The sequence below is a fragment of the Salvelinus alpinus genome, chromosome 9 (genome assembly GCF_045679555.1).
Source record: "Salvelinus alpinus chromosome 9, SLU_Salpinus.1, whole genome shotgun sequence".
In the NCBI taxonomy this organism is placed as follows: domain Eukaryota; kingdom Metazoa; phylum Chordata; class Actinopteri; order Salmoniformes; family Salmonidae; genus Salvelinus; species Salvelinus alpinus.
In genome coordinates, this window is record NC_092094.1 from 87088357 (window position 1) to 87206296 (window position 117940).

General features: G+C 44.5%; 3 protein-coding genes, 1 long non-coding RNA gene and 1 pseudogene across 7 annotated transcripts; 4 read left to right on the top strand and 1 right to left on the bottom strand.

Moving 5' to 3' along the window:
- Positions 1–9304: 9304 nt before the first annotated feature.
- Positions 9305–73820, top strand: LOC139530919 (hypoxia-inducible factor 1-alpha-like). 3 transcript variants are annotated; one of them, XM_071327724.1, is made up of 14 exons: positions 9305–9859; positions 32050–32243; positions 52908–53068; positions 66076–66160; positions 66490–66805; positions 67105–67211; positions 67399–67546; positions 67715–68004; positions 68161–68348; positions 68480–68602; positions 70355–70620; positions 70729–70831; positions 70965–71070; positions 72722–73820. In XM_071327724.1, exons 1-14 carry the CDS (start codon positions 9831–9833, stop codon positions 72883–72885), a joined length of 2280 nt encoding a protein of 759 aa, XP_071183825.1. In that variant the 5' UTR covers positions 9305–9830; the 3' UTR covers positions 72886–73820. The 3 variants fall into 3 exon arrangements, with proteins under 3 accessions (XP_071183825.1, XP_071183826.1, XP_071183827.1); XM_071327725.1 differs by having other exon boundaries at positions 32053–32243; XM_071327726.1 differs by lacking the exons at positions 9305–9859; positions 32050–32243; positions 52908–53068 and adding an exon at positions 63005–63150.
- Positions 26040–27520, top strand: LOC139530921 (uncharacterized). Its single transcript, XR_011666150.1, has 2 exons — positions 26040–26279; positions 26427–27520. It is a non-coding gene; the product is annotated as an uncharacterized lncRNA (long non-coding RNA).
- Positions 49991–50924, top strand: LOC139530920 (glyoxalase domain-containing protein 4 pseudogene; annotated as a pseudogene).
- A 10062-nt stretch (positions 73821–83882) lies between the features above and the next one.
- Positions 83883–109534, bottom strand: LOC139530922 (sacsin-like). Its single transcript, XM_071327727.1, has 8 exons — positions 109334–109534; positions 109073–109117; positions 108760–108847; positions 108415–108526; positions 97434–97580; positions 95763–97200; positions 95399–95487; positions 83883–95280 (listed from the first exon to the last, which is right to left on the bottom strand). The coding sequence occupies exons 2-8, from the start codon at positions 109096–109098 to the stop codon at positions 84230–84232; spliced, it is 12951 nt and encodes a 4316-aa protein (XP_071183828.1). The 5' UTR covers positions 109099–109117; positions 109334–109534; the 3' UTR covers positions 83883–84229.
- Positions 109535–111318: 1784 nt separating this feature from the next.
- Positions 111319–115560, top strand: LOC139530923 (zinc finger protein 664). Of its 2 annotated transcripts, none has more exons than XM_071327729.1 (2): positions 111319–111735; positions 113854–115560. In XM_071327729.1, the coding sequence occupies exon 2, from the start codon at positions 114006–114008 to the stop codon at positions 115047–115049; it is 1044 nt and encodes a 347-aa protein (XP_071183830.1). In that variant the 5' UTR covers positions 111319–111735; positions 113854–114005; the 3' UTR covers positions 115050–115560. The 2 variants fall into 2 exon arrangements, with proteins under 2 accessions (XP_071183830.1, XP_071183829.1); XM_071327728.1 differs by having other exon boundaries at positions 111321–111728.
- Positions 115561–117940: the final 2380 nt, after the last annotated feature.

Genomic DNA, 117940 nt, shown 5'->3' on the forward strand with positions numbered 1-117940 from the left:
TCTCCAGGTCACAGCTGGCTGTGGCACAGCCAGGGATAGAACCCGAGGCTGCAGTCGCGCCTCAGTACTCATTGTCGAATTTGCGTATTCCAACTTGTTTGTGCAATGTTTATGGCCGATGAGCACCGATATATTTTATCTATAATTTATTTTAATGTGACAAGGATGAAATTTGCTAGTAGATTGTCGACTTCATTTATGATGATGATTGCTTGTCTGGCTGGCTAGCTAAGATTTTGAAAGTATGATGTTGACATGATCAGTCCAATCAAAGCTACTGTAGATATGTGGCCAATGACCTTGAGCCTAATTGGATGGGCACTTCTAATGTAAGTCTATGGCAGCACCCAAGGGGCTTGAATATTTGAGCTCTGCCCGTAGATTTTGCGGTGACGTGGTGTCCCCATGAGTGACAGAACACTGAGAACATTACCAACCCCTAGGCTCCGTATTTTCCGCTGGCTGTTCCAGCACCACAGAAAGCACTGATCAGGCTAAAACATCTGCATTTTGGAGCTGCCTTACTCAAGAAAGCAAAAAAGAGACCATGTTTGCATGCAGCATTTACATTTTTTTTGTTTTACATTGTTTGCAAACTGATATGTGACAGAATATTAAAGCCAAAATAACATGCAAGACAGGCACAAAAAAATGAAATAAGCTAAACAGGTGGGGCTCAAGACAGGTTGGGCTGAATGACGTGTCGCCACTGGCTGTGACCATTAGTCAAGATAACTGACTGTGACTCCAGCACATAAACGATAGCATGGAAAATGGTACCGTAACCAGAACGGCTGATCTGCTCTATAAAATACTGGAATGACTGCAGAGGGGTCCATGTGAAATAGTTTCTCTGTCCTTCCCGGAAAACACAAACACACACACAGCATATGTTTTACTAACCTTGTGGGGACCTAAAAAACATCCTATTTTCCCTAACCCTAAACTTAACCGTAACTCCGCACCCTAAACCTAACCCCTAAACTTATCCGTAATTCTAACCCTAATTGCAACCATAAACCTAACCTCACCATGAGGATGAGGGAGAATTTTCCTTGTTTTACTATCCTTGTGGGGACTTTGGGGGATTTCCCATAACCATGAGGATAGTAATACAAACACACACACTCAAACACAATGGAGATAAATGTCAGTCATTTTTGCCTTTCATATCAGACACAGGGATGTGGTCTGAGAAGAGGGAAGGGGGTCTCACACCTCTTGTTTTGTCCCTGTTTTTTAGGAATAAATCTCATCCTGTGCTCTGTCAAATTAAATCAAATTTTATTTGTCACAGGCTTCGTTAGCAACAGGTGTAGACTAACAGTGAAATGCTTACAATGCAGAGAGAAAAAAAGAGAAATAGTAGAATAAATAGAAAAATAATAACACAAGAAATAAATACGCAATGAGTAACTATAACTTGGCTATAAACACGGGCTACCAGTACCGAGTCAAATCAAAATCAAATCAAATTTATTTAGAAAGCCCTTCTTACATCAGCTGATATCTCAAAGTGCTGTACAGAAACCCAGCCTAAAACCCCAAACAGCAAGCAATGCAGGTGTAGAAGCACGGTGGCTAGGAAAAAGGCCAAAGGCCAGAACCTAGGAAGAAACCTAGAGAGGAACCAGGCTATGAGGGGTGGCCAGTCCTCTTCTGGCTGTGCCGGGTGGAGATTATAACAGTACATGTCCGAGATATTCAAATGTTCATAGATGACCAGCAGGGTCAAATAATAATAATCACAGGGGTTGTCAAGGGTGCAACAGATCAGCACCTCAGGTGAAAATGTCAGTTGGCTTTTCATAGCCGATCATTCAGAGTATATCTACCACTCCTGCTGTCTCTAGAGAGTTGAAAACAGCAGGTCTGGGACAGGTAGCATGTCCGGTGAACAGGTCAGGGTTCCATAGACGCAGGCAGAACAGTTGAAACTGGAGCAGCAGCACGGCCAGGTGGACTGGGGACAGCAAGGAGTCATCAGGCCAGGTAGGGCTCAGGCCCTCCGAGAGAGAGAAAGAAAGAATTAGAGAGAGCATACTTAAATTCACACAGGACACCGGATAAAACAGGAGAAATGCTCCAGATATAACAGACTGACCCTAGCCCCCCGACACAAACTACTGCAGCATAAATACTGGAGGCTGAGACAGGAGGGGTCGGGAAACACTGTGGCCCCGTCCAACGATACCCCCGGACAGGGCCAAACAGGCAGGATATAACCCCACCCACTTTGCCAAACCACAACCCCCACACCACTAGAGGGATTCTTCAACCACCAACTTACCATCCTGAGACAAGGCAGAGAATAGCCCACAAAGATCTCCGCCACGGCACAACCCAAGGGGGGGCGCCAACCCAGACAGGAAGATCGCGTCAGTGACTCAACCCACTCAAGTGACGCACCCCTCCTAGGGACGGCATGGAAGAGCACCAGTAAGCCAGTGACTCAGCCCCTGTAATAGGGTTAGAGGAAGAGAATCCCAGTGGAGAGAGGGGAACCGGCCAGGCAGAGACAGCAAGGGTGGTTCTTTGCTCCAGTGCCAATCCGTTCACCTTCACACTCCTGGGCCAGACTACACTCAATCATAGGACCTATTGAAGAGATGAGTCTTCAATAAAGACTTAAAAGTTGAGACCGAGTCTGCGTCTCTCATATGGGTAGGCAGACCATTCCATAAAAATTGAGCTCTATAGGAGAAAGCCCTGCCTCCAGCTGTTTGCTTAGAAATTCTAGGGACAGTTAGGAGGCCTGCGTCTTGAGACCGTAGCATACATGTAGGTATGATAGGTAGGAGCAAGCTCATGTAATGCTTTGTAGGTTAGCAGTAAAACCTTGAAATCAGCCCTTGCCTTTAACAGGAAGCCAGTATAGAAAGGCTAGCACTGGAGTAATATGATCAAATTTGTTTGGTTCTAGTCAAGATTCTAGCAGCTGTGTTTAGCACTAACTGAAGTTTATTTAGTGCTTTATCCGGGTAGCCGGAAAGTAGAGCATTGCAGTAGTCTAGAAGTGACAAAAGCATGGATACATTTTTCTGCATCATTTTTGGACAGAAAGTTTCTGATTTTTGCAATGTTACGTAGATGAAAAAAAGCTGTCCTTGAAACAGTCTTGATATGTTCGTCAAAAGAGAGATCAGGGTCCAGAGTAACGCCGAGGTCCTTCACAGTTTTATTTGAGATGACTGTACAACCATCAAGATTAATTGTCAGATTCAACAGAAGATCTCTTTGTTTCTTGGGACCTAGAACAAGCATCTCTGTTTTGTCCGAGTTTAAAAGTAGAACATTTGCAGCCATCCACTTCCTTATGTCTGAAACACAGGCTTCCAGCGAGGACAATTTTGGGGCTTTCCCATGTTTCATTGAAATGTACAGCTGTGTGTCATCTGCATAGCAGTGAAAGTTAACATTATGTTTCCGAATGACATCACTAAGAGGTTAAATATATAGTGAAAACAATAGTGGTCCTAAAACGGAACCTTAAGGAACACCAAAATTTACAGTTGATTTGTCAGAGGACAAACCATCCACAGAGACAAACTGATATCTTTCCGACAGATAAGATCTAAACCAGGCCAGAACTTGTCCGTGTAGACCAATTTGGGTTTCCAATCTCTCCAAAAGAATGTGGTGATCGATGGTATCAAAAGCAGCACTAAGGTCTAGGAGCACGAGGACAGATGCAGAGCCTCGGTCTGACGCCATTAAAAGGTCATTTACCACCTTCACAAGTGCAGTCTCAGTGCTATGATGGGGTCTAAAACCAGGCTGAAGCATTTTGTATACATTGTTTGTCATCAGGAAGGCAGTGAGTTGCTGCACAACAGCTTTCCTAACATTTTTGAGAGGAATGGGCGATTCAATATAGGCCGATAGTTTTTTATATTTTCTGGGTCAAGGTTCGGCTTTTCAAGAGAGGCTTTATTACTGCCACTTTTAGTGAGTTTGGTACACATCCGGTGGATAGAGAGCTGTTTATTATGTTCAACATAGGAGGGCCAAGCACAGGAAGCAGCTCTTTCAGTAGTTTAGTTGGAATAGGGTCCAATATGCAGCTTGAAGGTTTAGAGGCCATGATTATTTTCATCATTGTGTCAAGAGATATAGTACTAAAACACTTAAGTGTCTCTCTTGATCCTAGGTCCTGGCAGAGTTGTGCAGACTCAGGACAACTGAGCTTTAGAGGAATACGCAGATTTAAAGAGGAGTCTGTAATTTGCTTTCTAATGATCATGATCTTTTCCTCAAAGAAGTTCATGAATTTATTACTGCTGAAGTGAAAGCCATCCTCTCTTGGGGAATGCTGCTTTTTAGTTAGCTTTGCGACAGTATCAAAAATACATTTAGGATTGTTCTTATTTTCCTCAATTAAGTTGGACAAATAGGAAGATCGAGCAGCAATGAGGGCTCTTCGATACTGCACAGTCTTTCCAAGCTAGTCGGAAGACTTCCAGTTTGGTGTGGCGTCATTTCCGTTCCAATTTTCTGGAAGCTTGCATCAGAGCTCGGCTATTGTCTGTATACCAGGGAGATAGTTTCTTATGACAAATGTTTTTGGTTTTTTAGGGGTGCGACTGCATCTAGGGCAGTGCTTCTCAATTATTTTCTGTTCTTCCCTCCCCTAGGAAGAAGTAAACGTTTCGCGCCCCCCAACTCTCCCCCGCGACTGTAAATAGTATCATTTGTCTATAAAATTGTTATAAGTACACCTCTGCATAACATTGTATCCTTATTAACATTAAAGAAAAGAAAAAAAGAAAAAATAAAGAAATATAGATCAACTTACAACAAAGAATAACTTTATTAACATTGTTTTTTAGTCTGTAACAGAAAAGACTTAAAGTGCATCAATTTGCCTGAAATTTAAAAGAATATTCAAGCCTTATTTAAACTGTCATTTTTTTTGACCATTTGATACTGAAAAATAAAATAAAATATAATCAATAAATAATAATAAATTGTCACGAATATCACCGAAGGTGGCTCCCCTTCCCGTTCGGGTGGCGTTCGGCGGTCGTCGTCACCGGCCTACTAGCTGCCACCGATCCTTTTTTCCTTTTTCGTTTGGTTTTGTCTAATTGTTTTCACCTGTTTCTTGTTGGGGTGTTAGGGTGGTGTTATTTAAGTTCGATTAGCCCGCTTGTGTTTGTGCGGGCTTGTTTTCTGTATTGTGAGAGGTGTTCTTGTTTTTTGGGGTTTTCGCTGTCCGGTTTGTTACCAAAGTGTACTTAGGTGGAGTGTATTACGCCTATGGTTGTCGTACCCTTTTGTACCTTTTTTGGTTGGACATTAAAGCGTGTTTTTCCCCGTATCCTTTGCTCTCTGCGCCTGACTCCACACCCATTCACTCTTTGATCGTTACAGAAGCCCGCACCAATATTATGGAGTCAGCAGGAGTAGCGACCACCCCTCTCCCCACGATGGAGGAGCGAGTCCTTCATCACACGTCCATCCTCCATCGCATCAGATCAGCGATGGAGCAGATGATGGAGAGGATGGACCGCTGGGAGAGGAGTGGTCGCTACTACCCCTCCAACCCTCCCACCGGCAACGATACCATCTCCTCCAGCGGGATCCGGTACCAGCGCCCTGCGTATTTCGCCTCCGAGGGAGTACGATGGAGCGGCAGCAGGGTGCCAGGGATTCCTTCAGTAAAAATAAGGTGACCCAATTACCACCCCATCGACAGGGGGATTGTGTGATAAACCTCCAGGTAAACGCTGCACTGCCCAGGAGTCACGTGTATCCTTTGTCCCAGGAGGAGACGTTGGCTATGGAGACATATGTCACGGAAGCTCTGGGACAGGGATACATTCGGCCCTCCATGTCACCCGTCTCCTCGAGTTTCTTTTTTGTGAAGAAAAAGGAGGGTGGTTTGCGTCCGTGTATTGATTATCAAGGTCTCAATTCTATTACGGTGGGGTTTAGTTACCCACTACCTCTCATCGCTACGGCAGTGGAATCATTTCACGGGGCGCGGTTCTTCACAAAACTGGACATCAGGAGCGCGTATAATCTGGTGCGTATTCGGGAGGGAGATGAGTGGTAAACCGCGTTTAGTACCACATCTGGCCATTATGAGTACCTCGTCATGCCGTACGGGTTAAAGAATGCTCCAGCCATCTTTCAATCCTTCGTCGACGAGATTCTCAGAGACCTGCACGGACAGGGTGTGGTGGTGTATATTGACGATATCTTGATCTACTCCGCCACATGCGCTGCGCATGTGTCTCTGGTGCGCAAGGTTCTTGGGCGACTGCTGGAGCATGACCTGTACGTGAAGGCGGAGAAATGTGAGTTTTCCAAACGAGCCGTTTCCTTCCTGGGTTATCGCATTTCCACCTCGGGGGTGGTGATGGAGTGTGACCGCGTCAAGGCCGTGCGTAATTGGCCGACTCCGACCACGGTAAAAGAGGTGCAGCGGTTCTTAGGGTTTGCCAATTACTACCGGAGGTTTATCCGGGGTTTTGGCCAGGTAGCGGCTCCCATTACCTCACTGCTGAAGGGGGGATGGTGCGTTTGCAGTGGTCAGCAGAGGCGGACGGAGCTTTCTGTCGTTTGAAGGCGCTGTTCACCGACGCGCCAGTGTTGGCGCATCCGGACCCTTCTTTGCCGTTCATAGTAGAGGTGGACGCATCCGAGGCTGGGGTTGGAGCCGTGCTCTCACATCGCTCGGGTGCGCCACCGAAGCTCCGCCCCTGTGCTTTTTTTTGGAAGAAGCTCGGGCCGGCGGAGCAAAACTATGATGTGAGGGACAGGGAGTTGTTGGCTGTGGTTAAGGCCCTGAAAGTGTGGAGACATTGGCTTGAGGGGGCTAAGCATCCTTTCCTCATCTGGACTGACCACCGTAACCTGGAGTATATCCGAGCATCTAGGAGACTGAATCCTCGTCAGGCAAGGTGGGCCATGTATTTCACTAGATTTCGATTTACGATCTCGTATCGGCCAGGTTCCCTCAACACTAAGGCCGGCGCACTGTCCCGTCTCTACGACACTGAGGACCGGTCCATCGATCCTACTCCCATCATTCCGGCGGCTAGGCTGGTGGCACCGGTAGTATGGGAGGTGGACGCGGACATCGAGCGGGCGCTAAGGGAGGAACCTGCGCCTCCACAGTGCCCGGAGGGCCGTAGGTAAGTGCCGCTCGCTGTTCGTGATCAATTGATTCGATGGGCTCATAGTCTACCCTCGTCAGGTCACCCGGGTATTTCGAGGACAGTGCGAGGTCTTAGGGGGAAGTACTGGTGGCCCACCTTAGTGAGGGACGTGAGATTCTATGTCTCCTCCTGTTCGGTGTGCGCTCAGAGTAAGGCTCCTAGGCACCTGCCACGAGGGAAGTTACAACCCCTCCCCGTTCCACAACGGCCGTGGTCCCATCTATCGGTGGATTTTCTCACTGACCTTCCCCCGTCTCAGGGACACACGACGATCCTGGTCGTTGTGGATCGGTTCTCGAAGTCCTGCCGTCTTATCCCGTTGCCCGGTCTCCCTACGGCCCTACAGGCTCTTTTCACCCATGTCTTCCGGCACTACGAGGTGCCCGAGGACATAGTTTCTGATCGGGGTCCCCAGTTTACCTCCCGAGTGTGGAGGGCATTTATGGAACGTCTGGGGGTCTCGGTCAGCCTGACCTCGGGGTATCACCCGGAGAGTAATGGGCAGGTGGAGAGAGTGAACCAGGAGGTGGGTAGGTTTCTGCGGTCGTATTGCCAGGACCGGCCAGGGGAGTGGGCGAGATACATCCCCTGGGCTGAAATGGCCCAGAACTCACTAAGCCACTCCTCTACCAACATGTCACCGTTTCAGTGCGTGTTGGGGTACCAGCCGGTCCTGGCACCATGGCATCAGAGCCAGACCGAGGCTCCTGCGGTGGAGGAGCAGCGCTCTAAGGAGACATGGAGGGCCGTCCAGGAGTCATTACGTCAGGCGAGTCGATGGCAGAAGAGGAGCGCTGACCGTCACCGCAGTGAGGCCCCCGTGTTTGCACCGGGGGACAGGGTCTGGCTCTCGACCCGAAACCTGCCCCTCCGCTTGCCCTGCCGGAAGCTGTGCAATGCCTCAGGCCTCATTAAGGGGCCTAGTGAGCTGAGCATAATAATAAATAAAAAGATACTAGTAATACTTTTTAAAAAATATATAAGTTCTCCGCTTGAGCCCCCCCCGACAAACGACCCGCTGTCGTGGGCTGCATCACTCCAATTCTGTTTTGGTTCAGCAGCAGCAAAATCTGCAGAAAGGTACAAATTTGCAAAGTAAATGGGGAGAGAGTGGGGTTTTTCCCAGGATAAAGAGGCTACATTGTTTACTAAAAATGCCCCCAAAAAAGTAAATGAATCCATACAGCTGAATAATAATTCATAATAGACCATAATTTATTTCCATACATACAGTTTTCTCATAATAGTAGAAACAAGTGTCATTAATCACTCACAGACTGATTCATAATAATAGACTATTCCACCCTGACAGAGTTCCTGTGCATTGTTTCACTCAATATGGTTGCAAACGTGACTTTCATTGAAATTAAGCTCCAGCAAAGAGGAGCTTTCAGAGCGGGGCAGAGAAAAAGAAAGAAGATTTAATTTGAACAGAAAAAGTACCTAAGTTAACTAATTTCTTTAGTAAAAAGACAGGTGCTGCTGATAATACTGGCATCCTTGAGGCAGAGGCAGAGGCCATCCATGTATAACCCATGTATCTGATGATGTCTGGCCTAAAAGAGTATGGCATGTCATACTCCTTTTGACTAGCCAGCATCAGATACAGTGACTTGCAAAAGTATTCATCCCCCTGGCGTTTTTCCTATTTTGTTGCATTACAACCTATAATTTAAATGGATTTTTATTTGGATTTCATGTAATGGACATACACAGAATAGTCCAAATTGGTGAAGTGAAATTGAAAAAATAAAAAAACGAAAAGTGGTACGTGCATATGTATTCACCCCTTTTGCTATTTATGTTTATTTGTTTTCCCTTTTGTACTTTATCTATTTGCACATCGTTACAACACTGTATATAGACATAATATGACATTTGAAATGTCTTTATTATTTTGGAACTTCTGTGAGTGTAATGCTCATTTTTATTGTTTTATTTCACTTTTGTTTATTATCTACTTCACTTGCTTTGGCAATGTTAACATATGTTTCCCATGTCAATAAATCCCTTAAATGTAATTGAAATTGAATTGATAACCAGCTGATCACCTAGCCACAGAGTTTCTAAAACCAGAGGAGCGACATCGTGAGACTTCCGGGAACCAGGCCGTGGTTTGAGAAGTCAATGAAAGAAGTGAAAAATTATTCGTTTAGTTGTTCATTTTCTCGAGATCTAAAGGCACAACCTAGGTGACAAACAGACACGTTTTCATTTTCGTCAAAAGGAATTGACGGTCTGCACATGCGCATTTGAGCGCGAGACGACCCTTAGACCCGTAATGACATGTTTCTACGCATGAATTTAGCTTGCCAACAAGTGTGATCGGGGATTTCTATTGGAGAAGCAGTTTCTACCTATCTTACTGTACCGTGTTTGACCTAGCTGCTCAGCTAACTAGATGCAACGTTGTTCCAAGCAACCGGTAGCGTGGCACCTCATTCTATTTCGAATGAATTAAAATACATTCTTCTGCACTCATGTTTTGACTTTCAGCGATGGAGGCTTGACCTCTCCTGATTGCATTTATCAACAATTTATGGAAACATAAATTACGGATTTAATTTGAATAGCTACGTGAATTTTCGCTTGTTTTTGTACGGGCCCGAAACACAGTTTGTTATCTTCTTGGCTGAGGCTCAAAATAAGTCCATCGTCCTTAAAATGAACACAGTTGTCCCAGAAAAGAAAAGGTACGTTAGCCTCTAGTAATCTAGTCGATTATCTAGCTGTAATGTGTTGTTTCGTTCTGCTTGGTTTAGATTTTGCGTGTTTGCTTAACTAGTTAGCTAGCCTAGCCAGCTACAGTAAGTGTTAGAGACGACTCGATATTTTAATTTCTAGAACTAACGTTAGCTAGCTAGGCGGTTAACTACTAAACTAACTACATAGCTAGCTAACTTTTAATAAGGCTCCCGTAAATAAGTGGCACAGACAGCCAGTGTGTTAAAAGGTCGCGAGATATGGGTCCACTTGCTGTCACTTGACTTGCCCAGTTGCCCATCATGCACAGGAATGATAGTGAGAGCTTGTTTTGAGGTGCTAAATGCAGATTATGAACTTTGAGGAATTGTTGAAACGTGTCTTTGAGGTTTTCAAATGCTGAGTCAAGAACAGGCAAGAAAGCCAGGTATGTCAACTCCATTCTCTTGTCTCCCATTTTCTGGCCTTCATTGTAAAGGTGTTGAAATGTATTGGAAGATGTGGTTAGTGGTATAATACTCAGAATTCAATTAAAACTGTTTGGCGCCTCTATCATTTAGATGGTTTAGTTGCCATAGGCCAATGTAGAGGTATCAGTGTGAACCAAGGTAGGCTGTTATGGGAGGCTGCTACTTTTGTTGTTACAGTGTAACATTCTATGGGACTATGTGGGCAGAATTTAGACATTTATACTAATGTAGGTTGAGGTTTGCCTCAGTGAGGGAGCTTTTATTTGTTACCAAATACCTTACTTAAAACTGCTGAAATGAATCTAACGTAGTGCTTTGTTCTCTATGCCTACTTTCACAACAATTTCACACTGCTTTGTCCGCAGGTTCTTATACCAAAACAGAAATCAAAACCATTGCAAAAAGTATGAAGGTTAATTTAAAGTTATAGTGTTTGCCATTCCACGGATTGCTGTGACCTTGTTATTTCTGTATCACGTCTTAATCACTGAGAGCCTGACGTCAGTGGGAGTTCCTGGCATAAAGTGTGTGTGTGGCAATTCACTAGTTGCTAGGAAAGGCCTTTAATTGACACTTTCTTTGTGTATAGGCCAAATATAAGTAAAAAGCCTGTCCACTGAACAAAACATCTATTTAAGATAGCATTTTTGTGTGCATGTATGGGTCTTTCATGATCCATGGGCTTTTTGCACAACTGTGGTCTTAAATATATTTTCTGGCATAGGGCTAGCTTCAAGGCGCTGACAGACAGCTAGCGGCAGACAGGGTGTTAGACATGTCAGTCAAGCATTCCGACTTGTCACGTTGTGCTTATATATATATATACACACTTTTTAAAAATATTTGTATGTGCATTTGGAAAGTATTCAGACCCCTTGACTTTATCCACATTTTGTTACGTTACAGCCTTATTCTAAAATGGATTCAATTAATGGTTTTCCTCATCCATGTTGTGACATTTTGTACTTGCATTTCCTCATGAGGAACACGTTTTCCATAAGGACCTATAAGCTTGTCCCATTACATACAGTGAGGGAAAAAATACCCATTACTACACACATAGTAAAAAAAAATGTAATGCGCGTATCTACCGACAGCCTGTACAGGTCTGGAAAGATACATCTGTTATTTTTGTTTTATTCTGCTTGCAAACACGCTGGATGATTCAGAATCCATTGAAGAGCTTGAACGATTCATTGAGCATAGATACTTACGAGCTCAAAGAAACATGTTGCTGGTTTCGGAGGATTCAAGCACTGTTAAGGACAGCAAACCCAATAAACAATCCAAAGCCAAGTTGGCCAAGCAGTATCAACGATGGCACCAAACCATCCCCAAACAAGAGGAAGTGCGTGGGGAGGTTCACTGATATGGATGTTAACTTGTTAAAATCCATCAATGAAAGGGTTGCAAACTTGATATCTTGGATATAAACTCAGCAAAAAAGAAAAGTCCTCTCACTGTAAACTGCGTTTATTTTTATCAAACTTAACGTGTAAATATTTGTATGAACATACGATTCAACAACTGAGACAAACTGAAGAAGTTCTACAGATGTGACTAACAGAAATGGAATAATGTGTCACTGAAAAAGGGGGGGTCAAAATCAAAAGTAACAGTCAGTATCTGGTGTGGCCACCAGCTGCATTAAGTACTGCAGTGCATCTCCTCCTCATGGATTGCACCAGATTTGCCAGTTCTTGCTGTGAGATGTTACCCCACTCTTCCACCAAGGCACCTGCAAGTTCCCGGACATTTTTGGGGGGAATGGCCCTAGCCCTCACCAACAGGTCCCAGACGTGCTCAATGGGATTGAGATCCGGACTCTTCGCTGGCCATGGCAGAACACTGACATTCCTGTCTTGCAGAGAACGAGCAGTATGGCTGGTGGCATTGTCATGCTGAAGGGTAATGTCAGGTGATGCTGTGACACACCGCCCCAGACCATGACGGAACCACCTCCAAATCGATCCCGCTCCAGAGTACAGGCCTCGGTGTAATGCTCATTCCTTCTACGAGAAACGCGAATCCGACCATCACCCCTGGTGAGACAAAACCGCGACTCGTCAGTGAAGAGCACTTTTTGCCTGTCTGGTCCAGCCACGGTGGGTTTGTGCCCATAGGCGACGTTGTTGCCGGTGATGTCTGGTGAGGACCTGCCTTACAACAGGCCTACAAGCCCTCAGTCCAGCCTCTCTCAGCCTATTGCGGACAGTCTGAGCACTGATGGAGGGATTGTACGTTCCTGGTGTAACTCGGGCTGTTGTTGTTGCCATACTGTACCTGTCCCGCAGGTGTGGTGTTCGGATGTACCGATCCTGTGCAGGTGGTGTTACACGTGGTCTGCTGCTGTGAGGACGATCAGCTGTCCGTCCTGTATCCCTGTAGTGCTGTCTTGGGCGTCTCACGGTACGGACATTGCAGTTTATTGCCCTGGCCACATCTGCAGTCCTCATGCCTCCTTGCAGCATGCCTAAGGCACGTTCACACAGTCAGTAGTCAGTAGAATAGCCTCTTTAGTGTCCTATGTTTTCATAACTGTGACCTTAACTGCCTATCGTCTGTAAGCTGTTAGTGTCTTAACGACCGTTCCACAGGTGCATGTTCATTAATTGTTTATGGTTCATTAAACAAGCATGGGAAACAGTGTTTAAACCCTTTACAATGAAGACCTGTGAAGTTATTTGTTTTTTATGATTTATCTTTGAAAGACAGGGTCCTGAAAAAGGGACGTTTTTTCTTTTTTTGCTGAGTTTATTACGAGAGGACATTAATGCATTGTGTGCCAGTCTAGAATTCAGCCAATGTCAGATTGATGATCTAAGGAAAGAGAACACGGAGCTGAAAGGTACTGCAAACTCTGTTCATGGCACGGTGGAGGTGGTGCAAAGGGAGAACAAACAGCTTAAAGAAACTTTGCTTGATGTACGGTGTTGATCAATGCGGGACAATCTTTTCAGGGCTATCGGAGAATGACAACAGCAGAAGCTGTGACACTGTCCGAGACTTTGTTAACTCAACTGAAACTGCCCACAGATGTTGTGCTTAATGTCACTTTCTCAAGGGTCCATAAAATGGGTAAGGCCTCTGGGAATAGGCCACGGGCTATTATTGCATCTTTTGACAATTTTAAGCTAAATGAAATGTTGACGAGCAGGGGCAGAGAACTCAAACACTGATTTTACAATGGATGGTCACTTCCCCATGGAGATCAATGAAAGGAGAAAAAAACATCCCATCATGAAGGAAAAGCGTTGCCTCAATCAACGAGTCTCCATGGTGATGGATACACTTTACATCAACGGGCAACCGTATCGGAACTCTGAATTAAAATAGCCAGGGAGTTACTCTAATGTTCAAATCTGAATTGTTGTAGTGTATCATGACTTCAACTATAACGAAGACATGCTCTCTTGATCTCTACTTGACATGGAAATGGTTGCAAAAAACTCTGGTTAATGTACAGTTGAAATCGGAAGTTTACATACACCTTCGCCAAATACATTTAATCTCAGTTTTTCACAATTCCTGACATTTAAATCCAAATAAATATTCCCTGTCTTAGGTGTTAGGATCACAACTTTATTTTTAAGAATGTGGAATGTCAGAATAATAGTAGAGAGAATGATTTATTTCAGCTTTTATTTCTTTCATCACAATCCCAGTGGGTCAGAAGTTTACATACACTCAATTAGTATTTGGTAGCATTGCCTTTTAAATTGTTTAACTTGGGTCAAATGTTTTGGGTAGCCTTCCACAAGCTTCCCACAATAAGTTGGGTGAATTTTGGCCCATTCCTTCTGATAGAGCTGGTGTAACTGAGTCAGGTTTGTAGGCCTCCTTGCTCGCACACGCTTTTTCAGTTCTGCCCACAAATGTTCTATAGGATTGAGGTCAGGGCTTTGTGATGGCCACTCCAATACCTTGACTCTGTTGTCCTTAACCTCTCTGCGAACAGATCCCTTTAGCGGGATCATTTCCCTAAACAACCGCTGAATTGCAGGGCGCCAAATTCAAAAATATTACTAAAAATATTTATAATCACGCAATCACAAGTGAAATATACCAAAACACAGCTTAGCTTGTTGTTAATCCACCTATCGTGTCAGATTTTGAAAATATGCTTTACAGAGAAAGAAATCCAAGCTTTTGTGAGTGTATCAATCAATGCTACAACAGCTAGCCCCAAATTAGCATGGTCAGAAAAGCAATACATTTTATCGCTTACCTTTGATAATCTTTGGATGTTTGCACTCACGAGACTCCCAGTTACACAACAAATGTTCTTTTTGTTTGATAAATATTACTTTTATAACAAAACACCATTTGGGTTGCGCGTTATGTTAAGAAAAATACAGCCTCGTTCCGTTCAACGAAAATTCCAAAAAGTATCCGTAATGGTCGTAGAAAAATGTCAAATGTTTTTTTATAATCAATCCTCAGGTTGTTTTTAACAAACATAATCGATAATATTTCAACCGGACTGTAACCTATTCAATAAGAGAGAAAAGGAAAATGGAGAGCTCCCCTCTCGCGCGCAGGAACTATTCAGAGGACACCTGACTACTTTTGAAAAATCTCGTTCATTTTTCAAAATAAAAGCCTGAAACTATGTCTAAAGCCTGGTCACAGCCTGAGGAAGCCATTGGAAAATGAATCTGGTTGATACCCTTTTAAATGGAAGAAAGACTGGCCAGGAAACACAGATTCATATTTTTTAAAATCACTTCCGGGTTAGATTTTCTCAGGTTTTCCCCTGCAGAATCAGTTTTGTTATACTCACAAACAATATTTTGACAGTTTTGGAAACTTTGGAGTGTTTTCTATCCTAATCTGTAAATTATATGCATATTCTACGATCTGGACCTGAGAAATAGTCAGTTTACCTTGGGAATGTTATTTAAAAAAAATAAAAATAAAAAAGCGTCAAGAAGTTAAGCCATTTAGCCACAACTTTGGAAGTATGCTTGGGGTCATTGTCCATTTGGAAGACCCATTTGCGACCAAGCTTTAACTTCCTGACTGATGTCTTGACATGTTGCTTCAATATATCCACATACTTTTCCTGCCTCATGATGCCATCTATTTTGTGAAGTGCACCAGTCCCTCCTGCAGCAAAGCACCCCCACAAGATGATGCTGCCACCCCGTGCTTCAGGTTATGTTGACATAGGATTTGTACCTGTTTCCTCCAGCATCTTCACAAGGTCCTTTGCTTTTGTTCTGGAAATAATCTGTCTGTAAACAATTGTTGGAAAAATTACTTGTGTCATGCACACAGTAATGTCCTAACCGACTTGCCAAAACTATAGTTGGTTTAAAATACATTTGTGGAGTGGTTGAAAAACGAGTTTTAATGACTCCAACCTAAGTGTATGTAAACGTCCGACTTCAACTGTATGTAGTCTTCCTAACAAAATACATAAGGTTTTTAACTTGGTCAACATAAGTAATATGAATATTTTAGCTTTGACCGAAACACATTTAGATGCATCTGTAAATGATGAGCAAATTATTTTATTTTTTATTTATTTCACCTTTTATTTAACCAGGTAGGCAAGTTGAGAACAAGTTGTCATTTACAATTGCGACCTGCCCAAGATAAAGCAAAGCAGTTCGACACATACAACAACACAGAGTTACACATGGAGTAAAACAAACATACAGTCAATAATACAGTAGAAAAATAAGTCTATATACAATGTGAGCAAGTGAGGTTAGATAAGGGAGGTGAAGGCAAAAAAAGGCCATGGTGGCGAAGTAAATACAATATAGCAAGTAAAACACTGGAATGGTTGATTTGCAGTGGAAGAATGTGCAAAGTAGAGAGAAATAATGGGGTGCAAAGGAGCAAAATAAATAAATACAGTAGGGAAAGAGGTTTGGGCTAAATTATAGATGGGCTATGTGCAGGTGCAGTAATCTGTGAGCTGCTCTGACAGCTGGTGCTTAAAGCTAGTGAGGGAGATAAGTGTTTCCAGTTTCAGAGATTTTTGTAGTTCGTTCCAGTCATTGGCAGCAGAGAACTGGAAGGAGAGGCGGCCAAAGGAAGAATTGGTTTTGGGGGTGACCAGAGAGATATACCTGCTGGAGCGTGTGCTACAGGTGGGTGCTGCTATGGTGACCAGCGAGCTGAGATAAGGGGGGACTTTACCTAGCAGGGTCTTGTAGATGACCTGGAGCCAGTGGGTTTGGCGACGAGTATGAAGCGAGGGCCAGCCAACGAGAGCGTGCAGGTCGCAGTGGTGGGTAGTATATGGGCCTTTGGTGACAAAACGGATGGCACTGTGATAGACTGCATCCAATTTATTGAGTAGGGTATTGGAGGCTATTTTATAAATGACATCGCCGAAGTCGAGGATTGGTAGGATGGTCAGTTTTACAAGGGTATGTTTGGCAGCATGAGTGAAGGATGCTTTGTTGCGGAATAGGAAGCCAATTCTGGATTTATCTTTGGATTGGAGATGTTTGATGTGAGTCTGGAAGGAGAGTTTACAGTCTAACCAGACACCTAGGTATTTGTAATTGTCCACATATTCTAAGTCAGAGCCGTCTAGAGTAGTGATGTTGGACAGACGGGCAGGTGCAGGCAGCGATCGGTTGAAGAGCATGCATTTAGTTTTAATTGTATTTAAGAGCAATTGGAGGCCACGGAAGGAGAGTTGAATGGCATTGAAGCTCGTTTGGAGGGTTGTTAACACAGTGTCCAAAGAAGGGCCAGAAGTATATAGAATGGTGTCGTCTGCGCAGAGGTGGATCAGAGACTCACCAGCAGCAAGAGCGACATCATTGATGTATACAGAAAAGAGAGTCGATCCAAGAATTGAACCCTGTGGCACCCCCCTAGAGACTGCCAGAGGCCCGGACAACAGACCCTCCGATTTGACACACTGAACTCCTCTATCAGAGAAGTAGTTTGTGAACCAGGCGAGGCAATCATTTGAGAAACCAAGGCTGTCGAGTCTGTCGATGAGGATGTGGTGATTGACAGAGTCGAAAGCCTTAGCCAGGTCAATGAATACGGCTGCACAGTATTGTTTCTTATCGATGGCGGTTAAGATATCATTTAGGACCTTGAGCGTGGCTGAGGTGCACCCATGACCAGCTCTGAAACCAGATTTCATAGCGGAGAAGGTATGGTGGGATTCGTAATGGTCGGTAATCTGTTTGTTGACTTGGCTTTCGAAGACCTTAGAAAGGCAGGGTAGGATAGATATAGGTCTGTAGCAGTTTGGGTCAAGAGTGTCCCCCCCTTTGAAGAGGGGGATGACCGCAGCTGCTTTCCAATCTTTGGGAATCTCAGACGACACGAAAGAGAGGTTGAACAGGCTAGTAATAGGGGTGGCAACAATTTCAGCAGATAATTTTAGAAAGAAAGGGTCCAGATTATCTAGCCCAGCTGATTTGTAGGGGTCCAGATTTTGCAGCTCTTTCAGAACATCAGCTGACTGGATTTGGGAGAAGGAGAAATGGGGAAGGCTTGGGCGAGTAGTTGTGGGGGGTGCAGTGCTGTTGACCGGGGTAGGGGTAGCCAGGTGGAAAGCATGGCCAGTCGTAGAAAAATGCTTATTGAAATTCTCAATTATAGGGGATTTATCGGTGGTGACAGTGTTTCCTAACTTCAGTGCAGTGGGCAGCTGGGAGGTGTTCTTATTCTTCATGGACTTTAGTGTCCCAGAACTTTTTTGAGTTTGTGTTGCAGGAAGCAAATTTCTGCTTGAAAAAGCTAGCCTTGGCTTTTCTAACTGCCTGTGTGTATTGGTTTCTAGATTCCCTGAAAAGTTGCATATCACTGTGCAACTTTTCAACTTTTCTGTTCGATGCTAATGCAGAACGCCATAGGATGTTTTCGTGTTGGTTAAGGGCAGTCAGGTCTGGAGAGAACCAAGGGCTATATCTGTTCCTGGTTCTAAATTTCTTGAATGGGGCATGCTTATTTAAGATGGTGAGGAAGGCATTTAAAAATAAATAACCAGGTATCCTCTACTGACAGGATAAGATCAATATCCTTCCAGGATACCCCGGGCCAGGTCGATTAGAAAGGCCTGCTCGCTGAAGTGTTTCAGGGAGCGTTTGACAGTGATGAGTGGAGGTCGTTTGACCGCTGACCCATTACGGATGCAGGCAGTGATCGCTGAGATCTTGGTTGAAAACAGCAGAGGTGTATTTAGAGGGCAAGTTGGTTAGGATGATATCTATGAGGGGCATCTATATCTATGAGCCCGTGTTTACGGCTTTGGGGTGGTACCTGGTAGGTTCATTGATAATTTGTGTGATATTGAGGGCATCAAGCTTAGATTGTAGGATGGCTGGGGTGTTAAGCATGTTCCAGTTTAGGTCGCCTAGCAGCACGAGCTCTGAAGATAGATGGGGGGGGGGGGCAATCAGTTCACATACGGTGTCCAGAGCACAGCTGGGGGCAGAGGGTGGTCTATAGCAGGCGGCAACGGTGAGAGACTTGTTTTTAGAGAGGTGTATTTTTAAAAGTAGAAGTTCAAATTGTTTGGTTGACCTGGATAGTAGGACAGAAGTTTGCAGGCTATCTTTGCAGTAGATTGCAACACCGCCCCCTTTGGCTGTTCTATCTTGTCTGAAAATGTTGTAGTTAGGGATGAAAATTTCCAAATGTTTGGTGGTCTTCCTAAGCCAGGATTCAGACACAGCTAGAACATCCAAGTTGGCAGAGTGTGCTAAAGCAGTGAATAAAACAAACTTAGGGAGGAGGCTTCTAATGTTAACATGCATGAAACCAAGGCTATTACGGTGACAGAAGTCATCAAAAGAGAGCGCCTGGGGAATAGGAGTGGAGTTAGGTACTGCAGGGCCTGGATTCACCTCTACATCACCAGAGGAACAAAGGAGGAGTAGGATAAGGGTACGGCTAAAAGCTATGAGAATTGGTCGTCTAGAACGTCTGAAACAGAGAGTAAAAGGAGGTTTCTGGGGGCGATAAAATAGCTACAAGGTATAATGTACAGACAAAGGTATGGTAGGATGTGAATACAGTGGAGCTAAACCTAGGTATTGAGTGATGATGAGAGAGATATTGTCTCTAGAAAACATTTAGTGGATCATGAAATAATTTTGACAAAATGAATGCATTATAGTTTTAAAGAGGTAGCATTGAATTGGGTACAGTCATATCTGACAGGAAACAGACCACCTATATCAATGGTTCATTTTCTTCCACTCATGCTTTAAACTGTAGAAAACCGCAGGGCAGCTGCCTTGGGCCACTTCTTTACTTAATATATCAACCAACGACCTTCCTTATGCCTAATCTGAAACTCAAGCTACTATATTTGCAGATGATACTACAATTTATACAGCAAGACAATCGGTTCAACAAGTAGATTTGGAAAATATCAGGGTTTGGATTTGCCGGAACAAACTTGTTTTAAACACCAAGAAAATCAAAGCTATGCTGGTCTGTTCCACCAGGAAAAGGTCAACACAGCATGGGATACAATTAAGTGTGATGGGGGGGGGTACAAATTGAGGAAGTGGCAGAAACCAAACTACTAGGAGTGCAGCTAGACAACTGCTTATCATGGTCGTCTAATGTAAAAAAAAATATATATATATATATCTATATAGTGAAAAATATTCTGCTAGATCAGAAGGATAGCTAAATATATACCGGGAAAGATTCTTAAGCAAATAACCCAAGCAGTAATTGGGAGTCAGGTGAACTACTGTTCTATGGTCTGGGGAAATTCATCAGCAAGTGACATTAGACTGCAGATTGTACAGAACAAAGCAGCAAGGATTGTTTTAAGGTAGAGAGATGGTTTTTCTGTTGTCATGCTGAATGCTCTTGGTTGGTCGTCAACCAACAAGATAATTGGGGGGAAAAAACATGCTTATTTTATTTCATAATATACACCGTTTAAAATGGCGTTCACAACAGTATTCAGTTGGTAAGAGACAAACATTCAGTAAATACTTGGAATCGATTGCCCACCATCCTGTATTTTCCAGACAGAAAAGAGAAATAGACAAAATAACATTTTGATTTAGAGCAATAAAGAAATTAAATAATTTCTGTGCCAACCAGAAACCTTTTATTTTATAAATTCAAACAATACTTTAAAACCATTTTAAATACAATGGATAGGAAAGTTGTGCTGGACTATGGTAGATAAAGAATCAATCAATCTACTGTTAGAGTATTTGTTTGAGTCTGTTTGTAACCGTGTGTTATTTGAAAAATGTGATCGTATTATAAATTGTATTTTAATGTTTAAGGACTCTTGGAAGATTAGTCCAAATGAGGACTAAAAGATCCTAATCAAATCTACACACAATACCCCATAATGACAAAGCGAAAACAGGTTTTCAGATTTTGTATTTTTTTTATAGCAAATTTATAAAACATACCTTATTTACATAAGTATTCACACCCTTTGCTATGAGACTCTAAATTGAGCTCAGGTGCATCATATTTCCATTGATCATCCCTGAGATGTTTCTACAACTTAATTGGAGTCCACCTGTGGTAAATTCAATTGATTGGACATGATTTGGACAGGCACACACCTGTCTATATAAGATCCCACAGTTGACAGTGCATGCCAGAGCAAAAACCAAGCCGTGAGGTTGAACGAATTGTCCTCAGAGCTCCGAGACAGGATTGTGTCGAGGCACAGATCTGGGGAAGGGTACCAAAACATTTCTGCAGCATTGAAGGTCCCCAAGAACACAGTGGCCTACATCACTTTAATGGAAGTAGTTTGGAACCACCAAGACTCTTCCAGAGCTGGCTGCTCGGCTAAACTGAGCAATCGGGGTAGAAGGGCCTTGGTCAGGGAGGTGACCAAGAACCTGATGGTCACTGACAGAGCTCCAGAGTTCCTTTATGGAGATGGGAGAACCTTCCAGAAGGACAACCATCTCTGCACCACTCCACCAATCAGGCTATTATGGTAGTGTGGCCAGACAGGAGCCACTCTTCAGGAAAAGGCACATGACAGCCCGCTTGGACTTTGCCAAAAGGCACCTAAAGGACTCTGACCATGAGAAACCAGATTCTCTGGTCTGATGAAACCAAGATTGAACTCCTTGGCCTGAATGCCAACCATCACGTCTGGCGGAAACCTAGCACCATCCCTACGAGGAGGCGTGGTGGTGGCAGCATCATTTTGTGGGGATGTTTTTCAGGTGCAGGGACTGGGAGACTAGTCAAGATCGAGGGAAAGATTAATGACTCTAAGTACAGAGAGATCCTTGACGAGAACCTGCTCCAGAGTGCTCAGGACCTCAGACCTTATTTAATTTTTTTTAATATAACCTTTTATTTAACTAGGAAAGTTAAGAACAAATTCTTATTTACAATGACGGCAAAGGTTCAGCTTCCAACAGAACAATGACCCTAAGTGGCCCAGCCAAAGGCCGGACTTGAACCCGATCAAGCATCTCTGGAGAGACCTGAAAATTGCTGTGCTGCGACGCTCCCCATTCAACCTGACAGAGCTTGAGAGGATCTGCAGAGATGAATGAGAGAAACTCTCCAAATACAGGTGTGCCAAGCTTGTAGCATCATACCCAAGAAGACTTAAGGTTGTAATCGCTGTCAACGGTGCTTCAACAAAGTACTGAGTAAAGGGCCTTAATATTTGTGTAAATGTGAGATTTGTTTTATTTATACATTTGCAGAAATGTAAAAAAAAAAACTTTGTCATTATGGGGTATTGTGTGTAGATCGATCGACGAGGGGGAAAAACAATTTAATCAATTTTAGGGAAAGGCTGTAACCTAACAATGTGGAAAGTACAGGGGTCTGAATACTTTCTGAATTATGTGGTAGCTTAAGCCTGCTGGTGACGTTAAACACTCCTCCAATCTGTGTTGGATCTGATTTTGTGCGCAAGAAGAGACGTAGGCCAATGGCATAAGTATACCGGTCGCCTCCCGCAAGTACAGCCAGTGGGAGACTGGAGTGACACCGCGTGCTAGCTAACTAGCCCAAATTCCAGCTAAACTTGGAGAGGACAGTTAGGCCTAACTACTTACAAAAAGTTTACTTCTGATGAAGAGCTACAAAAGTAAGTAAATCTCCGTATTCGACTGAAAGATACACTACATGGTCAAAAGTGCTCGTCGAACATCTCATTCCAGAAATCATTGGCATTAATATGGAGTTGGTCCCCCGTTTGTTGCTATAAAAGCCTCCACTCTTCTGGGAAGGCTTTCCACTAGATGTTGGAACATTGCTGCAGGCATTAATTAGGTCGGGCACTGATGTTTGGCGATTAGGCCTGGCTCGCAGTCGGCGTTCCAATTCATCCCAAAGGTGTTCGATTTGGTTGAGGTCAGGGCTGTGTGCAGGCTAGTCAAGTTCTTCCACACCTATGTCGTCAAACCATTTCTGTATAGACCTCGCTTTGTACAAAGGGGCATTGTCATGCTGAAACAGGAAAGGGCTTTCCATAAACTGTCACAAAATTGGAAGCACAGTATCGTCTAGAATTTCATTGTATGCTCTAGCGTTAAGATTTCCCTTCAATGGAACTCAGGGGCCTAGCCCGAACCATGAAAAACAGCCCCAGACCAGTATTCCTCCTCCAATCTTTACAGTTGACACTATGCATTCGGGAAGGTAGCGATCTCCTGGCATCCTTCAAAACCTGATCTGAGGCTTTTTTTGCATCTGCAGGCCATGGAAACCCATTTCATGGGTTGCAACCGAGGACAGAGGATTTTTACGAGCTTCAGCACTCGGTGATCCCGTTCTGTGAGCTTGTGTGGACTACCATTTTGTGGCTGAGCCATTGTTTCCCCTAGATGTTTCCACTTCACAATAATATCACTTAATGTTGATATGGGCAGCTCTAGCAGGGCAGCAATTTGACACTGACTTGTTGGAAAGGTGGCATCCTATGGCGGTGCAAAGTTGAAACTCTATTTTAAGTCTCCCTTCCCTGAGAGCAACCAGAGGTTTCCTTGGCCAAATATTCCCAGATTTTGTGGTCGCTCATTTCTGCATTAGCGCAACATGCTCTGCCACTTCTCACAATGGTGCTCATTTAGTAAAGTTTAGATCAAAGCTGAATCAATGTCTTGGAAGATCAGAAAATGATTTATTATTCTACATAACATGACCAAATATAATAGCATGTTATAGCGTTACTGTTACACCAAAAGCGCCACCTAATTTCTTATGAGATTTAACTATGGTAGCTGAATGGTGAAAAAAATAATAATCCTGTGGCCAAAAATCAACAATGTGTGCCACTAGGCAGAATGTGCTTTGATTGAAACTAAATACAGGAAGGCTATATACAGTTTAACACCATCTGCTATTAATGTGCTCAGGAAACACTAATTCTAGAAGATCTAAATGCATATTCCCATGAAACTGATTGAAATCAAATGATTGGCATGTAGACACAGTTTGGACATAAGGTATGCCTAACTTCTTGTTTTGAGAAGATTTTTAAAATACTTTTAATCTGCTCAATGTGTGAGCATAGTCAGATGTTGCAATTGGAGAATGCTATTTTTCTTTACTCCTTTTTTCTCCCTAAATTTCGTGATATCCAACTGGTAGTCAGTTTTGTCCCATCGCTGCAAATCTTGTCCTCCGAAACACGACCCTGCCAAGCTCGCTTAACCCCAATAGCCAGCCGCACCAATGTGTTGGAGGAAACACCGTCGAACTGACGACCGAAGTCAGCGTGCAGGTGGCCTGGCCCCCCACAAGGAGTAGTTAGAGCGAGATGTGCCAAGGACATCCCGGCCGGCCAAACCCTCCCCTAACCCGGATGACGCTGGGCCAATTGTGCACCCCCTCATGGGTCTCCCGGGCATTTTATGCATGTTCTATTATGTCGGTACAAGCGTTGAAATTGTTATTTACATTTTGATTGCTCTCTTGCACCTAAGACATTGGCACTACACCATGAGCGAGAGGGGGATTTGTGTGTGTGACCATGCCTCAGGACTACCTGGCTTGATGACTACTTGCTGTCCTATGGCTATGGAACCCTGACCTGTTCACCGGACGTGCTACCTGTCCCAGACCTGCTGTTTTCAACTCTCTCTAGAGACAGCAGGAGCGGTAGAGATGCTATGAAAAGCCAACTGACATTTACTCCTGAGGTGCTGACCTGTTGCACCCTCGACAACCACTGTGATTATTATTATTTGAGCCTGCTGGTCATCTATGAACATTTGAACTTCTTGGCCATGTTCTGTTATTATCTCCACCTGGCACAGCCAGAAGAGAACTGGCCACCCCTCATAGCCTGGTTCCTCTCTAGGTTTCTTCCTAGGTTTTGGCCTTTTCTAGGGAGTTTTTCCTAGCCATCGTGCTTCTACACCTGCATTGTTTGCTGTTTGGGGTTTTAGGCTGGGTTTCTGTACAGCACTTTGAGATATCAGCTGATGTAAGAAGAGCTTTATAAATACATTTGATTTGTGTGTGGGGGGGTAGTGATGGGTCGTTCGCGAAGAGCCAGGTGAATGTTGGGAGCTGGCTTGCATATCAGATTTATAAATTCATTTATAATTTTAAAAAATCAGATATGAATTATCAAGAGTTAATTCTATTAATTTAAATAATTCAAATAACGACAAAATAAATAAAATTTAAGCCTGAATGGCCAAGCACACACATTCGTTATGACTGTCTGAGCAGACTAACAGCCTCACCTGTTGTTCCTATCAATCAGACACGCAGTGTCAACCAATGAACCAAAGATGCGTGAGGGAGGGCCAAGCCAACTCACTCAGTCACACACTTAGCAGCTGAGGACAGAGAGGAAGGACAGCTGTGAAAACAACAGCTGGAATATGAGTCAGAAGCACAGTAGCATTTGGATGCATTTGATGATGCATTTAATGATGTAGACAATGTTAGAGCACAGTGTAGAATTTGCCAAAACAAAATCTCTTATAAAGCCGGTTCTACGCACAACCTACACCGGCATATGCAAACTGTGCACTCAACTGTGGAGCTTCAAGAAACTAGCGGGCCTGCTAGTGATAGTGGTGGAGTCAGCGTAGCCATTCAGACAAGTAGGCCTACTCCGCGACCCACAGTAACGCAGTCTTCTATGGACCAGTTTATGCCAAAGTCTGTCTGTAGCAAAACAAAAACAAATTGATATGGCATTGGCTAAAATGATTGCCACCGATTTCCAGCCATTTTCGATCGAGGAGGACAGAGGTTTTCGAAATTTATAGCAATAGTCTAAATTCAATGTACACTATTCCAAGCAGGAAAACCCTTTTAAAATCACTTATTCCACAACTGTATGAGAGCACACAGGCTTCAGTGCGGGAAAGAGTCCAAGAAGTTACTGCAGTTTGCCTTACACTGACTGCTGGACATTAAGGGTAACCACTTCTTACATGTCGGTTACATGTCACTTCATTGAAGATTTTTCAATGTCTAGCTGTCTTCTGGACTGCTTTGAGTTAAACAACAGACACATCTCAGAACTTGGCAGAGGAACTGTTGAGAATGGCCAGAGAATGGCAAGTAGATGGAAAAGTGGTCTGTTGTGTTGCGATAATGCAGCTAACATAACCAAAGCCATGAAAGTTTTTTTTAAATGGACCCATCATCCATGTCTTGCCCACACAATCAACCTGACTAGGAGATGCTCTGAAGGTGATGAAGCCCACTGTGGACAAAGTGAAAGCAGCTGTGGAATACTTCCACAGGAGCACAGCAGGTGCTGAAAAACTGAAGTCTACACAACGCCAGATGGGGATGCCTGAGCTGAGGCCTAAACAAGACTGCACTACAAGGTGGAATTCAACATTTTTATATGTTGAAGAGGTTTCTTGAGTCAAGAATGGCATCATCTCTACCCTGGCCATTGTCAATGCACCAGTTGATGCTCTGACCCAAGAGGAGTGGGAGGTGGTGGAGGAGGTGTGCAGAGTCCTGGAACCCTTTGAGCAGGTCACTGTGGAGATCAGTGGAGTAAGAGGTACAGTAAGCAGTTACTACATCATTATTTCATCCAGTATTATATGATTATGAGCAGTAAATGAGAATGTAGTATCATTAGACAAAACATGAACCTGAACTAATTAGTCTGTTCTCTCTAAGTTAAGTTACTGTTCTCTCTTTTTAGCTATGCGACAGTCTCAAAAATGCTACTCCTGTGTAAGGGTCTTCAGCGAATCACAGCCAGCCGCCAGAGAGGAGAAGCAAATGTAACCACAGGACATGTGACAGAGTTGATGGACACGCTATGTTCATCAATGGACAGAAAGTTCTCTTATTTGGAGGAGCCCCTCCAAAGATCTGCAGATCCTCTGAGCTGGTGGAAGAACAAGGCCTCTGTCTACCCACGGCTTACTAAAGTCATGACAGGGAGACTCTGCATAGTGGCCACATCCGATCCCTCTGAGAGGGTCTTCTCGAAAACAGGACAAATAATTACTGAGAAGAAACCGCATCAGCCCCTCGGAAGTGAGGCAGCTTGCATTTCTGAATGCAAATCTCTCATTAAAGCAAAATATGGTCAGCATTGCTGTGTGCTGCTGGTAATAATATGGAGAGAGAAATGAGGGACCAGTTTAATGTTTTAAGTGGGATGCTGCAGTTTTGCACATTATTTATTTTTCTTTATGGTGCAATATTCTATTAGCAGCATATTCTACCAGCAGCATACCACCCTGCATACCACTGCTGGCTTGCTTTTGAAGCTAAGCAGGGTTGGTCCTGTTCAGTCCCTGGATGGGAGACCAGATGCTGCTGGAAGTGGTGTTGGAGGGCCAGTAGGAGGCAATCTTTCCTCTGGTCTAATTAAAAAAAAAAATATCCCAATGCCCCAGGGCAGTGATTGTGACACTGCCCTGTGTAGGGTGCCATCTTTCGGATGGGACGTTAAACGGGTGTCCTGACTCTCTGAGGTCATTAAAGATCCCATGGCACTTATCGTAAGAGTAGGGGTGTTAACCCCGGTGTCCTTGCTAAATTCCCAATCTGGCCCTCAAACCTTCACGGTCACCTAATAATCCCCAGTTTACAATTGGCTCATTCATCCCCCCTTCTCTCCACTGTAACTATTCCCCAGGTCGTTGCTGTAAATGAGAACATGTTCTCAGTCAACTTACCTGGTAAAATAACGGATAAATAAAAAAAATAATGCTGTTCAGATTGTTGAATGGTTAGATTTATGCACTTTGTTTATATACGTTAAAAAGTTACTTTAAATGCAAATGTTTAATAGCATTCTTTTTCATAACAAACCAATGCATTTTTTAATACATTGTGGTAAAGGTAGAGTATGATTTCATAATTTAATTAGAATTGTTTTAACACCATTCATAGTCAAACTATCGCAAACTGTTTGACTTGAAAAAATACAAAATCTATATTCTTTAAAGAGCCGCTTGGGAGCGAAAAGAGACGGCTCATTTTGGTGAGCTGAGCCGAACGAGAAGGCTCACTGAAGAGTCGGAATGCCCATCACTAGCGTGGGGGTGCTGCCAAATGTTTATGTAGACTACACCTGCGAATGTCCCTACAAAATCATCCTTTTGTACCGCATTTGGGTATTTTAAATGTAGTCTCTAATACTATCAGTTTACAGAGTCACATTTAACAATAACAATCATTGTTTTCGAATCCATTTCTGTTGCATGTAAATAAATGTTTATACATGCTTGTGGCGTTAAAGCTCTTTATTTTTTTTGCACGTCGATAATGTTTGTTGCGATGGTCACTGGCGGCTGTCGCCCTCTTGTGTGAAGGCGCTAGCAGCTTTGACTAGACAAGGGACAAGTGGTGTACTCAGTTGGGAACTCGTTGATATTCCGCTGGTTGCCTGAAAAGCTCTTGAATCCTGTTCTGTACTGAACCTGTAGCTACAGGATGGACCTATTTCATGAGCTTCATTTCCACAAGAGCATCAAACCAAACCCTGGAGTGATGTCTGAGATGTATTATTTTTAGAGAAAAGACAACCACCTCCCATCTGTAGTGTGGAGAGGGTGACGCACCATTAAGACAGCAGCACGAGAATCCTGTCTACTGTAGCAGCCTTTGTTTGTACTGCACATAACTCACTTTGTAGAGTTCGCGGTCCAGCCTACACCAGGACTTTTCAGGTAAAGGTTTTCCAGACATTTCCTGTATTCTCTGTGCATAAGCCATACTTGTCTGTCACATCACAATAGATTCCAATACATAGCACAGAGATACGTTTAGATTTTATTTTACCTTCATGTGGCTGATTTCCCACGGGTGAAGACCTAGATACTCATTTTTTTTTTTTTATACCTGCTTCACTTAGCAGTGGTTGATTGGTTGAAAGCAATGATTATTGAAAGATATTTCTCTGGGCTTGGGCAAGTGACCAGAAAGGTCTCTGTAGCGGAGGGTGAGAAGTGTGATGGCACTATGCAGAACTGGTTGCATTACACAGAGGATCAGCTTTCAAACTCAGAGAGGCAGACCTCATGTGGTCTGGGAGATCTGACTGAGGATAGTTTAAATATTTGGCCCCCGCTGACTGAGCTCCTGACCTGCACAGTCAGTCTGTCAGCTTGGTAAGAGGCACAGACACAGACTGCTACCTACTGACTGCCTGTCTGTCAGTTTGACTTCAGTTTGAGGTATTACATTGGTTATTCTCATCATGCATGCACGTGATGCAAAACCTGCAGACACATTCACTGAGCATGCAAAATATTTAGGTTGCAAAACAGACCTCCATCTAGGCTACTCATTTGTGTGTGGATATGATGTACATTGAGGTGGATCAGTTTCTGTCATTAACTGTTAGGAGGGTCTTTCTGTACTCTAAAAAATGACTGGAAATGTGCAAATCTATATAGGCTAGTAGTAAATTATATTTCAAAAAATTACGTTCAATTAGCTAGCTGAAGCATTTTCCTTATTTTTAGACAGTCTCAAATAATATAATTATCTGACTAACTCCATAACAGATCAATTGCAATTAAGTTTCAGGGGGGATTTTTTTTACTGACGTCTTTATTTTCATGGAGAGCATTGCACACTTTTTGATTTACGCTGTTCTGTAGGGTTAAGACCTCAACTCGGCAGCAGCCTCTGTTATGCATTGGTGTCATTTCCTTGACTTGTCTACAATCTCTACATGCTTCAATACATATGGACAAGACCGACAATAAGCCATGCATGTGTTCACATCACGTGGGAGATATATAAACAGTACCAGTCAAAAGTTTGGACACCTACTTATTCCAAGGTTTTTCTTTATTTTTACTATTTTCTACATTGTAGAATAATAGTGGAGACAACAAAACTATTAAATAACACATATGTAATCATGTAGTAACCGAAAGTGTTAAACAAATTAAATATATTTTAGATTCTTCAAAGTAGCCACCCTTTGCCTTGATGAAAGCTTTGCACACTCTTGGCATTCTATCAACCAGCTTCATGAGGTAGTTACCTGTAATGCATTTCAGTTAACAGGTGTGCCTTATTTATTTGCGGCATTTCTTTTCTTAATACGTTTGAGCCAATCAGTTGTGTTGTGAAAAGGTAGGGGTGGTATACAGAAGATAGCCCTCTGTGGTAAAAGACCAAGTCCATATAATGGCATGAACAGCTCAAATAAGCAAAGAGAAACGACAGTCCATCATTACTTAGGGTCATGAAGGTCAGTCAATACAGAAAATGTCAAGAACTTTGAAAGTTTCTTCAAGTGCAGTCACAAAAACCATCAAGCGCTATGATGAATCTGGCTCTCCACACCACAGGAATGGAAGACCCAGAGTTACCTCTGCTGCAGACGATAACTTCATTAGAGTTACCAGCCTCAGATTGCAGCCCAAATAAATGAGTTCAAGTGGCACAGCGGTAGGCACTGCATCTCAGCGCTAGAGGCATCACTACAGACACCCTGGTTCGAATCCAGGCTGTATCACAACCGGCCGTGATTGCGAGTCCCATAGGGCGGTGCACAATTGGCCCAGCGTCATCCGGGTTTGGCAGCTGTAGGCTGTCATTGTAAATAAAAATGTGTTCTTAACTAACTTGCCTAGTTAAATAAATTAAAAAAGACAACATCAACTGTTCAGAGGAGACTGCATGAATCAGGCCTTCATGGTCGAATTGCTGCAAAGATACACTACTAATGGACACCAATAAGAAGAAGAAACTTGGAAGGGCCAAGAAACATGAGCAATGGACATTAGACTGGTGGAAATCTGTCCTTTGGTCTGATGATCCCAAATGTGAGATTTTTGGTTCCAACCGCCGTGTCTTTGTGAGACACAGAGTAGGTTAACGGATGATCTCCGCGTGTGGTTCCCACCGTGAAACATGGAGGAGGTGTGGGGATGCTTTGCTGGTGATACTGTCTGTGACTTCTTTAGAATTCAAGGCACACTTCACCAGCATGGCTACCACAGAATTCTGCAGCGATATGCCATCCCATCTGGTATGCGCTTAGTGGGACTATCATTTGTTTTTCAACAGGACAATGACCCAACACACCTCCTGGCTGTGTAAGGGCTATTTGACCAAGAAGGAGAGTGATGGAGTGCTGCATCATATGACCTGGCCTCCACAATTACCTGACCTCAACCCAACTGAGATGGTTTGGGATGAGTTGGACTGCAGAATGAGGGAAAAGCAGCCAACAAGTTCTCAGCTTGTGTGGGAACTCCTTCAAGACTGTTGGAAAGCATCCCAGGTGAAGCTGGTTGAAAGAATGACGAGTGTGTGAAGCTGTCAAGGCAAAGGGTGGCTACTTTGAAGAATCTCAAATATAAAATATATTTTGATTTGTTTATCACTTTTGGTTACTACATGATTCCATATGTGTTATTTCATAGTTTTGATGTCTTTACTATTATTTTACAATGTATAAAACAAAGAAAAACCCTTGAATGAGTAGGTGTGTCCAAACTTTTGACTGGTACTGTGTATATATTTCTTTACAAGAAACTCTGAAGGGGAATGAAATATGTTTTATTGTCGCCTTTGTTTTCAGCAGACCTTTCTTCTACGGAATTAAAAAGTCTCCTTGTCATTTTTGTGTAGTTAGGATCTTATATTAGCCTACATATTTTAACATTCTCTCACTCAATGGAGAATTGCATCGTGGCCTATATTTGTACAGCATTTCTTAGTTTTTTGGACCTTTTGAGGGACTGATCTTAGCAGAGACCTAGCCTGCATTGTTTTTTCACGTGGTTCAAAACGGGCTCCTTTTTGATTCTCTTATGGTTCTTGTTGCATGAAGTGGACCATTTCTTTTAGGAGGCTGTCATTTGTCCAGTAGCCTGTGTGTTTTTAAATGTAAGTGTGTGTCCTAAACGAGGACCGTCTGTCCCTCCTCGCTGTCCCTCAATAGTGGAGGATTGCAGCATTGGCAGTAAATGTCAGGATGATTGGTGGAGAGGCTTGGCAGTGCACCAAGCAGGCAGAGTGGAGAATCTACTGCGTATCACACACAACCAAGTCCCCACTCCCAGCCAATGATGCCATGGCGGGCTCACTGTGCTTCCTTTGGTTTGCAGCCAATAAGACGGCAGGCTAGGCCAGCGTCTGAAAATGAGCCTGCTAGGGTGAGACAGTTGGACTTGGAGCTTGTTGCAGACCCCAGCCGCTGCAGCCTTTCCCATTGTCTGGCCAGTGGCTTAGTGAACAGTGTGCAGAGCAGGCAGGCAGACAACAAGGATGCAATCCCTGGTGGTGTGTGTGTTAGGCCCGGGCTCTGACTTGCATCTTGTTGATCGGCCTGTCTCCCACAGCAGGGTGAGCTCGGAGCGGAGGAAGGAGAAGTCCCGGGATGCAGCGCGATACCGGAGGGGGAAGGAGTCTGAGGTGTTATATGAGCTGGCCCAGGAGCTGCCCCTTCCCCACGGTGTCACCTCCAACCTAGACAAGGCTTCTATCATGAGACTGGCCATCAGCTACCTGCACATGAGGAATCTTCTGAGCACAGGTCAGTATCCTGGGGGGAGTGAGGAAGAGGAATATGGTAGTATCCAAATTAGAGGGACACAACTGTGGTGAGGATAGTGTCCAAAGTGCCTTGGGGGTTAAGGGGTGGGGGTGAGAAAAAGCGGTGAGGTGAGCGGCCTGGAAGATCTACAAACTTGCAGACAGGAGTCAGTACCCTGGGGTCTGAAATTATTGACTCCCTTGATAAAGAGGAGCAAAAATGCCATGTAAGCAAAAATGACCGTATGACATAAATAATGAATATACTGAGCTATATTGTATGCTCAAAAAAATTGGGAAATGTATATTTTATACTAACACAATTGCTCATAGAAAGATTTTGTTTAAAAGATGGGGGTCAAAATTATTGACACCCCTGATTTCAATACCCCACCTTGTGAGGATAACAACCCTTTTTCTAAAATGTTTTATTTGTTGGAGAACACATTGGGAGGGACCTTAGACCATTCCTCCATACAAAATCCTTCCAGATCCATCTGCGCTTAAGGACTGTCCTCTTCAATTCAAAGCACAGGTTTTTAATGGGTTTCAAGTCCGGAGACTGCGATGGCCATTGCAAAATGTTGAAATTTTTTTGTGGATTTTGATGTGTGATTTGGGTTATTGTCTTGCTGGAAGTTACACTTGTTGACAAATTTCAGCCTCCTGGCAGAGGCAACCAGGTTTTTGGCTAAAATGTCCTGGTACTGGGTAAAGTTCATGAGGCTGTTAACTGTAGCCCTTTACACTCGTACCCGTATATTGGTTGAAAGTGGCAGATTTGGGCACCAATAAGAGCCTCAATTGGAACGTAGTGGCTGTACAGTAACATGCTATACATTAGGCCTGCACGATTAATAGAATTTTAATCGGAATTGTGATATTGACATTCACAATATCCATATCGCAAGAGGCAATATGGAGAGGTGTGTGGGGCCACTTGGAAACACCAGTTAGTCCTCTCACTCAAACCCTTCATTTTTTTGTATTATGTTGCACCTACCCCACATTTTCCAGGAATAGTTATATGTTACTGAATGTATCCAGAGTATTTTCAGATCAACAAATGAGGGAAAAAGTAGAGTAAATGTAAAATGGACATAAGATCAACAGTGTGATGTTTAGATTCAGTCTGTCTGTCTGTCTCGGTCTGTCTCGGTCTGTCTGTCTGTCTCAGTCTGTCTGTCTCGGTCTGTCTGTCTCGATCTGTCTGTCTCGATCGGTCTGTTTGTCTCGGTCTGTCTGTCTCGATCGGTCTGTCTGTCTCGGTCTGTCTGTCTCGATCGGTCTGTCTCGGTCGGTCTGTCTGTCTTTGTCTCGGTCTGTCTGTCTTTGTCTCGGTCTGTCTGTCTTTGTCCCGGTCGGCCTGTCTGTCTCAGTCTGTCTGTCTGTCTCTGTCGGATCTGTCTGTCTTGGTCTGTCGGTCGGTCTGTCTGTCTGTCTCGGTCGGTCTGTCTGTCTCGGTCGGTCTGTCTCGGTCGGTCTGTCTGTCTTTGTCTCGGTCTGTCTGTCTTTGTCTCGGTCGGCCTGTCTGTCTCAGTCTGTCTGTCTTTGTCCCGGTCGGCCTGTCTGTCTCAGTCTGTCTGTCTGTCAATGTCGGATCTGTCTGTCTTGGTCTGTCTCGGTCGGTCTGTCTGTCTCGGTCGGTCTGTCTGTCTGGGTCGGTCGGTCGGTCTGTCTCGGTCGGTCGGTCGGTCTGTCTGTCTGTGTCGGTCTGTCTGTCTGTCTGTCTGTGTCGGTCTGTCTGTCTGTCTCGGTCTCTGTCTGTCTGTCTCGGTCTCTGTCTGTCTGTCTGTCTGTCTCGGTCTCTGTCTGTGTCTGTCTCGGTCTCTGTCTGTCTCGGTGTCTGTCTCTGTCTGTCTCGGTCTCTGTCTGTCTGTCTCGGTCTCTGTCTGTCTGTCTCGGTCTCTGTCTGTCTGTCTCGGTCTCTGTCTGTCTCTGTCTGTCTCGGTCGGTCTCTGTCTCTGTCTGTCTCGGTCTGTCTCGGTCGGTCTCTGTCTCGGTCTGTCTCGGTCGGTCTGTCTCGGTCTGTCTCGGTCGGTCTGTCTTTGTCTCGGTCTGTCTGTCTTTGTCTCGGTCTGTCTGTCTTTGTCTCGGTCTGTCTGTCTTTGTCTCGGTCTGTCTGTCTCTGTCGGTCTGTCTGTCTCTGTCGGATCTGTCTGTCTCTGTCGGATCTGTCTGTCTCGGTCGGTCGGTCGGTCGGTCGGTCTGTCTCGGTCGGTCGGTCTTTCTCGGTCGGTCTGTCTGTCTGTGTCGGTCTGTCTGTCTGTCTGTGTCAGTCTGTCTGTCTCTGTCTGTCTGTCTGTGTAGGTCGGTCTGTCTCGGTCTGTCTCTGTCTCGGTCTGTCTGTCTCGGTCTGTCTCGGTCGGCCTGTCTGTCTCGGTCGGCCTGTCTGTCTCGGTCGGCCTGTCTGTCTCGGTCGGCCTGTCTGTCTCTGTCGGATCTGTCTGTCTCTGTCGGATCTGTCTGTCTCGGTCGGTCGGTCGGTCTGTCTCGGTCGGTCGGTCTGTCTCGGTCGGTCTGTCTGTCTGTGTCGGTCTGTCTGTCTGTCTGTGTCAGTCTGTCTGTCTCTGTCTGTCTGTCTGTGTAGGTCGGTCTGTCTCGGTCTGTCTCTGTCTCGGTCTGTCTGTCTCGGTCTGTCTCGGTCGGCCTGTCTGTCTCGGTCGGCCTGTCTGTCTCGGTCGGCCTGTCTGTCTCGGTCGGCCTGTCTGTCTCGGTCGGCCTGTCTGTCTCGGTCGGCCTGTCTGTCTCGGTCGGCCTGTCTGTCTCGGTCGGTCTGTCTGTCTCGGTCTGTCTGTCTCGGTCGGTCTGTCTGTCTCGGTCTGTCTGTCTCGGTCGGTCTGTCTCGGTCGGTCTGTCTCGGTCGGTCTGTCGGTCTGTCTTGGTCGGTCTGTCTCGGTCTGTCTTGGTCGGTCTGTCTCGGTCGGTCTCGGTCTGTCTGTCTGTCTGTCTTTGTCTCGGTCTGTCTCGGTCGGTCTGTCGGTCTGTCTCGGTCGGTCTGTCTCGGTCTGTCTGTCTGTCTGTCTGTCTGTCTCGGTCTGTCTGTCTGTCTCGGTCGGTCTGTCTGTCTGTCTTTGTCACGGTCTGTCTGTCTCGATCGGTCTCTGTCTGTCTCGGTCTGTCTCGGTCGGTCGGTCTGTCTCGGTCGGTCTGTCTGTCTGTGTCGGTCGGTCTGTCTCGGTCTGTCTGTCTGTCTCGGTCTGTCTGTCTGTCTCGGTCGGTCTGTCTTTGTCACGGTCTGTCTGTCTCGATCGGTCTGTCTCGGTCGGTCTGTCTGTCTGTCTGTGTCGGTCTGTCTGTCTGTCTGTGTCAGTCTGTCTGTCTCTGTCTGTCTCTGTCTGTCTGTCTCGGTCTGTCTGTCTCGGTCTCGGTCTGTCTCGGTCGGTCGGTTGGTCTGTCTCGGTCGGTCTGTGTCGGTCGGTCGGTCTGTCTCGGTCGGTCTGTCTGTCTGTCTGTGTCGGTCGGTCTGTCTGTCTCGGTCGTCGGTCTGTCTCGGTCTGTCTGTCTGTCTCGGTCTGTCTGGTCTCGGTCTGTCTCGGTCTGTCTGTCTCGGTCTGTCTCGGTCGGTCTGTCTGTCTCGGTCGGCCTGTCTGTCTCGGTCGGCCTGTCTGTCTCGGTCAGCCTGTCTGTCTCGGTCTGTCTGTCTGTCTCGGTCTGTCTGTCTCTGTCTGTCTGTGTCGGTCTGTGTCAGTCTGTCGGTCGGTCTGTCTCGGTCGGTCTGTCTGTCTTTGTCTCTGTCGGTCTGTCTGTCTGTCTGTCTCGGTCTCTGTCGGTCTCTGTCTGTCTCGGTCGGTCTGTCTGTCTCGGTCGTCTGTCTGTCTCGGTCTGCTGTCTGTCTCGGTCTCTGTCTGTCTCGGTCTCTGTCTGTCTCGGTCTCGGTCTGTCTCGGTCTCGGTCTGTCTCGGTCTCGGTCTCTGTCTGTCTCGGTCGGTCTCTGTCTGTCTCGGTCGGTCTCTGTCTGTCTCGGTCGGTCTCTGTCTGTCTTGGTCGGTCTGTCGGTCTGTCTCGGTCGGTCTGTCGGTCTCGGTCGGTCTGTCTGTCTCGGTCGTCTGTCTGTCTCGGTCGTCTGTCTGTCTCGGTCGGTCTCTGTCTGTCGTCTGTCTGTCTCTGTCTGTCTCGGTCGGTCTCTGTCTGTCTCGGTCGGTCTCTGTCTGTCTCGGTCGGTCTCTGTCTGTCTCTGTCTGTCTCGGTCGGTCTGTCGGTCTGTCTCGTTCGGTCGGTCTGTCGGTCTCGGTCGGTCTGTCGGTCTCGGTCGGTCTGTCGGTCGGTCGGTCTGTCTCGGTCGGTCGGTCTGTCTCGGTCGGTCGGTCTGTCTCGGTCGGTCGGTCTGTCTCGGTCGGTCTGTCTGTCTCGGTCGGTCTGTCTGTCTCGGTCGGTCTGTCTGTCTCGGTCGGTCTGTCTGTCTCGGTCGGTCTGTCTGTCTCGGTCGGTCTGTCTGTCTCGGTCGGTCTGTCTGTCTCGGTCTGTCTGTCTGTCTCGGTCTGTCTGTCTGTCTCGGTCTGTCTGTCTGTCTCGGTCTGTCTGTCTGTCTCGGTCTGTCTGTCTGTCTCGGTCTGTCTGTCTGTCTCGGTCGGTCTGTCTGTCTCGGTCGGTCTGTCTCGGTCGGTCTGTCTGTCTCGGTCGGTCTGTCTGTCTCGGTCGGTCTGTCTGTCTCGGTCGGTCTCGGTCGGTCTCTGTCTGTCTCTGTCTCTGTCTGTCTCGGTCGGTCTGTCTGTCTCGGTCTGTCTGTCTCGGTCTGTCTCGGTCGGTCTGTCTGTCTCGGTCGGCCTGTCTGTCTCGGTCGGTCTGTCTGTCTCGGTCGGCCTGTCTGTCTCGGTCGGCCTGTCTGTCTCGGTCGGTCTGTCTGTCTCGGTCGGTCTGTCTCGGTCGGTCTGTCTGTTCGGTCGGTTGTCTGTCTCGGTCGGTCTGTCTGTCGGTCGGTCTGTCTGTCTCGGTCGGTCTGTCTGTCTCGGTCGGTCTGTCTGTCTGTGTCTGTCTGTCTCGGTCTGTCTCTGTCTGTCTCGGTCGGTCTGTCGGTCTGTCTCGGTCGGTCTGTCGGTCTCGGTCGGTCTGTCGGTCTCGGTCGGTCTGTCTCGGTCGGTCTCGGTCGGTCGGTCTGTCTCGGTCGGTCGGTCTGTCTCGATCGGTCTGTCTGTCTCGATCGGTCTGTCTGTCTCGGTCTGTCTGTCTTGGTCGGTCTGTCTCGGTCGGTCTGTCTCGTCTGTCTGTCTTGGTCGGTCTGTCTGTCTCTGTCTGTCTCGGTCTGTCTGTTTCTGTCTGTCTCGGTCGATCTGTCTGTCTGTCTCGGTCTGTCTGTCTGTCTCGGTCTGTCTGTCTTTGTCTCGGTCTGTCTGTCTTTGTCTCAGTCTGTCTGTCTGTCTCTGTCGGATCTGTCTGTCTCGGTCGGTCTGTCTGTCTCGGTCGGTCGGTCGGTCTGTCTCGGTCTGTCGGTCGGTCGGTCTGTCTGTGTCGGTCTGTCTGTCTGTCTGTCTGTGTCGGTCTGTCTGTGTCGGTCTGTCTGTCTGTCTGTCTCGGTCTCTGTCTGTTTGTCTCGGTCTGTCTGTCTGTCTCGGTCTGTCTGTCTGTCTCGGTTTCTGTCTGTCTCTGTCTCGGTCTGTCTGTCTCGATCTGTCTGTCTGTCTGTCTCGGTCTGTCTGTCTGTCTCGATCTGTCTGTCTCGATCGGTCTGTCTGTCTCGATCGGTCTGTCTGTCTCGGTCTGTCTGTCTCGGTCTGTCTGTCTTGGTCGGTCTGTCTGTCTCGGTCGGTCTGTCTCGTCTGTCTGTCTTGGTCGGTCTGTCTGTCTCTGTCTGTCTCGGTCTGTCTGTTTCTGTCTGTCTCGGTCGATCTGTCTGTCTGTCTCGGTCTGTCTGTCTGTCTGTCTCGGTCTGTCTGTCTTTGTCTCGGTCTGTCTGTCTTTGTCTCAGTCTGTCTGTCTGTCTCTGTCGGATCTGTCTGTCTCGGTCGGTCTGTCTGTCTCGGTCGGTCGGTCGGTCGGTCTGTCTCGGTCTGTCGGTCGGTCGGTCTGTCTGTGTCGGTCTGTCTGTCTGTCTGTGTCGGTCTGTCTGTGTCGGTCTGTCTGTCTGTCTGTCTCGGTCTCTGTCTGTTTGTCTCGGTCTGTCTGTCTGTCTCGGTCTGTCTGTCTGTCTCGGTTTCTGTCTGTCTCTGTCTCGGTCGGTCGGTCGGTCGGTCTGTCTCGGTCTGTCGGTCGGTCGGTCTGTCTGTGTCGGTCTGTCTGTCTGTCTGTGTCGGTCTGTCTGTGTCGGTCTGTCTGTCTGTCTGTCTGTCTGTCTGTCTGTCTCGGTCTCTGTCTGTTTGTCTCGGTCTGTCTGTCTGTCTCGGTCTGTCTGTCTGTCTCGGTTTCTGTCTGTCTCGGTCTCTGTCTCTGTCTGTCTCGGTCTCTGTCTCTGTCTGTCTCGGTCTCTGTCTCTGTCTGTCTCGGTCTCTGTCTCTGTCTGTCTCGGTCTCTGTCTCGGTCGGTCTCGGTCTCTGTCTCGGTCGGTCTCTGTCTCGGTCGGTCTCTGTCTCGGTCGGTCTCTGTCTCGGTCTGTCTGTCTCGGTCGGTCTCTGTCTCGGTCGGTCTCTGTCTCGGTCGATCTCTGTCTCGGTCTGTCTGTCTCGGTCTGTCTCGGTCGGTCTGTCTGTCTCGGTCGGTCGGTCTGTCTGTCTGTCTGTCTCGGTCGGTCTGTCTGTCTGTCTCGGTCTGTCTGTCTTTGTCTCGGTCTGTCTGTCTTTGTCTCGGTCTGTCTGTCTTTGTCTCGGTCGGCCTGTCTGTCTCAGTCGGCCTGTCTGTCTCTGTCTGTCTGTCTCAGTCTGTCTGTCTGTCTCTGTCGGATCTGTCTGTCTCGGTCGGTCGGTCTGTCTCAGTCGGTCGGTCTCGGTCGGTTGTCTGTCTCGGTCGGTCGGTCGGTTGTCTGTCTCGGTCGGTCTGTCTCGGTCGGTCTGTCTCGGTCGGTCGGTTGTCTCGGTCGGTCGGTTGTCTCGGTCGGTCGGTCTGTCTCGGTCGGTCGGTCTGTCTCGGTCGGTCGGTCTGTCTGTGTCGTTCTGTCTGTCTGTGTCGGTCTGTGTCAGTCTGTCTGTCTGTCTCGGTCTGTCTGTCTCGGTCTGTCTGTCTGTCTTTGTCTCTGTCGGTCTGTCTGTCTGTCTTTGTCTCGGTCTGTCTGTCTCGGTCTCTGTCTGTCTCGGTCTCTGTCTGTCTCGGTCTCTGTCTGTCTCGGTCTCTGTCTGTCTCGGTCTCTGTCTGTCTCTGTCTGTCTTGGTCTCTGTCTGTCTCGGTCGGTCTCTGTCTGTCTCGGTCGGTCTCTGTCTGTCTCGGTCGGTCTGTCGGTCTGTCTGTCTCGGTCGGTCTGTCTCGGTCGGTCTGTCTCGGTCGGTCTGTCTCGGTCGGTCTGTCTGTCTCGGTCGGTCTGTCTGTCTGTGTCGGTCGGTCTGTCTGTCTGTGTCGGTCGGTCTGTCTGTCTCGGTCGGTCTGTCTGTCTCGGTTGGTCTGTCTGTCTCGGTCTGTCTGTCTCGGTCGGTCTGTCTGTCTCGGTCGGTCTCGGTCAGTCTCTGTCTGTCTCGGTCGGTCTCTGTTTGTCTCGGTCTCTGTCTCTCGGTCTCTGTCTATCTGTCTCGGTCTCGGTCTGTCTGTCTCGGTCTGTCTGTCTGTCTTTGTCTCGGTCTGTCTGTCTGTCTTTGTCTCGGTCGGTCTGTCTGTCTTTGTCTCGGTCGGTCTGTCTGTCTTTGTCTCGGTCGGTCTGTCTGTCTCGGTCGGTCTCTGTCTGTCTCGGTCTCTGTCTGTCTGTCTCGGTCTCTGTCTGTCTGTCTCGGTCTCTGTCTGTCTGTCTCGGTCTCTGTCTGTCTGTCTCGGTCTCTGTCTATCTGTTTCGGTCTCGGTCTGTCTGTCTCGGTCTGTCTGTCTGTCTTTGTCTCGGTCTGTCTGTCTGTCTTTGTCTCGGTCGGTCTGTCTGTCTTTGTCTCGGTCGGTCTGTCTGTCTCGGTCGGTCTGTCTGTCTCGGTCGGTCTGTCTGTCTCGGTCGGTCTGTCTGTCTGTCTGTCTGTCTCGGTCTGTCTGTGTCGGTCTGTGTCAGTCTGTCGGTCTGTCTGTCTCGGTCGGTCTGTCTGTCTTTGTCTCTGTCGGTCTGTCTGTCTGTCTGTCTCGGTCTCTGTCGGTCTCTGTCTGTCTCGGTCTCTGTCTGTCTCGGTCTCTGTCTGTCTCGGTCTCTGTCTGTCTCGGTCTCTGTCTGTCTCGGTCTCTGTCTGTCTCGGTCTCGGTCTGTCTCGGTCTCGGTCTGTCTCGGTCTCTGTCTCTGTCTGTCTCGGTCGGTCTCTGTCTGTCTCGGTCGGTCTCTGTCTGTCTCGGTCGGTCTCTGTCTGTCTCGGTCGGTCTGTCGGTCTGTCTCGGTCGGTCTGTCGGTCTCGGTCGGTCTGTCTGTCTCGGTCTCTGTCTGTCTCGGTCTCTGTCTGTCTCGGTCGGTCTCTGTCTGTCTCTGTCTGTCTCTGTCTGTCTCGGTCGGTCTCTGTCTATCTCGGTCGGTCTCTGTCTGTCTCGGTCGGTCTCTGTCTGTCTCTGTCTGTCTCGGTCGGTCTGTCGGTCTGTCTCGTTCGGTCGGTCTGTCGGTCTCGGTCGGTCTGTCGGTCTCGGTCGGTCTGTCGGTCTCGGTCGGTCTCGGTCGGTCGGTCTGTCTCGGTCGGTCGGTCTGTCTCGGTCGGTCTGTCTCGGTCGGTCGGTCTGTCTCGGTCGGTCTGTCTGTCTCGGTCGGTCTGTCTGTCTCGGTCGGTCTGTCTGTCTCGGTCGGTCTGTCTGTCTCGGTCGGTCTGTCTGTCTCGGTCTGTCTGTCTGTCTCGGTCTGTCTGTCTGTCTCGGTCTGTCTGTCTGTCTCGGTCTGTCTGTCTGTCTCGGTCTGTCTGTCTCGGTCGGTCTGTCTGTCTCGGTCGGTCTGTCTGTCTCGGTCGGTCTGTCTGTCTCGGTCGGTCTCGGTCTGTCTCGGTCTGGTCTCTGTCTGTCTCGGTCGGTCTGTCTGTCTCGGTCTGTCTGTCTCGGTCTGTCTCGGTCGGTCTGTCTGTCTCGGTCGGTCTGTCTGTCTCGGTCGGTCTGTCTGTCTCGGTCGGTCTGTCTGTCTCGGTCGGTCTGTCTGTCTCGGTCGGTCTGTCTGTCTCGGTCGGTCTGTCTCGGTCGGTCTGTCTCGGTCGGTCTGTCTGTCTCGGTCGGTCTGTCTGTCTTGGTCGGTCTGTCTGTCTCGGTCGGTCTGTCTGTCTCGGTCGGTCTCTGTCTGTCTCGGTCTGTCTCTGTCTGTCTCGGTCGGTCTGTCGGTCTGTCTCGGTCGGTCTGTCGGTCTCGGTCGGTCTGTCGGTCTCGGTCGGTCTGTCTCGGTCGGTCTCGGTCGGTCGGTCTGTCTCGGTCGGTCGGTCTGTCTCGGTCGGTCGGTCTGTCTCGGTCGGTCTGTCTGTCTCGGTCGGTCTGTCTGTCTCGGTCTGTCTGTCTCGGTCGGTCTGTCTGTCTCGGTCGGTCTGTCTGTCTCGGTCGGTCTGTCTGTCTCGGTCGGTCTGTCTGTCTCGGTCGGTCTGTCTGTCTCGGTCTGTCTGTCTCGGTCTGTCTCGGTCTGTCTGTCTGTCTCGGTCGGTCTGTCTCGGTCGGTCTGTCTCGGTCGGTCTGTCGGTCTGTCTTGGTCGGTCTGTCTCGGTCTGTCTTGGTCGGTCTGTCTCGGTCGGTCTCGGTCTGTCTGTCTGTCTGTCTTTGTCTCGGTCTGTCTCGGTCGGTCTGTCGGTCTGTCTCGGTCGGTCTGTCTGTCTGTCTCGGTCTGTCTGTCTGTCTCGGTCGGTCTGTCTGTCTGTCTTTGTCACGGTCTGTCTGTCTCGATCGGTCTCTGTCTGTCTCGGTCTGTCTCGGTCGGTCGGTCTGTCTCGGTCGGTCTGTCTGTCTGTGTCGGTCGGTCTGTCTCGGTCTGTCTGTCTGTCTCGGTCTGTCTGTCTGTCTCGGTCGGTCTGTCTTTGTCACGGTCTGTCTGTCTCGATCGGTCTGTCTCGGTCGGTCTGTCTGTCTGTCTGTCTGTGTCGGTCTGTCTGTCTGTCTGTGTCAGTCTGTCTGTCTCTGTCTGTCTCTGTCTGTCTGTCTCGGTCTGTCTGTCTCGGTCTCGGTCTGTCTCGGTCGGTCGGTTGGTCTGTGTCTCTGGTCGGTCTGTGTCGGTCGGTCGGTCTGTCTCGGTCGGTCTGTCTGTCTGTCTGTGTCGGTCGGTCTGTCTCGGTCTCGGTCTGTCTCGGTCTGTCTTTGTCTCGGTCTGTCTGTCTGTCTCGGTCTGTCTCGGTCTGTCTGTCTCGGTCTGTCTCGGTCGGTCTGTCTGTCTCGGTCGGCCTGTCTGTCTCGGTCGGCCTGTCTGTCTCGGTCAGCCTGTCTGTCTCGGTCGGCCTGTCTGTCTCGGTCTGTCTGTCTGTCTCGGTCGGTCTGTCTCGGTCGGTCTGTCTCGGTTGGCCTGTCTCGGTCGGTCTGTCGGTCTGTCTTGGTCAGTCTGTCTCGGTCTGTCTGTCTTTGTCTCGGTCTGTCTCGGTCTCTGTCTGTCTGTCTCTGTCGGATCTGTCTGTCTCGGTCTGTCTCGGTCGGTCTGTCTGTCTCGGTCGGTCTGTCTGTCTCGGTCGGTCGGTCGGTCGGTCTGTCTCGGTCTGTCGGTCGGTCGGTCTGTCTGTCTGTCTGTGTCGGTCTGTCTGTGTCGGTCTGTCTGTCTGTCTGTCTGTCTCGGTCTCTGTCTGTTTGTCTCGGTCTGTCTGTCTGTCTCGGTCTGTCTGTCTGTCTGTCTCGGTTTCTGTCTGTCTCTGTCTCGGTCTCTGTCTGTCTCGGTCGGTCGGTCGGTCTGTCTGTGTCGGTCTGTCTGTCTGTCTGTGTCGGTCTGTCTGTCTGTCTGTCTGTCTCGGTCTCTGTCTGTTTGTCTCGGTCTGTCTGTCTGTCTCGGTCTGTCTGTCTGTCTCGGTTTCTGTCTGTCTCGGTCTCTGTCTCTGTCTGTCTCGGTCTCTGTCTCTGTCTGTCTCGGTCTCTGTCTCTGTCTGTCTCGGTCTCTGTCTGTCTCGGTCTCTGTCTCTGTCTGTCTCGGTCTCTGTCTCGGTCGGTCTCTGTCTCGGTCGGTCTCTGTCTCGGTCTGTCTGTCTCGGTCTGTCTGTCTCGGTCGGTCTCTGTCTCGGTCGATCTCTGTCTCGGTCTGTCTGTCTCAGTCTGTCTGTCTCGGTCGGTCTGTCTGTCTGTCTCGGTCGGTCTGTCTCGGTCTGTCTGTCTTTGTCTCGGTCTGTCTGTCTTTGTCTCGGTCTGTCTGTCTTTGTCTCGGTCTGTCTGTCTTTGTCTCGGTCGGCCTGTCTGTCTCGGTCGGCCTGTCTGTCTCTGTCTGTCTGTCTCAGTCTGTCTGTCTGTCTCTGTCGGATCTGTCTGTCTCGGTCTGTCTCAGTCGGTCGGTCTCGGTCGGTTGTCTGTCTCGGTCGGTCGGTTGTCTGTCTCGGTCGGTCTGTCTCGGTCGGTCTGTCTCGGTCTGTCTGTCTGTGTCGGTCTGTGTCAGTCTGTCTGTCTGTCTCGGTCTGTCTGTCTCGGTCTGTCTGTCTCGGTCTGTCTGTCTTTGTCTCTGTCGGTCTGTCTGTCTGTCTGTCTTTGTCTCTGTCTGTCTGTCTCGGTCTGTCTCGGTCTCTGTCTGTCTCTGTCTCGGTCTGTCTCGGTCTCTGTCTGTCTCGGTCTCTGTCTGTCTCGGTCTCTGTCTGTCTCGGTCTCTGTCTGTCTCGGTCTCTGTCTGTCTCGGTCTCTGTCTGTCTCGGTCTCTGTCTGTCTCGGTCTCTGTCTGTCTCGGTCTCTGTCTGTCTCGGTCTCTGTCTGTCTCGGTCGGTCTCTGTCTGTCTCGGTCGGTCTGTCGGTCGGTCTGTCTCGGTCGGTCTGTCTCGGTCGGTCTGTCTCGGTCGGTCTGTCTGTCTCGGTCGGTCGGTCTGTCTCGTCTCGGTCGGTCTGTCTCCGTCGGTCTGTCTGTCTCGGTCGGTCTGTCTCGGTCGGTCTGTCTGTCTCGGTCGGTCTGTCTGTCTCGGTCGGTCTGTCTGTCTCGGTCGGTCGGTCTGTCTGTCTCGGTCGGTCTGTCTGTCTCGGTCGGTCTGTCTGTCTCGGTCGGTCTGTCTGTCTCGGTCTGTCTGTCTGTCTCGGTCTGTCTGTCTCGGTCGGTCTGTCTGTCTCGGTCTGTCTGTCTGTGTCGGTCTGTGTCAGTCTGTCTGTCTGTCTCGGTCTGTCTGTCTCGGTCGGTCTGTCTGTCTTTGTCTCTGTCGGTCTGTCTGTCTGTCTGTCTCGGTCTCTGTCTGTCTCGGTCTCTGTCTGTCTCGGTCTCTGTCTGTCTCGGTCTCTGTCTGTCTCGGTCTCTGTCTGTCTCGGTCTCTGTCTGTCTCGGTCTCTGTCTGTCTCGGTCTCTGTCTGTCTCTGTCTGTCTCGGTCGGTCTCTGTCTGTCTCGGTCTGTCTCGGTCGGTCTCGGTCGGTCTCGGTCTGTCTCGGTCGGTCTCGGTCTGTCTCGGTCGGTCTCTGTCTGTCTCGGTCGGTCTGTCGGTCTGTCTCGGTCGGTCGGTCAGTCTGTCGGTCTCGGTCGGTCTGTCGGTCTCGGTCGGTCTGTCTCGGTCGGTCTCGGTCGGTCGGTCGGTCGGTCGGTCTGTCTCGGTCGGTCTGTCTGTCTCGGTCGGTCTGTCTGTCTCGGTCGGTCTGTCTGTCTGTCTCGGTCGGTCTGTCTGTCTCGGTCGGTCTGTCTGTCTCGGTCTGTCTGTCTCGGTCGGTCTGTCTGTCTCGGTCGGTCTGTCTGTCTCGGTCGGTCTGTCTGTCTCGGTCGGTCTGTCTGTCTCGGTCTGTCTCGGTCTGTCTGTCTCGGTCTGTCTCGGTCGGTCTGTCTGTCTCGGTCGGTCTGTCTGTCTCGGTCTGTCTGTTTCGGTCGGTCTCGGTCGGTCTCTGTCTGTCTCGGTCGGCCTGTCTGTCTCGGTCTGTCTGTCTGTCTCGGTCGGTCTGTCTCGGTCGGTCTGTCTCGGTCGGTCTGTCTCGGTTGGCCTGTCTCGGTCGGTCTGTCGGTCTGTCTTGGTCAGTCTGTCTCGGTCTGTCTGTCTTTGTCTCGGTCTGTCTGTCGGTCTCTGTCTGTCTCGGTCGGTCTCTGTCTGTCTCGGTCGGTCTCTGTCTGTCTCGGTCGGTCTCGGTCGGTCTCTGTCTGTCTCGGTCGGTCTGTCGGTCTGTCTCGGTCGGTCTGTCGGTCTGTCTCAGTCGGTCGGTCTGTCTCGGTCTGTCTGTCTGTCTCGGTCTGTCTGTCTGTCTCGGTCGGTCTGTCTGTCTGTCTTTGTCACGGTCTGTCTGTCTCGATCGGTCTCTGTCTGTCTCGGTCGGTCTCGGTCAGTCTCTGTCTGTCTCGGTCGGTCTCTGTTTGTCTCGGTCTCTGTCTCTCGGTCTCTGTCTATCTGTCTCGGTCTCGGTCTGTCTGTCTCGGTCTGTCTGTCTGTCTTTGTCTCGGTCTGTCTGTCTGTCTTTGTCTCGGTCGGTCTGTCTGTCTTTGTCTCGGTCGGTCTGTCTGTCTTTGTCTCGGTCGGTCTGTCTGTCTCGGTCGGTCTCTGTCTGTCTCGGTCTCTGTCTGTCTCGGTCTGTCTCGGTCTGTGTCTGTCTGTCTCGGTCTGTGTCGGTCTGTCTCGGTCTCGGTCTGTCTGTCTCGGTCTGTCTGTCTCGGTCTGTTTCGGTCTCGGTCTGTCTGTCTCGGTCGGTCTGTCTGTCTTCGGTCGGTCTGTCTGTCTCGTGTCTGTCTCGGTCTGTCTCGGTCGGTCTGTCTGTCTCGGTCGGTCTGTCTCGGTCGGTCTGTCTCGGTCTGTCTGTCTCGGTCGGTCTGTCTGTCTCGGTCGGTCTGTCTGTGTCGGTCGGTCTGTCTGTCTGTGTCGGTCGGTCTGTCTGTCTGTGTCGGTCGGTCTGTCTGTCTGTGTCGGTCGGTCTGTCTGTCTCGGTCGGTTTGTCTGTCTCGGTCGGTCTGTCTGTCTCGGTCGGTTTGTCTCGGTCGGTCTGTCTGTCTTTGTCTCGGTCGGTCTGTCTCGGTCGGTCTGTCTGTCTCGGTCGGTCTGTCTGTCTCGGTCGGTCTCTGTCTGTCTCGGTCTCTGTCTGTCTGTCTCGGTCTCTGTCTGTCTCGGTCTCTGTCTGTGTCTGTCTGTCTCGGTCTCTGTCTCGGTCTCTGTCTGTGTCTCTGTCTGTGTCTCGGTCTGTGTCTCGGTCTGTGTCTCGGTCTGTGTCTCGGTCTCGGTCTGTCTTGGTCTCTGTCTGTGTCTCGGTCTGTCTGTGTCTCAGTCTGTGTCTGTCTGTCTCGGTCTCTGTCTATCTGTCTCGGTCTCGGTCTGTCTGTCTCGGTCTGTCTGTCTGTCTCGGTCTGTCTGTCTGTCTTTGTCTCGGTCTGTCTGTCTGTCTTTGTCTCGGTCGGTCTGTCTGTCTTTGTCTCGGTCGGTCTGTCTGTCTCGGTCGGTCTGTCTGTCTCGGTCTGTCTGTCTGTCTCGGTCGGTCTGTCTGTCTCGGTCGGTCTCTGTCTGTCTCGGTCTCTGTCTGTCTGTCTCGGTCTCTGTCTGTCTGTCTCGGTCTCTGTCTGTCTCGGTCTCTGTCTGTGTCTGTCTGTCTCGGTCTCTGTCTGTCTTGGTCTCTGTCTGTCTTGGTCTCTGTCTGTGTCTCGGTCTGTGTCTCGGTCTCTGTCTGTCTTGGTCTCTGTCTGTCTTGGTCTCTGTCTGTTTCTCGGTCTGTCTGTGTCTCAGTCTGTGTCTGTCTGTCTCGGTCGGTCTGTCTGTCTCGGTCGGTCTCTGTCTGTCTCGGTCTCTGTCTGTCTGTCTCGGTCTCTGTCTATCTGTCTCGGTCTCGGTCTGTCTGTCTCGGTCTGTCTGTCTGTCTTTGTCTCGGTCTGTCTGTCTGTCTTTGTCTCGGTCTGTCTGTCTGTCTTTGTCTCGGTCGGTCTGTCTGTCTTTGTCTCGGTCGGTCTGTCTGTCTCGGTCGGTCTGTCTGTCTCGGTCTCTGTCTGTGTCTGTCTCGGTCTCTGTCTGTGTCTGTCTCGGTCTCTGTCTGTCTGTCTCGGTCTCTGTCTGTCTGTCTCGGTCTCTGTCTGTCTGTCTCGGTCTCTGTCTGTCTGTCTCGGTCTCTGTCTGTGTCTCGGTCTGTCTCGGTTTCTGTCTGTGTCTTGGTCTCTGTCTGTGTCTCGGTCTGTCTGTGTCTCAGTCTGTGTCTCGGTCTCTGTCTGTGTCTGTCTGTCTCGGTCTGTGTCTGTCTGTCTCGGTGTCTGTCTGTCTGTCTGTGTCTCGGTCTGTCTGTCTCGGTCTCTGTCTATCTGTCTCGGTCTCTGTCTATCTGTCTCTGTCTGTCTCTCGGTCTCTGTCTGTTTCTCGGTGTCTGTCTGTTTCTCGGTCTCGGTCTGTGTCTGTCTGTCTCGGTCTGTGTCTGTCTGTCTCGGTCTGTGTCTGTCTGTCTCGGTCTCGGTGTCTGTCTGTCTGTCTGTCTCGGTCTGTCTGTCTCGTTCTGTCTGTGTCTCGGTCTGTGTCTGTCTGTGTCTGTCTGTCTGTGTCTGTCTGTCTGTGTCTGTCTCGGTCTGTCTGTCTTTGTCTCGGTCTGTCTGTCTTTGTCTCAGTCTGTCTGTCTGTCTTTGTCTCGGTCTGTCTGTCTGTCTTTGTCTCGGTCGGTCTGTCTGTCTCGGTCGGTCTGTCTGTCTCGGTCGGTCGGTCTGTCTGTCTCGGTCTGTCTCGGTCGGTCGGTCTGTCTGTCTCGGTCTCGGTCTGTCTCTGTCGGTCTTTCGGTCTCTGTCTCTGTCTGTCTCTGTCTCTATCGGTCTCTCTCTGCTTGCTGGGAATGTTTGGTGCATGCTAGGAATTGTATGAGCGAGTGTTGTCTGGAGTTACATCGCCTGTGTTTTCTTTCTTGTTTTTCTATGCATGATTAAGGTTCATTATTTTTCTTTTTGTGGCAGAATTAAGTGTATTGTATTTCTTGTTGGTTTTGGCGGGGATGGCGACCCACATGTGGACGCCGTCCCTGTCACCTTGGCACGGCTTTAGGTGCGTTACTGAAGCCACTGTCACTATGGAGGAGTTTCTGGTTGCCGTAGGAGAGAAGCTAGGCTATGAAAAATGTTGCTTATGCATCGCGGATGAATACATCGGTGGTAGTGTTTCTTAAAGAACTTCTTTGGGATAGTCCCACCTCGACAACATCCAGTGAAATTGCAGAGCGCGAAATTCAAAATACAAAAATCGTAATATTAAACATTCATGAACATACAAGTGTCTTACATCATTTAAAAGCATAACTTCTTGTTAATCTAACCGCGTTGTCAGATTTCAAAAAGGCTTTATGGCGAAAGCATACCATGCGATTATCTGAGGACAGCGCCCCACACACAAAAGCATTAAACATTTTCCAAACCAGCAGAGGCGTCACAAAAGTCAGAAATGGCGATAAAATAAATCACTTATCTTTGAAGATCTTCCTCTGTTTGCAATCTCAAGGGTCCCAGCTACACAACAAATGGTTGTTTTGTTCGATAAAGACGGTTGTTGTTTTGTTCTATATATCCCAAGAAACTCAGTTTAGTTGGCGCATTTGATTCAGTAATCCACCCGTCCCACTCGTTCAACGTGCATATCAAGGAATCCCAAATGTTACCAATAAACTTTGTCCAGCCAAGTCAAACAATGTTTTTAATCAAACCTCAGGTACCCTAATATGTAAATAAACGATAACATTTAAGACGGAATGTAGTATGTTCAATACCGGAGATAAATAACGAGGTGCGTGCAAAATGAGAGCCACCTTGAAAAACTACAATTACTAAGTATTTTTTCAAAAAACAAGCCTGAAACCCTTTCTAAAGACTTGACATTTAGTGGAAGCCATAGGAACTTCAATCTGGGAGGTATTCCTTTGAATCTCCCATAAACAAGCATTTGAATGAGCTGTGACCTCAAAAAAAAAAAAAAAAAAAAAAGATCCAGATGGATTTTCCTCTGGTTTTCGCCTGCCATATCAGTTCTGTTATACTCACAGACATTATTTTAACAGTTTTAGAAACTTCAGAGTTTTCTATCCAATACTACCAATTATATGTAAATCCTAGCTTCTGGGCCTGAGTAACAGGCAGTTTACTTTGGGCACGTCATTCATCAGAATTTCCGAATACTGCCCCCATCCCTAAAAAGTGAAAGAAAAGCGCCTTGTTGAGCATGGTGTACTTCTAAAAGGCATGTTTATTCAAGTTACGGTCTACCCAAGGGGGGGGGGGCGCCAACCCGGACAGGAAGATCACGTCAGTGACTCAACCCACTCAAGTGATGTACCCCTCCTAGGGACGGCATGGCCTCCTAGGGATGGCATGGAAGAGTACCAGTAAGCCAGTGACTCAGCCCCTGTAATAGGGTTAGAGGCAGAGAATCCCAGTGAAGAGCGGGGAACCGGCCAGGCAGAGACAGCAAGGGCGGTTCGTTGCTCCAGTGCCTTTCCGTTCACCTTCACACTCCTGGGCCAGACTACACTCAATCATAGGACCTATTGAAGAGATGCGTCTTCAATAAAGACTTAAAGGTTGAGTGTGAAGATCAGTTGAGTGTGAAGAAGCGTTTCCGCTTGGAAATTTGTTACTGCTGTTACGGCAGCAGACGGTAGTGGGGAAACCTTACCACGTTAAGAGAGAATTAAAACAATGATATTGATCATGCCTCAGGGTGTTTTTTTTCTGTCTTGTTTCTTCTGTTTTTCCTTTCTCTTTTCTATATGGCAATCAATTGCAAGGATCCTTAATCAACGTAGACAAACTGAGCGTGATATATATATATAATCGTATAGTACGTAGCAAACTCATAGTGGCTTTGAGGCGAGCCTTGCATTTCGTTTTCAAAGTGGGTGACAGAAGCAAAACGGCCACCTTTCACCGAGATGTGCTCGGCATGAAGATTTTGCTTCACAAAGAGTTTGAAGAAGGATGTAAGGCAACTTGTAAGGGCCATAATGATGGAAAATGGAGCAAGACAATGGTCGGCTTGGGGCCAGAGGATGATGACTTCGTGGCTGAACTGATCTACAATTATGGAGTGGGAGAATATTGCCTAGGCAATGACTTCCTCGGTTTGACTTTGCAGTCTAGCCAGGCTGTCAGCAATGCTAAGCGGCTTGGTTGGCTCCTCACTGAGGTTTGAAAGGGCCTCTATCTGGCTGAGGCCCCAGGAGGTTATTGCTTCTACCTGGTGGACAAAGAACAGCCTCCCAATGATCCTGTACAGAAGGTGTGTCTGGCAGGGTCTGACCTGCAGAAATCAACACAATACACTGCTGCTCCTCCCTTCTGGGGATGAAGGTGAACAAGGGCAATGAGAAGACTGTGCTGATGGGATTCAGACACTCACTGTAAACTACAGCTTCACACCATTGTTGGGGCAGTAGATCATGGGACAGCCTTCAGGCGGATACCATTCTCCTGTCCACGTGAGCAGTTGGCAGATCTTGAAGCCTTGATGACAAAGGGAAACCATAAAATCCTTACTCTCTTGGTTAGCCTGGACACCCCTGGGAAGGCTACAGTAGGTCATTTGGGCTGATTCAGATGCCCATGAGATCTGCTTTGTTGTTTGAGTGTTTATTGTGTTGTGGGTTCCCGGACAAAATAAAGGTTCTTTAAATCTCTCTTTTTTTTTTCACGAATTAGTCTTTTGACCAATCAGATCAGCTCTGAAAAAGATCTGATGTGATTGGTCAAAAGACCAATTAGGGGAACAAATATCAGAATTGAGCTGCCTATGTGAACGGAGCCTTTAGTGTTTCTGTGTATGTTGCAGTACCCTCTCCTTTCTTTTTCCCAATAGGGTTTTCATGTCAAATAACAACGTATTCAAAGTGCCTACTATTATATTCTAACTATAGAATTCTAATAATAATTAGTGTTTTGATCTAAATCGCAAGTCAAATCGCAATTGCAAGATTTGGTTAAAAATAAGGCTTAGGTTTTTTTTGACAATATCCTGCAGAACTATGTGACAATGTGGAATTGCAGCAATTGATGACATTTTTTAAAATATATATTTTTTTTTGTTTTGTGGGGGATTAAAGTTTAATTGAACAGTATAAAACAATCAGAATGGAGAAAGACCCATTTAATCATTTAGAAATGTATGTTTTGCCAACCTAGGGTCACGCACTACTAATAAAGCAAATTTACAATTTGTATTATTCAAAAGCATCAAATACCGTCATACTGTGAACATTTTGAAAAATACAGTGATGTGATATTTTGGCCATATTGCCCATCCCTACTATCCATATAGGCCAATTCCCACAAGTCTAAAGGGTTAACACGGGCCCAGGACCAGTGGGAGCAAAATAGCCCCATAACATCAAAGATCCACCACCATATTTTACGGTAGGTAATGGGGTTCTTTTCTGCTTATGCATTCTCATTTCGATGCCAAACCCACCGCTGGTGTGTGTGGCCAAAGAGCTCTATTTGCATGTCATCTGACTAGGGCACCGGTTCCAATCCAAGTGCCAATGCCGTTTAGCAAAGTCCAGGTGGTGCTATAGTCAAATGACATGAGAATAGAGCACATTGGCCATGCACACCAGTGGTGGGTTAGGCATTGAACAGAAACATGCAGAAAAGTACCTCATACCTACAGTCAAATATGGTGGTGGATCTTTGATATATTATGGGGCTATTTTGCTTCCACTGGTCCTGGTGCCTTGTTGAGGTCAAAGGCATCATGATTTTTACCCAGTACCAGGACATTTTAGCCAAAAATCTGGTTGCCTGGAGGCTGAAACTTAGCCACTTGTTGATCTATCAGACGGTAACACCAAGCACATATCACAATCCACAAAGACATGGTTAATTGGCCACAAAATCAGCATTTTGCAATTGCCGTCTCAGGGCTTGAAACCAATTGAATACCCGTGGTTTGATTTCAAGAGGGCAGTCCATAATCGCAGACGTAGGATATCATGGATCTGGAAGGATTCTGTATGGATGAATAGTCTAAGGTGAGGTGCTGTATTAAAAACAGGTGTCAATTTTGACTCCTACTTTTCTTGAGAAAATGTTTTATTACTTGTTAAACAATTTCTTTCTCTAAGCAACTGTAAAATAATATGATTTCCAATTTTTTGTGAGCATGCGGTATTTCATTTATTTATTTAATTTAACCTTTTATTTAACTAGGCAAGTCAGTTAAGAACAAATTCTTATTTACAATGACAGCCCTGGCCAAACCCGGAAGACACTGGACCAATTGTGCGCCGCCCTATGGGACTCCCAATCATGGCCGGATGTGATAAAGCCTGGATAGCTCAGTATTAAAATTATTTATTTTATACAGTCATTTTTGCTCATCTCTATCAAGGGTGTCAATAATTGGGCACTTTTTGACTGCGTTTTGACAGGCAGCCCAATTCTTCTTCTTTTTCTTCACTAATTCGTCTTTTGCCCAATCAGATCAGCTCTGAAAAATATCTGATGTGATTGGTCAAAAGACCAATTAGTGGAACAAATATCAGAATTGGGCTGCCTATGTGAACGGAGCCTTTTAGTGTTTCTGTGTATGTTGCAGTACCCTGCCACACAAGCATGTGTGTTGGCTAGTAATCATATATCCTGCTTTTTTCATGTCCCAGTGTCTGCGAAGTGGTCCCTCCTGCTATCTCCCTCTCTCTTATTCTCTTTCTCACCCCCTCACCGCTCTCTTTTTCCAGATGATAAGGCAGTAGAGGAGGAGCAGGAGGAGAGTGAGATGGACTCCCAGCTGAATGGCTCCTATCTGAAGGCTCTGGAGGGCTTCCTCATGGTGCTGTCTGAAGACGGGGACATGATCTATCTCTCTGAGAATGTCAACAAGTGCTTGGGTCTGGCACAGGTAGGTCTGGTGTCCCATTAGAGACAGAACTGACTAGGATAGACCGATAAAGAATGCCCCAAAAATTGAGAGACTTGAGTAAAAGAGGGATACAAAGTATATTGAAAACAGGTGTTTCCACACAGGGATGGTTTGTGAGTTAATTAACAGTTAACATCCCATCATGCTTAGGGTCATGTATTAAATTGCTGGGCAGGCTATTATTTTGGCTACCATGGCTATGTCCCCATAGGATGACAATGCCCCCTTCCACAGGACACAAGTGGTCATGGAATGGTTTGATGAGCATGAAAACGATGTACACCATATGCCATGGCCATCTCCGTAACCAGATCTCAACCCAATTGAACACTTATGGGAGATTCTGGAGCGGTGCTTGAGATAGCGTTTTCCACCACCATCAACAAAACATAGTGATGTAATTTCTTGTGGAAAAATGTTGTTCATCTCTCCAATAAAGTTCTAGACACTTGTAGAATCTATGCCAAGGTGCATTGAAGCTCTTCTGGCTCGTGGTGGCCCAATGCCCTATTAAAGGGATAATCCACTGCCAGAAATACAATTATGATATTCCTGTCAATTTGGTGAAAGCCTATGTTCTGTCAGTGGGTAAAATAAAACATTTCCCCATGATTTAACTTCTAAGTGGTCCGTCTGAAAATCAGGATATTGTGTAGTATTGAGTCATAGCTACATAATTCTCATCACTAGATGGGGAAAACACACGATATAAAACAATTACCTGCACTCCAGATCGCCAAATCAGCCAATAGATGGTATGGGAATACCGTCTTGAATACATCCATCCGTTTATATTGTCATGACAAAGTATATATATTTCGCTGAGGTGTGCTCACTCTAAATGGTGTACCAAATTGTTCAACTCCGTTTCTCCTTCAAGACCATGTCGCAATGTGCCCTGTGTCTGTGGGAAATGGAGATATATTACAGAAAGGAGGTGATAGGAATCCAATTGGGCAATAAATGAAGAAACTCCCCCCCCGTTGCTAAGCTAAACGTAACCTAATGTAATGTGTTGAGAAACCTGACTATTTTCCTCGAATGTACGTAATGTCACGATTCACGATTATACGATATTTCAGAGAACAAGTTAATTATCTCACAAAATTCATTGTTCACAACCTATTAACTCCCATTCACTCCTTGGAGGAGAGGTGTCCTTCTCCCAGAATCACCCAGAGCGAGAGCAGAGTAACGTTGCTTTCCCACAGATACTTTTGATGAGATGGGGAAACTCCATTAGAATTGTGTTAACAAGTTTCTGCGCGCAGGGCATTCTGGGTGATTCTGGGAGAAGGACGCCCCTCCTTCAAGGAGTGAATGGGAGTTAATAGGTCGTGAACAATGAATTTTGTGAGATAATTAACTTGTTCTCTGAAATATCGTATGATCGTGAATCGTGACAAGTTTCCCATGATGACTTATGGGAAACTTGTTAACACGATTCTAATGGAGTTTCCCCATCTCATCAAAAGTATCTGTGGGAAAGCAACGTTACTCTGCTCTCGCTCTGGGCAGAGATGCCATTTATAGCTCAGTGACCGAGACTAACTTCAAGTTGAACTCGGTAAGTAAGACTCCTAAATTGATAGTGCAGTTTTATTTAGCTGATTTTGACAGCTAGCTAGCTATTTGACATGCTGATATTGACTTTGGTAGCTATGTGTTCTAGCCAGCCAGCCAGCCAGCCCAGAGAGAGAGAGCATTGCATTGTGTGCTTTGTAGTAGATTTGAGATGCAACAGATTTCCAAAATTGATTTTCACATGTTTCTACCAACCTTGTTATAACTACGAAATTAAACATTTGTTCCCAAAACTTGTTTTCACATATTAGTGTCATTTAACACTGTTTAACACTGTTAATCATTGGAATTAGTGACTTGGGGCTGGATTATCCCTTTAAGAAACTTTTTTATGTTGGTATTTCCTTTATTTTGGAACTTACCTGTATTTGTGACTGACCAGCTCGATTCGGTCTTATGTAGCAAAATGTAAAATTGTGTTTTTTACAATGTATAAAAGTAGAGACTCAGCTACAAATTTGTATATCACTCACTACAGTTGAGGAACAATGGGAAAGTAATTCTGCTTTGAAAGTTTAATAACTTGTAACCTCACTTTTGAGAAAATGGCCTTTGAATGTTTTGGTACACCTACTGGAGAGCTCTTCTTTGTCTACACCCATTCAGCACCGTTCACACCCTCTTAAGCTTTAGCCCCACCCATCTCTTTTAAGGATTCACATGTGAGGCCATGTACTAAACAACCAAAAATGTCAAGACTAAAGCCTGGTTTATAGTATGGGTGTGTTCATAAATTCAATCTGAAGTGCCAAAGTCTGCTCAGAGTGTGCTCTCGGCGTTCGTAAACTGAAACGCAGAGCGTTGTCAGATTTTCAGTTATGTAAATTCAGAGCATTTCGTTCTCGGAGCGTTCAGAGCGCACACTGGCCGAGGAGTAGGGTTGATCCGAGCGTTCTGACCTAAGAGCAGTCAAGCACCCATGCTAACGTTGGCTAGCTTGCTAGCTACTTCCATACACAAATGAGGGAACAGCTTACTCTGACCATTTTGCTTGCTTTAGCAGAGCTGGTTAGGCTGTTTTTATGTTATTCAGAGCGTTGCTGACTGCTGCTGGCAACAATTTAATCAAGCTTTTTTCTTACGCTTTTATTCCCCAACGTTTAATGACACCGGCCATATTCAACGGGTGTTTAGCGTTCGTAAATTCGTCAGTTATTCTGCGCTCTGGCACAGTCGATCGAGTGCTCTGAAATCGGAGTAGATAGCCAAAGCGAATTAAACAGCTACAGTTATCACAGTGACATCATGAAAATTTCAATTTAAATGGTTACTTTCATAGTTGAGTCTTTGGTTTCGACTAGAGGTCGACCGATTATGATTTTTCAACGCTGATACTGATTTATTGGAAGACCAAAAAAAGCCGATACCGATTTAATCGGCCCATTTATTTATATATATATATAATTGTAATTATATATAATTGTCATTATTACAAATATATATATATATATTTGTAATAATGACAATTTTAACAATACTGAATGAACAATGAACACTTCTATTTTAACTTAATATAATACATCAATAAAATCTATTTAGTCTCAAATAAATAATGAAACATGTTCCATTTGGTTTAAATAATACAAAAACACAGTGTTGGAGAAGAAAGTAAAAGTGCAATATGTGCCATGTAAAAAAGCTAACATTTTAAGTTCCTTGCTCAGAACATGAGAACTAAGCTGGTGGTTACTTTTAACATGAGTCTTCAATATTCCCAGTTAAGACGTTTTAGGTTGTATTTATTATAGGAATTATAGGACTATTTCTCTATACCATTTGTATTTCATATACCTTTGACTATTGGATGTTCTTATAGGAATTTTAGTATTGCCAGCCTAATCTCGGGAGTTGATAGGCTTGAAGTCATAAACAGCGCTGTGCATCAAGCATTGCTAAGAGCTGCTGGCAAACGCAGTAAAGTGCTGTTTGAATGAAGGCTTACGAGTCTGTTGCTGTCTACCATCGCTCAGTCAGACTGCTCTATCAAATATCAAATCATAGACTTAATTATAATATAATAATCACATAGAAATACGAGCCTTTGGACATTAATATGGTCAAATCCAGAAACTATAATTTTGAAAACAAAACGTTTATTCTTTCAGTGAAATACGGAACCGTTCTGTATTTTATCGAACGGGTGGCAACCCTAAGTCTAAATATTGCTGTTACATTGCACAACCTTCAATGTTATGTCATAATTATGTAAAATTCTGGCAAATTAATTACGGTTTGTTAGGAAGAAATGGTCTTCACACAGTTCACAACGAGCCAGGCGGCCCAAACTGCTGCATATACCCTGACTCTGCTTGCACTGAACGCAAGAGAAGGGACACAATTTACATAGTTAATATTGCCTGCTAGCATGAATTTCTTTTAACTACATATGCAGGTTTAAAAAAATATTGTGTATTGATTTTAAGAAAGGCATTGATGTTTATGGTTAGGTACATTTGTGCAACGATTGTGCTTTTTTCGCGAATGCGCTTTTGTTAAATCATCACCCGTTTGGCGAAGTTGAAGTAGGCTGTGATTCGACGATAAATTAACAGGCACCGCATTGATTATATGCAACGCAGAACAAGCTAGTTAACCTAGTAATATCATCAACCATGTGTAGTTAAAATGTGATTATGTGAAGATTGTTTTTTACAAGATAAGTTTAATGCTAGCTAGCAACTTACCTTTTGATGCTGCACTTGCATAACAGGTGGTCAGCCTGCCACGCAATCTCCTCGTGGATTGCAGTGTAATCGGCCGTAATCGGCGTCCAAAAAGGCCGAATACCGATTGTTATGAAAACTTGAAATTGGCCCTAATTAATCGGCCGACCTCTAGTTTAGACATGTGGAGTCTTTTGGTTTATGTGGAGTCAAACTAGACACTCTGATGTACTTGTCCTCTTGCTCAGTTGTGCACCCGGGCCTCCCACTCCTTTTTCTATTCTGGTTAGAGTCAGTTTGCTCTGTTCTGTGAAGGGAGACTTAATTTCTCAGAACAGGAATAGACTGACGAGTTTCAGAAGAAAGGTCTTTGTTTTTGGCCATTTTGAGCCTGTAATCGAACCCACAAATGCTGATGCTCCAGATACTCAACTAGTCTGAAGAAGGTCAGTTTTATTGCTGCTTTAATCAGCACATCAGTTTTCAGCTGTGCTAACATAATTGCAAAAGGGTTTTCTAATGATCAATTAGCCTTTTTAAAATGATAAACTTGGATTAGCGAACACAGCGTGCCATTGGAACACAGGAGTTATGGTTGCTGATAACCGGTCTCTGTAGGCCTATGTAGATATTCCATAAAAAAATCAGCCGTTTCCAGCTACAATAGTCATTTACAACATTAACAATGTGTTCACTGTATCTGATCAATTTGATGTTATTTTAATGGACAATCTTTTTTTTATCTTTCAAAAACAAGGGCATTTCTAAGTGACCCCAAACTTTTGAACGGTGGTATAGCTAGCTAGCTAAACAATGAACCATAATCCCAAATTGTGACGTTACTACCCTGCATGCATCTGCAGGTACCTAACCAACCAGGTTCAATTCAATGTTAGCTAGCTATAACTAGCAATGCAATTCTTTTATTTTACCTTTATTTAACCAGGTAGGCTAATTGAGAACAAGTTCTCATTTACAACTGCGACTTGGCCAAGATAAAGCAAAGCAGTGCGACACAAACAACAACACAGAGTTACACATGGAATAAACAAACATACAGTCAATAATACACTAGAAAAAGTTTATATACAGTGTGTGCAAATGAGGTAGGATAAGGGAGGTAAGGCAATAAATAGGCCATAGTGGCGAAATAATTACAATATAGCAATTGAACACTGGATGAGTGAGCAGATGAGCAGAAGATGAATGTGCAAGTAGAGATACTGGGGTGAAAAGGAGCAAAATAAATAACAGTATGGGGATGAGGTAGTTGGATGGGCTATTTATAGGTGCAGTGATCTGTGAGCTTTTCTGACAGCTGGTGCTTAAAGTTAGTGAGGGAGATACGATTCTCCAGCTTCAGTGATTTTTGCAGTTCGTTCCAGTCATTTGCAGCAGAGAACTGGAAGGAAAGGCGGCCAAATGAGTAATTGGCTTTGGGGGTGACCAGTGAAATATGCCTGCTAGTGCGTGTGCTGCTCAGTGAGCTGAGATAAGGCGGAGCTTTACCTAGCAAAGACTTATAGATGACCTGGAGCCAGTGGGTTTGGTGACGAATATGTAGCGAGGACCAGCCAACGAGAGCATACAGGTCGCAGTGGTGGGTAGTATATGGGGCATTGGTGACAAAACGGATGGCACGGTGATAGATTGCATCCAATTTGCTGAGTAGAGTGTTGGAGGCTATTTTGTAAATGACATCGCGGAAGTCAAGGATCGGTAGGATAGTCAGTTTTACGAGGGTATGTTTGGCAGCATGAGTGAAGGTTGCTTTTTTGCAAAATAGGAAGCCGATTTCTAGATTTAATTTTGGATTGGAGATGCTTAATGTGAGTCTGGATGGAGAGTTTACAGTCTAACCAGACACATAGGTAATTGTAGTTGTCCACATATTCTAAGTCAGAACCGTCCAGGATAGTGATGCTGGATGGGCGGGCAGGTGCAGGCAGCGATCATTTGAAGAGCATGCATTTAGTTTTACTTGTTTTTAAGAGCAGTTGGAGGCCACGGAAGGAGAGTAGTATGGCATTGAAGCTCGTCTGGAGGTTAGTTAACACAGTGTCCGATGAAGGGCCAGATGTATACAGAATGGTGTCGTCTGCGTAGAGGTGGATCAGAGAATCACCATTAGCAAGAGCGACATCATTGATGTGTACAGAGAAGAGAGTCGGCCCGAGAATTGAACCCTGTGGCACCCCATAGAGACTGCCAGAGGTCCGGACAACAGGCCCTCCGATTTGACACACTGAACTCTATCTGAGAGGTAGTTGGTGAACCAGGTGAGGCAGTCATTTGAGAAACCAAGGCTATTGAGTCTGCTGATAAGAATGTGGTGATTGACGGAGTCGAAAGCCTTGCCCAGGTCGATGAATACAGCTGCACAGTATTGTCTCTTATCGATGGCGGTTATGATATCGTTTAGGACCTTGAGCGTGGCTGAGGTGCACCCATGACCAGCTCAGAAACCAGATTGCATAGCGGAGAAGGTACGGTGGGATTCGAAATAGTTGGTGATCTGTTTGTTAACTTGGCTTTCGAAGACCTTAGAAAGGCAGGGTAGGATAGATATAGGTCTGTAGCAGTTTGGGTCTAGAGTGTCTCCACCTTTGAAGAGGGGGATGACCGCGGCAGCTTTCCAATCTTTGGGGATCTCAGACGATACGAAAGTGTTAAAGGAATTTAATTCCTATATGTTTATCAACCAATTCAATTAAAACACTCTGCCCATACATAAGAATTCGTAAGATACTTATCAGCATTAAATGGACAGAGACCAGTTTCAAAATCAATCAATCAATAGCGTTTATTCTCGAGAGTACTGATCATATTACAATTTACATCAGGTTATATAATAAAGATGATGTCATAGGTTTTAATATCATTCATGTAATGGTACGGCTTATCTCGGGACGCATTCCACTGATTATACAGGGCCTTGAGTCCCTCCACTGCCGGGGATTCTTCTAACCCAATATTCTCCCGGAGTGCCATATATATAAAAATACTACTACCGGTCAAGAGATAAAAACAACAATTACAAATAACATGACCAGATCACAGTTACTACTCTGGAACCCTCCACAAAGTGAACTTATGGTACCCTTATGGCCATCGGGAGAGAGACTCAAGAAAGTCTGCCCTTAGTCCAAGGCTATGCCCTTTCTTTCTTCTCATTGGTTCAATTTATAACTATGGCAAGGAACTATAAACTCGCAAATAATGATCAGTTATTCAATTTACCTTAAAATCAGTATCACAAAAGACCACAAATTCATTATCCAAATGGCCCTCCCATGAAGCTGATCAGACCACAAGGAAAAAGCCATGATAGAGGTCAAAGGTTATACCACCCTTTTACAGTCGTGTTACATACTATATGAGACATATTAAAGAACTCTTTATCTAAAGAATTCACGTGTTTAATTAAAACTCGGAAAATAAAACTCCTAATATTCCGTGAGTGTACCCCTTTAAGATATATTGTCTCTGGGAAGCATGGAAATACCCTTAAACCCAACGTTTACTACAAACAACCTAGCAATTATAAGTATATTGTACACCCTCAAATCATTAGTTTTAAATTTCCTTAATGGTTGATAGGAGTACCCTGCCTTTAGACACAGACACACAACTGTGATTAACGTGTACTGTCCCTTTAACATTAAATCAGCTCCACCGGCATGTTAGTATACCTTAACTTTCTGTTAAATTTCACTGGTGTTACCTAGACATTCGAACTAAAAATCAATAAAGAGCTATCATAAACTTTTACGATTCTAAATGACACAAACCATTTTCTCTGTCCCACCCTCAGTCACAACATCATTGCCTGGTTGCAAAAGTGCATTGTGAGTGATGTCAACAACGAGCGCTAAGCCCGTGTTCAGGCCGCAGCAACTTTCAACTAATTGTAAATCATTGTTGACTAACTGCAACAGGCAGTAGTACGGGTTCGATAAACCAAAACCAATTTATCACAAATGTTGGATCTTGAATAGAATTTACAACATCAATCAACATCTCTCAATCAAAATTATATTGCCAGAAGTACAGAAAAGAGTGTACCTGAACAATGGTCAAATCCATTTGAGTAACGTTATTGTGTATCCCACGTAATGACGTAGTTTTACGTTATTACGCAACAAATCAACCTGCCTCTAGCAACTTACCCTGAAAATTAGTAGCCAATACCAAAACTAACTCTCTTATTCCTGCCTCTAGGCAAAAACATACCCCTTACTCCGACTGAGTTTTGGTTTAATTCTATCGTAAAAGTAAAATCAACTTTTCAACTTTCTCTACTCCAAAATGTAAACGTACTGTAATGAAACAGGCAGGGAGCAAGTCTCGAACCCTCGACCTTCTAGCCCGAGGTCCGGCGCGCTATCAACTGTGCCGCAAAAGCATGCTCGTGCGGCAGAGTCGATTTCCGCGCTTATAAACCCAGAGTTGTTACAGTACCATATACTTCGCTAAATTTATAAGAACATTTCGATGGGCACAACTTTATCGTATCTCTCCGTTATTAACTTTCCTCTATGATTTAGTAATTTAATTATGATTCCAGTCTCTATACATTATTCCAGCAGATCATTTAGGCAACACAACGTATCACATCGAAAGCGCCTCGCTATCATTTAAAATGGGTTAGTCTTTCATTTTAACCTAAACAAGCTATTAAAACGTTTCAGTTTATATCCTATACCGACACTAACGACCGTATTTTTTCAGGCAAAACATCAAATTATTTAATTAAAGACTCAGATTTTAGTCAGAACATTTACCGTGAATCGAACTCAGGTCTCAAGCTTGGAAGGCAGCTATTTAACCATTGAACCACCATCACTTTTGGAATAAAGGAGCCAATAACAATTACAATTTCGGTGGTTTCTGTTTACAATCGCGGTGCAATATCCACATGGAGCCTCGCATTCCCTGGCGAAATGTCAGTTTTTATTACAATTGTAACATCTTTGTCCCCCCTTTCTCCCTTCCTCTGACGTTCCATTTCTGTCCGACCTAGTCCTGTTCTCTCTGTCTTTCTTAGGTCCTTTCCCCTTTAGGCCTCCTTCATGCCTGTCCAGAATTACCCCGATAGTTACGGTCAGATGTTTTGACTCAACCTGTTCTCTCTGTTTACAGTCTCGGTGATTGTGGCCTATTTTATTGCAGTATTTACACGGAGCCTCACAATCTCTAGTAAAATGACCCGTTTTTTTACACTTAAAGCGTCTATCTCCCCCTTTCTTCTGACCGTCTCTATCCACTTTTGTCGACTTTCTCCCTTTCTCTACCTCTATTATCCCTCCCTCGGCTCCAGCAGGCTCCGCATATGGTGGTGGTGGTTGTGCGGGCAGCACCTGCTGCCGTCTCCTCACCACCACTATTTCATCATCAGGATTATCTCTCCACGCCAGATCGGCCAGAGAGGGATGCAATTTAGGCTTATGGGGAGCCTCCTGAGGAGCCGTGGGAATCCTCGTTTTCTGTTCCCGACAACCTACTTCTTTTTTCTTTTCTCCCTCAGCTCTCTTCCTCGCCTCGGCTAACCATACCCTTGCTGTATCAAGCCCCTCTGCCCGTTGTTTATCTGCCTTGTCTCCACAAACCCTATTTATTTGTTTAATCATTGATTCCAGTTTTTCTTTATTTAAATGTATGTCAAATTCATACTTTTTCCTCCATTTTAAACAGAATTCAATGTTCCTTCTGTCTTTCTGCTCCATATAACGATGATCTCCCGTCCATTCCGGGACCTCCTTGGAGGATTTACTACCCATGTTTAATAAATCCTTGCCGCTCCTAGTAGCTATGGTATTTATCACTATCTGTATATGTATTTCTATGATCTATGTATGTGCTGTTTTTACCGTTAGTTTTTACCTAGTTATTTTGGTTGTTCTCCCGTTTGGAAACTTTATCTATAGCGTTGCATTTGTTGGACATTAAATCTTACCCGTACAAATATAAGCTATTTCCCCGGGGGCGTAAAGTCCCAGTTAATAACCTATTCTTTTGTGTCGTAGGACTTTTAAAGTTAATATCTCGTATCTTACTCCGCCATATTAGGTTTCCCTCTCTCCTGGAACCTCTTGTCTATAGATTTGGCTTTTATCTCAGATTTATAGATTTTGGCTTCCCTCTCCTCCTTTTTTGATACTTTTAGTATCTCAGCTTAATCTCGGGACTTATGCCTCTCATGACTAAGATTAGTTTAATTTATGGCAGTGCACGTTGCCCCAAGTCTTTGCGGACCTGTCTCTGTGTATCGGTCATACAAAACCCATTGGATCTGTTTGGAATAGCAAAGCTCCTATTATTGATAAATTCTAAACATTTTAGAACATTAAATCAAGGATAACTTAAATCATTCCCCCCAGAATCGAGAATATAGGCTACGGACCTTGTCGCTGACTGGGAAAAGCAATGATCGTTGGATCTCGTCACCACCTCTGTCGTGTACTAGTTCACCACTGGCCTGAAATAAACCTTCAAGTCAGAGGTCAGGTCTTTGTCTTACGGATCCTGGATCCGCCCGTGCACGGTTTTCAGCAGTTCCTTGGAACGACAGAGGCAGATCTTGAGTTCCGACTCTAAGGACCAAATTGTTAAAGGAATTTAATTCCTATATGTTTATCAACCAATTCAATTAAAACACTCTGCCCATACATAAGAATTTGTAAGATACTTATCAGCATTAAATGGACAGAGACCAGTCTCAAAATCAATCAATCAATAGCGTTTATTCTCGAGAGTACTGATCATGTCATAGGTTTTAATGTCCATCCTCCTCTCGGATACAATGGCAGTACAGTTAGCGTTCTCATCACTGTCTGCCACCTGTTAAATAATCTGCCACCAACCCAAGGTCTTTCCCCTCCCTGGGTAGACACATAATTCAAGCCTGTCTGAAGATAAACCCATTCTTTCTAACAAGGAACACATTACATTCAGCATTATGATTATAATAAGATTCATTCATACGGTAACATAGTAGTATTCTGTAGCGTTCTCATTCTTTTTAATTCTAAGTCAAATGTATACATATTTTAGTCATTATTCACAAAAATCCCATAACAGAAAGAGAGGTTGAACAGGCTAGTAATAGGGGTTGCAACAATTTCGGTGGATAATTTTAGAAAGTGAGGGTCCAGAATGTCTAGCCCGGCTGAGTTGTAGGGGTCCAGATTTTGCAGCTCTTTCAGAACATCAGCTATCTGGATTTGGGTGAAGGAGAAATGGGGGGAGGCTTTGGCAAGTTGCTGTGGGGGGTGCGGTGCTGTTGACAGGGGTAGGGGTAGCCAGGTGGAAAGCATGGCCAGCCGTAGAGAAATGCTTTTTGAAATACTCAATTATCGTAGATTTATCGGTGGTGACAGTGTTTCCTAGCCTCAGTGCAATGGGCAGCTGGGAGGAGGTGCTCTTATTCTCCATGGACTTTACAGTGTCCCAGAACTTTTGGGAGTTTGTGCTACAGGATGCAAATTTCTGTTTGAAAAAGCTAGCCTTTGCTTTCCTAACTGCCTGTGTATATTGGTTCCTCATTTCCCTGAAAAGTTGCATATCGCGGGGGCTATTCGATGCTAATGCAGTACGCCACAGGATGTTTTTGTGCTGGTCAAGGGTAGTCAGGTCTGGATGAACCAAGAGCTGTATCTGTTCCTGGTTCTAAATTTTTTGAACGGGGCATGCTTATTTAAGATGGTGAGGAAGGCACTTTTAAAGAATAGCCAGGCATCCTCTACTGACGGAATGAGGTCAATATCCTTCCAGGATACCGGACCAGGTCGATTAGAAAGTGTTTTAGGGAGCGTTTGACAGTGATGAGGGGTGGTCGTTTGACCGTGGACCCATTACGGACGCAGGCAATGAAGCAGTGATCACTGAGATCCTGGTTGAAGACAGCAGAGGTGTATTTGGAAATGGCTCTGAGATACAAATAATATTACTACACAGATCATACATGTAACGTTAGCTCGTGAGCCAGGCAGCTAAATTACTTTCTGACAAAATTAGAAACATGTAATATCTGAAAATGTAGCTAGCTAGACTCTCTTACCCGTATACATGGATGGACGCTTCTCCCTCTCTGTCACCAATGCCATGGTTGCCCTTAGTTTGAATATGTAATCCGGAGACAGGTGTTTTATACAACAGCCGTGTGTTTTCTTTTCGACTCAGTCAAATATGTTGTTGTCATACTCGAATTCCACCGAGCATCGCACTAATTTCAAAACTCGATCCTTTAGAAAGTGGAGAACAACACCTTTGCAGTTCTACTACATGATATCTTTCAAAAAAGTTGCGCCTTAGAAAGGATTACCAACACGTCCTGACCATCTCATATTACAGACAGAAGCGTGGTACATGGCAGACCAAGCCGAACACATCTCTCGGCTTGTCCAGCCCACCCATTATCTCAGCCAATATTGGCTAGTGGGAAGGTTCCTGTCTTTCTGTGGCTAAACCAACTAGGCTCGTAACTTAACAATATCATTTGTATTTACAGATGGAATAAAAGTTTGTTATTAAGGCACATGAAAGTTCACATGTTCGAGATGGCATTTCTGCCAAAAAACGCATTTTGTTTCAAAAAAAAAGTTTATGTTCAAATGGCTCTCCTGTGAAGTAGTAATGGACGACATATGCCTAGTTTCCTGAAATTAGTCACATTTGCTGTTCTTTCCTTGCCATGAATATGTTATTTCTAAACATCCTTCCTCTTCTGTCCATGTGCAGTTTGACCTGACAGGACTTAGTGTGTTTGAGTACACACACCCCTGTGACCACGAGGAGCTAAGGGAGATCCTGGTACACAGAACAGGTGAGACCGACCCCTGTGAAAACACACTCAAGCTAAAGGTTCCTACTGAGAATAGACTCTGCTATACACAGCACCCTGGAATATCAGTGTAACAAGTAGTGTGGGGCTCAATTTAGCAGCTCCAAGCAAAAGTCGGAGCCTGTCAGAACTAGTTATCATTTCCCACTCCAGCCCCGGGGTCAGGGTGATTAGTGGGCTACTGTCTTTTCCCTTGGTATTCACTTTGCTTCACTGACACCATTCCTTTTTTGCACATCACACCAACACTAAATGTAATTGTTTATTTCTTAACCTCAGTCTCACCTTCTCTCTCTCCTCTGCCTGTTCAGGGACCTCTAAAAAGTCCAAGGGACCAAACACAGAGCGCAGCTTCTTCCTGCGGATGAAATGTACCCTCACCAGCAGGGGGCGCACTGTCAATGTCAAATCAGCCACCTGGAAGGTTCTCCACTGCTCAGGCCATGTGCGAGTCCATGAAGCCCCAGCTGAGCAGAGCCCCTGTGGGCACAAGGAGCCGCCCGTCTCCTACCTGGTGCTGGTCTGTGACCCCATCCCCCACCCCTCCAACATCGAGGCGCCGTTGGACACCAAGACCTTCCTCAGCCGCCACACACTGGACATGAAGTTCACCTATTGTGACGAGAGGTGAAACTGAGACCTACCATTCCGCTGACTGCAGCACCAGCATGAATAATGTAGTAGAAGAATACTGAATCTAACACGACGCTTTACTCATTATAAGAATAAGGGCTATTGTTGTAAGAATATATGTTGCGTTAGATTTTTTCCTTGAAAAGTTAAATGACTTGTATTCACACAAAGATGTGATTTAATAATAGGTAGCTCCTGAATGTAGTGCCACAGATCCACCTTGTGTCCAATAGGTTGAATGGCACTCCAGTAAGCAGCAGGATTAACCTGTCCCCTAACTCTGTGTTGTCCAGGATCACTGAGCTGATGGGCTATGATCCAGAGGACCTGTTAAATCGCTCTGTGTATGAGTACTACCATGCCTTGGACTCAGACCACCTCACTAAGACCCATCACAACTGTAAGCATCCCCACATAAATATGACAATGCAAAGGTATTCCCCGTTAAAGCAGACATGTAGTCTGGAAATGCCCAATGCTTGGCAATATACTTCAGTACGTAATATAATGTTGAAGTACTAGGTAGCTACTTGCAGTCTCTCTTTCCTCTTCTCTCACCCTTTTCTTCTTTCTTTGGCTCTCTCCAGTGTTTGTTAAGGGCCAGGTGAGCACAGGCCAGTACCGCATGCTGGCTAAGATAGGTGGCTTTGTGTGGGTGGAGACTCAGGCCACTGTTATCTACAACAGCAAGAACTCCCAGCCCCAGTGTGTTGTCTCTGTCAACTTTGTGCTCAGGTACCGTCATGGTCTACATAGTGTGTTAGAGGCTAGTTTGATCACGGGATTAAACTGTCTGGTGGACTGACTCCACTGGGTTCTGACTCAACCAATCAATCAGATGTTCCCTTTGTAAGGTGGAGTAAGACATGATATGTAACTGTTTTTGTCTCCCTCTTGCTCCAGTGGCATTGAGGAGGAGAAAATGGTGCTGTCTCTGGAGCAGACTGAGGACATGAGGTCTGTAAAGAAGGAGCTGGTGGAGGAGGAAGAAGAGGACGAGGGCTCAGAGGCAGAGGTGTCCCCTGTGCTCCTGAAGGAGGAGAAGGTGGATGTGATGAAGCTGTTCACCCAGGCAATGGAGGCCCAGCCGCTGGCCAGCCTGTACGACAGACTGAAGGAGGAACCAGAGGCCCTCACCCTTCTGGCCCCGGCCGCAGGAGACACCATCATCTCCCTGGACTTCAGCAGCCCCGGTCAGTACCCTGCCCTGCCTGGAGCTTTGGTTGATAGTTACTTTTTAATGGAAGATTAACTTTATAATGGAAGATTAACTTTACAATTAGTGATAAAGTCACGCTTTACTTTACTAACCCAAACTCATTCTGACCCCCTCTTTACTGTCCCTGCAGACTCTGACATCCTGCTGACGGACGTGCCGCTCTACAACGATGTGATGCTGCCCTCCACCAGTGACAAGCTGGCCCTGCCTCACTCTATGCTGCCCCCCAGTGAAGAGCCCCTGAGCCCCAGCGCCTCAGTGGAGACCAAGGCAGGTCCAGACTCCTTCAGCACCCCAGGCAGCCACAACTCAACTGAGGTGAGCAGGGATACCACGTCCAGACGGACCGCTTTTAAAACTGCCAGTCAGGAAATCAATGGAAAGTTGCTGTGTCAAAAATACTTCTGTTCACAAATACTAGTCTTTAACCAATGTAATGTCCTCTGCAGCCTGACAGCCCGCTGAACTTCTGTTTTCCAATGGACTCTGACATCAGTGCTGCGCTTAAACTGGACCTGGTGGAAAGACTGTTTGCCATCGACACAAAGCCCAAGACGCCTTTCACCTCACAGGTACGGTACCTACAGTGCATTCGGAAAGTATTCAGACCCCTTGAAATTTCCCACATTTTGTTACGTTAGTCTTATTCTAAAATTGATTAAATAAATATTTTCCTCATCAATCTACACAGAATACCCCATAATGACAAAGTGAAAACAGGTTTTTAGAAATTTTTGAAAACGTATTAAAAATAAAAAACACCCTTATTTACATACAGTTGAAGTCGGAAGTTTACATACCCTTAGTTTGGAGTCATTAAAACTCGTTTTTCAACCACTCCACAAATTTCTTGTTAACAAACTATAGTTTTGGCAAGTCGGCTAGGACATCTACTTTGTGCATGACACAAGTAAATTTTCCAACAATTGTTTACAGGCAGATTATTTCAGGTTTAATTCACTGTATCACTATTCCAGTGGGTCAGAAGTTTACATTCACTAAGTTGACTGCCTTTTTAAACAGCTTGGAAAATTCAAGAAAATTATGTCATGGCTTTAGAAGCTTCTGATAGGCTAATTGACATAATTTGAGTCAATTGGAGGTGTACCTGTGGATGTATTTCAAGGCCTACCTTCAAACTCAGTGCCTCTTTGCTTGACATCATGGGAAAATCTAAAGAAATCAGCCGAGACCTCAGAAAAATAAATTGTAGACCTCCACAAGTCAGGTTCATCCTTGGGAGCAATTTCCAAACGCCTGAAGGTACCACGTTCATCTGTACAAACAATAGTACGCAAGTATAAACACCATGGGACCACGCAACCGTTATACCGCTCAGGAAGGAGACGCGTTCTGTCTCCTAGAGATGAATGTACTTTGGTGTGAAAAGTGCAAATCAATCCCAGAACAGCAAAGGACCTTGTGAAGATGCTAGAGGAAATGGGTACAAAAGTATCTATATCCACAGTAAAACGAGTCCTATATCGACATAACCTGAAAGGCCGCTCAGCAAGGAAGAAGCCACTGCTCAAAAACCGCCATAAAAAAGCCAGACTACGCTTTGCAACTGCACATGGGGACAAAGATCGTACTTTTTGGAGAAATGTCCTCTGGTCTGATGAAACAAAAATATAACTGTTTGGCTATAATGACCATCGTTATGTTTGGAGGAAAAAGAGGGAGGCTGGCAAGCCGAAGAACACCATCCCAACCGTGAAGCACAGGGGTGGCAGCATCATGTTGTGGGGGTGCATTGCTGCAGGAGGGACTGGTGCACTTCACAAAATAGATGGCATTATGAGGGAGGAAAATTATGTGGATATATTGAAGCAACATCTCAAGACATCAGTCAGGAAGTTAAAGCTTGGTCGCAAATGGGTCTTCTAAATGGACAATGACCCCAAGCATACTTCCAAAGTTGTGGCAAAATGGCTTAAGGACAACAGTCAAAGTATTGGAGTGGCCATCACAAAACCCTGACCTCAATCCTATAGAAAATTTGTGGCCAGAACTGAAAAAGCATGTGGTCACCAGAAAAATGTCACGAGCTTGGGTTACACACTATCAGTAGCTGGAGGGGGTAGTGAACAATATAAGGAAGAGACTGGGGTGGCAGTGGGACGCGTCCATCTTGGTACAATGGTGAACCTAAATGAAACGAGAATCAGCTGTTGTGTGGTTTAAATACTGTAGGCGGAGATGTAATTGATGTGATTCCATTCCACCACTTCCCTGAACTTGCGTGGATTCTAAACGTCTTTTAAAGGATATGACTTGATTCAGGTAAAGTCTGATCTGACATATGTTCTTGTTTCCCCCTGTAGGGCATGGAGGACCTGGACCTGGAGATGTTGGCCCCATACATCCCCATGGATGATGACTTCCAGCTGCGCACCCTGTCCCCAGAGGAGCCCCCGTCGTGTGGCCCAGCCCAACCCCTGGAGAGCTCTCCTCTGTGCTCTCCTCTGCACCTCACCCAGGATGTCCACAGCTACACTGATTCCCCCTTCAGTGCCCCAAGCAGCCGGACAGCTTCCCCAGCCCCGGAGCTGGCAGCTAGCCCTTGCCCTGCCTCCTTACTCACCATGAGGTAAGTCCCACACATACACACACTCCTTCCAACTTACCCTTTCCTCAAAACTAAAGCATATCAGTGTTTTCTGACTGCTGACATGGTGTGTGACTCTCTGTGCTCTAGGGCGCCTCAGATGGACAGAGAGATCTCCCTCAGGACACTGGCCACCCAGAACTCACAGCTCAAGAGAAAGTTGTCTCTGTCTCAGGCTGTCGGAATAGTACATGTGTGTAGGACCTTTAGAAATGTTTTTATCACATTATACATATATAAAAATAAAAATAAACATTTAGCAGAGATATTCTGTTTGATAACATCTGGCATATTGAGGGCTAATTTGAATATGTTGTTTTTCTTAGAGGGCATTGCTCCAGGACCCTCCTGGGCCAGGTAAAAAGCTCAAGGTGTCTGAGCTGGGCAGCTCTGAGGCTCCTTCCAACAGGACCGTACTGCTCCTACCTACAGGTAGTTAGTCCTGGAATACACAACAGCCAAGGCCTGACATTAAACTTATGTACAGTGCCTTCGGAAAGTATTCAGACCCCTTGACCTTTTCCACATTTTGTTACGTTACAGCCTTAATCTAAAATGGATTAAATAAAATAAAAATACTCAGCAATCTACACACAACACACCATAATGACAAAGCAAAAACAAGTTTTTAGAAATGTTTGCAGAAACAGAAATACCTTATTTACATAAGTATTCAGACCCTTTACTTTGAGACTCGAAATTGAGCTCAGGTACATCCTGTTTCCATTGATCATCCTTGAGATGTTTATACAACTTGATTGGAGTCCACCTATGGTAAATTCAATTGATTTGAAATGATTTGGAAAGGCACACACGTGTCTATATAAGGTCCCACAGTTGACAGTGCATGTCAGAGCAAAAACCAAGACATGAGGTCGAAGGAGTTGTCCGTAGAGCTCCAAGACAGGATTGTGTCGAGGCACAGATCTGGGGAAAGGTATCAAAACATTTCTGCAGCATTGAAATGCCTCAAGAACACAGTGGCCTCATCATTCTTAGTTTGGAACGACCAAGACTCTTCCTAGAGCTGGCAGCCCGCGCAAACCTAGCAATCTGGGCAGAAGGGCTTTGGTCAGGGAAGTGACGAAGAACCCGATGGTCACTCTGACAGAGCTCTAGAGTTCCTCTGTGGAGATGGGAGAACCTTCCAGAAGGACAACCATCTATGCAGCACTCTACCGATCAGGCCTTTATGGTAGTGTGGCCAGACGGGAGCCGCCACTCAGTAAAAGGCACATGACAGCCGGCTTGGAATTTGCCAAAAGGCACCTAAAGACTCTCAGACCATGAGAAATAAGATTCTCTGGTCTGATGAAATCAAGATAGAACTCTTTGGCCTGAATGCCAAGCGTCACCTCTGGAGGAAATCTGGCACCAATGCTACGGTGAAGCATGGTGATGGTAGCATCATGCTGTGGGGATGTTTTTCAGCTGCAGGGACTGGGAGACTCGTCAGGATTGAGAGGAAGATGAACGGAGCAAAGTACAGAGAGGTCTTTGACGAAAACCTGCTCCAGAGTGCTCAGGACCTCAGAATGGGGTGAAGGTTCACCTTCCAGCAGGACAAAGACCCTAAGCACACCGCCAAGACAACACAGGAGTGGCTTCGGGGACAAGTCTCTGAATGTCCTTGAGTGGCCCAGCCAGAGCCCAGACTTGAACCCGATCGAACATCTCTGGAGAGACTTGAAAATAGCTGTGCAGCAACGCTCCCCATTCAACCTGACAGAGCTTGAGAGGATCTGCCGAGAAGAATGGGAGAAACTCTGTAATCGCTGCCAAGGGTGCTTCAACCAAGTACTGAGTAAAGGGTCTGAATACTTATGTAAATGTGATATTTCAGTTAATTTTTTTATTAGTTCCAAAAAATATGTTTGAAATGTTTTTGCTTTGTCATTATGGGGTATTGTGTGTGTATATTGAGAGAAAAATTGAAAAATCAATTTTAGAATAAGTCTGTTACCTAACAAAATGTGGGAAAAGTTAAGAGGTCTGAATACTTTCCGAAGGCACTGTATGTTTTACATATCATTTACATGATACAATGACACTAGTGTCCCTTATATTCTCTTGTTTCTCTTAGACCTGGCAAGCTGCCTGCTTGGCATCTCCTCGGAGGGCAGCGGTTCGCCCTTCACCCTTCCACAGCTGACCCGGTATGACTGTGAGGTTAATGCCCCTGTGGTGGGTCGCCAGCACCTGCTGCAGGGCGAGGATCTGCTGTGTGCCCTGGACCAAGTCAACTGAGTCAATGCTTAGCCTGCCCCCTGCTGGACCAGACTAGACACTACAACTTCTCACTCACTTCCTGTCCACCCACTGCCACTTTATTTGTCTCTGTGTGAGTTTGATATTATACTTTGGCTGCCGTCTGCATCCACCAAGTGATCTCTGCAGCGTTCCACCTTGATGAAAGTCATACAGAGTTGGTGTAAGGGATGTGGTAGTGTTTGTAGGTAGAGGCACGTAATTGTTTCTTTCTCGGGAGTCTGACAGCACACGTATGGCACCTCCATGGATGGCTCTGTTGTCTGGTCTCCATGGAAACCGGTGGCGCTACTGCCAGCAGTGTATTGTAAGCTTTAATTGCACAATTTATATATATTTTTGAAATACGATTACCAGCAATATATATATTACGGCTTTTTTAAAAGTCGTTTTAATGGAATTTCAACCATTTTATTGGACTTTTTCCTCTGTATTCTTATGTTGTGTACAACAATAGTATATGGTCCAGAAGGCTGAGTTCATTGTTTCATTGGATGTTATATCCTCATTACTGGTTACCAGTATTTTAGGCATAAGTGTGTGTTACTGTGCATTGACCAGGGGAACTTTCCGAGATGTCTTAAAGCCTTGTCATGAGTAATAAAATACATGTGGAAAGGTATAATAGGAACTAAATCCAGTGTTTGTTTTTAACAATGGAGGATTCGCCACTCAGTTTGATCATGTATTTCATATTTTTAGTCGAGACTCAAACACTTCATTTAGAATTTAGTGACGTGTGTCATATGATCATCATTTTATCAGTATAATTATCTCATCATTAGTAGCAAGCAAGTGTTATGCTTGCATAACTGTTTTCAATTTTTTTTGTCTGTTTTATGGCATTGGTCCAAATACTGTAGTGTTGTCATGCTTCCTGTTGCTGTGTAAAATAAAACTGAAAAAAATTATAATTGCCTTGTTTAAAACATATATTCTGTGTCATGTCATGGAATATTGCGGTATCAAAATAAACATGAATTCTTCACTCCAACAGAAGAATCCTGCAGTCAAATTAAAATTAGATACACATTAGATAACAAGGACAAAACTCAATTTGATTGGTACATACACAAATGTTGACACACTCCCCTCCATACAGTGCATTCGGAAAGTATTCAGACGCCTTATCTATTTCCACATTTTGTTACGTTACAGCCTTATTCTAAAATGTATTAAATTGTTTTTTCCCCCTCAATCTACACACAATACCGCCATAATGACAAAGCAAAAACAGGTTATTAGACATTCTTGCAAATGTATTAAAAACTAAAAAACTATCACATTTACATAAGTATTCAGACCCTTCACTCATTACTATGTTGAAGCTCCTTTGTCAGCGATTACAGGATCGAGTCTTCTTGGGTATGACGCTACAATGTTGGCACACCTGTATTTGAGGAGTTTCTCCCATTCTTCTCTCCAGATCCTCTCAAGCTCTGCCATGTTGGATGGGGAGCGTCACTGCTCAGCTATTTTCAAGTCTCTCCAGAGATGTTCGATCGGTTTCTAGTCCGTGCTCTGGCTGGACCACTCAAAGATATTGAGACTTGTCCCCGAAGCCACTCCTGCATTGTCTTGGTTGTGTGCTTGGGGTCGTTGTCCTGTTGGAAGGTGAACCTTTGCCCCAGTCTGAGGTCCTTAGCGCTCTGGAGCAAGTTTTCCTCAAGGGTGTCTCTACTTTGCTCCGTTCATCTTTCCCTCGATCCTGACTAGTCTCCCAGTCCCTGCCGCTGAAAAACATCCCCACAGCATGATGCTGCCACCACCATGCTTCACCTTAGGGATGGTGCCAGGTTTCCTCCAGATGTGACGCTCGTAGATTCAGACCAAAGAGTTCAATCAAATGTATTTATATAGCCCTTCTTACATCAGCTGATATCTCAAAGTGCTGTACAGAAACCCAGCCTTAAAACCCCAAAGCAAGCAATGCAGGTGTAGAAGCACGGTGGCTAGGAAAAACTCCCTAGAAAGGCCAGAACCTAGGATGAAACCTAGAGAGGAACTAGGCTATGAGGGGTGGCCAGTCCTCTACTGGCTGTGCCGGGTGGAGATTATAACAGAACATGGCCAAGATGTTCAAATGTTCATAAATGACCAGCATGGTCAAATAATAATAATAATCACAGTAGTTGTCGAGGGTGCAACAAGTCAGCACCTCAGGAGTAAATGTCAGTTGGCTTTTCATAGCCGATCATTGAGAGTATCTCTACCGCTCCTGCTGTCTCTAGAGAGTTCAATCTTGGTTTCATCAGACCAGATAATCTTATTTCTCATGGTCTGAGAGTCCTTTAGGTGCCTTTATAGGCAATCTCCAAGCCGGCTGTCATGTGCCTTTTACTGAGGAGTGGCTTCCGTCTGGCCACTCTACAATAAAGGCCTGATAGGTGTGTGTGCTGCAGAGATGGTTCTCCTTCTGGAAGCTTCTCCTATCTCCACAGAGGAACTCTGGAGCTCTGTCAGTGACCATCGGGTTCTTGGTCTCCTCCCTGACCAAGGCCCTTCTCCCCCGAATGCTCAGTTTGGCCGGGCGGCCAGCTGTAGGAAAAGCCTTGGTGTTTCTAAACTTCTTCCATTTAAGTGATGTAGGCCACTGTGTTCTTGTGGATCTTCAATGCTGTAGAAATGTTTTGGTACCCTTCCCAAGATCTGTGCTTCGACACAATCCTGTCTTGGAGCTCTGCGGACAATTCCTTCGACTTCATGGCTTGGTTTTTGCTCTGACATGCACTGTCAACTGTGGGACCTTATATAGACAGGTGTGTGCCTTTCCAAATCATGTCAAATCAATGGAATTTACGACAGGTGGACTCCAATCAAGTTTCAGAAACATCTCAAGGATGATCAATGGAAACAGGATGCACCTGAGCTCAATTTCGAGTCTCATAGCAAAAGGTCTGAATACTTATGTAAATTAGGTGTTTGTTTTTTATTTTTAATACATTTGCAAAAATTACAAAAAAACAGTTTTTGCTTTGTCATTATGGTGTATTGTGTGTAGGAGAAAAAACGAATTAATTTTGGAATATTGAGGCAAAATTGTTACATTTGGCTGTACTCCAGCATTTTGGAGTTCAGATCAAGTGTTTCATAGGAGGGGACAGTACACAATGTCACCTTTTATTTGAGGGTATTTTCATACATACCTGTTTTACCATTTAGAAATTAAGTCATTTATGTATCTAGTACTCCCATTTGAAGGTGTTATAAGTATTTGGACAAATGGACTTATAGTATGTTAAAGTAGTCAAAAGTTTAGTATTTGGTCCCATATTCCTAGCACGCAATGACTACATCAAGTTTACACACTCATTGGATGTGTTTGCAGTTTGTTTTGGAGGTGTTTTGCCCAATAGTAACTGTATGATGACAGGTAATTTTCCTTCTAAGTGAGTAGATTAGATGTTAATGAACACCTCTAAATAAATCCCGATGATGCCTCTATTAAGAAAAATCATGAATTAATCTTGAGTATTGAGGAGTGAGACAAAACAAGCATTTTATTTGGGGGGGGTATGATCTTTGTGCCTCTAACCTCTCATCGTTATTTACGATTGATTCATGATTATCCATAATCATGGTAGCATCCACATGAATGTAGAAGTGTTTTTTATTTTATTTTTTTATTTTTTATTTCACCTTTATTTAACCAGGAAGGCTAGTTGAGGATAAGTTCTCATTTCCAACTGCGACCTAGCCAAGATAAAGCAAAGCAGTGCGAAACAAAAAACAACACAGAGTTACACATGGAATAAACAAGCGTACAGTCATTAACACAATAGAAAAAAGAAAGTCTATATACTGGCGTGAGGAGGTAGGCAATAAATAGGCCATAGTAGCGAGGTAATTACAATTTAGCAGATTGACACTGGAGTGATAAATGAGCAGATGATGATGTGCAAGTAGAGATACTGGTGTGCAAAAGAGCAGAAAAGTAAAAAACAATATGGGGATGAGGTAGGTAGATTGGGTGGGCTATTTACAGATGGACTATGTACAGCTGCAGCTGTTTTTACTCGGGTAAGTTTTGCGGCGTGAGTGAAGGATGCTTTGTTGCGAAATAGAAATCTGATTCTAGATTTGATATTGGATTGGAGATGTTTAATATGAGTCTGGAAAGAGAATTTACAGTCTAGCCAGACACCTAGGTATTTGTAGTTGTCCACATATTTTAGGTCAGAACCGTCCAGGGTAGTGATGCTAGTCGGGCGGGCGGGTGCCGGCAGCGGACGGTTGAAAAGCATGCATTTGGTTTTACTATTGTTTAAGATCGGTTGGAGGCCACGGAAGGAGTGTTGTATGGCATTGAAGCTCGTTTGGAGGTTAGTTAACACAGTGTCCAAATAAGGGCCAGATGTATACAGAATGGTGTCGTCTGCGTAGAGGTGGATCAGGGAATCACCCGCAGCAAGAGTGACATCATTGATATATACAGAGAAAAGAGTCGGCCCGAGAATTGAACCCTGTGGTACCCCCATAGAGACTGCCAGAGGTCCGGACAACAGGCCCTCCGATTTGACACACTGAACTGTGTGCAAAATAGTTGGTGAACCAGGCGAGGCAGTCATTTGAAAAACCAAGGCTATTGAGTCTGCCGATAAGAATACGGTGATTGACAGAGTCGAAAGCCTTGGCCAGGTCGATGAAGACGGCTGCACAGTACTGTCTCTTATCGATGGCGGTTATGATATCATTTAGTAACTTGAGCGTGGCTGATGTTCACCCGTGACCAGCTCGGAAACCGGATTGCACAGCGGAGAAGGTACGGTGGGATTCAAAATGGTCAGTGATCTGTTTATTAACTTGGCTTTCAAAGACTTTAGAAAGGCAGGGCAGGATGGATATAGGTCTATAACAGTTTGGGTCTAGAGTGTCTCCCCTTTGAAGAGGGGGATGACCGCGGCAGCTTTCCTATCTTTAGGGATCTCGAATGATACGAGACGTTGAACAGACTGGTAATAGGGATTGTAACAATGGCGGCGGATAGTTTTAGAAAGAGAGGGTCCAGATTGTCTAGCCCAGCTGATTTGTACGGGTCCAGATTTTGCAGCTCTTTCAAAACATCTGCTATCTGGATTTGGGTGAAGGAGAAGCTGGGGAGGCTCGGGCAGATAGCTGCGGGGGGGCAGAGCTGTTGGCCGGGGTCCGGGTAGCCAGGAGGAAAGCATGGCCAGCCGTAGGGAAATGCTTATTGACATTTTTGATTATCATGGATTTATAGGTGTTGACCGTGTTACCTAGCCTCAGTGCAGTGGGCAGCTGGGAGGAGGTGCTCTTGTTCTCCATGGACTTCACAGTGTCCCAAAACTTTTTGGAGTTAGAGCTACAGGATGCGAATTTCTGTTTGAAAAAGCTAGCTTTTGCTTTCCTGACTGATTGTGTATTGGTTCCTGACTTCCCTGAACAGTTGCATATCGCGGGGACTATTCGATGCTATTGCAGTCCGCCACAGGATGTTTTTGTGCTGGTCAAGGGCAGTCAGGTCTGGAGTGAACCAAGGGCTATATCTGTTCTTAGGTCTACATTTTTTGAAAGGGGCATGCTTATTTAAGATGGTGAGGAAATTACTTTAAAAAAAGAACAACCAGGCATCCTCGACTGACGGGATGAGGTCAATATCCTTCCAGGATACCTGGGCCGGGTCGATTAGAAAAGCCTGCTCGCAGAAGTGTTTTAGGGAGCGTTTGACAGTGATGAGGGGTGGTCGTTTGACCGCGGACCCATAGCGGATGCAGGCAATGAGGCAGTGATCGCTGAGATCTTGATTGAAAACAGCAGAGGTGTATTTGGAGGGCAAGTTGGTCAGGATAATATCTATGAGGGTGCCCATGTTTATGGATTTCGGGTTGTACCTGGTGGGTTCCTTTTTGATTTGTGTGAGATTGAGGGCATCTAGCTTATATTGTAGGACTGCTGGGGTGTTAAGCATATCCCAGTTTAGGTCACCTAACAGAACGAACTCTGAAGATAGATGAGGGGCAATCAATTCACATATGGTGTCCAGGGCACAGCTGGGAGCTGAGGGGGGTCTATAACAGGCGGCAACAGTGAGAGACTTATTTCTGGAGAGATTCATTTTTAAAATTAGAAGTTCGAACTGTTTGGGCAATGACCTGGAAAGTATGACAGAACTTTGCAGGCTATCTCTGCAGTAGATTGCAACTCCTCCCCCTTTGGCAGTTCTATCTTGATGGAAAATGTTGTAGTTGGGTATGGAAATTTCAGAATTTTTGGTGGCCTTCCTAAGTGTTCAGAAACATCTGTTCTTATCATAAAAGTGACTCCAAATGGTACAAGATATTTTTTGCTACTACTGCTAACACTACCACTACTGCTACTACTTTTACCTACTTTACTGTCCCTCCTCTGACAGCTCCATGGTCGATGCATTCTGTCTTGAGTGTTTGATGCTGGCAGCTTCCCTATAATCTGTGTTATATTGTTGAACAGGGCATTGTGTAACCCTGTTATTGTTGTGACCGTCAGGGCACAGTGTCCAGTATGGCCTCCTGTTTGTAGCTGCACAAGCGGGCAGAACGTGTTGCTGTGGAGCTGATGGAGAACGGATGAGTCAACATAGGAGACCATGTAGCACTAATAACCTCTGACCCCTAACCCTCAACACTGGAGAACACGTGGCTCTGGCTTACCCTCCAGGTAATAACCCTGATCTCTGACCAATTACCCCTAACCCATGTAGCTCTGGTCTACCCTCCAGGTAATAACCCTGACCCTTAACCTCTGAACCCTGACCCTTAAACCCTTCAGATGAAAGGTGCCACCATATAAATATCTATTAGAAATACACTGCTCAAAACAATAAAGGGAACACTTAAACAACACAATGTAACTCCAAGTCAATCACACTTCTGTGAAATCAAACTGTCAACTTAGGAAGCAACACTGATTGACAATAAATTTCACATGCTGTTGTGCAAATGGAATAGACAAAAGGTGGAAATTATAGGCAATTAGCAAGACACCCCCAATAAAGGAGTGCTTCTGAAGGTGGTGACCACAGACCACTTCTCAGTTCCTATGCTTGCTTGTTCCCTTTATTTTTTTGAGCAGTGTATATACTGTAGATATTGAATCTGATTCTATTTCTATGGGTGCCACTTATACGTAGTTGCCAGACTGTGTTGTAAATGTGGACTCCTCCATGGTCTCTAACGGTCTCCGGGCATTGACCTGATTGTCACCTTCTATGGGTGTCTGTACGCTGGCTGTGTTCCTGTCCCCGTCAGATCCCCTCATCCTCAGAGCCTGGCCACCGCACTGCCCACCGTCAAGATGATTGTAGAGGTACAACTCTCAATAACATTACCTAGCCTAAATATCAATAATACTTAGTCTCTAACTCAGCGGTTCCCAACCTTTTCCTTGCCAGGGACCAACAAATCACTGTCAAAAGCTCTTAAGTAAGTAACATAAAGTTGCAGAATTAACATAAAATATACTATTGGCCAAATTTAGAGTAAATGTTATCAGTGAATGTAACATATTAAAGGCCTGTTATTACAGATGGATGTTTGTTAAACAATTTGCATTGTGAAAAGTAATGGAAAAAAAATGACACTCCCAACTTTGACCACAGGTTAAAAGCCACTGCTCCAACTAACACTGTTTAGTTCTCATCATTGGACCTGTTCCAACCACAACATACTGTAATATATGTGTGTGTGTGTGTTTGTGTCAGTGTCAGGTCAGTTAGTCAGTGTGAATCCTGACAACCCTAGCAATAATGAAGATACTGGAATCAAAAGAGGCTGTGGACGTTAAGTCATGGCCCATTGTGCTGGACATAGGTAACACACCCCTCATCTGACAGGTATGTAGTGTGTGTGTGTGTGTGTCGCATGGTGCTGCACATAAGTAAGACACACATCCCTAGATATTACTGCTCTGTAGTGTGTGTGTGTCGCGCTTACTGTTCTTGTCACCCTTACTGTTCAGACGACCTCCCCAGTTAGTAATACCCCTCTCCTCGTGTTAATGTAGTTATTCTCCCCAAATGACCTCCCCAGGAAGAAGAACCCTCAGATCTACAAGCCTCACACCCCAGAGATGTTGGCCTACCTCGACTTCCGTGTGTCCACCACAGGCATCTTGGCTGGAGTCATAAGCTAAAACTAACCCCCCTCTGCAGTATAGTGACCATCCCTCTCAGATTTTGCTAAAGCAGTAGACTGACCCATTTATTAGGGTCAGCGTACAGTACCAGTCAAAAGTTTGGACACACCTACTCAATCCAGGATTTTGCTTTATTTTTACTATTTTCTACATTGTAGAATAGTAGTGAAGACATCAAAACTATGAAATAACACATATGGAATCATGTAGTAACCAAGAAAGTGACTATCATTGTGTCTTGACTATCATTAATGTGTTTGACATTTTATACAATAACAAATTGCATACCACATTCAATTATTACACTATTAAATTAATCATATAACAATTAATTAAGTAGTAATCTGGGGCACCACGGGAAAAGTTATTTAACGTTTTACTATCTCCCGACTAAACTCTAAAGATATAAATATCTATTACGTCAGTCACAGTCAATTAATTAATTCTTATTTACCTTCAGTCTCATTCTGAATGTCGCAAAACTCTTAGCATAAATGATGAATCAGCGATATACAAATTGGCGGAGTTATTTATTTACTAACTAAATAATCACACAGAATTACATAAACACACAAACAGGATAGCTTACACATTTATTACTACACAATGCAATGAAAAGTCCCTAGTGGACTAAACCGATATGATGGCTTGTTACACAAAATGGCAGATTCAAAATAGAGGGAAAGGGAGAGACAAAGGAATTCCACTATTGTGCAGACAGCTGATAATTATGCTCATGGAAATGCGAATACTTTGCACATGAACGACCGCTCATTCGAAAGAATTGCAATGTACATATTTACGTGTGTATGTCTTTGCTGTCTCTCTGTTGAAACACTCGGTCCATCTACAGTGATTAATTCGACAGAAAGTCTCTGGTTGTGTAAGTCTCTGGTTATCCACCAGAGATCACCATGTCTTTTGTAGTCGTAGATTCTTGATTTCGGAGTGTCTGTGAGAACGGATCTTCCAGAGTAAGTGTTCGTTAGAATGGATCTTTCAACGTATCACCCAGTAGTTTTTGGTCGAGTTTACTAGACTAAAGTACTTAAACAGCTGCAGACTGAATGTTCCTGTGTAGTCTTCTTCTTTTTTGTTTCAGAGTTTCTAACCATTTCAACGTGCAACCACGCTCCACGTTTTTCTGGTCTCAGAGTCTAACTATTTGTGACGTCCAGTTCAACAACCTCCGCCTGCTTGGTCTTTAGTCTTGTCGTTTTCTTAACCATTTGTAACGTATTCAGCTGGCACTGCACGTAACTGATCTATAGAGAGTTCTTCAGCGGGTCCTTTAAAACACTTGGGGGGGAAAAGGGCGTTCCATTATGTTTGGCATAATGTCTGTGCTCACGTGGGCGTGGTTACTGACTGGATAAACTTTACATTAAAAAACATTTTCTCACTTAGAAGGCCAAGATCACATTTAATCTTCTCACAAATAGTTTCATATTTAATCATATAAAATAATATAATAAAATCATGTGCGTGTCTTGTATATTAAGTACTGACAACCAAGTTTCACATCCTCTTAATTACATACCGAGATCAAGTGATGCAGTCATGGGGATTTCGCGCCCCGACTTCATCGTTTCAGATGTTACTGCTAAACGATGTAGAAGTTAGGATTAAACCCCCCCCCCCCCATTTTTTGGTATGCAAACCCAAAGTTTCATCAGATGTCCAGTTGGCTGGTCTCAGACGATCCCGCAGGTGAAGAAGACTGATGTGGAGGTCCTGGGCCGGCGTGCAAGGCCTGGATGTACTGCCAAATTCTCTAAAACAACATTAGAGGCAGCTTATGGTAGAAAAATTTGCATTCAATTCTCTGGCAACAGCTCTGATGGACATTCCTGCAGTCAGCAAGCTAATTCCACGCTCCCTCAAAACTTCAGACATCAGTGGCATTGTGTTGTGTGACAAAACTGCACATTTTAAAGTGACCTTTAATTGTATTTCGTTCCCCTATGGTACCATCATCCACCATACCTGCTATGTAAAGACCACTCTGTTTCCTTGGTGCCCTATTCAAACTTGAGATAAGTAGACCTTTATCCAATCTGTATTGGAAGTTCAGCGTTACAGCGTGATTGAAATTTAAAGGTAATGTTTTTTGACTGAAGTTCATGTTTAGGGTTCAACTCAATCCGTATCGCTGAAGTTCAACATTATAGCATGATTGAAATTTTAAGGTATTTTCCAATTGAGCCGACATATGCAGCGATGATTGTGAATGTAGTTTCCACACACGCGGGAACATTGCCTATACATTTCAATCGCGCTATAGTGCCGAACTTCAGCGATACGGCTTGAATTGAGTCTAGTCTACTTATCTTCCTCTACTTATCTGCAGTCTGAATCCAGCCCTAAGTGCACCGTGTGGGCCCAGGCAGCCACCTGCTGTTTGTACAGAGTTTATGTAAGATGTTCCAGCTGTTGGATCTTGGTGAAGATGTGTGTTAAGAGAGTGAAGATGATTAAAATGAACTCTTCAGACTAACATGTTTCTGCCTGAAGACAATGGAGCAAACAAATGAAAAGATGCCTTGTAACATTTTGAGTTTTAGGAGACCTATTCTTTTCTCTTTGTTATTTAATGAACACCCTTGAAACCGAGCTAATAGAATTGTGTCTGATCTGTGTACATGTCTTGACCAAACCCCCTGGTCTGCCACAATGTATTAAAGATGTCAATACCGTCTCAGCAATTCACCAATATTCCTCAAGTAAAATGAAATCCAAATGTTATTTTTTATTTTGAACCTTAAACTAATTGTAATTGGTAATGCATGATCTCTGAGGTACTTGAACTCTAATATTGTCATGTGTCAGAGAGGATGCAGAGAGAGAATGATCAATCTTTATTAAATCATGTTTATTTCTGACATTTATTAGAACAATATCTTCAACATGAAAAAGTGGAAAAACATGTTACTGTATTTTTGTGAGCATTTAACAAAAAAAAAAAAAAGCATTTAATCTTTTTAATTGATTCTTCAAAGGAATTATTGAACCACTACGTGTATAACATACTCTCAGTAAAGCATAAAATCACAACATGAAAGTTACATGTAGCATTTCTAAATCAAGTGAAATAGCCTTTAGCATTTTTTGTAGCATTTCTAAATGAACTGGGTGTCATGTTTTTGTTTTCTATCAATGCCCAATTGCAATATGTAAGCGATGTCTTCAATCAATGAATATATATTTCTATTTTGCACAGAAGCTTTGATGCCATGTCCAGCACCTCTGATTCGTTCTCATAGTTGAACCTCTTATTGGGAATGTGTGGTGATGGGTGGTAGTTTGGGTATTGAGTGGTCTTGGGGTCAACTCCCAGCTGTTTCAGTTTGCTCACAATGTTGGGTAGAGTGTCTAACTGGGGGCTGTAGCCAGACACCCGCTCAGCTAGGCTGGAGATGGAGCTGTCTTTGCAATGATGTCCATGTCTTCTGTACTCTGCTGCCACCAGAGCCTTCTCCACAGCCTGATGTACCTTGAACAGAGTCCACTCTGTGGTCTTGCCTCCTGTGTCGTTGTCAGCAGCGGCTAGGTCACACTGTGCTTGTCTCAGCCAGCGCTCAGCCTCTGCTCGGTTGGGTTGTGGTACATTTCCATGATGTGTCCAGAAGTTGTATCTAGTATTGTGTCCGCTGTAGAACCTCTCTCTCCCACACCGGTGGCGATGAGCTTCTTGGTTCCACTGGTTGTAGAAGTTTCTGAAATGTGTGTTCCACTGCTGTGAGGATGGTTTCCCCGTCCTGTGTGAGGATGGTTTCCCCGTCCTGCCGTTTTCAAGATCCTCAATTCTGTTTTTCAGATACTTGAATGCCTCCGTGGCTAGCTGTTGGCAGTCTGGGTTTTTGTCAGGGTGCCACCTCAGGTAGAGGCGTCTGATGGCCTTGAACCGCTCCTCTGCAGACAGAATCCAAATCTCTGCCAGACATTTGTCTATTTCCTTTTTGGCTTCTTCCAGAGACTGTGGTGAGGTCTTTGTGGATGAAGACCGCTGCACAGATTCTCCCAGTTGTACCAGTTCCATGCACGTTGCTCCAGTGGAAGAGTATGAGAAAGGCTTCTTTTCCCGTTTAAATTGGTAGAGATCAAGGGCACTGACTTCTATGACTTCATCTTTCCCAATCTGTATTTTGTATCTGTAGGGACCCTGTCCTGATTGGCCAGATGGCACACACAGCTGTTCCACTATAACTGCATAGCAACAATGCTCCTCCTCTGCCGTATTCTTAAAGCCAACATATTCCCCAGATTCATAGTTGTTGAGGAAGCTCATATCCAGGGCATCATGCCACTCTTCAGGAACAGGACTTCCTGGTTCCGGTGGCCCTTTCAAGGAGTCCTCAGTATCAGCACTGTCATGGATTCCATTCTGTTCTAGAGTTGTCTTGACTTCCTTCATGCTATCACACGAAAGAAGGTGTCCTAGAACTAGCAGGAGGTTTGAGCCAAGAATGTTATTAAGAAGGGCATTAATCTCTTTAGTAAGTCTCATGATGATCTCACTCTTCACTTTGTGGGCCTGGTCATCATTGTGTTTCAGGTAGAAGGTACAACCTTGCTGGCCCTTTTTTACATACACCTGTGTGACAGCAGTGGTGTCACTCAGTAGCTCCTGGCCAAGTTGAAGCACTGTTTCAAGGCTGTTGCAGCAGGTGATCTCAATGCCGCCAAAGGTTTTCTGACACATGGTGGCAGCATCGCCTTGTGATATCTTGCCCTGACACTGCTCTCTGATGAGACACACTAGACCATGCATGAAGGGAGCTGAGGACAGGTGTGCCCCAAACCATCCACTGAACTCGCAGCCCTCCCCGTACTCACACAGTTGCATGTTGGATTCCACCACATTCTCTACAGTAATCTGAGAGAGCATTTTGGGTTGTATCTCCAGGGGCAACAACTGCATCATTTTACAATGTTCATACATGTCGTTCTCTAAATGGCAATTGCTCAGTTTCTCCAGGAGTTTCAATTTGTCTTTAATGGCACCCTCCAATCTACTAACCTTGAAGACTGTGTCATTGAAATACAGTGTGGCTGAAGGGTACAGTCTGCCATCGGTTGAAGGTAGATACAAGGTCTTGGGAATTTCTGAGGTTAACTGATTTTCTTGCAATTTGATTATCAGACGAAAAAGCTGCTCCACAGCACGCTTGACAGTTTTCTCCTGATTTGGCTGAAGGGTCTGCTTGTCGGTGGAATCTGCATGGATTTCTTGTAGAACATTGCAGTACTGCTCTGCAGTAGGCTCGTCTCTTACGCCAATTTTCTTGAAGAATTCTGCAAACCTGACATCCTTTGGAGGAATGCAGTACAAATATGGCCTGAACTCCACATAATGAAGCAGTACCAGAGCTGTTTGCTTGGTCTTTACAAGTGCAGAATCTTCCTCCACAAGCACCACAGGGAGATCAGTCAACGGCTTGGGGTCAAACTCTATTGTTTGTAGATAGGTGTAAGATGTCCGGAACACTTCAGCTCGTGTTCCAACCAAGTCAGCAGTTTGGCATGGTGACTGACAGATGTTTCTGAGGTTCTCTGTCACATATTCAGAAGGGGGTTGGTCAATTGCACCTGCTTCTCTAATAATTTGAATATGCTTTTCATTGCAGTTTCCTAAGTGCAGTATTGGCATGGATGTCCAAATCAGGCATTGGTGGAGGACATCTTTTTCAATCAGACAACCTCTGATTGAAACTACGGTCCTCTTTCCTGCAAATGACTGGTGGTAGTTGCACAACCTCGTTTGAATTTCCACAGGAAAAACAAACTTGATGTCAGCAATAGTTTTCAGAAAGTCTGGTGCTTGCTTTTTGACATCTCTTTTCAAAATAGTTTCAAACAATGTAGACGACATCAGTTTCAGCTCTTTGAGGCTGGCAGTGCCTTTGGCATCCGATTCAATTTGATGAGCAAATTCAATTATTTCCTGATCTGACACAGTGCACTTCATTCCAAGTTCTTTGAGCAGTTTCCGTGCTTGACTCTTGACATTTATGTTCCCTCTGTTATTAAATTCATTCCAGAAGCTTTCTGGCACAAATCTTTCTTGCGGCAGCATCACCTTGTACAACTTTTGATTCTCATCAAAGAAGTAGGAGGCCATCTGCAGATTCCCATGGATGTCCTGAATGAATTTCACATTTTTCATTATCGAGATGATTTTATCATGGTACTGCTGATAGTCGTGTTTGAGTTGTAGTGACAACAACAGCTGGACAGAGTGGATCATTTGGTTGTTGTTTAGCTTGTGCAGGAAAGGCAGAATGAACTGGACATAATACTCCAAATCACTTAAGATCTTAATGCTCAGGTATTTTGACAAGCTCTCATTTACAAAGTTGTATTTCAGGAAAATGTTGTTGTCATCTGCCATGTACACATCTGGAAACCTTTCCCTGAACTCTGTGTTGAGGATGTGTACATTTCTGGGTCCATCAATACGCTGCCGTCCACCCTGTATGGTTTCAAATAGTGGCAATGACTTGAGCTTTCTCTGGTAGTCCTGTTTGTTTTTACATGAGCATATCCCAGACTGTAGGACATGTTGAAGTGTCTTCAACTCATCATCTGAAAGATGCAGAAATTCTGAATGTTCCAGCTGGTGGACTTGGTCTAACACAGCACTGCTGTCGCTTGTCCTCAAGAGCTCAGGGAGTAGATATTGATGCAGATGCCTGTTCACTTCTTGGAAGAATGTAAGGTCCAGTTTCATGAGACCAAGTTTCATGAGAATTAATTGAATTTCTTCTTTTGAGAACAGAATCACACTGGACATCTTCCTCATTGTTTGTAGAACATGTTTGTTGTTTAGTCTTGGGCACACAACAGGCAACATAGGGCAGTCAGAGAACAGCTCCTTGATGGCTATCAGAGCCTGGTTACCATCTCCATCCATTGAAGCTGTAGGATTTATGTGATAACTAAAGAATGTCCATAGTTCTTTCAGCCATGAGTGTATTATCTGGTTTGGTACATGTAGCCTACAGTGTGGATCGGTTTCACAGTTTTGAAGGAGGTGCAGAAGTATAGGTTTCAAATACTTTGCTGCGACTGGAATTGTCAATTCTTTAAGAAAGTTCCCATCTTGTAGAACCTCAAAATGTTTGGTGTTGGTTTTGAAATCAGCAAAATCCTCATGATGTCCATGGAACATTCTGTAAAATGTTGACAGAAGCTTGGGAGAGTCAGGGTCAAACACTCTAAGAATCTGATCTTGAGTGAGAAGCAGTGGAAGTCCGGTGACTGAACTGGAACTCTTCTTGTTAGCATCTTTTTTAAGTCTACTGACTGAACTGGAACTGTCCTCACTAACTACAACATTTTTGATACAGTACTCCAAGAGAATGGAGCATCTCTCTTGGTCTCTGATCAAAGTCTGGCCAATGGGTAGAGGTAAACCCATTTCAGTGTGAGTTGGATCATTCAGTGGTTTCTTCCTCAGGTAGTTACCCACCGTCAAGGGACTGACTATTCTCACTTCAACCCCAGCCGTTTTGAAGCTGGTCCATATTTCTTCCATTTTTCTGGATGAAGGAACCAACTGCATTCCAAGATCATCTAAAATAGAAACCATAGATTTATTTTCTTTGCTCAAATGAGGTGCATCACTTGGTTCCGTCTTGCTCACACTAGACCACTCAACAGTGTACTCTGTTATTGACCTGTGTTGAACTTGTCGAGTTGAGCCGTGTAGCACTGGAATAAGGTCAAGTTTTCTGTCATTGACTGACCTGTACACTTCATGAATCATTTCATGCCAATCTTGGCCAGTGTCTTTGGTGATGGTGGGGAAGAAACACAAGTATGAGCTATCAAGGTCTGAATCAAGATGTATGGAATTGACTTTCACTTTCTTTAGGTCACAACGGATGTAATTGAGAAGGGCAGCATACAATGGGGCGATGACATTCAATTTCAAGGACTCATTCCAATCCATCTTCAGACTTTTCCCATCTTCTTTCCAGAAACCCCGTCTGGAGGAATCTACCTCAAAGTTTCCGTTGACATGGACTGGAAGTCCAGTTTTACCAGGCAAGGGCAGGGAGCAGAATGCTTGTCCAATGAAGTCATCCTGTTTAGGCAGAGAGCTTGTGCTGACAATTGTTCCTCTTTTTCTAGGCTGAGAGCTTACACATGCTGCCAAAGCTGCCTGGGGAACTCTGCCAGTCTGTCCTTCCATATCAGTGTTTCCTTTAAAAGAGCCAAACTGCTCTGCAATGATCCACTGGCTTTGCCTTTTATCGGATGATGAAATCTTGACACTGTAAATGGCTTGCTGTGGTGTTTGTCCGTGGGACAGCAGCGACTGTTGTACGTGGTTTTGAAAAGAAACCCATTCTGCAATGCTCTTCTCATGTATACTTTTTTCAATCGAGAAGGTAGTCTTGAGAGTTCCTGTGCCTGGGTTGATTTCATGAAACTGGATTTTTCTGATGTTCTTCAAGAACATTATCAATCCCTCAGGGTCTTCACAGAGAGCTGAGGACAGTTCCGCCATATCTCTAACATTGACCCCATTGTCGGATATTTCTGAGGTTTCTGCCATGGCACCAGTCCTGATAGGCAACCTAAACATGGTGCCTTCTTTAAGAGAGAATTCTTTTGGGAGAAATGTATTGTAAACATCCATGAAGGTGTTCTTACATTCCTCTTTCCATAAGATTTTGACTCCTGGTGATTCTCGTGATCCTTCAACATACTTCAGATTGGGATCAGATATGCAGAGCCATTTGTCACCGGTTAGGATCGAAGGACAGTCAGTCAGGTGGTAGACTGAGTTAAACCCAAGTCCATATTTTCCGGTTTTCCCTGGAATGTGGTGCTTTCCACCTTCTCCCAGCTGCTGAATACCTTGCAGATCAGCATGAGAAAACACCTGGTTGTTGTACACACACAGTGCAGGGCCCTGAAGTGGATTCCATCTCTTTCCAAATGTTTTCTCTGTGCTGTGCTGTCTTTTGTCCCAAACAAAGTGAATTTCTGTGGCCTCTGCATCATCAGCATTTTGGATGAGTTCTTTCAGGATGTCCTTCTTCGAGGGATAAGCTGAGATTATGTTTTTAATGCGAACTGTCAGTTTCTCACGTTGTCCAAACTCTTCAGCAAATGGTGAGAAGTTCTCTACTGAATGCTTTAGCAGGGTGTGATGTCTTGTTGTGATCACCCCAAAATGAAGTGCAATGGCGCGAGATATTTTTGTATGGCACAAAGTAACATCTTCTGACACTTCCATCCAGGGGCTGTCATTGAAATACAGCTGGTTAGATGGCTGCAAAACATCCCTTTCATCAGGTATGAGACAGTCATCTTGTTTTTCATCTTTGGCCTCATATAATCCCCTTTGGAGTATTGTCAGACAAATTTCTAGATCATTATTGGAAAGTGGGCTGATGCCATAGGCTTGGCTGAGTTTCTTCAGTACACCATGAAACTGTTCTGGTGTGAATTGCTTTTGGATGCGTAGACATTTCCAGAGCTTCTTGAAACTGGAGAAGGCAGTTGGAAGCACATGAAGATAAGGTTTAGCATCAAATTCCTGATTTTTAGCCACAGACTTTACATCCACAAACCTGTCTTCAACAAGGATAAAGGGGAATGAGTGTGCCCTTTCAAAAATGGCAGTCAATTCCTTCTCATCATGCAGCCATTTGTTCAAAAAGTTGTAGCAATTATGGGCTGTGTTGAAGAGCGTCTGTTTGTCACATGTTTCCGAGTGCTTGGATGCTTCCTGTAGCTGCTGAAGCACTGTCTCGAGTGATGGGCTTTCACAAACTCCCAGTATGCATAGCACTGCATCGTCACTGTGTATTTTCAGATTTAAAGAGTCTACCACAGACTGTGTCATGTCAACTAGATGGCGACATCTGTCACTGTAAATGTCAATGGGCTTTTGAAGTCTAACTATTTCATCCTTCACTGCCCCACCCTTCCCTGCGTATGTATTAACTGGATCACATGCTGGAATGAACAAGGTGTTTCTCAGAGTCTCCCAGTGAGGCGAGGCTTCATCCTTTAGGGAGTCCCTCATCAGCTCCAGGATGCACTGAAGATGCTTGTATGCTTTGCCTTTGTCTTTTTTCCAGATGTTGGCAATGGTCTCTGCTCTTTCTGTGATGTCCTCCAAAGGGAGCTGGTCACTCAGCATCCCCAGTTCTGACAGACGTTGAATCCTTTTAGGGGAATGAAAGTCATTTTTGGTTCCACCGAGGAACCGTCCTTCCTCTTGCTCAAACAAGTGTGCCACTTTTCCAGAAGTATTCACAAGTTTTTTGATGTACTGAAGTTTTCCACTTTTCTTTGTAGGAATGCATGGGTAGCTCCTTAGTAGATTGTCAATGGCATCGTCCTTCAGGTCAATAGCATGCAACACAAGAGCATTCCTACTCTTCTGGTCCATAGTGTTCAGGTTGTTGAATACCACTTCTTGGTAAAATGCTTCCCAGTCAAATGTTCTCTGCTGGAGAATCTCATCTAAACCGGTCTGTATGAAACTCTGTCTCACCCACAAAGGCAGAGGAACAACAAGATAAGATGTGCTTGAATTGCTTTGACAGACCTTCATTGCAAGCTCTCCAACAGCCTTGTCCTCTTGAATAGTTGGGTGCAGAAATCTGGCTTTGTCCATTGAGCACCAGTTTTCCCCATCACTGAAGAGCTTCAGAGGTTTGCCAAAGAAGTGCTGACTGACGACCAAGTAAAATGTATCAACCAAGGGTTTGAAGGGTTTGTTCACGTTCTCTCCATTAGGCCAAAAGGTATAGTACTGATAACGTTGAAGGGTTCCATTTCTTGACATCTTCTTCAACACTAGCAGTGTACTGACATATGCGGTTGTAACAGCATCCTGAAGGAGAGCTCTATTCCAGTCGTATTTCACTCCACTCTCCCACAGACCTCTCCGATTAGAGGTCACAGCAAAGGATCCGTTCAGGTTCACTGGGAGCCCTGTGGCAACAGAGAGAGGGAGGAAGCAGAACGCCTGGCCAACCAGGTTGGTTTCTCCAGGGACCCATTTCCCTGTCTTTGGTTCTTTGTTTAAAGGTACAGCAACACCTCCGATTGGCAAAGAGAGCACTGTCTGCTTATTGTCTCTCTGGACCATTTGTAAAGAATTCTTTGTCCCAAAGCAATTGTATAGGAGCCAGAACTGGACATCAGATCCATCACAATGTTGTTGTGTTAGTTCAGCTATGTTGGCTCTATGGCAGTCAATGACCTCTTGGCATTTCGCATCACGCTTCATCAGACATTTCAGAGCATCATTCTGTAATATTCCTAGAGGAGTGTCCTCTGGAATCTTGATTGTGCTCACAACCTTTCTGGTGGCAGTGAAAATCTTCTCTATCTGGTCGTCTTGAGGAGGAGTGGAAGCATCAACCGGAAGGTTTTGAAGAGATACCGTGTTGATGTTCTTCAGAAAGAGGAGGTGAGTTTGTGAGTTGTTTTTCAGGTTCTGTTGAAATGTCACTATGTCATCTCTGTCATACACATTTCTGCTGATTTCTGACTTGACAGCCTCCTCTTGTGTCCTGAAAGGTAGTTTAATGAGCGTGCCCGGGTAGAAATTCTGAGTGCTGTCTCTTGAAAGATTGCAATTAAAAATCCGCTCATATGGTCTGAATTGACCAGGAAACCTGTGCAGAAGCTGCTCCCGAGATAAGTTGAGCTTGATTCCAGGAGTTGCTTTGTTTTGTATGTGCTTTTGCAGGTGTGTAACATTTGGATCAAGTATCAGAAGCTTGTTGCCACTGAGGATTGAGGGAATATCAGTCACATGGTACACCGCATTAAATCCAAGTCCAAATTTCCCTATTTTTTCAACCTGGTTTTCCTTTGAGGCAGATCCGAGTTTGACAATGTTTTTCCAGTCATCCTCTGTGAACAGCCCATTATTGAAGGCCCAGAGACACGGTCCCTGACAAAGAACCATGCCTTGGTCTATGAGGCTGTCAGCAGGATCTTTGTGGTCCCTGAAATCCACCATGAACTTACAGGTGTTTGCCCCAGCATCTTCTGCATTCTGAATTAGCTCTTTGAAGATGTCATTTTCTTCGTCATACTCTTTCAGAATGTTCTTAATCCTCAGAGTTATGGGCTCTGACTGCCCACACTGTTCTATTCCAATGAACTCTGGACGCAGGATCCGGGTGCTGAGGAAAGGGATGTTCAGCCACTGTGCCGTCGCCGGTGGAATCTCCTCGTGGATAACATGAATCTCCTCCTGGTCATTCTGTAGATCCTCCAGACCATCCCTGCTTATATCACAAAACACTGTCTTGGACAATGGTTGCAGGGTAAATCTCTGACTTCCTGACATGACCGGCACTGGGATATTGTCCCTGACTCTCTTCTTCTCTCTCCACATCCAGTTCAGAATGGCTATTGACACTTTCAGCTCTGAGGGTTTTCCAAAAGATTGGGGCCTTTTTTCAATGGTCTGTTTGATGTCATGAAGGATGTCCTCTATTTCTTTCTCTGAGAGTGATGTCTTCACTCCAAACTCTGTCAGCAACTTTTTGTATGGAAGAAATTCGTCTAGCACCTTCTCAATGTACGAGCTCAGATCCAAATCAGGTGGGTAGTCCAAGACTACATCACGAGGAAAAACAAAATGATTGTGTATCCACAGCCAAGGTATGACTCTTTTGTCCATCACTTCCCTGACCTCACAGATGTGATCTTGCATGTATTTGTAAATGCTATGCAGCTTGATTTTAAACTGCACGTCCTTATCTGGATCTGTCATTGCCTTGGCCACAGCTGCCAATGCTGACAGATTCTCCACAACCTTCTCAGCAGGAGGTAGACGTAGAAGACCAAGTGTTCTGCTTACTTTCTGACTAAAGTCTCCTGTAAGAGGCATGACATGCCCTACAATGCCATCGTACTCTGAATGTCGTATCTCCTCCAGCTTGTAGAAACTTTTCTCCCTGTTATTTTCTTTCGTGATGTAAGGATTCTCACAAGGGACCCACTGCAGCTGTGATAGGTGCTGCAGCTGCTGATGTGAGAATTGGGAAAGCAGGTCATTGCCATTCAATAGTCTTTGAAGTGCTTCTGCTTTTTTGAAAGCCTTTTGTGAATGAACATGTGATTTATCAATATGAGTGCCAACATGCAACACGTTGTCTGCTGAGACGTCAGTTTCCTTTGTCTGCAATCCAAGACGTATTAAGCTGTCAAGCTTCTCTGGAGTATTTGTGAACACTGCGGGAGGAAAGAATTCTCTTTCAAAAAGGACTTTGAAGGCTTCATTGTTTGGATCAAAAATACTGGAGGTCTTCTTCAGCTCTCCATCTATTTCGATGAAGCTCAAATCTTGGCATTTTTTGTACAAAGTCCTATTCTGTGAGAAGAGGATACTGCCATGCTGTAATATCCAGGTCATGATTCCCTCTCTCTCTTGTTTCTTGAAATACTTCTTCTCAACTCCATCAATCAAATGAACGGCCACCTGAGCAGTATTCAAGAGATCAATCTTGAGCAACAATAGGAGCCTGCGATCAGCCTCAGTTGCACACCGGACAATGGAATCCGGCATGGGGAGCTCTGTGGGGAGAGCTGGGGTGGAACCCAAAACCACTGCTTGCTTGTATTGGGTGGGGACATATTCTCCGGCCATTGATTGGAAGAGAGGCATCTTTGAGAGCAGGTCTCTCTCATGGACTGTGAGAGAATCCAGAGTAGAGAGGTAGGCTTTGAGTTCCTCTTTCTCATGGTAAGGAGCAGACCTGATTCCACTGATGACCTGACTAGCAGCTAAGTTCATGAACACCTGTAGAGTGTTCTGTGGCGATGGTGGTAGTACGTACGAGTCAAGATCTTGGTGTTTCAGGCATTTGTCTCTGTTAACGACTGTTCCCCCAACCTTCTTCATGACTTTCTCTATTTTGTCTGGTAAGATGGATTGCTTGCTTTTCTGAAAAATCATGGTTGGATTCTGTTGTAGTCTTGCAAGTATGACAGAATGGCTAGTATCATGTAGTGGTTCGATGGGTATCAGTGGCATGCCTTCAAAACGTCTCAGATCTATGCAGTGAGTGTTGAGACATTTCCAGAACTCTCTGAGCCATTTCAATGGTGGGTGCTGAGCACTCCCTACCTCCCAGGTGACATGACCTGTCTGTGTGACATGACCCAGGTGACATGACCAGTCCTTTGGGAGAGTCTTCTTGGCAAATGTAGCCACGATTTCCACATCTACATTGAATACGTTGAATATATCTAAAAAGATGGAGATATGAAAATAATAGCCATGTGACAAACATGCAGGTATTTGCAATTCTACATAATATCCAACACCTTTCATTGTTAAACATAATTGTACAATATATTCCCTTACTTGTTGCAGCTAGTTGCTTCAAATGTTGGATGCTAGTGGTGCTGAGATCATCAGGCAGAAACAGGTCTTTGCAACCTGGCAGCAATACTCTGTATGAAGAGAATAGTTACTTGTAAATTATTAATGGAGAAAGGGAATGGATTATCCATATGAAAAATACTATAATGTATACAGGGATGGAATTTAAGGATTTTGCGCATGGGCCAGCCGGGATAGAAGACTACAATGTCTAATAGCCCAGATGGAGAGCAAAGGGTCCAAAATCTATGCAATGTGATATTTAAGAAGACACATTTCTGGCATATTTTCTACTAGCCCTGTCTAGCTTTATTTCCATACCTGACTAAGACAATTGAGAATTTACCTTGGAAATGCGTCATTGTCAATGAGAGTGATGTCCTTCTCTTCATTTGTGAATGTCTTGAAAGTCCCGTCACTGAGAGGCAGCATCTTCAGACCCCTGAGGTCGTGGTAATTCTCATCAGTCAATATGTACTGCAGCAGAGACAGTTTGTCATTGTTGGAGAGATTAGACACAACACCTCTGCGGAGAACACCCCTTACAAGAGCTGGAGTCACCCATGTCAGTGTGTCAGGGTCTGGGAAGGCCAGCTGGACAGCTCTGGAGACATGATCTGGGAAGGTGACAAGTTTTTCTCCACCTGCAATCAAGGCCCTGGTCACGGCAGCCATCATTTCAGGCGGCATGGTGTCATCGGATGGGCACACAGCCACGGCGGGAGAAACAAACTGTCTTTCGTCTTCAGCTAGAGAGAAGATGGCGGTATTCTGTTTGAGTAGACGTTGTAGAAGGTCTTCAGCAATTCCATGCCACTTGTCTTTGTGTTTGGTCTGACTGAGGTCTGGCCAGATGTTGTACACATATGAGACGGGGAGTGTGGAGCTCTTGGCTAGGTTGGTGGCATCCTGCAGCATCAGGAGGTATGTGTGAGGGAGGACCTCCTTCACCAGCAGCTCATTCCACTTCGCAGCTTCATCATACTTCTGGTCTTCCTCCTGCCATTTGATGTGTCTCCTGTTGTCAGTGAGGCCGAAGCAGGCGTTCACATGGACCGGGTAGCCAGTCTTGTTGGAGTCATTGTTTGGGAGGGGCAGGAAGACACTCAGTCTGCCATCAGTCAGGACACTCTCCTGGCTACACCGGAATGCCAAGTCAACTTGAGGGCGGAAACTCAGCTTCTTGGCCAGTAAATCTAGCTCCGGAACATTTCCCTCTTTCATGCAGCATGTTGTCACAAGCCACTTGATCTTTGTCTGCTTCTTGCCTTCGGAAGTAGAGGTGATGGTTTTGAAGCAGGTTGATCCATCAATGTTTGACTCGTTCATTGTCTTCAGACTCAGATCAACTGTGGGACTTGAGGTCACTGTAAGCCGGACATTAACGGATCCTTTGGTGTTGATATGCTGCAAGGAGACTGATGACACATTCCTCAGGAACAGAGTGCTTATGTCTGCATCCGCAATGAAGCTGTCGAAAAGCTGAACTACTTTATTGGAGTCATACAGGTTGTCTGAGATCTCTGAGGCTTCACTGCGTAAAGGAAACCTAAAGAGTGTCCCTTTAAAGTGCTGCTCCTCCTGGATGATATCCTTCCACCTTTGGCCACTGACTAGTTTGACAACGTCTCTGAATGGTTGGAACTGATCTTGCAGATTCAGTAGAGTTTCCTTGTCTTCCTCTTCCTCCAGAGACCACTGGAAGCCTCCAGTTCGCTCCCCAAAGAGCTTCTCTTGGGGGTCCAGGAAGCCCAGGTACTTGGAACTGAATATGGATGGCACATCTAGAAATGATCAATATTACTGAGTGTGAATAAAATGCTCTAATGTAATGAAAAGCTGGCTATGAAGAGAAATTAAAACTTAGCAATGGGTGGTATGACTACATTTACAGTATACCGGTATAGATCCATGTGCTGTGATATGGATTTTGGCATATCAAGCAGACCTTGTGATATAGCTAGCGCATGTTCATGGTTAGATTCTTTCATTGTGATAATAATACTCTGAGGTTCACCTGTTATATGGTAGACCGAGTTGAATCCGATCCCAAACCTGCCAACTTTATTTGGGTCGTTGCGTTTGACACTCCGTCCGGTGGTCTGGATCCCCTGCCAGTCCTCTGCTGTGAACTCTGCATTGTTGAAGGCATACAGAGCAGGACCTGCTCACGGACACAACAACGTTCATAAACATCAGTAGTATAATTAATCAGGCTGTAATATACAATTCATTGGTATACACAGCCTGAAGCTAATGCCTGCTAAATCATGTAAATGTTCCTTACAAGCCAGAATGTTAAATAAAATTACATTTGCACTTACTCTACCGATTTATCTGTGCGGTTTGTCCTTCAGCTGCTCAAAATTTGCATCTGAATCTGAATAAAGGTATATAGTTTGGTTTGGCACAGAGGTAAAATTATATTGGATATTCGGGTTTCTCTTGCTATTGAACCAAGCACGCCATGACAATGACAAAATGTATATTCTGAATCAGGATGGAGAACAATAAAGACAATCTTTTTATTTGAAATATTTTCTGGAGAATCGTGCATGGAATTCTGGGGAAAGGCTGTTTGCTGATCAAGCTCTGTGACAATTCTGTCCTAAATTGAACTTCACGAGTTAAAAGTACATATTTGACCTTCTAAATCGGACTGGCAATGAGTCAGGATAAGTATTCAAATGAAAGACGGCATCAAAGAGAAGATACTCCGCTATGTTCACCGTGTTTAAGTCGCTAACTGAGCCCAACTCCACGAGATGGTAGAGGCTGCCATCACAGCCGAAACAGAGATGGCGGAGATTCATCTCTCATGGCAAAACTGAAGTGATTTCAATGAGAAACAGCCACCTCACTCGACAAGATGCAAACCTTTATCGATTGCATGAAGGCTACTCTAGAGAAAAATGATACGGATGACCCACACTGAAAAAAAAGAGGAACATGACGAAAAGCTAATACAACAAAACCAGGCTATTAACTACCTGATGGGCCAAGTAGAGGTATTGTAAAAAAGTACAGTTGGAATAATATTCAAATGTTTGGGCTCGAAACCAATGCAGAAAAGGGGCAGACAATTTCTACATTTGTGGACAAGATGCTGAGGGAGGTCTTGGAAATCGATGCTGCTACACCTTTGGTCATGGAGAGAGCCCACAGAACGGCACCTGCAGCCCAGAGTAGGCCTGGAGCGAAGAACACACAGAGGCCCAGCTCTATCATCGTGCGCCTTCTCAACTTCGAAATGAAACAGGAGATAATGCAGCTGTTGAGAACCAAGGGAGAACTATTCTACAAGGACAAGCACATATCTATCTCCAATTGGCAGATAAAAAACATCACATACTCTCTGATGTTCCCTGCGAAGCTGCACCTCACCCATGAGAGCAACCCACATCTTTGATTCTGTACCTGATGCCGAGTCTTTCCTGCACTCCATTGGGATTATACCACCTTCCAGACCCGAGGACAGGGTCTGAAAAAATATGCCCACTATGTGGAAAATTGTTGGACCCAGAAGGAGTGAGACAGAAGGACTCAAGGCCCAAGAAGTAGCTCAAATCTACCGCGGAACATTGTCCAGTCCACATTGACTATTGAAGCAACCCCTTCTTCTTAAGGACTTGAAACTATTTGAATTTATGCTATTAATTGGGAGTTTAATGCTGGAATAATTAATCAATCTTTGACCTACAGTGTGTCGGGATGATAAGGTATTATTTAATCTGGAAAAAACGTTTTATTGCAATTCCATATAGGCTACCCAAGTGTAGGTTACTGAAAATATTAGCCTAAAATTTGCTGATTATTTATTGATTTAGACAATGCTTTCGGATTACATTTCATTTCCACCATTTAACCCTTACTGTTTAGGACAGCCTGCTTTGGAACAAGAGACAATTACTATGCCTGTCCGCATATGCTTGAATGAATTTATTTTGCGTTCTGTTTTCTTATAGCCTAATATTATTTGAGTTGGAAGCAACCGTTCCCTGTTAAAGAAGCCAGGTAAGGACCGACTAGACTGTGGTTCCCATAGACCAGTAAGTACAAATTGTGACTGTAAAATCATTGAGGTAATAACAAAATTATTCAAACCAGGTTCATTAAAGGACGTCACTCAACGTCGAATATAAGACGACTTCTGAATATTATCAATTACTCTAAGACCCAACTCAAACAAACAGTTATGCTATCTCTCGATGCTGAAAAGGCATTTGACCGCGTCGACTGGTCTTTCTTTTAGCAACGTTAAAAAAGTTTGGTTTTGGGGAGTGCGTTTTGAAATGGATAGTAAATATATTCATGTCCAAAATCATCTGTTATAACGAATGGGAATATGTCGCATTCCTTTTCGCTACAACGAGGAAATCGTGAAGGAGATTCTCTATCGCCAGTTATTTGCCCTTACCCTCTGGTCGGAAGCTATTCGAAGTGCCATAAACATTCACAATATATCTCTATATACAGATGATGTCATCCTGTACTTGAGGCTGAGACAACAATTCCAAATATATAAAAATTAATAGGTGCTACATCAGGCTATAAAATTAACGTTGGTAAAACTATTGCAATGATGACATTTGGTGATGCACCCTCGAGTATAAAAGACAACTACGCCTTTAAGTGGACTGATACAAGCATGCGTTACTTGTGTCTTAATATTACGTCAGACTATGGGAAACTATATGCTTTAAACTACCCTGTGATTAGTAAAATCACTGAAGATCTAGACCGTTGGATGCCCCTCTCAATATCTCTAGCAGGTCGGGTTTCTTCAGTGAAAATGTATGTCTTACCAAGACTGCTTTATCTGTTTTCAATGCTTCCTGTTAAAACTCCCGCTAAAACCTTTACTCGCCTAAATGCAGCAATAGGCTAATTTTAATGGCAAAATAAGAAGGCTCCTATTAGTTATAAAAAACTACAGTTGTTCAAAGAATTGGGTGGGCTTCGCCTCCCTAACCTTAAATCATATTACTGGGCGGTGCAACTTAATCACATAGCATCATGGATTCAACAACCAAAGGATTTGTCATGGCTTGAAATTGAGAGTCAATATTGTGATATGCCTTTACATTGTATTCTCTTTATAGCAGACCCTATTTCTATTGACAGGGATAAACAAAACCCAATTATTACTCTTACATTGAAGACATGGAGGTTCAACGCCAATATTAAATGAGTAATGACTCACCTATATTCCACAACCCAGCCTTTCTTCCTGCTACTATGTCCCAAGGATTTAGGGACTGGGAAAAGAGACGGCTTTGTAGTCTCTCAACTATTCAAAGGCTCAATTGTTAAATAATTTCAAGAAATCCAGGAAGAATTCATTGTATGCCAAACAAATTTTTATAGGTACCTTCAAGTACTTGTTAAAACATTATTGTTACAAAAATGACAGACGATTACTCCTATTGACGAGATTGAATGACTTTATCAAGGGGAAAACATTGGAACCGTTTCAAATTTTTATCACAATATCCTTAAAACTTCTTAAGGCTAGGGTTTCCGCTAGTGTAACCCCTCGACAACATCCACTGAAATGGCAGAGCGCCAAATTCAAAAATAGGCTTTACAGCGAAAGCACACCATACGATTATGTTAGGTCAGCGCCTAGTCACAAAAAAACATACAGCCATTTTCCAGCCAAAGAGAGGAGTCACAAAAAGCAGAAATAGAGATAAAATTCATCACTAACCTTTGATGATCTTCATCAGATGGCACTCATAGGACTTCATGTTACACAATACATGTATGTTTTGTTCGATAAAGTTCATATTTATATCCAAATATCTCAGTTTACATTGGCGCGATATGTTCAGTAATGTTGTGCCTCGAAAACACCCGGCGAATTTGCAGAGAGCCACATCAATTTACAGAAATAATCATCATAAACTTTGATAAAAGATACAAGTGTTATGCATAGAATTAAAGATATACTTCTCCTTAATGCAACCGCTGTGTCAGATTTCAAAAAAGCTATATGGAAAAAGCACACCAGGCAATAATCTGAGTACAGCGCTCAGCCACAAAAACAAGCCATACAGATACCCACCATGTTGTGGAGTCAGTAAAAGTCAGAAATAGCGTTATAAATATTCACTTACCTTTGATGATCTTTATCAGAATGCACTCCCAGGAATCCCAGTTCCACAATAAATGTTCGTTTTGTTCGATAAAGTTAATCTTTTTGTCCAAATACCTCCTTTTTGTTCGCGCATTTAGTCCAGTAATCCAAAAAGCACAGGGCGCAGGCACTAGGTCCAGACGAAAGGTCAAAAAGTTCCATTACAGTTCGTAGAAACATGTCAAACGATGTATATAATCAATCTTTAGGATGTTTTTATCATAAATCTTCAATAATGTTTCAATTCCTTTGTCTTTAGAAATGAAAAGGAACGGAGCTTGTGCTCACGGCCGTGCGCGTGACTAAACTAATGGCTTTCTGCCAGACCCCTGATTCATACAGCTCTTATTCGCTCCCCCTTCACAGTAGAAGCCTGAAACAACATTCTAAAGACTGTTGACATCTAGTGGAAGCCTTAGGAAGTGCAATATGACCCCATTTACACTGTATATTGGATAGGCAATCACTTGAAAAACTACAAACCTCAGATTTCCCACTTCCTGGTTGGATTTTTCTCAGGTTTTCGCCTGCCATATGAGTTCTGTTATACTCACATACATCATTGAAACAGTTTTAGAAACTTCAGAGTGTTTTCTATCCAAATCTACCAATAATATGCATATATTAGCTTCTGGGCCTGAGTAGCAGGTAGTTTACTCTGGGCACGCTTTTCATCCGAACGTGAAAATACTGCCCCCTATCCCAAACAGGTTTTAACATGCTAATATTAACTTTAGATCATCTTAGAAACTCGTGGCAGGTTGAATTACAGGTGCAGATATCAGAGGAGAGGTGGGGGAATATATGGAAAAGACTACAGTGGAGAGAACAAGTATTTGATACACTGCCGATTTTGCAGGTTTTCCTACTTACAAAGCATGTAGAGGTCTGTAACTTTTATCATAGGTACACTTCAACTGTGAGAGACGGAATCTAAAACAAAAATCCAGAAAATCACATTGTATGATTTTTAAGTAATTAATTTTCATTTTATTGCATGACATAAGTATTTGATACATCAGAAAAGCAGAACTGAATATTTGGTACAGAAACCTTTGTTTGCAATTACAGAGATCATACGTTTCCTGTAGTTCTTGACCAGGTTTGCACACACTGCAGCAGGGATTTTGGCCCACTCCTCCATACAGACCTTCTCCAGATCCTTCAGGTTTCGGGGCTGTCGCTGGGCAATACGGACTTTCAGCTCCCTCCAAAGATTTTCTATTGGGTTCAGGTCTGGAGACTGGCTAGGCCACTCCAGGACCTTGAGATGCTTCTTACGGAGCCACTCCTTAGTTGCCCTGGCTGTGTGTTTCGGGTCGTTGTCATGCTGGAAGACCCAGCCACGACCCATCTTCAATGCTCTTACTGAGGGAAGGAGGTTGTTGGCCAAGATCTCGCGATACATGGCCCCATCCATCCTCCCCTCAATACGGTGCAGTCGTCCTGTCCCCTTTGCAGAAAAGCATCCCTAAAGAATTATGTTTTCACCTCCATGCTTTACGGTTGGGATGGTATTCTTGGGGTTGTACTCATCCTTCTTCTCCCTCCAAACACGGCGAGTGGAGTTTAGACCAAAAAGCTCTATTTTTGTCTCATCAGACCACATGACTTTCTCCCATTCCTCCTCTGGATCATCCAGATGGTCATTGGCAAAATTCAGACGGGCCTGGACATGCGCTGACTTGAGCAGGGGGACCTTGCGTGCGCTGCAGGATTTTAATCCATGACGGCCTAGTGTGTTACTAATGGTTTTCTTTGAGACTGTGGTCCCAGCTCTCTTTAGGTCATTGACCAGGTCCTGCCGTGTAGTTCTGGGCTGATCCCTCACCTTCCTCATGATCATTGATGCCCCACGAGGTGAGATCTTGCATGGAGCCCCAGAACGAGGGTGATTGACCGTCATCTTGAACTTCTTCCATTTTCTAATAATTGCGCCAACAGTTGTTGCCTTCTCACCAAGCTGCTTGCCTATTGTCCTGTAGCCCATCCCAGCCTTGTGCAGGTCTACAATTTTAGCCCTGATGTCCATACAAAGCTCTCTGGTCTTGGCCATTGTGGAGAGGTTGGAGTCTGTTTGATTGAGTGTATGGACAGGTGTCTTTTATACAGGTAACGAGTTCAAACAGGTGCAGTTAATACAGGTAATGAGTGGAGAACAGGAGGGCTTCTTAAAGAAAAACTAACAGGTCTGTGAGAGACGGAATTCTTACTGGTTGGTAGGTGATCAAATACTTGTGTCATGCAATAAAATGCTAATTAATTACTTAATCATACAATGTGATTTTCTGGATTTTTGTTTTAGATTCCATCTCTCACAGTTGAAGTGTACCTATGATAAAAAATTACAGACCTCTACATGCTTTGTAAGTAGGAAAACCTGCAAAATCGGCAGTGTATCAAATACTTGTTCTCCCCACTGTATATAAAGCCACTACATGTAACCGAACAAGGGAGTTTCAATTCAAAGTACTACATTGTTTTTTTATGAGCCCTGATAAACTTAATAAAATGAAAAAAGGAATATCTGCTACGTGTTGGAGGCAGTGTGGACAAATAGGTACTTTATTACATATTTTGGCAATCCAGTATTTTTGGTCTGAAATTCTCCATGTTATACAGGACATCACAGATATTATTATTCAACCAGACCCATGTCATCTCCTTCTAGGTATTGTTCCTATGAATACACTGCAATCCTCTCCACTTTAATTGATAGCTTATCTTTTAGCAGCAGCAGGGAAATGTGTAACAAAATGCTGGAAAAATGAACATGCACCCTCAAAAGATATGTGGTTACGTCTATGTGGGGAACTTGCTGACATGGAGAGAATTACTGAAATCTTGCAACATAGACAGTATAGGTATGAAGGTGTCTGGTCAGAGTTCCAGACATATCTTACTGGTCTTATTCTGTCATTTCTTCTTGTTTGTTTCTGTTGTTTTTCTGTGGCTTTATCCAAATTGTATTCTTATTCAGACTCTTGAAATATTTCCACTATTCAGCCTAAATGTAACCTTAACATGTGAATGTAATTACCCTCATTAAAGACAGCAAAGATATGTTGTGTATGTATGGCACATGTTCTTTATGTGCTCTTGAATAAAAATGTATAAAAAACAAAAAACACAATTTTCAGATTTAATCTTTAAAAAAAGTTGAAGATTCTAAAAATAAACAAGTGTGGATTGTTCTCCATCCTCCCCTGATTCAAAATATACCATTGTCATGCATTCATTGTCATGGCAATCTTGAATATTCAATATTAAACAAACTTTACCTTGGTGGCTTTTGAGCAGCTGAAGGACAAACCACACAGACAACCGGTAAAGTATGTTTAAATGTAATTTTATTCAACATTAGCTAGGTTTCCATCCAATTGGCGACAGATTTTCATGCGAATATTCTCAAATCTGCATAGAAAAAAATAGCTTGATGACATAGTGCACATAAAAGCACTTTTGCACTTACGCTTTCATGTACCAAAAATGTTAAATACGTTTTTTGTGTTTCCATCAAATGCTCAGTTCTACCATGGTTTTGTTACAAAAACTTGCCTTACAAACATACTTGCCCAATCTGGTTTTGCCCAATCATGCTCTATAGACAACAGTTTGCGGATAAAGTGGACAAGGTAGGTTATATGATGAGATACGGATAAAAACAAGATCATTTTATTAATTGGCAGCCAAGAACCGATCATCATGTCACCAGCATCATTCATATGATAGGGCCTAGCCTACCCTCAATATTTTTGGGAAATTTGCATGAAGCTCATCACCGTGCAGTTAACCACCATAAGTTAAGTTATTCAATAAATTATGTTCATGATAACTTATTCCATATGCATATGAACTCTGTATGCTTTTCCATGTCTTGGTGGTAGTAGGCTACAACCATAGAGAATGATAGAGGCCTCTAGTGGCCAAAAGACAGTTTTAGCATGGGCAGTGCCATAGAGCCCCACAGTGGAGGTGTCATTATACCCATAAAACCTAGAGGTCAACAGGGGTATGGTTCCAATCGTTTTCCCATATAGTATTTGTCACATGCGCTAAATACAACAGGTGGACCTTACCGTGAAATGCTTACTAACAAGCCGTTAACCAACAATGCAGATGTTTTTGGCAAGAAAAAGTATGTGAACCCTTTGTAATTACTTGGCTTTCTGCATAAATTGGTCATAACATTTGATCTGATCTTCATCTAATAATTTTATAGTTTGTAACATTTGCAAGCCCTGCCACATCCGACGAGCGTCAGTTCTGGTGTAGTAGTTTTTAATCTTAATCCTGTATTGGCGCTTTTGCCTGTTTGGTGGTTCGTCAGAGGGCATAGCAGGATTTCTTACAAGCATCCGGATTAACGTCCTGCTCCTTGAAAGTGGCCGCTCTAGCCTTTAGTTCAGTTCGGATGTTGCCTGTAATCCATGGCTTCTGGTTGGGATATGTACATTTACGGTCACTGTAGGGACTACGTTGTCGATGCGCAAATTCTTGAAGCCGGTGACTGATGTGGTATACTCATCAATGCCATCGGATGAATCCCGGGAAAATATTCTAGTCTGTGCTAGCAAAACAGTCCTGTAGCTTAGCATCATCAGACTACTTCCGTATTGAACGAGTCACTGGTACTTCCTGCTTGAGTTTTTGCTTGTAAGCAGGAATCAGGAGGATAGAATTGATGGCCAGATTTGCCAAATGGAGGGAGTATGAGAGCTTTGTACGCGTCTCTGTTTTGTAGTAAAGGGGGTCTAGAGTTTTTTCCCCCTATGGTTGCACATAGAAATGAGGTAAAACAGATTTAGGTTTTCCTGCTTTAAAGTCCCCGGCCACTAGGAGCACCGCTTCTGGGTGATCATTCTCTTGTTTGCTTATGGCCTTATACAGCTCGTTGAGTGCGGCCTAAGTGTCTGCATCGGTTTGTTGCGGTAAATAGACAGCTACGGAAAATATAGTTGAAAACTCTCTTGGTAAATAGTGTCATCTACAGCTTATCATGAGGTACTCTACCTCAGGCGAGCAAAACCTCGAGACTTCCTTAATATTACAGATCGCGCACCAGCTGTTGTTAAATGGATCAGACCAACTCTAACTGCCTGTAGCTCAGGACCAGAAGCAAGGATATGCATATTCTTGATACCATTTGAAAGGAAACTTTGAAGTTTGTGGAAATGTGAAATTAATGTAGGAGAATATAACACATTAGATCTGGTAAAAGATAATACAAACAAAAAAACATGCGTTTTCTATATATCTTTTTGTTCCATCTACAATCAGATAGGAGTTTAGGTGTAATTTAGATTATGGCCACCAGATGGCAGCAGTGTCTGTGCAAAGTTTCAGACTGATTCAGTGAAGCATTACATTACTACACTATATTTTGTATCAAGTCTGCCAGGAGTTTGCCAAAATGTGCCGAATTGGTCAATTGTCAATTTAAAACTTGCACAAGACAGTTTACAGAATTGTAAATTTAAAGAAATGTAGCCAATTTATTAATTACTACATTTAGCTAACATTAGATAGTTGATCCATAGATTCTTACCTTTACCTCGATTTGGCAATCTCGTCCAGATCATCATGGCATTTGCAGTTCTTCATGATAGCCACATTAGCAGCTAATTAGCATTTCATTTTTGGGGGGTAAATACAGTTGAATATATTGATAAAAGTCACCTTGTTCTAGAGAGATTTACACGGTTATCAAAACGTCACTTCAGGGCAAGCCTTCACGAAACACAGCCCTTATTTTATTTTAAGTATTTCTAAAATCCCCTATTGTAAAAGTTAATTGGATCAAAAATGATTGGAACTATTTCCCTGTTTAATCGCTAGGTTTGATGGGTATTATGACACCTCCACTGTGGGACTCTATTGAGGGCTTCCACCATGCTTCCACCATTTTAAAGTAGTCAAAGTAGTCAACTGGGTGGGGATTCCTATGGTTTATAGCTTCAATGGCATTGCCCATGCTGTCACAGAAGCCACGATGGCACAGATATAAAGATTAGTCCTCTATCTATCTCTATGGCTACAACATAATTGCTTGATTCCAATATTTGCGCATAAAAGCATTCCCACTGCAATTGTTGCATCATGTATTTCACAGACCCCCAAAAATATCCCACCTTGTCTAACGTATTTATTTTGTCGACATTGGGACATTTTGTCAACAAATCTGATGTTTCCATAAGGTCTGTAGTGACGTTTTTATGCAGCAGGTCATTCATCCACATTAAATGGTTGGATGGAAACCTGGTTATTCTGGCTTGTACATTTACATGATTTTGCAAGCATTAGCTTCTGCCGGTATATACCAACTAATTGTGTATTACAGCCTGATTATCAGAGTAAAACATCAGGACCTGCTCTCAGACACGACAACATTCATACAGGACAACATTCATACAGATCAGGACCTGCTCTCAAACAGGACAACAGTCAAAGTTTATCCCTCTTTTCAACGCTTTTGCTTCAATATTTGTTTTGTAACCAAATCAAAGTGATGGGGCATTGCCACACCGATTTTAACGTTTTTGGAAAAATGCCAGCTCACCACATGTTTGCTGGTGGCACTGCATGAGCCAGGGCAAGCATGTTTCCTAATACTGTGACCACTTGTATTTTTGCATTCCAGCATGATGATCAAGATCCTAATCAGTTCTGCACCTTATATTAATCTGGGCATGTTGCCCTCTGTTTTATGCCTTTTTTCCAGATGTTGTGGTAGAAACCCCTTTCTACATTTACTGCCTAATGTGGGGTTATTAAAGTGAAATCACAACACTTTCATAAACCCACTGTCAAACATCAATGTTATTTATTTTCAATCTTCGCAAATATGAAACAACGGTACCTTGGTACTTCCCCAGGCCTTCAGTCTTGAGGCTCTGTCTGCCGTAGCATCTCTCATCATGGAGGAACACAACCTTCGACGCCCCAGCATCATCCGCATTCTGGATCAGCTCCTATAGTCACAGTACAGATAAGGATAGGGATGTTTACATAGGTGCCTTTAACTAACGTTTGCATAGTAAATTGGTCTATGGCCAACTTATACAAAACAAGATACTCACACTTCTCCTTTAAATGTAGTGACTGTGATGATATTTAAGTTAGGTTTACATTTTGGTGATTTAGCAGACACTCTTTTCCAGAGTGATCAGATGACATGATTAATTGATTGATTGATCAAACTCACCTTTAATATCTGTCCTCCATCAGGGTACCTCCGCAGGATGTCCTTCAGGTAATCAATGAAAGGGGGCGCTGTTGCACCAAATGAATGTCTTAATAAAAACAGGTTGAAGTGAAAAAGTTGGATATTTTAGTTTTCACAGTATTGTTGAAAATGTAAACTCATTCTTCTACATCTCTACATTCTATCTACTAAAATTCGGAATAAATTGTTTTAATTCTATAAACTCGTAAAATATAACTGACATTTCCACACACACCAAGCAACTAGTTCAACTGGTTTAAAATAATTATACTGGTAAAAGTATTCTTCTTACTGTGTTTTTCTCTTACTCAAACTCATCCTTCCACATCGTAGGATTCTACAGAAACCAATGAATTAATTATAATAAATCAGGGTTATAATATGGCAGGACAAATATAACCGTACTAATCAGACAGAAAACAAAAATGTCACTATAGTTCAGAAATGTAATAATCAATGTTCAAGTATCCTAGTCATAATTATAACCTATAACTAAATGAAAGTTATCATAAGACATTTGTTGTATTTAAGACACATAAATTGATCAATTTACCTCAATCATTTCACGGAGTGTGAAGAAGTCATCTGAAGCCACCTATGTCGTCAGACTAAATATTCTTAGTAGGCTAATGGTTTTATATGCCCATGTCTATACGTATGAGCCCCTCCATAACCCTTCCCTACCAGACTGTTCAACAGTTTCAGTTTATCAACATTTCCTCCACCGTGGTGAAATGAAACTTTACAGCCCATTTATCCTGTTCTGTCCGGTCAGATTCTGAATAACAAAGTTGTTTCGTTTTCATGCAATTCCGTGTATGAAACGAAACTTTGATCAGGATGTGAATGTGATTCAAACAAGGGAGCCTGTGAAAGGCAATAGCGTGGCGACTCCCTACGAAACACGCCACTTTGATACATGTGACTTTTCGTGACGCAAATCTCAGGCCATGCATATGCACAACTTCTAGTGATCAATTGTATTGCAAGCAAATATTGTTATTTTGAGGGGAATTGAGGCGTTTGGTGCACAGGAATTATAATAATGGCAGGCTAATAAAAACATTGAACATAGGCCTTATGATAAAACATGCATTTGCCATTGGTAAGGAGATCGCATAGCAGTTTGTAGCCTAATGTGTTTCTTTGAGTTTTATTGTAAAGGGCCTACATCAAAATCATATTTTCTGATACGACTGTTATATTCCCACTACACAACAAATATCAGGCTACAATTTATCTATCCATCGCTCATTCAGCTAAGCATGCTCGAAAGTAAATAGACCGGTAGCCTAGACAGTATTGCTCCAGTAGCCTAGACAGGGTAGGCTCCAGTATTGCTGTGAGATAGTTCAAGGTTTATTTAATCTCAGAGCCTATACCATGACAGGCGATAGAAACAAACATCTATTGACAAACAAAATATTGAACAACAATTATTATTTTGCACAGTGTGGGCTGTAGCATTTACTTTTAAATTGTTTCTATATATAATCAATCATGCAGAATGCCAGGCCAGTGTTTGGCACTTGCTATAGGCGGCATGCATTTTTTGTTTGAAAAAGTCAATTGCAAAAAGATGAAAACATTCTGCCCACACCTCTACAGAAATGTGCTAGAATTTGATTCATTAAGATACACCTAATTCCAACATTTCCAAATCATACAGCAAATTAGGATGTTTTATAACCATAAAATGAGAATTATGGGCGTTTTCCAGGCAGGGTAGCGCTCATTCACTAGTGCACATTTATAATATGGTTCTGATTTATCAATGAAAACATGCTTATGTTGTGTGCGACAGTTTAATAAATCCCAATAATTTCTGTGGCAAGCAAATCCTAGAATCTCCACTTGCCAGAATTTAGTAAGGCATTTATGTACGTTTCATAAATAATGCAGCAGGTGCCCAAAATGATGACGTGGTGGTTTGGAGTTAAAAGCCCCCCTCCCTGCTATAATTTGAACTTTGTCACCTAAAAACATTTACAAATTTCTCCTGGATGGCACTAGTCTTGCTTAACTAAAAATGTAATGTCTCATCTCAACTTTTTAAGTTAGGTTACTCCCAAAATATTTTGAGGTAGGCCTACATTGAGCTAATAATTTGTAGTTTAGAAAAAGTTATATCTAATTAAGTTTTAATATATACCAGTAGGGAGCCTAAAGGTAAATAATCCACTTGGTTAGAGTCCCCAATTGAAAAAATATTTCTCACATGACCCTCCTCTTCAACCTGGTCGCAGAGCATTTCATATTATTCACTATGTAAATCCGAGACACTCCATTTAGTATTATATGTTAAGTTTAATATGGTATGTATTAATTTATACATGTCCATCACCCATTTCTTAATGGGTGATGGACATGTATAAATTACATGTCCATCATCATTATACAATTCGTATTATGTGTTACGAATTTGAAAACGTACTATAAGTTACGAATTTGCTAAACAAATGATTCAGTATGTTACACATCCTACCTAGGTGGTTAGGTTTAGGAAGTAGGTATTTTAAGGGTGAGGATAGTGACGCCCCAAGGATCCAAGATAGCGCTATCCATGCGACCGCAGACGTTTATTTCGCCTAGCCGAATTCTGCTAGAAGCAAACCGAATCTATGTATGCAGACTCGTATGGGACTATGCATCCCACTCGCAATTTTTTTCTGGTTCATATAGTCAATGAACTACGCAGACCAGACCCAGCTGCTATCGCATTAGTATCAATAGGAGAGCCACCATGTTATAAGCAGACTGGAACTGACTTTTTAAAATATTTTTTGTTATCGTAAACGGCCTGAGTAAACGATCTTCATTTATCCACCATCTTTGGTAAAAAAAAACACCGATTTTAGCCAACCATTGGAGCAGCAGCAGGCACAAACCCGCTGTCGCCTTTTCTCTGATTGCGGTCATTACCCTAATTATGGGAGTCGCCAGGGAAGGTGCGTCGTAAGTAGCCTATGCTAATAATATAGCCCACTACAGAATATGTATTCAGCATGGTTTATTTGTAGCAGTCGCTGTATTTAGCAGCATCAGAAAGGCAGGGTCTATTTTCCTTCTCGCTACACGACCATTTATGTTGTCCACTTCATGCCAGGAAACAGAAGGCGCACACATAAGACAGTGTAATATGCCGACCTCAACATTACATAGGCATATAGGCTACTATATGATTGTCGGTGAAAATGTTCCGTTTGTAGAAGAATCAGCGTAGGGACTGGTAGTCTACACCAGAGAGGAGGATGCGAAGCGAGAGGGTCTAATCCCGTCTAAATCTGTCCTAGCGATAAACAGACCTCCTACCTTCCCGCCTTTGGGACAACGACTCCCTTGTAATGGCGGAGACAGACCGTCTCGTTATAATATACACTATCTCTGGCTACACCCGCCATGTTGGCCGCTTCTCATCACCCAGGCAAAAAATAGAACAAATATAAGGAAAGATGCATGTTGTTGTACAGAGATGCTCGTTGTATCAAGGCTAGATGGCGTGATTTCATGAACGTGTGTGGAAAATGTGATTCCTTGCCTGCCAGTGATTGGCATGCATTTTATTTTTATTTAACTAGGCAAGTCAGTTCTTGTCTGACTGCTGTGCTAGAAGAGCCTTAAACCGAGAATTAAGTACATAAACATTTAAATAATAGTGCAACAGCCAGTGGTGTAAAGTACTTAAGGAAACATACTTTAAAGTACTACTTAAGTCGTTTTTTGGGGTATCTGTACTTTACTATTTATATGTTTGACTGCTTTTACTTTTACTTCACTACATTCATAAAGAAAATAAAATACTTTTTACTCCAAACATTTTCCATGACACCCAAAAGTAATCGTTACATTTTGAATGCTAGTGTAACAGTTTAACTTTAGACCGTCCCCTCGCCCCGACACGGGCGCGAACCAGGGACCCTCTGCACACATCAACAACGGTTGCCCACGAAGCACGGTCGTTACCCATCGCTCCACAAAAGCCGCGGCCCTTGCAGAGCAAGGGGCAACACTACATATTGGTTTCAGAGCAAGTGACGTAACTGATTGAAATGCTACTAGCGCGTACCCGCTAACTAGCTAGCCATTTCACATCCGTTACACTCACCCCCCTTTCAACCTCCTCCTTTTCCGCAGCAACCAGTGATCCGGGTCAACAGCATCAATGTAACAGTATAACTTTAAACCGTCCCCTCGCCCCGACACGGGCGCGAACCAGGGACCCTCTGCACACATCAACAACGGTTGCCCACGAAGCACGGTCGTTACCCATCGCTCCACAAAAGCCGCGGCCCTTGCAGAGCAAGGGGCAACACTACATATTGGTTTCAGAGCAAGTGACGTAACTGATTGAAATGCTACTAGCGCGTACCCGCTAACTAGCTAGCCATTTCACATCCGTTACACTAGCAGGACAGGAAATTGGCCCAATTCACACATTATCAAGAGAACATCCCTGGTCACCCCTACTACCTCCGATCTGGCAAACTCCCTATGTCTGAGTGTTGGAGTGTGCCCCTGGCTATCTGTAAATAAAAAAAATAGTGTCTTCTGGTTTGCTTAATATAAGGAATGTGAAATTATTTCATATTTTACTTTTGATACTTAAGTATAATTTGGAAATTACATTTACTTTTGATACTATATTTAAAACCAAATACTTTTAGACTTTTACTCAAGTAGTGTTTTACTGGGCAACTTTCACTTTTACTTGAGTCATTTTCTATTCATGTATTTTTACTTTTACTCAAGTATGACAATTGGGTACTTTTTCCACAACTGGCAACAGCTACCTCATATAGGCTAACGATGTCAGTGGTTAGATGGCACTTTAGGCACTTCAGTCCTTCACACACTTTACCCAGTATGCTACTGTAGTGATTGGCAACCAATTATTGGTCAAAAGAGACAATTTGATGCTGCACTGTGCATTGTTACCAATCTTATCAGCACATTTTGTTGTCAGAGCATTATTATAAGCAAGTTCCCATAGAAATTTCAATAAAGGTTAACATTGTTGCTTCACTTGATAGCGAGAACTATCACTAATGCATACCTATATGTTTTTACTTTCAGGTTTGAAGAGGAAGAGAAACGCCTTGTCATGATGAAACCTTTGACTAACCTTCAGCAGGGTTAATGTGTGTTTCATCCAAACACAAACCCAGGTGTTAGTGCCACTGCCAAACGCATGCCCAGGAGTAGATACAGGTGTTAGTGTCAACCCCATGTCAAGTAGACACACCTCCTCTCCAACCATGAGGCCTGACAATAACAACAACAACAGTGTGCTGGATGGAGACGGAGTGGAGGACGGGTCTGGACCAATCAGCAGGCCCCGTCAGCCCCAGTGCCGTTCTCTCTCCTCTGGCCGGGCGCGTCACAGCCACCGCCGCAGCAGCAGAACAGACAAGCAGCCTCACACCTGTCCTCTCTGTTCCAAAACGTTCATCTCTTCCTCTCACCTGGCCTTACACCTGCGCTCCCACAGCGGGGAGAGGAAGTATAAGTGTGGCGTGTGTGGGAAGCTCTTCCTGCAGTCAGCCCACCTGATGCGCCATAAGACCACCCACACAGGGGACAGGCCCTTTAAGTGTCCAGACTGTGGGAAGGGCTTCGGTCGCGCTTCTCACCTGAAGACACACCGACGCCTCCACACAGGGGAGAAGCCATTCCAGTGCTCTGTCTGTGACAAGGCTTTCACCCAGAAGGCTGGGCTGATCATGCACCACCGCCTGCACACTGGAGAGAGGCCCTACAGGTGTGATCACTGTGGTAAAGCCTTCCGCTCCTCCACACACCTGCTGGCCCATCAGGCCCTGGAGTCAGCTAAGCAGAGCTTCACCTGTGACAGGTGTGATCAGAGTTTCAGGTCAGCCTCGTCCCTCAGACAGCATGTTAAGACACACAGCAGCACCATGGAGGACCTCTGCTGTGGGGTCTGCTGCCGGTCCTTCGTCCGCTCCTCCTACTTGCAGCTGTACATGAGGCTCCACAGAGGACAGAGGCCCTACCACTGCAGGGTCTGCAACAAGACTTTTGCCAAGATGACCACCTTCCAGAGACACTGTGACAAACACCTGAGGAGGAACGGGGACATGGACCAGGGGCAGGAGGAGGAAGAGGAGGAGGATGTCAAACCTACATTGCCCCCACCCTCCACCCCTCCTTCTCCTGCCCTTCTACCTCCTCCTGTTCCTCCATCTACCCTTCCTCTCTTGTCTGAGGTCAATACACGCTCTAAAACTAGAGCCAAAATTAGGATAGAATGACTGGACTTGGAGTATAACAATGGGGAAAGAACATAAGTGGCATCCTTAAACGTGCAATTACTTGCAACAGTCATATTATGTATAGTTACTGATAGGGTATTGCAAATTATTTAAAGTTTTTAATTATACAAACTCTACTGTAATGTAGTTTATAGTATTGTTACATTTTAAGCATGCTTTTGTATTTACTAATACACACTTAGACTTTCCCTGTGTGACTTCAACACTCTTCAATGTGCTATACAATCCTGATGCTTTTCATACCATGGTCCATATCGTACAGTACCATACTATACCATAACGTAAAGTCTGTATGATCATATCACTCCATCCTTGGACCAAGTATTAACTTTTTTATAACAATACATGTTGATTGGACACGTTACAGTATTTTATCTTCTCAATCATGTGATTCTTCCAGGTTGTGAGTCTTTAATGTTGCTCAGTATTCTGTGTATCTGATCTGAGTTCCACAGAAGAAACAGACATTAAACAGAGTATCAGTATTAGAGGTCTGCCTGCTACATCCATAACTATGATGTCATGGGGAAACTCTTTGTCTAGACCTACAGGGGAGAAAATAGCTACAGGTTAGGTGGCTCATATCTATAACTTATTGTATATTTAGATCTACAAAAAACGATTGAATTTGAAATATGTTAATGTCAGAAGACAGAGAATGCTAAGTAATTAAGTTACTGTACACACTGGGACAAGTTGTAACTTCCACTTAAGTAGAATTTTCACAAAATTACCCAGGGCCGGCTCCAGGCATAAGCGGTCGCTTAGGGCCCCAGGCTGCTAGGGGGCCCCCAAAAACAAAAACAAATTTAGGAACTCAGTCAGGGTCTCAACTTACTGTTGCGAGTTAGAATAGTATAATACACAAGGTGCAAGTTAGAAATATGGTTGTGCATCAGCAATTTCTCTTATGTCAGTCACTGACTATCACTCAATTAGTCATTTCACCTAACAATTCTTTGATTGTTAAATTAGCCAAGGCAGCCATCTAATGTGGCAGACCAGGGGGGGTTGATGTAGACGTTTACACAGATCAGACACGGACAGAAGGTGATACCTCTGTTTTAAGGGTTTTTATTTAAACCAATAAAGAAAAGAAACAGGTGTCCTCCAGGAGACCTCTTCCGGGTTACTGCCATCCGGGCTCAGGGGAATGCTGTCTCCTCTGGAGTAGAACACAGAGCTCCTAGGTTCTAGCAGACCGTGAGGACGTCTATCTGGTAGCAACCTCTCACTACCTCCAACCCTCCCATGTGCTGCCCTCCTGGCAGTTTTATTGGCCCAATACGGTTGGTGAGCAATCAGCCCCTTGATTACTCACCAGCCTAAATCAGCCCCAATTAGTCCTGGCCAGAGGACCCGTTGAGACGTAGCACGTCCAGCAGAGGGAGCCACCGCCGCGTGATGCAGACTCCGTCTGTCACCAGGCCTCGACGAGTCTCCCCCTGGTGGCTTGTCCGCGGTATGCCAGGGGCCATCTAGACCAGGGTGAAGTGCGTGCCCAACAGGTAATACTTAAGCGTGTTAGCGCCCACTTCACCGCTAGACACTCTTTCTCAACAATCGAGGACTTATTTTCTTAGGGGTATCAACTTCCGGCTTATGTACATGATGGGGTACTCCTCCCCATCGTGTACCTGGGACAGGACGGCCCCTAGCCCCGTGTCGCAGGCATCCGTCTGCACCAGCATCGGTACCTGGAAATCGGGCGTCACAAGATATAAATACTTTAAAGTACTACTTAAGTAATTTTTGGGGGGTATCTGTACTTTACTATTTATATTTTTGACAACTTTTACTTCAATACATTCCTAAAGTAAACTATGTACTTTTTACTCTATACATATTCCCTGACACCCAAAAGTACAATTTTAATGTTTAGCAGGACAGGAAAACTGTCCAATTCACGCACTAAGAGAACATTCCTGGTTATCCTTACTGCCTCTTATCTGGCGGACTCAGGAAACCCAAATGCTTCGCTTGTAAATGATGTCTGAGTGTTAATAAAAACATTGCTTAATATAAGGAATTTTAAATGATTTATTCTTTTACTTTTGACACTTAAGTATATTTTAGCAATTGCATTTACTTTTGAAGCGAAAGTATATTTAAAACCAAATACTTTTAGACCTTTACTGGGTGACTTTCACTTTTACTCCAATAGTTATCTATGAAGGTATCTTTTACTCAAGTATGACAATTTACTTTACTTTGACCTTCCTCCCCTGGGGCTTGACGTTCCCCTGTCCAATCAAATACTCCACTTCCTCGAACCCTAGCTTGCATTTCTTGACATTCGCTGTCAACCCGGCTTGCCTGAGCGCATCCAGCACCGCCTGGAGGCGCGTCAGGTGATCTTCCCAACCTTGGCTGTGGATGATAATGTCATCCAAATAGGCCGTGGCGTACTGTTGGTGGGGTCAGAGGACTCCACCAACCAGGAACTTACTTTCTGCGGTGGAGATTAAAACTAACACCTTGTCACCCACATGAAACTCTTGGGGCTGGGTATCATACACCGCAATCACTTGGGCCATGGCGGCTTTCAAGTTCGGATCCTCCCACTGGCTTTTTCCCAGCTCGTGCCTCCACAATCACAATCATCCCACGAGGAGGGGTACCGGCAACTCAGGTACGACACCCACCACCATCTGGCAGCTCCCTTGTTGTGCCACGATGATGGCCTGCCTGGTCGATTACCGCTTGGTGTCGACGTGGACACAGGAGACAGATATCCCCTCACCACGGTCAGTCGGATGGGCCAGCAGGCGTGGTTGTACGAGTTTTACCACACTCCCATAATCCAACAGAGTGTGGGTGTCGTGACCGTCGACTTTCACCGGGACCATGGGTGCTGGTGGTTCGTTGTG

What these genes read in the sequence shown, in the direction of transcription:
- LOC139530919 (XM_071327724.1), top strand. Translation starts at nt 9,831, where the DNA reads ATGAACACAGTTGTCCCAGAAAAGAAAAG. An exon ending in AGACGCCTTTCACCTCACAG is followed by an intron (nt 68,603 to 70,354) that starts GTACGGTACCTA and finishes TTCCCCCTGTAG; the next exon opens with GGCATGGAGGACCTGGACCT. An exon ending in CGTACTGCTCCTACCTACAG is followed by an intron (nt 71,071 to 72,721) that starts GTAGTTAGTCCT and finishes TGTTTCTCTTAG; the next exon opens with ACCTGGCAAGCTGCCTGCTT.
- LOC139530922 (XM_071327727.1), bottom strand. Translation starts at nt 109,098, where the DNA reads ATGAGTTTGAGTAAGAGAAAAACACA. An exon ending in ATGGAGGACAGATATTAAAG is followed by an intron (nt 108,527 to 108,759) that starts GTGAGTTTGATC and finishes CTGTGACTATAG; the next exon opens with GAGCTGATCCAGAATGCGGA. An exon ending in GACAATGACGCATTTCCAAG is followed by an intron (nt 95,488 to 95,762) that starts GTAAATTCTCAA and finishes CTCTTCATACAG; the next exon opens with AGTATTGCTGCCAGGTTGCA.
- LOC139530923 (XM_071327729.1), top strand. Translation starts at nt 114,006, where the DNA reads ATGTCAAGTAGACACACCTCCTCTCCAACCATGAGGCCTGACAATAAC.